Source organism: Zosterops lateralis (genome assembly GCF_965231275.1).
Source record: "Zosterops lateralis genome assembly, chromosome: 26".
In the NCBI taxonomy this organism is placed as follows: Eukaryota; Metazoa; Chordata; class Aves; order Passeriformes; family Zosteropidae; genus Zosterops; species Zosterops lateralis.
In genome coordinates this window covers 474,559-595,426 of record NC_139786.1, presented here as the reverse complement: position 1 = coordinate 595,426, position 120,868 = coordinate 474,559, and the positions used below count along the sequence as shown (strand labels likewise).

At 55.7% G+C, this 120,868-nt stretch overlaps 6 protein-coding genes across 10 annotated transcripts; 5 read left to right on the top strand and 1 right to left on the bottom strand.

Annotated features, from left to right (window-relative positions):
* The first annotated feature begins 1,151 nt into the window (after positions 1-1,151).
* On the top strand, positions 1,152-12,379 carry CSRP1 (cysteine and glycine rich protein 1). Of its 4 annotated transcripts, none has more exons than XM_083878476.1 (6): positions 1,152-1,290; positions 2,742-2,854; positions 6,961-7,129; positions 7,702-7,828; positions 9,620-9,713; positions 10,037-12,374. In XM_083878476.1, the coding sequence occupies exons 2-6, from the start codon at positions 2,743-2,745 to the stop codon at positions 10,111-10,113; spliced, it is 579 nt and encodes a 192-aa protein (XP_083734602.1). In that variant the 5' UTR covers positions 1,152-1,290; position 2,742; the 3' UTR covers positions 10,114-12,374. The 4 variants fall into 4 exon arrangements, with proteins under 4 accessions (XP_083734602.1, XP_083734603.1, XP_083734604.1 ...); XM_083878477.1 differs by lacking the exon at positions 1,152-1,290 and adding an exon at positions 1,944-2,047 and having other exon boundaries at positions 10,037-12,377; XM_083878478.1 differs by lacking the exon at positions 1,152-1,290 and adding an exon at positions 1,998-2,119 and having other exon boundaries at positions 10,037-12,377.
* A 1,203-nt stretch (positions 12,380-13,582) lies between these two features.
* Positions 13,583-15,156, top strand: PHLDA3 (pleckstrin homology like domain family A member 3). The gene is made up of 2 exons (XM_083878660.1): positions 13,583-14,234; positions 14,998-15,156. The coding sequence occupies exons 1-2, from the start codon at positions 13,883-13,885 to the stop codon at positions 15,117-15,119; spliced, it is 474 nt and encodes a 157-aa protein (XP_083734786.1). The 5' UTR covers positions 13,583-13,882; the 3' UTR covers positions 15,120-15,156.
* Positions 15,157-18,321: 3,165 nt separating this feature from the next.
* Positions 18,322-26,857, top strand: TNNI1 (troponin I1, slow skeletal type). Its single transcript, XM_083878627.1, has 8 exons — positions 18,322-18,385; positions 21,413-21,444; positions 22,163-22,204; positions 22,680-22,811; positions 22,889-22,978; positions 23,503-23,679; positions 25,326-25,436; positions 26,571-26,857. The coding sequence occupies exons 4-7, from the start codon at positions 22,686-22,688 to the stop codon at positions 25,431-25,433; spliced, it is 501 nt and encodes a 166-aa protein (XP_083734753.1). The 5' UTR covers positions 18,322-18,385; positions 21,413-21,444; positions 22,163-22,204; positions 22,680-22,685; the 3' UTR covers positions 25,434-25,436; positions 26,571-26,857.
* Positions 26,858-33,045: 6,188 nt separating this feature from the next.
* LAD1 (ladinin 1) lies at positions 33,046-44,861 on the top strand. Of its 2 annotated transcripts, none has more exons than XM_083878691.1 (10): positions 33,046-33,571; positions 38,758-38,898; positions 39,399-39,882; positions 40,300-40,440; positions 41,715-41,764; positions 42,554-42,626; positions 43,036-43,167; positions 43,538-43,627; positions 44,158-44,235; positions 44,543-44,861. In XM_083878691.1, the coding sequence occupies exons 1-10, from the start codon at positions 33,534-33,536 to the stop codon at positions 44,549-44,551; spliced, it is 1,236 nt and encodes a 411-aa protein (XP_083734817.1). In that variant the 5' UTR covers positions 33,046-33,533; the 3' UTR covers positions 44,552-44,861. The 2 variants fall into 2 exon arrangements, with proteins under 2 accessions (XP_083734817.1, XP_083734816.1); XM_083878690.1 differs by having other exon boundaries at positions 40,297-40,440.
* A 7,204-nt stretch (positions 44,862-52,065) lies between these two features.
* On the top strand, positions 52,066-58,668 carry TNNT2 (troponin T2, cardiac type; the record flags this gene model as incomplete). Its single annotated transcript, XM_083878499.1, has 10 exons — positions 52,066-52,101; positions 52,321-52,342; positions 52,980-53,040; positions 53,120-53,236; positions 53,807-53,884; positions 54,995-55,105; positions 55,481-55,590; positions 56,596-56,686; positions 57,105-57,145; positions 58,620-58,668. Exons 3-10 carry the CDS (start codon positions 52,987-52,989, stop codon positions 58,666-58,668), a joined length of 651 nt encoding a protein of 216 aa, XP_083734625.1. The 5' UTR covers positions 52,066-52,101; positions 52,321-52,342; positions 52,980-52,986.
* Positions 58,669-71,455: 12,787 nt separating this feature from the next.
* PKP1 (plakophilin 1) lies at positions 71,456-114,508 on the bottom strand (the record flags this gene model as incomplete). The annotated part of the gene is made up of 13 exons (XM_083878645.1): positions 71,456-71,527; positions 72,816-72,900; positions 77,999-78,185; positions 78,753-78,906; positions 81,042-81,218; positions 81,308-81,463; positions 82,011-82,125; positions 84,658-84,835; positions 85,528-85,735; positions 88,049-88,193; positions 96,872-97,290; positions 107,067-107,167; positions 114,307-114,508. The coding sequence occupies 13 exons, from the start codon at positions 114,506-114,508 to the stop codon at positions 71,456-71,458; spliced, it is 2,199 nt and encodes a 732-aa protein (XP_083734771.1).
* Positions 114,509-120,868: the final 6,360 nt, after the last annotated feature.

The following is a 120,868-nucleotide window of genomic DNA, read 5'->3' as shown; positions in this document are numbered from 1 at the left end:
GGAATCTCCTTGGGATCTTCCAGGGCACTAAAAATGCCTAGGAAAGGGAAGATCCTTTCCCTGTCTGGTTCCTATCCCTATATGTGGTTTTCTGGGATTAGGGAGGGTGTCCCACTCCCCTCCCTGCCCTCCTCCACGGGCAGAGGGGGACAGATCCAGGGCACTGTTTTCCAAAGGGATGGAGAGCAGGGGTTTGTACCACAGCAGGCTGTGAATCAAGCAGGAATGAGCACCCAAACCCCAGCTGGGATGTGGGTCCTGCCAGGGCTCTGAGCACAGAGCAGTGACCAGACAGAGCATTCAGTGTGGGGTCTACACATGGACCACCCTCGGCCTTTTAGGGTGTAAACAGCATCCCCTGGAGCCTTGGGATTGTCGTGAGGTCCTGGACCTTCCTGAGCTCCTGCACTGCCCTGGCACAGAAACACACAGGGAAAAGGGAAAAGCAGCTTGGCAGCCCTGCAGGAACACCTTCTGTAGGCTGCTCTGGGAATATCTGGGCTCGGAGGGACACCTGGAGGGTACACAGGGTGCTGCCCCAGAGCAGCTCTGTGGTCACCTCTGGACTCATTCCAGCAGCTCCACATCCCTCCTGTGCTGGGCCCCCAGGGCTGGGGCAGCTCTGCAGGTGGGTCTCACCTGAGGGGGCACAGGGGTAGAGTCTCCCCCTCCCTGCCCTGCCCTGCCCTGCCCTGCCCTGCCCTGCCCTGCCCTGCTGGGCACTGGGGCTCAGCCCAGCCCAGCACTGGGGGGCTCTGGGCTGCCAGAACACACGGCTGGGGCTCCTCATCCCCCAACATCCATCCCCCTGTCCCTCTCCCCAGGGCTGCTCTCACTCCATTCTCCAATCTCGCAACGTCTCTTTTAAATTAGAGGAAAACGTTCCGCAGAACAAAACACCGACCGAAACATCTGGGAGGCGCCTCCTCCCTCCGGCTTTTAGAGCCCCGGAGGGTCCTTCCCCCGGTACCGGGATGCGGGTCCCGGGCAGGGCAGGAGGTGCCGGGGGCGCTCCGGCCGTGCTGCCTCTCGCCACCCCCCTGGTGACATCAGGACCCCAGCGGTGACGTCAGAACCCCCAGCGGTGACATCAGAACCCCCAGCGGTGACATCAGTACCGGCCCCCCCGGGCCCGCCCTGCCCGCCAGCGACAAAAGCGCCGAGCGGCCGCCGGAGCGGCCCCAGCGCCGTTCCCGACACCGGCCCGCGGCACCGGGCACGGAACCGACACCGAGACCGACCCCGGATTTGATACCGACCCAGCTTTCACACCGCCCCGGCCCGGCTCAGGTGGGTGCGGGCTGGAGGCGGCCCCGGGTCCCGCCGAGCGCAGCGGAGCCGCTTCTCCCCCCCTCCGGTACCCGGGGCTGCCTCAATCCCTCCATCCCTCCATCCATCCTTCCCTCCATCCTTCCCTCCATCCCTCCCTCCATCCCTCCATCCATCCTTCCCTCCATCCTTCCCTCCATCCCTCCCTCCATCCCTCCATCCATCCTTCCCTCCATCCCTCCCTCCCTCCATCCCGGTCCCCGGGGGGGCAGGGGGCACGGCCCCGCCCTGGGTGGGCACCGGATCCGGGGTCCCCCAAAGGCGCTGCCGGTGCCGGGACAGCCCCGCGCCGGGCGGGATGCGGAAGCCGAAAACTGTTGCATCAGAGGGGCTGAACTCGGTAAAGCTCATTTCCCGAGAGGCTCACTGTGGGCTCGGGTCGGTTCCCAGGGCTGGTTTGCCCTCCCGAGCACAGGGCTGGGCACAGGCTCCAGCACCGCTCCCAGCGCCGCTTTCCAGCCCCAGAGCGCTCAGCCCGTGGGAGGCGGCTCGGGAGCTCTGGGCAAAAATCCGAGCGCTGCCGAGTCCCTGATCGGATCTTCTGAACTTCTGTGTGAGAAGGGACCGCTGCTAAAATAGTCTGAGGGTTGAGGCTGGATTTGGACACTGCTGGCTTTGGACACTGCTGGATTTGGACACTGCTGGCTTTGGACACTGCTGGCTTTGGACTCTGCTGGCTTTGGACTCTGCTCCTCCTGGCTCTGGAGCCTGGGGAAGGGTGAGAGGAGAAGCCCTGCAAGGAGCAGCTCTGGTTATTTGGTCTGTTCCTGCTGAAGGAGAGGAGCCCGAGGTCAGAGCTCCTCGGGGTCTGCAGCTTTATCCCAGGGACAGGTTCACTCTCTGCTCGCTGTGAGCAGGGACAGGACCCCAGGGAAGGGCTGGGGCTGTCAGGGAGGGTCAGGCTGGATAACAGGGGAAGATTTTTTTCCCCAGAGGGTGCTGGCACTGCCCAGGCTCCCCAGGGAACGGGCTCCAGGGCTGTGGCAGCTGTCACTGCAGCACCAAGGCTCACCACAGTCACCCTGGCCATGGCATGGGGCAATAACAGGAGGGCTGTGGCCCGAGGAGGTGCCTGGGTCACTCTGAGCATTGTCTCCCAGCTTTGGACTGTTCCCTCCTTTTTCCTGGCGTTGACAGGAGCTGTGAGGCTCCAGGACAGGGATTTGTGCTGCTCCTGGCAGACAGGGCCAGTGCTCCCTGGGAGGCAGCTGAGTGCTGGATCCCTGAGTTCTGCTGCTTCTGCTCCTTGTGCACCCTGCAGTTTGTGCACCCTGCAGTTTGTGCACCCTGTGAACACTGAGGGTGCTCCCTGCAGGTGTGGGGATGTGGGAAAACTGCTGGAGCTCCTCCAGCTGCCCCATCCCAGCCCCACAGAGTCCTGCCCCTGTTCCTGACTGTGCTCTCCCCTGCAGGATGCCCAACTGGGGAGGAGGGAAGAAGTGTGGGGTGTGCCAGAAGGCCGTGTACTTTGCTGAAGAGGTGCAGTGTGAAGGCAACAGCTTCCACAAGTCCTGCTTCCTGTGCAGTGAGTACCACACCTCTCCTGACCCCCTCTCTGCTTCCTGGGCTCCTCGGGGTCTCTCCAAACCCCACAGCATGGCAGGAACTGGGTCACTCCAGGACACTTGGGCTGTCCAGGCTGTCGGGGCTGACCTCAGCCAGCACCCTGCAAAACCAATCCATCCCTGCTCCAGGGAAAGGCCAGGCTGGGTCCTCTGCTGTGTGTCCAGATGTGGAGGGTTGGAGCATCAGACAGGGCTCTGCCAGCTGTGGTGGCAGGAGGTGGCACAGCCCATGCAGTGCTTGGAGATGGAGCTGGATTTAGTCTTCTATGTGGCTTTCCCACGTTAAAAACTGGTTGAGCCTGGGGAGATTGGCGTGGAATCTCCTCGTGTCTGAGTGGATGATGGAAGAAGATGTGGTCCTGTCCTGGCCCCTGTGCCGATGGAAAGCCTTCTGAGAAGGGCTGAAGCATCACCCCCAGGCTGTCTGCAGACCCACTGATGCTGAGGGTGTCTCTGGGGTATGTTTGGAGCCAAGTGTCACCTCCAGGGAGGGGCAGCACAACAGGATCTGGCTGCAAGTGATCCAGGGCCGAGCTCCCTTCCTTGCCTGCTCTGAAGGATCCTACAAATCCTGCTGGGATCCTGATGGAAGTCCCCAGACACCCTTCCCTGCCTTTGGGGGTCCCAGGGCTGTGGTGTTGCAGTGCTGAGAGCACCTGGGGCATTCAGCAGGGCTGCAGGACATTTGAATCAAAAGATAAACAGTATCTTCAGCCTGTGTGGTACCAGATTACTGTCCCTGGAGACTGTCCCATATCAGTGATTCCCCTGTGCCTACAGGAGATGGGGCTTGGAGCAACCTGGTCTAGTTTAAGGTGTCCCTGCCCATGGCAGGGGATAGGACAAGATGAGTTTTAAGGTCCTTTCCCACCCAAACCTGTCTGGAGTTCCATGGACAGGAGCACACACATTGCCTGTGTCTGCTGGTGGCTCCTCCAGACGTGTCATCTGCCACAGAGCAGCAGAAATGCATCCCCAGGGTGCCCTTCAGGGCAGCAGGGCCCCACTGAGGTTTAATGTTCCCTCAGCTGTTCCCAGTGCCCTGGTCCCACCTCCACCATCCCATCACAGCAGGGCCCTTCTCCATAGGGGCAGCAAGCAGAGGTGGGATCTGGAAACTGGGACACTCTGGAACTGATCTCTTCCAGCAGGGAAACCCCAGTGAGCTCATGGGGTGATCCCTGTGCCCACCTAACCTGGCTGCTGGATACTTCTGGTCCAGCCTGCCTGGGAAGGAGCACAAACAGCTGGATCCAGATGGGAGGGAGGCAGAGGGAGGCTGCTGCTGTGCCTGTGCTCCCTGCAGAGCCTGGCCAGCGTGGGAGCTCCCATTAGTGGGAGTTTCCAGGCTTTGGCTGCTGGGGCTCAGCAGGGGAGTTGTAGAGGTTTTTTCCTGGGCAGGACGAGGGTGACGGGCTGGGTTCCTGCAGCAGCTGCTCTGCAGAAGGAAATCCTGTTTGTTCTGTGGCCTCTGATAAAGAGGGTGGGGAATGCTGCCCTCACCCCTTGTGCACACAGCTGGTTTGCCAGGGAAAGCTGCTGCCATGGGATGCTGCACCCAGAGAGCAGGGCAGGCCTCCAGGAGGCAGGGAATCAGGATAAAGGCATTGCTGCCAGGTGGGAATACATGGCCAGAGGGGGGAAGAAGGTCCCCCATGTGTGTTCATGACAGCAAATGCCCAGGGGGTGGTTCTGGGCTCGGGGCTGCTGTCCCTGTGCCTTGCAGGCATTTGTTATCCCACTCTGCATGTACCCAGCAGCTCTGCCTGTCCTGGCTGTGTGTCCCCAGCTCAGGCTGTGGCTCAGCCCACCTGCCCCACTGCTCCAAGGCCATGCCACAGGCTGGGGGTGCTGCTCCTGAGCTCCTGCATTCCCAGCCTGTTTCCCAGTGCTGCGTTTGGGCCCCATCAAGGAACTCTAAACCTTTATCTTGAGGGGAGAACAACAAATACTTCAACCAGATCTGCCAAAAACATCATCTAAAAAGAGCCAAGCCTACCACAGTGCATGAGAGCTCAGGGAGCTACTTGGTGATTGACTCCTGGCCGTGCTCCAGCTGCCTGGGCAGTGCAGCAAAAAACGAGCTGGAATTGGCCTTGGAAAGCACAGGCAGCTCTTGTGTAATTGTTTTGTGGAGCAGCTCAGCTGCTCTTAGAAAAACAAAGGGTCCTTAACTCTGTGAGTGCAGTGCACTGGAATTTCTGCAATGCACAAACCCAGGGGCTGGGTAAAACAATTTTTTCTGTTGCCTCTCAGAGCTCTGTGAGTACATGTGAAGGACTGTGAAAGAGACTGTGTGCTGGAGCTCCAAATCCATCAAGATGCTACTGAGATCGTTCACTGCTACCCAGGACAAAGCTCAGCCCTTTGAAATGCCAGTGAAAGTGTCCAGATTCCTTCCTGATGTTCTGCCTGAGCAGTGTCACCCCAGGGCAGCGAGGAGGTCCCTGCAGCAGCTTTGGAGCCAGTTACCAGCTCTGGTCTCCCCCAGCTGGGATCTGTCCTCTATCCCCAGCTCCTGCTGTGCTGGGAGTGTGCAGTAAGGACAGGACTCTGCCAGAGCCTCCTTAGATGGCAGGACACGTTTCCCTTTCCTCCTCCTGGCTCCAGCAGAGGCACACAGGGTTCTCCTGGCTGTATTTAGTCATGCAAGGGCTGCCTCCTGCCCCTGCTCACTCTGTGCTGCTCCAAGGGGAGCCGGAGCAAGCTCTGCCCTGTTTGCATTCCTGTGATATTGGGGAAGGCCAAGAAGCTGCTGGAAGCCTCGACATTTAAGGCGTGGAAAACAGGAATGGGGGAAGTTGTGTGGCAGCTGCAGCCGGATCTGCGTGGGGCTGGCTGCCAGCACTGCAGACCTGCCCCAGGAGCTGGGATCCTGCACAGGACACTGGACAGCACATGGAATTTGGGTGCTGGTGGCCTCTGCTCCTGCTCCCTGGGCTGAGTGTCCCAGGAAGGGCTGGGAAGGGACGTGGCAGAGCTGGGACAGGAGCTGGTACTTCCAGGACCTTAAGGAGGTTTATAAAAAAGAGGTAGAATGACTTTTTACACAGATAACGAAAGGGAAAGGGGGGATTTTTTAAACTGAAAGAGCAGCAATCTAGATTAGATATAAAGGAGAAAGATTAGATATAAGGAAGTAATTCTTTACTCAGAGGGTGGTGGGGCATTGCTTCCCAGAGAAGCTGTGGGTGCTCCATCCTTGGAAGTGTTCCAGACCAGGTTGGACAGGGCTTGGAGCAACCTGGGATAGTGGAAGGTGTCCATGGCAGAGGGTTGGAATTGGATAATCTGAATTGAAGGTCCCTCCTAACCCAAACCAGTCTGTGATTCTATGGAAACCTAAAGATCAGGAAAAGGTCTGAGCCCTGCACCAAGCTCAAGCTCTGGGTGGGCTCAGCAAGGCCCCTGAGCCTGGCTGTCATTTCCTCCTGTCCCATCTGACATCCCACATTGACCCTCAGGGCTCAAACACCAGCTGAGTTAGTGTTCCTCACCCCTGCACACCCCAGGCTGGGGCAGGAGCAGGGCTGGGGTGTCCTGTGAGCCTTTTGGGAGGTGACTGTGCCTGCTGTGTGAAGCCCTGGCAGTGCCTCGGGTGTGCTGATGGCCACAGGGCTGCTCTTGGATGGCTCAGGAAAACCACATTTGCTCACAGTTCTTTGTCCCAAGTGCTCCCTGCTGTGGATTGGGAGTGGGGCCAGGACATCCATCCCCAGGCTTGAGAATCCTGCAGTGATTCAGAGGGAAAACTCACCCCCATGGTGTCTCTGTAGGAGAGCAGCCCCCAGAGGGTTAACAGCACTTTCCTCCCCTTGGTATCATCAACCCCGTTGGCTTTGGCTTTGTTGGTTGCTTCCTTTTAAAGCCAGACACTGCTCTTGTTGTGATCCTTATCGAGCCTGGTTTGCATGTGCTCCCTGCAGCTGGATCTGGATCCTGGGAGGGTTTCCCTGCTCCTTGAAAGCCGAGCTGTGCTGTCCCTGTGAGGGCTTGTTTTCCCCAGCTCATTACCCAGCTCTGGCAGAGAGGGCTGATGCCACACCCTCCCTCCTCTCTGTTCCAGTGGTCTGTAAGAAGAATTTGGACAGCACCACTGTGGCCGTGCACGGCGAGGAGATCTACTGCAAGTCCTGCTATGGGAAGAAGTACGGCCCCAAGGGCTACGGCTACGGGCAGGGGGCAGGGACCCTGAGCACCGACAAGGGAGAGTCCCTGGGAATCAAATATGAAGAGTGAGTTTGAGCCTTGTTTTCCACCCCTGGGGCTGTGAGCACCTTGTCCCCACAGCTGTCCTGTGGTGCTTGGTGTGCAGCCTCTGTGCTGCAGTGACCATGGTCTGCCTGGCCCTGTGCCCCTCCAGGGAATCCCAGTGAGCCCCAAGCTCCCAGCAGTGTCCCTGGGCTGCCTGGCCCTGTGCCCCTCCAGGGAATCCCAGTGAGCCCTGAGCTCCCAGCAGTGTCCCTGGGCTGCCTGGTCTCTCTGACTCTCCAGGGATTCCCAATGAATCCTGAGCTCCCAGCAGTGTCCCTGGGCTGCCTGGCCCCTGTGCCCCTCCAGGGAATCCCAATTAATCCCGTTTGGTGGGTGGGATGGGACGTGTCCCCATTGCCTGAGCATTCTGCCTGCCCCCTCACAGCACAGAGTCCTTAGGCTGAACCTTCCAAGGTTCAACAACAACACATGTTCAACAAAAACAACACATTGTTCCTGAAGTTCCCTTATAAACTGGGCTGGGATTTGCCATCCCATAGTCCTTCCCTGCTCCCTCCTGCATCCCTGACCGTGAACTCCCTGCCACCCACAGGGGCCAGCCCCATCGAGCCCCCAACCCCAACGCAGCCAGGATGGCCCAGAAGGTGGGAGGAGCTGACGGGTGTCCCCGCTGTGGCCAGGCTGTGTATGCGGCTGAGAAGGTCATCGGAGCTGGGAAGGTAAGAGGGGATGCTGGGCCTGGGGCAGGAACACCTTTGGAGAGGCTCTGGACCTGCCCTTGCCCAGGGCTGGCCTTGGGTCCAGTGGCCATGTTCATTTAGAAGCCTGGCACCAAAAGGGGATCTTGGCCTGTCTGGAAGGCAGGTTGTCCAGGCTGCAGCACTTTCACAGAATTGTAGATGGGGAAGAAATGCATTTTATATTAAATATTTACAGCCCTGCTCAGCAGAGGCCACAGTGGACACCCTGCTGTGGGTGTGCTGGAGGGTGAGCAGTGACCTGAGCCATGGCCAGTGTTAGTGTTCACTGACAAGTGCAGATTTCTCCCCTCTGTGCCACAGGCCAGGATGTTGCAGCTGGGATTTGGGGCAGGCAGTGGATTCCAGTGGTCAGCACTGCCCAGGACAGGAGCTGTGGGTTTGCTGGATGTTCCTGAGGCTGCTCTGGTTGGTGGTTCAGGGTTTGGTGTGCAGGTCACTGTCACAGCCCTGGCACTCCCTGTGCCAAGGTCATCCCTTCACCAGGGGATCCCTTCACCAGGGTCATCCCTTCACCAGGGCCATCCCTTCACCAGGGTCATCCCTTCACCTTTCCCACCCACCTCTGCACCCTGAGCTGTGACCTGGTGCCAGCCCAGCTCCTCTGCAGGGCCTGAGGACCCTTTTCTGCCCTGCAGCCCTTGGACCCCAGATGAGTCCCTGCCTGGAGCTGCCCTCCCCAGGAGCTCAGGCACCTGCAGGGCTTGTCTGGGGCACTAGGCCAGGCTGCCTGGCCTTGTGCCATGGGGACAGGGTGGCCCTGCTGGGACAGTGTCACAGTGATGAGCTGTCACTCCCTGACCTGGCTGGGCTCTGCCCTCCTGGGCTTTGTCCTTGGCCCTCATCCCCAGAACAAGGAGAGGGGGCAGAAAGGGCCCTTCAGCATCATCACCCCCCAGCTGCTTGTGATGGACACATTGAGGGTCAGCCCAGGGTCAGAAGCTGAATTTACCCTTAAAACCATGATCTGGGCTTCCTGGTCAGCTCCTGGCCTCATTGTTTACAGGGAACCAAAGCTGGTGAAATAATTACACTGAAGTAGACCCAGAGAGGATTCCAGAGCATGTATTTCATATGCTAATGTTTGCTGGATGACTCCATCCAATACCTCCTCCTCCTTCTCCAGCCCCCGAATTTCACATTTTCTTCCAAAAAAGGTTTTGTGTTTTCCCAAGTGTTTGTTTAAATTCCGTGGTGAGCAGCTCTGGCTACTTAAGGTCTGCCTGAAGGCTGTGAGTTCATTTATCTCCAGGGGACTGCTGGAACCCTGGGGGGTTATTTTTAAACACTGTCTGGTTTTGGCATTTTTCCTGTTTGTTGCCTTCCTTGGAGTTATGGTTGTGTGGGGCAGTTGTCCCATCCTTGCTGCCATCCCAGCCTGACATCCACCAGCCGTGGGTCTCAGCTGGACAAGGGGGGCTTTTATCTCCTGGTTTAAGAGAGGACAGTCCCCAAAGAGGAGGGGATTCCTCCTTACAAATTATTGTAGAAATTACTGCACTAATTACTTCTCTAAGAGTGTGGGCAAAATGCCTCCAAAAGCAGATCAGCACAGGGGCAGTGACCACACCTGGTGTTTCCTCTCTCTATTTGTCCTGTGGGGCTGGGAGTGGTTTCCAGGGAAAAGCTTTTATCCCCTTCAGAGCTGTTTGCCCCCTATTTTGGATCAGAAGCAGAGCAGGGAGGCTGGCTGGTACCAGGCCTGGCTGTCCTGTCCCTGGGCTCTGACCGGGCTCTGCTCCTGTCCCGCAGTCCTGGCACAAGTCCTGCTTCCGCTGTGCCAAGTGTGGCAAGAGCCTGGAGTCCACCACCCTGGCAGACAAAGATGGGGAGATCTACTGCAAAGGTGAGCCCCCCGTTCCCTGCTGGCTTCTCCTGGGCTCCCAGGGGTGGGGGTGAAGACCCCTCTGCAGGGACCCAGGGGTGGGGGTGAAGACCCCTGTGCAGGGACCCAGGGGTGGGGGTGAAGACCCCTGTGCAGGGACCCAGGGGTGGCCCAGCAGTGATTTTGGGGACTGACTGTGCCAGCCACAGAGCCAGGGCTGAGCCAGGGCCTCCCTGTTTGCCCAGCAAACCTGGCAAACCTCGTCCTGCCCAGGCAGGGTGTGCTCCTGGGGAGGAGCTGCTCCTGTGCCAGCCTCACCTGTGTCTCCCTTCCGTCCTCTGCAGGTTGTTACGCCAAGAACTTCGGTCCCAAAGGCTTTGGCTTTGGGCAGGGCGCAGGGGCTCTGATCCACTCTCAGTGAGCTCCAGGCCCTGTGCTCACCTGGGGCTTGTCCCCTGCTGCCCACCCGCCCCACGCCACAGTGAGTGCCCCACTGTCCCCCCAGCCACTGCTGCTTCACAGCACCAGCCCCTTCTCCTGCCTGCCCCGGCGCTCCCTGGGCCGGGGGGGTCCCAGCATTGACCCCATGGGGGTCACAGCACTGTCCCCATGGGGGTCCCAGCATTGACCCCACGGGGGTCTCAGTAATGTCCACATGGGGGTCCCAGCATTGACCCCATAGGGGTCCCAGCACTGTCCCCATGGGGGTCTCAGTAATGTCCCCATGAGGGTCCCAGCATTGTCCCCACGGGGGTCCCAGCATTGTCCCCACGGGGGTCCCAGCATTGACCCCATAGGGGTCCCAGCACTGTCCCCACGGGGGTCTCAGTAATGTCCCCACGGGGGTCCTGCTGGGGCAGGTGGCCCAGGGAGGCCACCCCCTCCCACTGCAGCGAGGCCCCAGTGCCCAACTCCTGCTCTGCGTTGCAGCCCCGACACCGAGCAAAGCAATAAAACCTCAGAGACATCAAAGCCGAGCAAAGCAATAAAACATCAGAGGCGTCAACGCTGACCCAGGCCTGGCCCCGACACTCATTCACCGTCTGGGGCTGAGGACAGGCCCCGGTGCCCGGAGCTGGGGAGGTGTTTGCAGCCCTGCCTTGTAATTAAAGCCCAACGGCAGGAATGTGTCAGTGCACTTTGACACGGCCCAGCTGTGGCCAGCTGAGCTCTGCAGCTGGGCTGGGATCAGCTGCCCCTCTGCTGCCACCAGGAATCAGCGTGGGATGGTTTGGATTGGAGGAGGAGACCTTAAAGCTCATCTCCTTCCACCTTCCACTGGCCCAGGTTGCTCCAAGCCCTGTCATTGAACACTCCCAGGGATGGGGATAACAATTCCAAAAGCAGAGGTGGCAGGGGCAGCCCTTTTGGGGTGTGTTGGTAGCCCCACAGTGTGTTCACCCTCTCAAAACCCCTCTCAGGGTTTTTAGGTGGCACCTCTCCAAGCAGGCAGGCCCAGTGTGCCAAGCAATTAACAGCTTTTCACCTATTCCCTGCTTTTTTAGCAGCTCGTGGATCATGAAGCCTCCAGTTTGGCAGCTACACAAGTTTAATGGGTTTTCTTCTAAACTCTTCTCTCCCTTTCTGTGATTCTCCTGTCGGACCGGTGGGGCAGACTGGGACCAGCCTCCCTGCAGCTCAGAGCTGGGGACTCCACAGGGAATTCAGTTCTGGGGTTTTTTTATAAGTTACAAACATTGTGGTTGAGCAAATGAGATGGGGAGTGTTCTGAGAAGCACAACAGAGGCAGAAATCCCTTTTTTGGGCAGGACTTGGGCTCCTTTATCAGCTGAAGTGCTTTCTCCTATTCATCACACCCGGGGTGTTTTTGGAGATGGGGAGTTAAGTCTCTACCATCTCCAAAAACCTCCTTCCTCTAGATCCCAGCAGGACCCAGGGCTCTGGGCTGTGTGATGAGGGTCTAGTGGCACTTGGGGTGGGGGGACAGACAGCCCAGGCTCAGGTGGGGTTGGGAGCCACAGCATGGAGGGCTCAGGTACCTCCCTGAGAGACCCAAACCTGCCTCCCTCCCTTGGCACAGGCCCTGCTGCTCCCCCACGGAGGTGGGAGAAGGTTCTGGAAGCTCTTGCAGGGATGGGGGGTCAGGAAGCTGCTGCAGAGGTGTGAGCTGGGGCTGTCCCAGGGATGGAGGGGCTGCTCTGTGAGTGTGTCGTGCTGTGCTGCTGCTGGGACACCTCGGCTGGATGTGCCCAGCTGGGACCATGCCCAGGTTGGTCCATGAAGCTGCAGTGAGTCTCTGTTTGGTCCCTTCCTCGTGCAGATGTGGAGGTTCTGTCAGAGAGAGGGGAGGAGCAGGAGCCCCTCTGCTCTGCAGCCAGGCTGGGGTGTCACCTGGAGAAGACTCCGGGGAGAGCTCAGAGCCCCTTCCAGGGCCCAAAGGGGCTCCAGGAGAGCTGGAGAGGGACTGGGGATAGGGGCCTGGAGGGACAGGACAGGGGGGAATGGCTTCCCTGCCCGAGGGCAGGGTTAGATGGGATGTTGGTAAGGAATTCTCCCCTGTGAGGGTGGGGTGGCCCTGGTTACCCCTGGTTTGGGCAGGGGTTGGCAGCTCTCAGCTCCCCCCGGGCTGTGAGGATGGAGCTGGATGCAGAGCCAGAACTGCCCAGGGACATCCCAGAGCAGTGACAATCCCAAAACTCCTCTCCCCGAGCTCCCAAGGCTCAGCACCCCCGTGTGTGGGAAAACAGCCTTGGAGGGGGAACCCACAGATGTGCTCTGCAGTCCCGGGGTGCTCGGGGTGACCCCCAGGGCGGGCTGACGTCAGGAGGCTCTCCCGGGACACCCGGGATCTCTGCCAGGGCCCAGCCTGGCCCCAGGGAGCACCAACCAGTTCCCGGCCCCGCCAGCCGCCCCGCCCTCCTAATGAGGGATAATGAGGAGCATCTCATCAGGCTGCAGACTTGTCCCCCGGCCACGGCGGCTGCGGCAGAGCCCCCGGCAGGGCCCGGGACTGATGGAGGGGCTGGAGGGGCAGGAGGGGCTCGGCCGGGGGTCTGCAGGGCTGGGTCTGCAGGGTGGGGCTGGGGTCTGCAGGGCTGGGGTCTGCAGGGCGGGGCTGGGGTCTGCAGGGTGGGGCTTTGAGGGGTGGGAGCTCTGTGTGCTGAGGTTGTGGCCCAGCACCCTTGGGTGAGAGCCTGGAGGGTGTGTGTGTGTGTCAGGGGCTGTCCCCATTGCTGCTGCCTGTTCTCTGCTTTAGTCTCCCCTCCTGGGGGTCCCCAGAGCCCCTGCCTGGCTGGTGCTGCAGGCACAGCCCTCTGTCCCAGGACCCCTCGCCCTGGCACTGCAGACCCCAGCCCCCCAAACCTGGAGGCACTGCAGCCCCCAGCCCCCCAAAGCTCATGGCACTGCAGCCCCCAGCCCCTCAAACCTGGAGGCACTGCCCTCTGTACCCCTGGCTGGGATTTGATGCAGAGTCCCCTGCCCAGTCAGCCCAGTGTCCCCTCCAGCCCTGCACCCCATAGCCCTGTGCCTGCAGGGCTGCACCCCAACTGCTGCTGCTGCACCCCCAAGAGCTGCTCCTGCCCCTCCAACATCTGTCCCTGCCCCTCCAACATCTGTCCCTGCAGCCCCAAAGTCCCCCGGCCCTGCCCCATCCCACCCCCGGCCCTGCCCCATCCCACCGCCCGTTCCCACAGACCCCCCAGGCATCCCCTGCCCCGGGGCACCCCAAAGCTCCTCCCGGGCCGGGCCGGGCCGGGCCTGGGCGTGCAGGGAGCGGAGCAGGAGGGGCCGGGCAGGAATGCGAGTGGGAGAGCGGCCGGGCAAGCAGCGACAGCTCCCGGAGCGCGGATCCCACAGGCGGCCGGGGCAGGAGCGGGGCCCGGGCAGGGGATGGGGCACCGCGCGGCTCGGGCCCTCTAGAGCCGGGGAGAAGGGCGGACAGACCCCGGGAACGGTGGGAACACCGGGGGTCCCGGCCCTGGAGAACTCGGCTGTGCTCCCCCGGGTAATGCCGGGCTGAGCACCCCCCGGGCGGGCTGAGCGTCCCCCGGGCGGGCTGAGCGTCCCCCGGGCGGGCTGAGCACCCCCCGGGCGGGCTGAGCGTCCCCCGGGCGGGCTGAGCATCCCCCGGGCGGGCTGAGCGTCCCCCGGGCGGGCTGAGCATCCCCCGGGCGGGCTGAGCATCCCCCGGGTGGGCTGAGCATCCCCCGGGCGGGCTCGGAGCCGCGATGAGCCCCGAGAAGGTGCTCCGGGAGGGGCTGCTGGAGAAGCGGAGCGGGGGGCTCCTGCAGCTCTGGAAGAAGAAGCGCTGCCTGCTCACCGAGAAGGGGCTGCAGCTCTTCGAGCCCAAAGGCTCCCGGCGCAAGGAGCTCAGCTTCGCCCGCATGAAGGCGGTGGAGTGCGTGGAGTGGAAGGAGAGGCACATTTATTTCACGGTGGTGATGGAGGACAGGCTGGAGATCGATTTTCGCTGCGCGCAGGAGGAGCCGGGCTGGAACGCCGCCATCTCCATGGGGCTGGTGCGGTTCCAGAACCAGCGCGCCATGCGGGAGGTGCGGGCCCGGCACAGCTGCAGAGCAGGTACCGCACACACCGGGCTCCGGCCCGCAGGGAGGTTCCTGCCGCGGGATCCCTGCCCTGAGCGGCCTGGGGGGCACAAAGGGGGGTGGGACAAGGCAGGGGGTGACACCCCACCCTCCGTTCAGCCGAGCTTGGTGCATCCCTTTGGTGACCTGGGGACCCCAAGCTGATTTATCTCCTCTCCTGGGGGCTGTAGCCAGCTCAGTTATCAGGAGGATTTGGAGAGAATTATACCAGGGATGAGGTGAGAGATCTCAGAAGAGGCCCTTTCCCCGGGATCTTTGTCCCAGGTGTTTATTCTTCGAGTTTCCAGGGGGAAAAGAGAGAGAGCAAAGGAAGGGGAGACAATTTATAGCCCCCAGCTCAGAGAAGAGACAGCTGGACCACAGGCAGGGGGGTCAGGGAAGGAAGGAAGGGTCACTCTGAGTGCTCAGGGACTCCAGGGGGTCAGGAGGGAGAAACCATTTCCCCAGAGAATTCCAACAGCAGGCCTCTCCTGCAGGACAGGGGATGGATGTGGCCGGGTCCCAGCTTTAAAAAAGCCCCCCCTGCAGTGGCTGGGACACCCTCAGGAGTCTGGCCTCCCTCTGTATCCCTGGACAGGGATTTTCCAACTCCTCCCTCTGTCTGGGGTGGCCTGAGGGATGAGTTACCATCCTGTGTGTGAGGTGGGGTGAGGTGGGGATGGGGTCTGGCCCCACTCCCAGCCCCCCCAGGATGTCCCAGCCCTGCCCGGGTGGGTGACAGATCCCTCTCCCCGCAGTGATCCAGCTGGACACGGCCCCAGTGGGGCAGCCCAGGGAACCGCAGCCCCCCAGGACCCGGCTGGAGACGGCGCTCGGCTCATCGGGGGCCGGGGAGAACGGGATCCCCGCGGGGAAGTGAGGCCACGCTGTGTCCCCAGGACGGGGACGGGGACAGGGACAGGGACAGGGGAGGCCGGGGCTGGTGCTGGACCCCCCAGGCCGGGACAGGACAGAGGTGCCACCAGAGCTGGGCTGGCACTGCCACCACCCTCGGAAAGGACACCGGACACGGGACACGGGACACCGGATATGGGACACAGGACACCACAGGACACAGGACACGGTACACGGACACAGGACACGGACACAGGACACGGGACACGGGACACCACAGGACATGGACACAGGACACCAGAGGACACCACAGGACACAGGACATGGACACGGGACACAGGAGACAGGAGAGAGGACACAGGACACCACAGGACACAGGACACAGGACATGGACACAGGACACCACAGAACACAGGCAGGGCCAGCCCCTGGAGCTCCAGACAAGGCAGGGGTGACATCCCACCCCCCGTTCAGCTGCAGGACCTCGGTGGGGACCTCAGGCCTCTCCTGCAGGACAGGGGATGGACAAGGCTGTGCCTGAAGGATCCGAGCCACGGGAGCTCTGCCCGTGTGGCAGTGACACTGGGACACATGGATGTGGCTGGGGCCCAGGAGCCCCCAGCAGGGCACTGAACCGACGGTGACACAGCCGTGTGCTGGATGTTGTCTCACCCCGGGATGTCCCTGGGCTGTGGGGGAATGCTGGGGACCCCAATTCCCTAAAAAAATGTACCAAAAGTGTCTCTAAACAGGACTTTGAGCTTTTTACCCTGGTGTGGCTTTGATTCGTGGGACCCCACAGGGTGTGGGGAGAGCACAAATCCTGCCAGCCAGGGAACCACCATCCCCCAAAGCCCCCCGAGGTTCCCCGGTCACCAAACGGTGTCCCCGGGGGTTCCCACGGTGCCGGGCTGGGGGAGCAGGGGGGTTTGCAGGTTTGCAGCCTGGCCCTGCCCCGACAGGCCGCGCAGACAGAGGAGCCTCCGGAGCCGGAGCCCAGCCCGGGCCGGGGGCGCTGCAGATCCCGCGGAGATTTATTTATTTCCCGGCCGCGTGGGAACCGGGGAGAGCGGTGTCCGTGTGCCCCGGGCCAGGGGAGCTGCTCCCAGTTTGTTCCCAGTTTGTCCCCAAGCCTGTCTGTCCCCATCCTGTCCCCATCCTGTCCCCATCCTGTCCCCATCCTGTCCCCAGCCTGTCCCCATCCTGTCCCCAAAGCTTTGAACCCCACCCTTTGAGAGCCCAAATTTAGGGGTCCCACCGCCCCCCATCCCTGTCCTGCCCTTTCCTCCTCCTCGCTGCGGGTCCAGCAGAGGATGAAACCTGAGATTGGAGCAAAAGGCATCCCAGGCACCCCCCGCCCCATCCCGCAGCCGCGGGAATGCGGCGCCTTTGTCACCGACTAATTTTGGCTCCTCTGTGCTCGGCAAACAATCCCCGGGCAGGCGGGAGGGAAGATGCTGGAGGCCCCTTTTCCTTTTAAAGCTCTAACGGGGCCGGGTGAAGCCTCCTGCTGCTGCTCTGGGGCGAGAGCAGAGCCCCTGTGGGGCCAGGGAGGGGCTCACAGGGGTCCTGGGCTGAGCTGGATGCACGGGGGGTTCTCCCCTTCCCACTGCAATCCACACCGGGGTGGCACTGCCATTGTCACTGTCACCCATCTCCCCCCAGCCCCTGGTGGTGTCCGGGCAGGGGAAGGAGCTGGGAGGGCTCTGCAGGACGGGGCTGGTTGTGCCCCCCACCCTCTGAACTGCCCCAACCCTGCAGCTGTGAGTCCCTCCCCAGGATTAACATGCCAGGCATTGTCCCTGCTGGGCCCCCATGGTGGGGATTGTTTGCTCTTAAATTCGTCCCTAAAAATATCTCCGGGAACAGGTGCTGCCTGCCCTGCAGGGCTGGTCGTGCCGAGGGGCTTTGTGGGACAGTGGGGACAAACAGCAGCTTTTCCTCTGCTTTTCATGGGGAAAACCTCGGTGCCTTTGAGGGGCTGGGAGCTGAGCATGTCCAGCTCCAGTGACCCACCTGTGCTGCCTGGGGAGGCTGGTGCTGCCCCTTAGAGAGGGGACTGTGCCCTCCTTGGTCCCCACCCCACCTGGCCTGAGGTTTCCTCCATCACCCCACAGCAATGCAGCCAGGCCTGCTGAGGCTCACAGTCCTGCTCTGGTGGCCCCCAGGAGAGCCCTTGGCCTTGGTGTGCCCCGTGGTGCAGGGGTCAGCAGCTCCCAGGCTGTGAAAACCCCCTCCCTGCCTTTTCCAGCAGCTCTGGAGCTCTGAGACACTGGGCAGAGGCAGGGCAGAGGTGCCAGGAGGATCCACCCCAGCACTGGTCACTCTGAGCCTGTCCCTGTGTCCCCATGGTGTCACCAGGCCTGAGCCTGTCCGTGTGTCCCCATGGTGTCACCAGCACTGGTCACTCTGAGCCTGTCCCTGTGTCCCCATGGTGTCACCAGCACTGGTCACTCTGAGCCTGTCTGTGTGTCCACAACACCCCACCAGGTGCTGCCCCAGCTGGGGCCATTCCAGTGCCCAAAGGGGCTCCAGGAGAGCTGGGAAGGGACTTTGGACAAAGGCCTGGATGGACAGGACACAGGGAATGACCTCCCACTGCCCGAGGGGAGGGTTAGATGGGATAGTGGGGGGAAATTCTCCCCTGTGAGGGTGGGGAAGCCCAGGGTGCACAGGACTGACCCATCCCTGGGAGTGTCCAAGGCCAGGCTGGACAGGGCTTGGAGCAGCCTGGGACAGTGGAGGTGTCCCTGCCCATGGCACAGAGGGACTGGATGGATTTTAAAGTCTCTTCCCACCCAAACCAGCCTGGAATGACTCCCAGCCCTGGAATTCTCCCCAGCCAAGGGGTCTGTGGGTGCCCCGGGCAGTGACACAGGGGTGACCTGTGAGTGTCCCTGTGCCCCGGGCAGTGACACAGGGGTGACCTGTGAGTGCCCCGGGCAGTGACACAGGGGTGTCCTGTGAGTGTCCCTGTGCCCCGGGCAGTGACACAGGGGTGACCTGTGAGTGTCCCTGTGCCCCGGGCAGTGACACAGGGGTGACCTGTGAGTGTCCCTGTGCCCCAGGCAGTGACACAGGGGTGACCTGTGAGTGCCCCAGGCAGTGCCCCAGGTGTGGCAGCAGCCCCAGCCCTCCCGGGGCTCAGCAGGCGCCTGCAGAGGAGGGGATTTGTGCTATTTTTACCCACCACTTGCAGGCAGGGCTGGGATTCAATACCCCCAGCTCAGCACAGCCCCGGCAGAGCTCAGCTGTCCCAGGAGCAGGCAGCACCTCCCTCTGCAGAGCCAGGTAAGGCACCACTGCCCCCCCAGTGCCCTCCCCAGGTGTGTTGGGGCTGACATGGCCAGAGACCCCCAGCACTGGCTCAGGGCAGAGAGAAACCCCCAGCACAGGAATTTACCTGAATTTCTCTGGATCAGACATTTCCTCTGCTCTTGGAGAGGGGATTGGTGAGGCTGCAATGGGGACAAAGACTTTGGGGCTGATATTTGCCTGTTTTTTTTCTCAAAACGTGGCAAACAGGACTTGTTTGGGGATCACTGGCCTGAGTGTTCAGCCTGGTTCATTGGAGGGAGGCTCAGGGTGGGAACAGAATGTGGAGTTGTGTTTGCTGGGAGAGGAGTTGTGGTTTGTCTTCATCCTCCTGGGCTGGGGGAGGATGTCAGCACTCCCTGTGCTCGGGTCTATGGGATGATTTCCTTTAAGGATCTCCATGATCCAGTGGTTCAGTGAAGCTTTTTCTCAGCTGGGACAGTGCAAATAATGCAGAATTAGCTGGTCCAGATCCTCCTGTCCCCATCAGGGAGGGAAGTCTCCCATGGATGCTCCAGGTCCAGCTGGAGTCCACAAGTCCTGGCCCTGGGGGGTCTCACTGGCACAGCCCAGCCCCTGCTGTTGTTTGGGAGGCCAATTCAGGATTATTTGGCCCTAAAATGTGGCTGCCCTTGGCAGAGGTCGTGAGCTGGAGGTTGGTGTGGAGCCCACCCCGAGGAATGTCGGGCTCTGCTCCAGCAGGGGACAATGGAAACGCCGAGAGGTTCTGCCCAGGGAGAGGAAAACTCCTCTGACACCCCCAAAATAACCTGGGGGCACAGCTGGGACCCTGTGCAAGGCACCAAGGGCTGCGTGGTGTCCTCTGGGGTGTTCAGCACCAAAAAACCCCACAAAGGCAGGAAACGGGATCTGCCTGATGTGGCTTGAGGACAAAGAAATTCCTGCTTTGGGGATTTTTCCTTGTAAATCTGGATTGGGATTGGGAGGCTCTGGGGGAGAAGATTCCTGCTGGGATTTTATCACATTTTATCACATTCCTCCACCCCTCACTCCTTTTATTCAGGACTGTGGGGGCAGGGGGAGAGAACAGGGACAAGGGGGCAGAGCCAGGAGATGCCCTGAGAGATTTTCCTGCCTGGGAGCAGCTGTTTGAGACCAGCCTTTCATTTCCTCCAGCACCAATCTTTGGGATCTAAAGCAGTTCCCAAATTTTGGAGGATTGCAAAAGGATCAAGGCAAAAAAAAAAAAAAAAAAAAAAAAAAAAAAAAAAAAAAAAAATCCCAGCTTGTCCATTTAACTCCTAAGGAAAAGGAGTAAACCCACCCCTGGAAAACTGTGTTTGTGGGTATTTCCCCCACGTTTTTCTGCTGTTTGGGCTCCCAGGGTAACTCCCTTGGAATTACCAGCCACATGTAAAATAGGAGACCCTGAGTGTCTCCCCTGGGGGGCTGATGAAGGGGCTGTGGGCTCTGACTTGGAGAATCCCAGAATTATTTGGGTTGGGCAGGACCTTAAAGACATCCCAGCCCAGCCCTGCCATGGCAGGGACCCCTTCCCCTGTCCCAGGGGGCTCCAAGCCCTGTCCAGCCTGGCCTGGGACACTTGGGGCAGCCACAGCTGTGCCAGGGGCTCAGAGCCACGAATTCCTCCCCAATATCCCACCTAACCCTGTCCTCCAGCACTGGGAAACCATTCCCTGTGTCCTGTCCCTCCTCCTGTCCCAAAGCTCCTCTCCAGCTCCCCTGGAGCCCCTTTGGGCCCTGCCAGGGGCTCTGAGCTCTCCCTGGATCCTTCTCCTCTCCAGCCCGGACACCCCCAGCCCTCCCAGCCCGATCCCAGAGGTTTTGCCCTTTGCTGGGGCTCTGGGATGGGTTTTGGCTCAGGAGCTGCAGGACAGGACCCCTGAACCAGGACAGGATCCCTGAGCCAGGACAGGATCCCTGAGCCAGGACAGGATCCCTGAGCCGGGACAGGATCCCTGAGCTGGGACAGGATCCCTGAGCCGGGACAGGATCCCTGGGGCAGGACAGGATCCCTGAGCCGGCACGGAGAGGGGGAACCCCGAGGCTCCCCCGTTTCTCCCGGGATTTCCAGCCTCCATCCCCGGGGCAGGGCAGAGCTGGGAGCCTGGGAACAGCCCCGGGGAGCAGCAGGAGGCTCAGCCCTGCAGGCCCGGCTGGGGGCGGGCTGGGGCTGGCCCGGGGTTCACTCGGGTTTGCCCGGAGCCCGGCGTTCACAGGGGATGGATGGACGGGGAGGCTGCGGAGCCGCTTCTGTGCCGGCAGCGCGGGGCGGCAGCGCCCCGGGACAGCACAGCGCTGCTCGGGTCATCGCTGCTCCATCGCTCCTGGGCAGCACCGCTCCTCACCATCATCCCTCCTCACATCCCTCCTCACATCCCTCCTCCATCGCTCCTCCATTCTTCCTCACAGCGCTCCTCCATCGCTCTTCAGCATCATCCCTCCTCACATCCTTCTCACATCCCTCCTCCATCGCTCCTCCATCGCTGCTCAGCATCATCCCTCCTCACATCTCTCCTCTATCGTTCCTCACATCCCTCCTCACCATCATCTCTCCTCACATCTCTCCTCCATCTCTCTTCACATCTCCCCTCACATCCCTCCTCACATCCTCAGCATCATCCTTCCTCACATCGCTCCTCCATTGCTCCTCACCATCATTGCTCCTCCATCGCTCTTCAGCATCATCCCTCCTCACATCCTCCTCACATCCTCCTCACATCCTCCTCACATCCTCCTCACATCCTCCTCACATCGCTCCTCACATTGCTCCTCCATCTCTCGTCACATCTCTCCTCAGCATCATTGCTCCTCACATCCCTCCTCACATCCTCAGCATCATCGCTCCTCCATCACTTCTCCATCGCTCCTTGTCATCATTGCTCCTCCATCGCTCTTCAGCATCATCGCTCCTCACATCTCCCCTCACATCCCTCCTCCATCTCTCCTGGGCATCGCCCTCAGGCTCCATGTGCAGTTGGGATTTGCCCCTTTCTCACCTCTTTTCCCTCTCCTTGGCAGGCCCAGCCCACCCCACCATGCCGGAGCCGTGAGTAGCCGGAGCCCCTCGGGTCCCATTAACCCTCTCCTGGCTGGGCTTGTCCCTTTGGGGAGGATCAGCTGGGAGACCCTGCCCGGCCCAGACCTCTGTGCCATTCCCCAAAAATGTCTTTAAATACAAATTGTTCACCCTTTCAACGTCCCAGCTCAAACCTCGATACCAAAATTTGGCTCTGGGAGGGGGCAGCACTCTGGGTCTGCCCTGGGGGTCCCTGCAGCACCTTGGACAAACACAACACATTCCTGGGGGAGCAGAGGAGGGAGAAACTCCCCGTGAAGCTTTCCCGGAGCTGTGACTGGGGATGGCCCAGCTGCAGGGGGGGAATGTCTGAACCTCCTGCACCGAGCTGGGGTTGGCACAATGAGCACCTCAGTGACATTTTGGCTCTCTCAGCTGTGTCTTTGAGCTCCCCCTGCATTTCCAGAGGGCTCTTCCCCCCAGAGCTGCCTCACCTGCTGCTGGCAGCTGAGATACAGAAATGACAAACCAACTGCAACCCCATGAGACACTTTCCCTGACTGTCCCCTCTTTTCTCCTTTTATTCCTCAATGCCCTTTTCTCTTGTTTTCTCTGCTGCTCCTCCCTGGCTGCTCCCCTGCCTGCAGGGAGGTAAGTGGTGCCTTTCCCCTGGGGAGAGACCTTGGTGCTGCTCTGCCTTTGCTGCGGGTTTGTTTTCAAAGGGTGTTTTCTCTGCCTCCCCTTTCCCCCAGAGAAAATCCAAGATCACAGCCTCACGCAAACTCCTGTTGAAGGTGAGTCCCCAGGGCTGGAAACTCCCTGGGGTTTGTCTTGCTGGGGGAAAGGAGCCCGTGGCTGGTGGGACAGGGCTGAGGAGCAGCTCCAGGATGGGCTGTGGGGAGCAGCTCCCACTCCTTCTCTCTCTCCTCACTCATGTGGGATTTGTGGTGCAAACAAACCGAGGTGGGGAAAGACCCCCACGCCTCCAGAGCCTCACCCCCTTTGTGCTCCAGCACAACCCTGGGAGCTCCCCTGGCTTGGGATAAACATTCCCTGCCCTGGCAGAGCCAGCTCAGCACCCAGAGGGACCCCTGAGCCCCCTTGCCCAGCCCCACCTGCCCCCAGGGCCCCACACCAAAGCTCTGGGGAGCCTTTGATGTGTTTTTGGGGGCAGCAGGGAGGGGCTTGGCTCACTGAACTGTCCCATCCCACAGAAGTGGGGAGAGGCCCAGGGGCTGTTCAGTTCACACTTCTGCCATCCCCTCCCAGAGTTTGATGCTGGCCAAGGCCAAGGAGGAGTGGGACCAGGAGATTGTGGACAAGCAGGCGGAGAAGGAGCGGTACCTGTCCGAGAGGGTCACTCCCCTGCACACCAGTGGGCTCTCCCTGAGCCAGCTCCAGGTACTCCCCAGCTCCAGGGTGGGGAGAGCTCCTTGAGGACACTGAGGGGCCTCTCTCAGTGTTTTCCTGCCCCCCAGGACCTGTGCAGGGAGCTGCACGAGAAGGTGGAAATTGTGGATGAGGAAAGATACGACATCGAAGCGAAATGCAACCACAACACGCGGGAGGTAGGAGGGAGGACAGGCTGATCCTTCTGGAAATTCCCTCCCAGTGGCAGCTCTGGCCTCGCTGGGGATGTGTCCTGGGCCAGGCTGAGCTGGGATGTGGCACCAGGGTTATCCCAGTCCCTCTGTGCAGCCTCCAAGGCTTTGAAACCCCAAATTTAGGGGTCCCACTGCCCCCCATCCCTCTCCTGCCCTCTCCTCCTCCTCACTCCTCACACAGGGCTGGTGTTTGCTCTCTCCACTCAGAGCAAGGTTCATCCCTGCCCAAGGGAACCCAAACTGCCTTCAGGGTCCACAGAGAGGTTCCTGTGGGGTCTGGGGGCTTCTCCTGGCCCAGCTGCCCCCTGAGGAGCTGAGCCCAGCCCCTGGCCCAGCTCTGGGCAGAGCCTTGGTGGGGGGGGTCCTGCAGGAGAGGGGCAGACCCCTCTGGGGCTGGGTGGGGGCAGAGCTTCCCACAGGGGCTCCTTGTGCAAGGCAGCCCCACAAACCAGTGACCTCCCACCCGTCCTCCTCCCCTGCCCCTGCAGATCAAAGACCTGAAAATCAAAGTTCTGGACCTGCGGGGGAAGTTCAAGCGCCCTCCCCTGCGGCGGGTGCGCGTCTCGGCCGACGCCATGCTCAGGGCCCTGCTGGGCTCCAAGCATAAGGTCTCCATGGACCTCAGGGCCAACCTCAAATCTGTCAAGAAGGAGGACACGGAGAAGGTGGGTGACTGGGGATGGGCACGATTCCCAGGGCTGCCCTTGCCCTTCTCCAGGGTACCCCATGTTCACCCTTTGAATGACCCTTGTGAGTCCATTCCCACTGTGGGATGTTTGGGACCACTTAGGACCAGTTTGGCTGGCCCAGGCAACTGGTGGATGGTGACCTGGGAGATTTAGGGCTGTGTCTGTGGTGCTCTTCTCTCCCAGAGTGTGTGGGGCTCTCTTGGCCCCACTGCTGAGCTCCACGTGCAGAATCTGATCTTTGATCCTGTAGGGAGCCAGGGGAGCTCCTGTCGGGCACAATCACACCCAGAAAACTCCCAGGGAACTCCCAGACCCAGATTAGATAAGAGGGAGAAGCCCAGCACTTGGCCTGGGATGGATGGCCCAGTTCCCAGCAGCCTGGCAGAGGGCTGGGAAGGGAAACTCTCAGTGCCCAGACCTGCCTGGGGTGTGCAGGTGCCCCAGCACCAGGAGCTCTGCCTCATCCCCAGCTGCATTTGGGCACCTCTCAGAGGTTTCAGAGAGGTTTCACCAGCTTGTTCCAGCTCAGCAGAACAACTGAATGAGAATTGGACGAGCAGAATTGGATGAGAATCTCAATTTCCAGCTGTTTTTCCTTTGTCCCCCCATTGTGGTGGAGCACTTTTCCAGCCCTTTGGAGAGCAAACTGTGTTTACAGCCCTGGACAGCAGGTGGAGAACGGATCTGGGCTGTTCTAGACGTGCTGAGATGGTGTTTGGGCACAGCCTGTAATCTGTGAATGGTGAGGGTTGGCAGAGCCTGGGCACATTCCCAGAGCTGCTGTCACCCCCCAGAGCTGCTGTCACCCCCCAGGGCTGCTGTCACCTCCCAGGGCTGCTGTCACCTCCCCAGGGCTCCTGTCACCTCCCCAGAGCTGCTGTCACCCCCCAGAGCTCCTGTCACCTCCCAGGGCTGCTGTCACCTCCCCAGGGCTCCTGTCACCTCCCCAGAGCTGCTGTCACCCCCCAGAGCTCCTGTCACCTCCCAGGGCTGCTGTCACCCCCTAGGGCTGCTGTCACCCCCCAGAGCTGCTGTCACCCCCCAGAGCTGCTGTCACCTCCCCAGAGCTGCTGTCACCCCCCAGAGCTGCTGTCACCCCCCTGGCTGCCCTGCCAGGCTCCCACTGTCCCCAACAATCCCAGTCCCCACCAAAAGCTCAGAGAAGGTGGAGGAAGGAGAGCAATGCAGGAAATGCTTTTACTCCAGTAAAAAACACTTGCCACACACTGTTCTGGCATAAACCCAAAGTCCCACGAGGTTTCCTCCTCCTGAAGAAATCTTTCTGGGCTGATTGAGCTTTCTGGTGCAGGAATAAAACTTGGCTGGGCTGTGAGGAGGGGAGTGTTCACAGATCTCCCTGTGGACATCAGGTCGCTGTTTGTCACCTCCCCAGGCAGGGGACACAGGGCAGAGGGACAGGGGCTGTGCAGAGCTGTGTCCCCCAGCTGGGGGCGACACAGGGCAGAGGGACAGGGGCTGTGCAGAGCTGTGTCCCCCAGCTGGGGGCTGTGGGCAGGGGGAGGTGGGGCAGGGCTGCAGCCCCTCACCCCCAGGGCTGTGAGCAGGGGGAGGTGGGGCAGGGCTGCAGCCCCTCACCCCCAGGGCTGTCCCCCCACCCCCAGGAACGCCCCGTGGAAGTGGGAGACTGGCGCAAGAACGTGGAGGCCATGTCGGGCATGGAGGGGAGGAAGAAGATGTTCGATGCTGCCAAGTCCCCCACGGGGCAGTGAGAGGTAGGGCCGGGTCCTGATCCCCCCTGTGCTCCCTCAGCCCCCTGGGCTGTGCTGGGAGAGAGGCAGAAATGCATCTCCCCACTCCCTGCAGAAAACACATCCCCCTGTCCCACCCCACACCTGGGGGTGGGGGGTCTGTCCCACCTCTCCTGCTGTGGGGTCCCAGCCCAGCCCCTCTCCTCCTCCTCCTCCTCCTCCTCCTCCTCCTCCTCCTCCTCCTCCTCCTCCTCCTCCTCCTCCTCCTCCTCCTCCTCCTCCTCCTCCTCCTCCTCCTCCTCCTCCTCCTCCTCCTCCTCCTCCTCCTCCTCCTCCTCCTCCTCCTCCTCCTCCTCCTCCTCCTCCTCCTCCTCCTCCTCCTCCTCCTCCTCCTCCTCCTCCTCCTCCTCCTCCTCCTCCTCCTCCTCCTCCTCCTCCTCCTCCTCCTCCTCCTCCTCCTCCTCCTCCTCCTCCTCCTCCTCCTCCTCCTCCTCCTCCTCCTCCTCCTCCTCCTCCTCCTCCTCCTCCTCTGCTGGGTGCTGCCCCCTGGGTGTGCTGCCTGTGCCCCCTCATCCTGTGGGCATTGGTGGCATCACTGTCAGGCTGCTGGCAGTGCCCAAAGCCCCTCTGTCCCTCTATCCCCCTGTCCCTCTGTCCCCCTGTCCTTCTGTCCCTCTGCCCCTCTTCCCCTCTGTCCCCCTGTCCTTCTGTCCCTCTGCCCCTCTTCCCCTCTGTCCCCCTGTCCCCCTGTCCCTCTGTCCCTCTGCCCCTCTGTCCCTCTGTCCCTCTGTCCCCCTGTCCCCCTGTCCCCCTGTCCTTCTGTCCCTCTGCCCCTCTTCCCCTCTGTCCCCCTGTCCCCCTGTCCTTCTGTCCCTCTGCCCCTCTTCCCCTCTGTCCCCCTGTCCCCCTGTCCCTCTGTCCCTCTGCCCCTCTGTCCTTCTGTCCCCCTGTCCCCCTGTCCCTCTGTCCCTCTGCCCCTCTGTCCCTCTGTCCCCCTGTCCCCCTGTCCCCCTGTCCCTCTGTCCCTCTGCCCCTCTGTCCCCCTGTCCCCCTGTCCCTCTGTCCCTCTGTCCCTCTGTCCCTCTGTCCCCCTGTCCCCCTGTCCCCCTGTCCCTCTGTCCCTCTGTCCATTTTCCCCTCTGCTGTTTTTCCCCACAGGAGCCCTGGGAAGAAGACGTTCCCTGTCCCTGCTGCCGGCCTGCCCTCGCTGCTCCTCTGTCCTTTCGTGCCTTTCCCTGAGTTCCCGCTGAGCTGAAACACGAGGACAACGGTGTGGGGAGGAGACCTGAGCTGCTTCTTCCCTCCAGCAGTGCCCTCAGTGCTCCTGCACAGTGTCCATCAGCCCAAGGGCCACCCGTCCCCTCCCAGCCCTGCAGAGACCCCCCAGAGGCAGCTGCTGTTCCCCCATCCCTGGTGGCTCAGCCCCAGCCGTGTCCCCCCGAGGTGTCCCCCGTGTATTAAAGGATGTCCCCTGGGCCGAGCTGGTGTGGGCTCGTCACTGGGGAGGCTCTGCCCAGGGCTGCTCACTGCAATGTCACCCAGACACACACCTGGGGTCACACAGGCTTTGGGCTCGTCCCTCCAGCCCCAGATGGGTCCTCATGTCCCACCCTGAGCCCCCTGGCTCCATTCAGGCCGCACTGCTGGTCCTTGGGGCTGGAGCTGAGTGACCAGAGCTGTTCTCCAGCCCCAATTCTCTGCCTTTGGAAAAGCCTTCAGAACTCCAGACACCAATTCCTTCACCAGCTGCCCACCACGAGCCCTGGAGCTGTGGCAATGGGGGCAGCCCCATTTCAAGGCTTATTTCTGGAGATAAATCCTCATTTCAGGCCAAACAGCCCATGTTTTCCCCCCCTACCCCAACCATCTCCTGTGCCACAGCCCCCCAAACCACAGCTGGGCAGGGAATGTGTCAGCTCGTTCTGGAGCAGGGCTGGAAGGGTGAATTAATGAGAATTCAGACTCCAGGGGGTCTCCTGGCTGGGGGCACTGCAGGAGATGCTCAGCCCCCACACACAGAGTTGCAGCAGGGCTTTGTCTCTGTTCCCTGAGGAATTGCAGCATCCCCAGATTCAAGTGTGTTGCAGCCCCCCCAGTCCCTTTGGAGTGAGCTGTGAAGTGCAGGAAATGCAATAAACGAGGAGCAAAGGGCAGGGCCCAGACAGGGCTGGAAGGAAACTGCACCAAAAAGTGTGTGTGGGCTCCAAGAGAGACCAACCTTCCCAGGAAAACACTGAATTCCCTAAAGAAAGGCTTGGGAAAGGGTGGGCCCCTGCAGGACTTCCCACAGCAGGCTCGTGGCTGGCAGTGGGAGGGAGGGAGAGGTTTGGGAGGGGGGTTTGGGTTTTTTCTCCAAGAAAACTGAATTCCTCTGGCCTCACATCCCTTCCTTTGGCCAATCCAGGGATGCTGAGCCAAGCTCCTCACTGTCCCGGGCACAGGGTGAGGGAGGGGACAGCTGGGGACATTTCTCTGGCCTGGCCACCAGCACTCCAGGCTGCCACAGCACCCTGCACCTCCCTCATGGAGAGTTCAAAACTCAGATCCAAACCCTTCCCCAAATCAGGAATGGACCAGAGGAGGCTGGAAAATCTGCTCCCTTGGCTCAATCTTTGGGATGCTCAATCCTTGTCCTCCCACTTGACCCTCCATCCTCAGCGCCCTCCTGCAGGACTGGAGCAGTCTCACAGCACACAGAACCTTTCCTGAACATTTTTCACCTTTTCAAGCTCAGTTTGGCCCAGCAGCTTCCTCCTAGCAGGGTGCCAGGTCTCCTCTGTCCTCATTCCAGCCAGGCCCAGCCCTGGGAAGTGTCTCTGTCTTGGCCAAGAGCAGTGACAGCTCCCAGGGGTGACCAGAGATGGTCCATGGTGACACCCCAGGATCCCACACCGGAGGCAGCTCAGCCCTCCCAGCTCAGGGCCCAGGTGGGAGCAGAGCTGAGATCCTGGGAGCTCTCCTGGAATCCCCAGAGGGAACTCACACAGCTCCTGGCAGAGGAAGAAAGATGTGCAGGGAGAGTTTAATGACTGTGACCCGACCGACTGGTAGAGCTGGAAAAATGCAAGAGAGGTTTTGTGGAAACAAAGCCCAAAGCCTTCCCCAGGCTTGGAATAGAAACAGAAAGTGGCACAGCAGGGGCTGAGAACGGTTTTCTCTGAGCTTGGGACAATTATGTTAATTTGGTAATTAAAAAAAAAAGAGGTGGAGTTTGTGGGGTGGGGAGGGAGATGAAAGGCCACAGAGGGGCTGGGTGTTCACCAGGGCAATGCTGGGTGCTCAGGCTGTCCCTGTGTCTGTCCCTGTGCCTGTCCCTGTGCCTGTCCCTGTGTCTGTCCCTGTCCCTGTGTCTGTCCCTGTGTCTGCCTGTCCCTGTCCCTGTCCCTGTCCCTGTGCCCAGCCTGCCCCCAGATCCCAAAACTGCTGCAGGGCCAAATGTAGGGGCTCCCCAGGGTGGTTCTGCAGCCCCAAAGGCACCAAGGGGTGCTCAGCAAGGTCCCAGAGCCCCCACGCCCTTGTCCTGGGCTTCATGGGGCCACCTGGTGTTTTGGATTGAATGGGGAGGGAAAAAGCCACTCCCAAAACTTTTCCCTCTACAAGATTCCCTGTTTTTTCAAGGTATAATGGTCCCCAGTCCCTGGGTCCTGTTTTCATCCCTCTCTGGTGGAAAGCCACACTGACTGCCATGGGAAAACAAAATCTGACAGGTTTCAGTTTTATTGGGAACACAGGAGAGATGTGGGGGAAAAAACGTCTTTTAGTGAGACTGAATCTCCAGGGGGAGATGCTCAGTCTGCTCTGAGCTCTCCTGGTTGGGATCCAGGTCCTCCTCTCCATCTCTGCTCTGGGGCTGCTCCTGTGGCCCTGGGCCAGGTGGGATCCAGCTCTGCCCATTTTATTTTTTTTTTTTAATAATAAAATGCTAAATTCTAAAGGAAAAGAAGCCCTCTGCTCTGGTAGCTGGTGCCAGGCAGTTCAGACAATGGATATTCCTTTCCTAGGAATATTTCCTTTCCTAGAAGGGGCTTTTTCAGTTTCTGAGCAAACACCAATTCCAGACCCTCCTCCAGAGCTCTCTCTGCACCATCACACACACCTCCCTAAAATCCAAACACATTTTAGGGGGAAGGAGAGCTCTGGACCATTCCAGAGCCTGCAGAGCACCATCCCAGGGATGCAGGGAGACATCCAGCTCCTCCCTGAGCTTTTTAACACTGATGGGACCTCTGGGAGCTGCAGCACCACTGCAGAGTTGGGATGGAGACGAGCAGGAGTGAAAACCCCTTTTTCATGAGCATGTCCCATCTCAGGAGGGAATAAAACGCTCCTCCACCATGGCAGAGCAGCAGGGATGAGCCTTGGGAGACAGGGGGGAGCTGTGCTGTGTCTGAGGGCCCAGCACAGCACAGGGGATGGAGGTGGAGGGCTCAGGGCCCTGGGAGAAGCTGGGGAATGCCATAGTCACAGCACAGTGTGGAAACTGGGATCTCTCCCCACCACCCCACAGCCAAAGGAACGGGCTGTGCAGTGCTGGGACACAGGACACCGTTCCCAAGGGAAAATCCAGCCCTGTTAAAACTGGTCCAGCTCCTTAGAGGGTTGTAATGAGTTGTGCTGATGACACCAGGGCAGAGCAGGGGAGAAGGGATTGGCTTTGGAGCTTTTTCCCTGCTCAGGGCACATCCTGCAGCTCTCTGTGAGCACAGAGCCTTCCCCCCAGGGCTGTGGGTCTGGAGCAGCAGATGAGACAGCCTGGAGCATGGAGCAGCTCTGGAAAAACACCAGGCTGGTTCTCTGGGCATCCCTTCCCTCCCAGACTCATCTCTGTGCCTGATTTCATCACCCTCAGCCCTGGGCACCTGCAGCTTGGGCTGTGCTTTGGGGATGAGCTCAGGGTGGCCTAAATAACTCTGCAAAGGGAAATCCGGTGTGACAAAGTGACTGTTGTTTGCTGAAGCCATCAATGAGCCTGTGGATAAGGCTGACCTGGGAGACTCTCCTGGATTTCCAAAGCAAAGACCTTTAGGTCAAGCACAACTCAGAGGGAAAGTCCAAACAGAGCTAAATAATCAACCAGCAGGGAGAAAACAGGAGTGAGAGAACAGACTGCTGATAATCCCTGGGGTTTTGTCCCAGCAGAGGGAAGGACTGGGTGATGCAGATGTTCAGGAAGATCTGGCAGCACTTGGAGTTTGGGGATGAAGGGGAAAAGGAGGTTTAGAGGAGGATGAAGTGACACACAGGGGAAAAAGTCCAGCATGACTTTGTCTGTGAGATGAGGGGCTCTGGGATGGCTTTGCCTCCTTGGGAGGGAAATTTTGGGCTTATGAAAAGACATGAGGAACATCAGGGGAAACAGGAGCTCCCTGGCAGCAAAGATCCAGAGATGACAGGTCAGTGCTTTGTGCTGCTGAACACAGCAGGACTGACCCAAGGTAAAGGAGGATGTTCCCAGCAGTGGGGAAAAGCCTTGGGAACTTATTGCTGAAGGATATTTTCTCTACCGACCATTTCCCTGGGTGTGAGGGAAACAGGGCAAACCCATGGATGGATTTTGAATAAAGAGGAGACTCCGCTCAGCTCCAAAAAGTTTCCTGAGCTGCAAATAAAGCCCCGGGAAGGGGCAAGTGTCATCAAGGCTCATCCTCTGCCTAATCCCCCGGCACTAAATGCCCGTCTAGAATTCCTTCAACTCAATAACCAGAGGAATGGCAGACTGGGGGGTTTTATATTCCTTATATTCCTGTGTAGATCCAAGCTGAGGGTGTTCTTTCACCGCCACGTTCAGCCTAATCCTTTGGAAAACCCTGCTAAGTCCTGTGCTCCAGTGCTATCCCTTGGCAATGAGTTTTGCAAGCGCCGTGCATTAATCACAGAGTTTTTATTGCTCCAGAGGAGCTGCTGATGCTGCCCTGCTATATATAGTCTGTCAGCAATTAGCAGGATGCTTGCAAGGTTATTTAAGTAATTTTTATTTATTTTTTTTCCCTTATGCCACAACTAACTGAATTCTGTGTATATATGAAAACACTTGAAAGAAGAGTGATTACTGCAAGAAGAGATGAAAACAGAGAGGGAGCCCTGCTCGGAGCAGGCAGCTCGTCTGACAGGGCTGTCTCCTCGAAATGGGATTTTAATCAGGAACCTTTGATTAAAATCGTTGCTCAGGTCACGGCACACCCCTGTGGGCTGGAGGCGTGTGGGGCCAGCCCAGCCCAGCCCCACAACCAGTTCCTCGGGCTGGGGCAGGGCTGGAGCTCACTGGGAGCAGGGGCTGGACTCAAAGGGGTCCTGGATGGCATTTCCTGCAGACAGTAGTGCCTGAGCACTGGGAGCACTGGGAGCATTGGGGGCACTGGGAGGGGACTGGGAGCACTGGGAGCACTGGGGGCACTGGGAGGGGACTGGGAGCACTGGGGGCACTGGGAGGAACACTTGGAGCACTGGGGGCACTGGGAGCACTGGGAGCACTGGGGACACTGGGAGCACTGGGGGCACTGGGAGGGGACTGGGAGCACTGGGGGCACTGGGAGGAACACTGGGAGCACTGGGGGCACTGGGAGCACTGGGAGCACTGGGGGCACTGGGAGGAACACTGGGAGCACTGGGAGCACTGGGAGCACTGGGAGCACTGGGAGCACTGGGAACACTGGAAACACTGGGAGCACTGGGGGCACTGGGAGCACTGGGGGCACTGGGGGCACTGGGGGCACTGGGAGGGGACTAGGAGCACTGGGAGCACTGGGAGCACTGGGGGGCACTGGGAGCACTGGGAGCACTGGAAACACTGGGAGCACTGGGAGCACTGGGAGGGGACTGGGAGCACTGGGAACACTGGGGAGCACTGGGAGCACTGGGAGCACTGGGGGCACTGGGAGCACTGGGAGCACTGGGAGCACTGGGAGCACTGGGAGCACTGGGAGGAACACTGGGAGCACTGGGGGCACTGGGAGCACTGGGAGCACTGGGAGGAACACTGGGAGCACTGGGGGCACTGGGAGCACTGGGAGCACTGGAAACACTGGGGGCACTGGGAGCACTGGGAGGGGACTGGGAGCACTGGGAACAGTGAGAACACTGGGAGCACTGGGGCTGGGGGAAAATCCAGGCTGGGAGCAGTCTCTGCTGTGCCTGGGACCCCAATCGAGCCCTAAGAGAACCCCCATTTCCCCACTAAAGGAAGGACCCACATTCTCCCCCTAAAGACAGGACCCCATTCAGCCCTAAGACAAGCTCATTCCCCCACTAAAGGCAAGACCCCATCCAGCCCTAAGAGAACCCCCATTTCCCCACTAAAGGCAGGACCCCATCGACCTCTCCCAGTCCCATCCAGCCCTAACCCTAACCCTGTTCCCCCACTAAAGGCAGGAGGTTTCACACCTGCCCCCGTGGTTTCACACCTGCCCTGTGTCAGGGTCTCGGGGCACATCCAGAGGGGTGATGTGTTTATGGGCCGTGTCCAGCCGTGGGATGAGCCTGGGCACACAGCTCTCTCTGTCACAGGGCCTTCAGCACACAAAAATTGGATCCCTCCCTGCTCCATCTCCCTCTCCCAGGACTCTGTGAGCGCTCAGTGCTGCAGCAAAGGAATGGGAACACCTTGACAGCTCCACCTGAGACACCCAGAAAGGGCTGGAAGGAGCAAAGGGGACCCTCCCAAGCTCTTTGCAAAGCACTGGAGGTGTTTTAATGACTGTTTTGGATCCCCGGGAGCCAAACCTCCTCCCACTCAGCCCGGGGTGAGAATCCACCTCCTCCGCCGGGCCGCGGGATTGTTGCCGGGCGGATCGCGGCCGGTAGAACAGGTTCTGTCTGCAGGGAGGTGTCTCCCCGAGCCCTGCATGGCCCAGGCGCGGGTCCCCGGCTGGCAGCGAGCGGGGCTGGGGCAGTGCGGGGCACGGCGGGGCAGGGCGGCTCTCGAACCACCGCAGGTAGATAAGGAGCCATGTGATGCTGCTGCTGGCGGGCAGGGTAAAGGTGCACAGGGAAATAACCTTGCAGGGGGTTCCTCCCTCCTCCTCCTCCTCCTCCTCCTCCTCCTGGGGGAGCAGAGTCGCTGATCCCTCGCTCTGGATGCCCGCTCGGCTTTTGGGGGCTTTTTGAGACTCCCCAAAAGCAGGAATGTCCTTCAGAGGAAGGAACTGGTCCGATCTCTCCAGGTAAGGGCTGGGGATTGAGGTTTAACCCTTTGCGGGGAGGGCTGGGAGTGGCCCAGGGGGGTTGGGGAGGGAGGGGAGATGCCCTGGGAGGGTTTGCTGTTTGCAGAGGGGAATGTCAGCCCCAGGGAGAGCTCGGGGCTGATGGACTTTGTGGTGGCCGGGCAGGACCAGAGCAGGTTTTGTTTCTGCTGCCTGGGGAGGCTGAGCCCAGGAGAATTACCGGGATGAGCATTCTCGCCCATGCTGGACACACTTTGGGTCCGTTTTGCCTTTTCTGGGGGGAACAGACCGTCTGGGCTGTGCCTCCAGACTTGCCCTGAGTGGGCTGGGGGCGTTTCCAGTCCCCCCTTGGCCCTGCAGCCGCTGGGAGCGTGTCCTGCTCTGCCCTGCGGAGCCCTGTGCTCTGCTGTGCTGTGCTGTGTGTGCTGTGCTGTGTGTGCTGTGCTGTGCTGTGCTGGGCTGTGCTGTGTGTGCTGTGTGTGCTGTGCTGTGCTGTGTGTGCTGAGCTGTGTGTGCTGTGTGTGCTGGGCTGTGTGTGCTGTGTGTGCTGGGCTGTGCTGTGCTGTGCTGTGCTGTGTGTGCTGTGTGTGCTGTGTGTGCTGGGCTGTGCTGTGTGTGCTGTGTGTGCTGTGCTGTGCTGTGTGTGCTGTGTGTGCTGTGTGTGCTGTGCTGTGCTGTGCTGTGCTGTGTGTGCTGTGCTGTGCTGTGTGTGCTGTGTGTGCTGTGCTGTGTGTGCTGGGCTGTGCTGTGTGTGCTGTGTGTGCTGTGCTGTGCTGTGTGTGCTGTGTGTGCTGTGTGTGCTGTGCTGTGCTGTGCTGTGCTGTGTGTGCTGTGCTGTGCTGTGTGTGCTGTGCTGTGCTGTGCTGTGTGTGCTGTGCTGTGCTGTGTGTGCTGTGTGTGCTGTGCTGTGTGTGCTGTGTGTGCTGTGCTGTGTGTGCTGGGCTGTGCTGTGTGTGCTGTGTGTGCTGTGCTGTGCTGTGTGTGCTGTGTGTGCTGTGTGTGCTGTGCTGTGCTGTGCTGTGCTGTGTGTGCTGTGCTGTGCTGTGCTGTGTGTGCTGGGCTGTGCTGTGTGTGCTGTGCTGTGCTGTGTGTGCTGTGCTGAGCTGTGCTGTGCTGTGCTGGGCTGTGCTGTGCTGTGTGTGCTGTGCTGTGCTGTGTGTGCTGTGCTGTGCTGTGTGTGCTGTGCTGAGCTGTGCTGTGCTGTGCTGGGCTGTGCTGTGCTGTGTGTGCTGTGCTGTGCTGTGCTGTGCTGGGCTGTGCTGTGTGTGCTGTGCTGTGCTGTGTGTGCTGTGCTGTGCTGTGTGTGCTGTGCTGAGCTGTGCTGTGCTGTGCTGCACTGTGCTGTGTGTGCTGTGCTGTGCTGTGCTGTGCTGTGCTGTGCTGAGCTGTGCTGTGTGTGCTGTGCTGTGCTGTGCTGTGCTGTGCTGTGCTGTGTGTGCTGTGCTGAGCTGTGCTGTGCTGTGCTGAGCTGTGCTGTGCTGTGCTGTGTGTGCTGTGCTGTGCTGTGCTGTGCTGTGCTGTGCTGTGTGTGCTGTGTGTGCTGTGTGTGCTGTGCTGTGTGTGCTGTGTGTGCTGTGCTGTGTGTGCTGTGTGTGCTGTGTGCGCTGTGTGCGCTGTGTGTGCTGGCCTGTGCTGTGCTGGGCTGTGCTGGGCTGTGCTGTGCTGAGCTGTGCTGAGCGAGCCCTGAATCAGCGGCACTGACTGAGCAATGCTGAGCCATCCCTGAACAATCCCCGAGCCATCCCTGAGCCATCCCTGAGCAATCCTCTTCCCAAAGAGTCATCCAGAGCAGGGCAGCATTTCTGGGCATCCTGGGCTGGGTCAGGGGCTGGCAGGAGCCAAGAGCAAGGTGGGATCAGCCCTGGCCCCCTGCAGACCCCAGGGCAGACCCCAGGGCAGAACCCAGGGCAGACCCCAGGGCAGACCCCCTGCAGACCCCAGGACAGACTCCAGGGCAGAACCCAGGGCAGACCCCAGGACACACCCCAGGACAGACCCCCTGCAGACCCCAGGGCAGACCCCAGGGCAGACCCCAGGACACACCCCAGGACAGACCTCCTGCAGACCCCAGGGCAGACCCCAGGGCAGAACCCAGGGCAGACCCCAGGGCAGACCCCCTGCAGACCCCAGGACAGACTCCAGGGCAGAACCCAGGGCAGACCCCAGGACACACCCCAGGACAGACCCCCTGCAGACCCCAGGGCAGACCCCAGGGCAGACCCCAGGACACACCCCAGGACAGACCTCCTGCAGACCCCAGGGCAGACCCACCAGCCTCAGCTGAGTTTCTATCACTGAGTTTTCTGATAGAAACTCACAGAGCCACGCTGTCCCACAGATCAGAGCAGGAATTCTGGTCCAAGGGGATATTCTGGCTCCGAGGTTTAATTGCAAACCTCAGTGCTGAGTGTAAGAACAAGGAATGCACAGAATCCCAGAATGGTCTGGGTGGGAAGGGACATTAAGGATCATCCCGTTCCATGGGCAGGGACACCTTTTACTGTCCCAGGCTGCTCCAAGCCCTGTCCAGCCTGGCCTTGGACACTGCCAGGGATCCAGGGGCAGCCACAGCCTCTCTGGGCACCCTGTGCCAGGGCCTCCCCACCCTCACTGTGAAAATCTTCCTTATTTTGGTTGAGACCCCACTCCTGGAGCCCCCCAGGTCTCAGCTGGCTCTGCCATGGGTGGGATGGACCCAGAGGCCCCTCCAGCCCTGTCCAGACCCATCTCCCCTGGGCCAGGACCTGCCCCAGCACCAGCCCAGCTGGATCCTGCACAGCCCTGCAAGGGATTTCCTGAGTTCTCCTGAGATGAGGCAGCACAGAAATGTCAGAAAGCTCCTCACTAATCATTGACAGGGCAGGGGAGGACAAGGCAGGGACACTCGCCAAGGTTTTTTTGGTTTTTTTTTTTACTCATCTCTTTGAGATAAAAAAAAAAAAAAAAAAAGGTAAGACAGCGAAAAATAAATCCCTCTTTGAAAAGAGGAGGGAAAGGTTGGCAGAGCAAACCCACAGGCCGATGGGTGGATCACTCCATTACAAATAACTGCCTGTGGAGGAGCTGCCTGTGCACGGTGCCAGGTTTGTGCTGCCTCACAAGGTGATCCAAGGCAGGAAAATCCCATTTTCACTTGGGAGGAGACTGTCGGTGTAAAATCAAAGGTCGCCATGAGGATTGAGCCTGGCATGGGTGACATCAGGGCTGTCACTGCTTGGGGGACGGGAGTGCAGAGGGGGATTTGTGTCCCCCCATCAGGGGACCTGGGGATGAGCCTGCACAGCTGGATCTCTGTCTGTACAAACAAGGAGTGGGGCTGTTCCACCTGGGGATGGGGCAAACCCCAGCCTTCCCCAGCCCCGGAGGTTCCCCTGGAGCTCCCCAGCCCTGGGTCCCCATCACTTTTGGGGCTGTTGGGCCATGGGGTCAGCAGGAGAGGAGGGAAGGGCAGCACTGCCCTGTCCCCACCTGTATAAATTCCCTCTCCTGCCCTTCTCCTCCTGGGGGCTGTAGCCAGCTCAGTTATTAGGAGGATTTGTAGAGAATTATACCAAGGACGAGGTGAGAGATCTCAGAAGAGGCCCCTTTCCCCAGGACATTTGTCTCAGGCGTTTATTCTTTGAGTTTCCAGGGGGGAAAGAGGTAGAGCAAAGGAAGGGGAGACAATTTATAGCCCCCAGCTCAGGGAAGAGACAGCTGGACCACAGCCAGGGGGGTCAGGGAAGGAAGGAAGGGTCACTCTGAGTGCTCAGGGACTCCAGGGGGTCGGGAGAGAGAATTTTTCTAGAGAATTACAACAGCCAGCCTGTCCCTGCTCTGTCCCCAGCCTGTCCCTGTCCCCACTCTGTCCCTGTCCCTGTCCCTGTCCCTGTCCCCAGCTCTCAGCCTGTCCCTGTCCCCACTCTGTCCCTGTCCCTGTCCCCTCTGTCCCGCTCTGCTGGCCCTGCCAAGCCCCACCTGCCCCGAGCAGGAGGAACAGGAGCCACGGGCACTCAGGGGGGTAAAGCAGATTAATTTATCACCGGCTGTGATTACTGAGTAACTCGGAGCCAGCAGCGAGTCCTCACGGCCCTGCCCCGCTGACTTTGGCTAAAAGTCAAATTCGGGACAAAGGCATGGACGGAGCTGGGATGAGGTCCCAGGATGGATCCTGAGCAGGGAGGGTCTGTTGGGGTGCCCAGAGCTCCCTGGGGTTCCCTGCAGTGTTTGTGCCTGATCGAGGGCTCGTGTTAGGGGAGAGGAACCTGCCTCTGAAAAGTTCCATCCAGCCAATAAAAATATTTTCTAACAGTTCATGTGCCAGCACAGAGGGTGGGCAGGTCTGGCACAAAGAAAGGAGAGCAGAGCTGGTGTTTGCCGGACAAGTTTTTTATCCCAAGGGGCGTTTTATTTTAAAAACCAAACCAAACCAAACCAAACCAAAACAAAAAAACAACAAAAAAAAAAAAACCCAAACCAAACAAAAAACAAAAAACAAAAAACAAAAACAACCCCCCCCCCCAAAAAAAAAAAAAAAAACCCAAACAAAACAAAACAAAAAAACACCAACAGGCCTCATCTGGCTTGCGCAAATTAAAATTGCTCAAAGATTATTCCAAACCTTGTCTTTTTGGCTCAGTCTGTGATTATAAACAATTCCCAGTCCAGGCCCATGCAGGGGGGAAGAGGAGCCCCATCCCCAGCAGAACCTCTCAGCAGTTCCCTTCAGCCTCTGATACTTTTGCATCTGAGGCTTTTTGCTCTATAAAAATTAATTTGCCATCACCACAACTCGTTTCTGGCCTGAAATCCTGTGCCACAGTGGTGGTTGCCCTTCCAGTCTGCGTGGTTGAGGTGTGTGTGGTAGCTCAAGGGTCCTGCTCTGGCTCAGCTGGGTTCAATATCCTTCCCCTGGAAGGTTTGTTTAATATGGGGATGCCTTTGAAATTACTGCTCCCTCCAGCAAGAGCAAATGGGAGCTGGGAAGTCAAGTGCTCACTTTGGGAAGGGTTCTGCCTCACCTGGGTGCAGTGAGAGCAGTTTGGGACACTTGGCTTGTGCTGGCAGCACCCTTCTCCAGCAAGGTGACTCCTGCCAGCCCCGTGGCCTTACCCTGGTGCAGCAGTTCCTGTCTTGCCTGGCACCAGCACTTTGGGGTGCCCATGCAGGACACAGCCCCCCATGTGCTCGTGTTTCCCCCCAAACAGCCTGGCCAGGCAGAGGACCCTGGAGGATGAGGAGGAGCAGCAGCGAGAGCGGCGGCGACGGCACCGCAACCTGCTGTCGTCAACGTCCACGGATGAGGAGCCCTCCAGCCCTGCCAAGGACACCAGCCCAGCCTCCAGCAGGTCTGTGGGGTCCTGCTGGCACTGCCCCTGCTCCTGGCACCGAGCCCTGGCAGCTGTGCTGGGTGGGAATGGCTCCTGTGCCCCAACCCAGAGCCCCTGGGAGGAGGGATGGGCTCCCCAGGAGGGCACAGGTGGGATGGCTCAGGTGGGCTCCCCATGGCACAGCAGTGCTCCTGGGGCAGGGCTGGTGCAGGGCTGAGCTCGGGTGGGCTCCCCATGGCACAGGACTTGCTTGGTGCTGGTGTCCTGGCGTGAGGCTGCAGAAATGCTTCATCTCTATGTCAAAAAAGGAAAAAAAAAAGAATTTTTTTCCAAACTTTTCCTCAGACAGCCGAGCTGGGGTGATGGGGATGAGAGTGGCTGCTCTGCAGGGAGGACTCCAGGATGCCAGTGGGATTTTTTATGTCCCTCTCCAGAGCCTTTTGCCTCACTTGTAGCATGAAATGCACCCCTCTGGTCCCAGATACTGAAGTTGTCACCCCATATTGTCCCTACCCCAGACCTCCATCCCTGGTGAAGCCCCCGGAGGACGGCGAGGACCGAAAGCTCCCGGAGGTGCTGAAGACACAAGAAGGGAGAAGGACGAGATGCACCCCAGCAGTGTCTGAAAGGCCGAGGCAGGAGAAGGAGCAGAAGGAGCAGGCAGGGGTGGGGGAAAGCTGCCAGGAGACAGAGCCACAGCCCCAGAGGAGGCAGGAGAGCAGCCAGGCTGCAGAGCGGGCTCAGGAGGCAGCCAGGGGCAGAGGGGACCTGCCAGGAGACAAGAACTCGGAGCCAGGCTCGGAGAGGAAGGTGGTGGTGAGGGCACGGCTCCAGGACAAAGAAAAAGGAGTGTGGACTCCTCGGGGGGAGCAGAGGAAGGAGCTGAAGGAGCCGCCAGAGGTGGGGAGCTGCCGGCTGCGGGAGGTGAAGATCCTCACCAGGGTGGGGAACCACAGCGCGGAGGAGAAAACCTCAGCAGGGACCTCACCCCCAGAGCAGCAGGTGAGCAGGAGAGGATGGGGCTCCAGGCCTTGGGGGGAGAGCTCCTGGGAGCCTGCTGGGAGGACCTGAGAGAGACAGCCAATAGTGCCCAAAGGAGGGAAATGGGACCTGGAGGATTTTGGGGGAGGTTTTTCTGAGAGCTGCAAAGCACGAGGTGATGGACAGGGCCCCACTGATTCCTCCTTCCCCCCACCCCTGGTCTGTGCTGTCCTGATCCCCTTCTCCAGCCAGTCCCTCTGGTTGCCACCATGGTGACACTGAAGGGCCATTTGGGACTCTCTATGTCCAATTGAGACAAATAAAGGTTTGGAGGATTTTGATCTGCAACTCCAACCCAGTTCCCACCCCGACCGCTCAGCTCCTGCCCCTCAGTCTGCTCTGCAGGGATGCATCTGATGTCTCCTTTTCCCTCAGCAGCCATCCAGGAACCCCTCAAAGCAGGTAATCCAGCTGTCCCCTCCCCGGGATGAACCTGCAGAAGAGCCAGAGCCTTCTCCAACTCACGTCACCTTCAGCAGCTCCATCCGACGGGCCAGTCCCAGAACCGTCTCCTTCAGGGTAAGAGCTGCAGCAGGTGGGGAAGGGATTATTCCATTGAGGCAGTGGAGGCTGGGGGGAAGGAGGGGTGGCTTTGGCCTCTGGGGTGTGTGGTGTCGTGGTTTGAAAGAAAAATGAGTGAGAGGCTCCGAGTCAGAAATACAATTTAATAAGAAGAAAGGTAAAAAGGTAAAATAAAATAAAATAAAATAAAATAAAATAAAATAAAAGCGATAATACTAAAGAGCACTGCCAGAGTCAGAACACACCCTGAGCAGGGTGGGGGGAGCAGTCCAGGTGAGGGGCTCTTCCTGAAGCAGTGATCCCACAGAAAGGTCTGGGAGCTCTGCTCCTCTGGGAATCCAGTGGCTCAGGGCTGCTTGTCCTGTCCCAAATCCCAGATTCTCTCCAGGTGGGAATGCTTGGCTCCTCCCCCTGGGCATTGGGAGCATCTCCCAATGGGATGAGGAGTCGTGCAGTGGCTCCTTGATGGCCCATTAAACAGAGAGAGCTCCTGGAGGGAGTTCCCTGTGAGTCCTGGGCAAGGCATTGATGGGCCATGAGCAGAAGAGCCCAAAGGAGGGGCCTGGGAAAACACTGCCCCACCTGGTTCCAACAGCTCATGGGGATGGGATAAATACTGTGAGCACATCCTACAGCACAACCCAGGCCAGGTGGGCAGAGCCTGTTCCCAGAGGTGTGTTCAGAACTTTCCCTTGGTCTGGGCAGGGCAGTTCTGCCCCTCTCTTCCCCCTGTTTTCCCTCTCCGTGTCTGACTGAAGGCGTGTGAGGATGAACATGTCCAGTCCATCTTCCTTATGCTGGCCAGAAAACTCATGGGAAGTGACAAGGAAACAGGGAGCTCCTTGTCCTCAGAATTTACAGAGCCACAGGAATTACCATCCACCTTTCCAGCCTTTCCAGCCTTATGTGAAAGCACAGGATAAAAATAACACCCATCCTCCCCCTCACCCCACGTTACAGCCTGAGAGTATATTTCATTTCAAATGAGATCTCTGCAAAAGTGATTGAAGAGGCTGGGAAAACCAAGAACTGTTGAGATCCTCCCTGCTGTGAGTCAGGGCTGACTGGCTACACTTGACTGACTTCCACGAGGCTTTATTGGGAATAAAACTGTTATCACCATGAAGTGTCTGCAGTCTGGGGAGCTTTGAGATATGAGATAAGCTCTGGTGTGGGTGCAAACGCAGCTTTCCCGGAGGAGATCAGTGAGATAGTGCTAATCGTGGATAAGCAAAATTCACTGCAGGATCTCCTCTCCTTGTGTCTTCCAGATCATCTCCAAGAAGCAGAAAGAGGAGAGCCAAAGCCCTCTCACGAGGAGGTCAGCACCTCTCATCACGTTGTTTTGGTTTGGTTCCTGTGGGGCAGGAATTGCCATCCTTTGTTTTCCAGGGGAGGAGGAGGAGGAGGTGATGGGCCTGGCACAGACCTGCTGGACATTGGTCCCCAGGGGCTGGACATTGGTCCCCAGGGGCTGGACATTGGTCCCCAGGGGCTGGACAGGGCAGGCAGTGATGCTCAGCAGGGGACAGGACAACGTCCAACCTGCAGCTGGCATCTCAATGAGATCCTGGAGTCACAGAATGCTGTGGGTTCCAAGGGACTGTAAATGCCTCATTCCAACCCCTGCCATGGGCAGGAATATCTTCTGCTATCCCAGGCTGGTCCAATGTCCCTTAGGGAGTCCCCACTGTCCCCTGAGTCATGGAGTTCCTGTGTCTGCACAGGTCCCACCCTTGGGGACATTGAAACAGGGCCATGAGAGCCTGGCCTGGCTTTGGTGAGATCAAAGGATCTCCCTGCACTCCATGGGCTGGTGCAGGCTGGAGGCAGAGCCCCACTGACACTGGGGGTGATGGCAGAGCTGAACCCAGGGCAGGCTGAGGAGCCCTGAGCTATTCCAGTGTTCACTGTGGCCCTGGAGAGGTGGTGACACACAGAGATCTTGGTCACCAGCAGGAAATGGACTGTTTGGTTCACCTGGCAGATAAATGCAGGATCCTGGGTGGGATGGGATCTTCTCCTGCCAAGTGCAGCTCCCCAGGACCACGGGCTGAGTCCCAGGAGATCCCGAGGGGGGCTGGTTCCAACTCTTCCTCTTCCTCACCAGTGCCAGTCTGAGGATCCCGGGCAGCAACAGCACCATTGGGGAGAAGCTGGAAAAATATAACTCAGCTGTGCAGGTACCAAAGAGCCCTGGCAGAGCCAGGCAGGGCTGGGAGGGATGTGTGGGGTGACCTGGAGCCCAGTGGGGAGGGCAGGGCCTGAGCTGCCCCAAATACCAAATACCAGAGCTGATGGGGATGAGGGAGATGGTCCCAGGCAGGAAAAGGGATTGGCCTCAGGGTTTTAGGAGCAGGGACCCTTGGAGGGGGTCTGAGGATGCTGCACGGCCTTGCAGGGAGGGGATGTCCTTTGGAGAGGGTCTGGGGATGCTGTGGTCCCTTGGGTTGAGGCATTTGGGGGTGGCTTTAGGGCACACAAGGCTGCGAGCTGGTGATGGGCAGGGGGACAACCAGACCCCAAGGGGCTCAGGGTGTGTGTGCTGTCAGAATCTGGACTTTGCTTTGCTGACTCTGCTCTGTCCCCCAGCGCTCGGAGGGGGTGAAATCCTCCGTGTCTGTCCAGAAGAGCCGCCTGCTCTCCTCGGAGGGGGTGGCCAGCAAACGCAACTTCTTCGAGGGCAGCGCTCCCAGCAAGGCAGAGCCCGCGGCGCTCAGGAAGGTGAGATGGGGCTGCTCTGAGTGGGGTCATCCCAGGCTGGGGGACACCCCCTTTGGGGCAAATGTCCCCTCTTGGGACACCAGGCAGGGGCTGCTCTGAGCAGGGACACCCCAGGCTGGGGGGACACCCCCTTTGGGGCAAATGTCCCCTCTTGGGACACCAGGCTGGGCCCAGCTGGGATCGGTGGGTGCCAGGGCTGAGTTTGGGCACAGGGACTCTGCGGGTTCCTGCCGAGAGCTGGGATTTGAGGAGCTGGGATGGAGCCAAGGCGTGGGCTGGGCTCAGTCTCCGTGTCCCAGGGACTGGGCTGGGTGACGTTCGTGCAGAGGGAGAGCTGCTGTTGTAACCCTGGTGTCCCTCTGTGCCACAGGACAGCCTGAAGATCCCGGGATCGGTGACGTCCCGCATTAACCTGTGGATCAGCCGGGCTCAGGAACCTGCCAAGGAGGAGAACAGCAAGGTACCGGCTTGTGTCAGCCTCGAGGGAGAGCCCTGAGACCGGGCAGACCCACAGGACACGGTCTGCACCTCGGGGAGGGGTTAAAGGGTGAATTAACCCTTGGCTGAACCTATTAAAGGGTCCTGCCCCAGGTCCTGGGCAGGTCTCACTCCTCACAGCACTGCAGGGCTTTGGCCACTGCCTGTGGCACCCAACTGGCCCAGGAGGAGCAGCTCCAGCTCCAGGAGAGGTGAACCCAGGCTGGGCTGGGAGATCCCACTCCCCAGACACGTCTGTGCCAGCACAGGGTTTGCTCCTGGGGTCACTCCTGGAGAAACTCTGCAGCTTCTTGGTCAGTTCTCCTTTAACTGCACCTGCCCTGCTGCTGTGGCTGGAGCTGCACTGGGCTTTGAGGGTGTCCCAGGTGCAGGATCCCAAATCTGGCTGGTTTTACCTGGGCAGTGTGTGCTTCAAGGTCAGACCAAGGAACACTGTTCAGGATGCACAGGGGAAAACTTTTCTCCTGTCCCTTCTCACTGTCATGTTTGCAGGAAATCCGGAGAGTCAACAGCCTGGCCAAGAGAGACGTCTGGATAAAGCAGCCTGGAGACTCCTCTGGGGACACCAAGGTCATTATGGAGCTGCTCTGAAAGCTGGGGCACCTGTGGGGCTGGGGCAGGGCCAGGATTGGGGGGAGAGGGGACATGGGGGGCTCAGCAGCCTGCGATTTTGGGGAGTCAGGGACACCTGGAGGCATCTCTAAGGGAGGGAAGGGCTCTGGTGTGGGAGGAGAAGGGAAGTGGCCTGTGAGGGGATTTAGGGGAGACCTGCCTGTCCCCTCCCTGGCTGGGGACAGCCACTGTCCTGTTAAACAGCTCCCTCAGGGGTGGTGGCAGCCTCGGGCACAGCCTCAGTGGTTCCTGTTTTCCCTTCCAGCTGCAGTAACACCAGCTGTGCCATCAGACCGTCCGGGACAAACCGCTTTGCTCCAAAGATCAAAGCCCAGCCCTCCCCAACCGTCCAGCAGCCACTGCCACGAGCCCCCCGTGCCACCCGTGGGTGCAGCCCAGCTCTTGGGGCCCCTCTGCTTGTGGGATGGGAAGGGAGAGCCTGGAAGAGTCTCCCTGTGCCCCCAATCCCCCTCCCTGCCTGTCTGGGGGTGCCCAGGCCTGCAGCTCCCCGTGGGTGCTGAAGGCAAACTCCTGCCTGGTTTGCCCAGCACGTTTTGCTGTTCTGTCCCTGATCTCTGCCCTGGGCCTGGGGATCCCCCACAGCTCCCCGGCAGCTGGGAGGGGTCAGGGGGTGAGGACCTGCCTGGCCGAAGGAGCTCCAGCTGCACCTCCATGGACCTGTCTGTCCCTGTTACCTGGGGCAGGTGGGGTGGGCTGGTGTCACCCCCTGCCAGGCTGTCACTGCCAGGTGGGCTGGTGTCACCTCTGCCAGGCTGTCACTGCCAGGTGGGCTGAGCTGGTGTCACCCCTGCCAGGCTGTCACTGCCAGAGGCTGATGTTGATGAACTCTCAGGGGCTCAGAGATGTCCCATGGAAGAAGGGAGGACTTGGCCCTGGTGTTTCTCTCCACACACAGCTGAACCAGAGACTTGTCCTTGTCCCTCCTGTCCCCTGACCCTTCCTCCAGTGCCCAGGGAGGGTGAGCCAGCCCTGGCCATGGTCACAGCCCTGTTTGGGGGATTTCATGGGGCTGAGTGAGTGCCCTGTGCTGGGCCCTGTTTCCCTCTTGTGTTTCCTCCTGAGCCCTTTGCTGTGCAGCCCCTGCAGCTCCTGCATCCCCTGAGCCCACCCGGCAGGGATGGGGAATCCACCCACAGGGATGGGGGAGCCCACCCACAGGGATGGGGGCTGCTCTCTTGAGGCATTTAGGGTGGTTTTAGGGTGCCACATGTAAAGGGCTCCAATTCTCCAATATTGGGGCCATTCTTTGGGTTTGGGTTGTGCCTTTAGCTCCCACTCTGGTGCCAAATCCAGTGTGGGAATATCTGAATATCTGCTGCTGCCCCTGGGGCTGATCCTGCTTGTCAGGTTTGGGTTTCTCTGCGCCTTTTTTTTTTTTTTTTTTTTTTTTCTAATAAAAATTGCTCTTTCTAAGACGCTCCTGGTGCTCTGGGACTGGAAACTGTTCCCTCCCTTTCTCCCAACGAGGGGAAAATAAGGAAAATAAGGAAAACCTCAAATCAAAGTGTGATGGGGGGTTAAAAGCAGAGTTTCCCCTTGTCACTGCAGCAGCCCGGGGTGGGAGGTGGCGGGCAGGGTCTGCCCCTGGCGCTGGTGACAGCTCTCCCTTATCAGAGTCCGGCCCGGTGACAGCTGGGCTGGTTTGTGTCAGCCCCCCGGGCACCCGCCTATCTCGCTCCGGAGGGTTTAAAATAGCAAATCTGCGGGGCCACACAATAGCCTGGGCTTATATGGGCTCCTGGGGGGGACAGGGGGAGCGGCCGGGGGGCCGGGGCCGAAATAGCAGCTCACAAGTGCGGCATTCCTGCCTGCGCGCCGGGCGCATTCCTGCGCCTCTGCCCGCCCCGGGGTGGGCGCTGCAGCCCCTTAAATCCCCCCGGCCCCAAAGGGGCGCCCCCAGACCCCGGCGGCTCCAGCGGGCTCAGGTAGGGCTGGACCGGCCCCGAGGGATGTTCTGGGGGCGGACCCGGGGGGGAACAGCCTCAGGGGCCGGGGTGTCCCCTGGGTTCTCTCTCTGGGGCTGTTTTGTGCCATGGGGGCATTGCCCTGCACAAAGGGAATGTTTGCAATTTGCCTTTTGAGGCGCCTCGATGGGGGCGCAGGTGGGTCAGGTGGATTTTGGCTGGTCCTGGTTCAGGAGATGGCTCAGATGGATTTTGGCTGCTCTGATTCCAGAGAAATCTCCCAAATCCCATTCCCTGTGTGTCTGCAGGGCACAGCAGGGATGGGATGACACCCATGACCAGCCTGGCCCTGGTTCTGGCAGACCAGGAGTGGGTCAGGGATGGGGTGATGCCCATGGGCAGCCTGGCCCTGGTTCTGGCAGACCAGGGGTGGGTCAGGGATGGGGTGATGCCCATGGGCAGCCTGGCCCTGGTTCTGGCAGACCAAATCCCCATTCCCTGTGTGTCTGCAGTGTCTCTGCAGGGCACAACAGGGATGGGATAACGCCCATGGGCAGCCTGGCCCCGGTTCTGGCAGACCAGGGGTGGGTCAGGGATGGGATAACACCCATGACCAGCCTGGCCTGGCTCTCTGGCAGAACAAATCCCATCCCCTGGCCCCGGTTCTGGCAGACCAGGGGTGGTCAGGGCTGGGATGCTCCTGTTCCTGCTCTCCCCCTCCCAAGCAGGGCTGGAGCACCTTCAGCAGGAGGCACTGCCCTCCCTCATCCTCCAAGGGACAGGAGAATTCCTGCAGCAAACGGTGGGGAAGGAGAGCTCTGTGTCTGGGCAGCCTGAGGAAAGCAGTGACTCAGAGCTGTGGGGGGTTAATTCAGCCCCAGAGATGTGAGAGCTCAGCCCTGAGCTGGAGGATAGGGGGGATTTCAAGGAGGGTGGAGAAAATCTGGATTGTTTGATACACAGCAAAGTCTGGGAGAGTTTTTGTAGTCAGTGCAGCGTTTCCTCTTTATCTCTGCTGAGTTATCCTAATTCTACCAAATCAAGATTTCCATTTATATATTTTTTAATGTGTTTCTGTGCAGAGGATGCATAAATATTTCCTTGATCCACTTTTTCTCTCGTGCACCCTCTGAACTGGATTTGTTGGGGTCTCACAGTGTGGCAATGAGGGCAATGAGAATGTGGGAAGAGGATTTCACACTGTTGGCACTGGGAACCCTCTTTTCCTGTGTCATGAAATGATTCTGTGGAGCTCAGAGGCCACACAAAGGATTTGGCCAAACTTGGACCATCAGGGGCCACACCAAACCTGAGGGAAAAGTGGGAATTGGCCATGGCCATGCCAAGGTTCCCCTCCTGGAATGCCCCTTTGCCCTGCCTGAGCATTCCAAGCCTGGACCCAGCATCCTGAATAAACCCTCCCAAGGCCTGTCCTGTAATAAATGCTCGACAGATGCAGCCAGGAGCAGTTGTTCCCTGCTCTGGGGAAGCCTTGCTGCCCTGGGAACAGGTGCTCCAGCACATGGGGGTTATTTCCAGAGCTGCCTTGCCCCGTCCTGTGGCATCTCAGCCCTGCTGAGGGTTGGCACCAGCAGGGGACAGGGGACAGGGGACAGGGCTGGGCTGGGCTGGGGCTGGAGGGTGCCCAGGGATGGGCTGGAGGGTGCAGAGCTGGGTGAAGGTCAGTTGAGGTGAGATGATGATGATGAGCAAAGCCCTCCTGAGCACAGCTGGGAGGGGGACAGATGTGCTGGGAAGGTGAAAGGCTGTTCCTGCAGAGGTTTTAGCCCTAAAACCAGGGGCTAAATGACAAAACCAGGGCTAAATGGCAAAACCAGGCTGTAAATTATCCCTCGGGGAGAAATGCTCCTGCTGAGGCCAGGCTGCCCCTTTCCCAGCAGTTCTGCACTGGGAGGGTTTGAGCTGTGCCTGGGGCAGGGCTGTAGCTCTGAGAGAAGGAGAAGGGGTCACCCCTGGGCTAAGAATAGTCAGGAACAAGCTGAGCCCTGCAATGGGGTGATTCTCCTGCCCCCTGAGCAAACACAGCCCCGGTAAGGGCTGGCCCAGGGGGGCTGAGTGCCCTGGACGTGGCTCCTGACAGAGTTATCAGTGTGACAGGAGGCTGTGGCCAATCTCCTGCCTCCTGTCCGGGGCAGGCTGTGCTCCTGGGACAGGAGGGGGGCAGGAGTGTTATCTCTGCTGAGATAAAGCTGTCACAGCCTGCCTGGGGACAGCTGGGAGCTCCAAGTGCTTTGGAGAGAGGCAGCATCTCTGTGGCCTGTCCTGGTGCTGAGGACAGGCTGTGCTGGCCCTTATCTCACTCCTAACCCTCACTTTTTCCAATCTGCCTCGGCCTCTGCCAGGGATCCAGGGATGTCAGACACGGAGGAGGTCACCGAGGAGTATGAGCAGTAAGTGGGGTGGCTTTAACCCCCTTTTTTCCTCCCTGTTCCCATTTCCCACTGCAGCATTGCTGGGAAGGGCTGTCACTGTCACCCCAGCACCCACCAGGGACCCCCGGCACCCACCAGGGACCCCCAGCACCCACCAGGGACCCCCAGCCTGTGCCCTGTCCCTGAGCCCAGCAGAGGGAATTTGTGCTGGGAGCTGCACTCACACCCATGGGCAGGACAGGGATGGCTCCTGGGTTAAAAATGCTGCAAAATCTGTGAGACAGAGATAGAAAAACCCCAGGCCACCAATCTGTCGCTGATGGGGTCCAGAGCATCACTCCCCAAGGGGCAGATCTGAGAGCAGCTTGTGCTGGTGGAGCTGCTGGGCCAGGAGGCACATCCTGGGCTTGGGGTTACAGGAGTGAGTTCAAACACAGCTCAAACACTTCTCCTCCACCAGCAGAGAACAGGGAGCTGGATCCTCTGGTGTCTCAGTGCCACACCAGACTCACTGTGTCACCAGTCTGTCCCCCTGGGGAAGGGAAGGGAAGGACCTGGGGTGGGATGTGAGATTCCATTTCTGGGGTTACAGGCAGAGCTCACTGGGGTGCCCTGACCAGTCCAAACCCTCAGCCCCTGCTCTCCACAGGGTGACCTGGGCCTTGTCCCTGTCCCCACTGTCACCTGTCACCCACCCAGCACCCTGTGCTGTGGGAGAGGGGATCCAGCCTTGGAGAAAATCCCAAATTCCCCTCGGCCTCACTGATGGGCCCCGTTCCAGCACCTCAGTGTGACTCTGTAAATTCCCGTTGTGCTCTGCAGGGAGCAGGAAGGTAAGAGGACACGGAGCACCTGCAGCTGCCCTGAAGCCAAAGCTGATCACAGAAACTCAAATAACCCGAGGCTTCTCTCCCTTCTCTCTGTCTGTGCCCCGTGTGCTCTGTGAAGAGGAGTGCGTGGAGGAAGGTAGGACTTGTACCTGCAAGGACCAAATGTTGGGGGTTTGGTGCTTTGCTGGAGGTTTGGGGGTGGCTCCTGGGCTGAAATGGGGAAATCACATCCAGGAAAGGCAGGTGGGACCATGTGTGAGATGCTCACACCTGAAACATCAGCAGGATCAAAACCAGCCTGAATTTTCTCAGAGTCTTTTTTCTCAGTGATCCTTGGACTCAAACCAGGCTTGGACTTGGCTGCTGGCAGAGGTCCCAACATCCCAACAGGAGCCTCTGCTGGACGTGTGATGGTCCCTCCCAAACCCAAACCCCCACCTGCCTCAGCCCAGTGCAGACACAGCCCTGGCCGGGCTGAGCTTTGCCAGGCAAAACACCCCCAGTGAAACAGCAAAAGGGGCGCAGGGGGAACCTCTGCAGTGCCCAGTTCACACCTCACCCACGCCAAACCCCTGCGGCACCCAACTAATCCCTGTGCTTATTCCTTCCCTCCTCCCCGGCCCAGAAGAGGAAGAATGGATGGAGGAAGACGACGGTAGTTATTGCTCCTTTCATTGTTTCCTCTCTCTTCTCTCGGGAAAAGTCATGGGTTGATGTTTTCTGCCTCTCCCTGGCTGGGGAATGGTTTTTCTTTCATTCTTCCACTTCTCTCTCTTCTCCCTGCACTCCACCCATTCCCTGTGTGTCCATCCTCAGTCTGTGCCTTGTCCCTTAGATCTGCCAGCCGTGGTTTGCTGTCTTTGCTCTCTTCTTTTTCTCCCCTTCTTCTTTTTCTTCCCTTCTTCTTGTTCTCCCCTCCTGCCTGGCTGTGGCACCAGAGTGTCCCCACAGCATCACTCTGGCTCCAGTGCAGGAATCCCGTGGGGACGCTGCTCCCTCCAGTGGAAAAAGGCTCCAGCAGTGTCACAAATGTCCTCAGCCACTGCTGGAGTTCACTGCTGGAGCAGCAATAGAAATCCCGCCTGGGCTGTGAGGGAATGGGAGCATGAGAGGGAAGGAGGGACGAGCCAGGAGGTGGCGATAAAATCCTTCTATTTTAGTAATTTTGGGTTTTTTTGCCCTGATGAGCCTTTGGGTGAGGGTGGGGAGGAGGAGCCCTTGGCTTGCCCAGCTCCCCCGGGTCTCTCTGTGGCCACAATAATCCCAACCAGGAGCTGCAGGGAGCCAGGGCTGGCACTGCTGGGCTCACCCTTCCCCACCCCACAGGGCAGGAGGAGCAGGTAGAGGAGGCAGAGGAGGAGGAGGAGAGCAAGGAAACCCCGGCAGAAGGTGAGTGGGGCTGGGCCAGGGGGGACTGGGGTGTCCCAGGGTGGCTGTGACAGGGGGACATCACACACAGGGGCAGCTGCCCCCCAGATCTGCTGGGGGATTCCTGACTGAGCTGCCCTTCCCTGCTCTGCCTGGGCCCTGCAAGGACAATGGTGTTTGTGCTGGTGGCCGTGTCCAGCCCTCTGAAATAAAGCCAAAAACGGGCCAGGCCTGTTTCATCCAGGGCTCCAGTGCCTCAGAGGAATTAGAGGGGTTAGAGGGGGTTAGAGGGGTTCCTGGAGCTGGGATTGAGCTCTGATGTGTCTGATCATCAAAAGAGCTTGGGTTTCATGGGGTGGCTTTGGGGCATGGTGTGTGACCCTGTGCTGTCACTGCTGCTGGGGCAGGCTCAGCTCCCAGCTGGGAGCCCAAGGCAGGGTGCTGGGAGCTCAAATCAGGGTGCTGGGACCCCAAATCAGGGTGCTGGGAGCCCAGGTCAGGGTGCTGGGAGCCCAAGGCAGGGTGCTGGGAGCCCAAATCAGGGTGCTGGGACCCCAAATCAGGGTGGTGGGACCCCAAATCAGAGTGCTGGGAGCCCAAATCAGGGTGCTGGGACCCCAAATCAGGGTGCTGGGAGCCCAAATCAGGGTGCTGGGAGCCCAAATCAGGGTGCTGGGACCCCAAATCAGGGTGGTGGGACCCCAAATCAGGGTGCTGGGAGCCCAAGCATGTGCCAGGGGTTGTCACTGCCCCCACCCAGGGGTGCTCATGTTCTCCCCTTGCTTTTAAACAGAACAAGAAGATGAAACGAAAGCAGCAGGAGAAGGTAAAGTGGGAGCAGAGCAAAGAGGGGTTTGGCCAGCCCAGTCCCCACTGGGCCCTTGTGACAGAGTTTTGGTGCTGAATTTATTTGCTGCCAGAGGGAGGATCTGTGGGAAATGGGGCAGAGCTGCCCCGGCCACATCTCCCAGCAGGACAGGGGCAGCCCGAGGCAGCAGAAATTCACCCAAAATACATCAATAGAGGGAGGCACTGGTGCTTTTCCAGCCTGAGCTCCTGCAAAACTTGTCTGGATTCCTCCTGGAGAGGAGCTGGGGCTCTCCTGGCCACCCTGTCACTGAGGGATGGAGGGATGTCCCTCCTCTCCCCCCAGGGGTGGAGCTGGGGTGTGCAGTGGGGACAAATATGGGAAAAAGAGGGGCACAGCCACCCCACAGTGTCCCTGGGCAGGACTGGCCACAAAGGGGACACAAAACATCCTGTTTCCCACAGGAGGAGAGGGAGACCGGGAGCAGGAGCCTGGGGAAGGTGAAGTATCATCCTCGTTCCTTCTGCCCCACTGGGGGTACCAGGAGCTGCCCTGCCCAGCCAGATGTGCCCCCACTGCTGGGGGGGTCTCTGGGGAGCCCCTGACGCTGGGGCAGGGGAGGGGGGGCTCAGCTCAGGGTGGGAGTGGGCTCAAGGTGTGGCAGGAATCTCCTCGCTGACACTGACCTTGTCTTTCTGTCCTGCTCCTGAGACCTGCAGGGGAATCGAAGCCAAAACCCAAGTAAGTGTGGCTGGGTTTTCCCTGGGGCAGGGGCTGGGCTGTGCCAGAGCAGAGGCTCCCTGGGACAGAGCCTGGTCCATGAGGGGCAGGGTCTTTATGGACCAGGGAGCCCCCAGAGCCTGGAGCAGGGTGGGACTGGGACAGGGAGAGAAAGAGGGATAGAAACACACAGTGAAACACAGACCAAGAAGGGGACCCTGAGAATGAGGTCTTGAGGCAGTTCTGAAGCGTTTTGTAGGTTCCTTGGGGGAAACTCAGCTGCCCTGTGATCCTGCAGGTGGCAAAAATGTGTGTCAGTGTGTGTGTGTGTGTGTTTTTGTGTGTGTGTGTGTGTGTGTGTGAGTATCCCAGCTGGGAATACCGAGCCCAGGGCACATCCTGGGCATCAGGAACACATTCCCAGGAGTTCCCTGCATCCCTGGGGCTGTGGGGCTCAGGGGGGCACTCCCCTATCCTCCAGCTGTGCCCACTCTGCATCCCTGGGGCTGTGGGGCTCAGGGGGGCACTCCTCTATCCTCCAGCTGTGCCCACTCTGCATCCCTGGGGCTGTGGGGCTCACAGGGGAGGGTGGGATGGGGGAAAGGCGTGTGCTGCCCCAGACCTGCTGCAGTCCCATCGTGCTCCCCTTCCTTTTTAGGGTCTTCATGCCCAACCTGGTGCCCCCCAAGATCCCAGATGGCGAGAGGTTGGATTTTGATGTGAGTTGTGGCCCCAGTTCCCACCCCCGGGGTGCTGCTCCCCCCCAGTGTCTGCAGCTGCTGTTTGTGTCCCCCGCAGGACATTCACCGCAAGCGCATGGAGAAGGACCTCAACGAGCTGCAGGCCCTCATCGAAGCCCACTTTGAGAGCAGGAAGAAAGAGGAAGAGGAGCTCCTGTCCCTGAAGGACAGGATTGTACGTGTTCAGCCCTCCCCTCTGTGGCTGTGCCCTGTCCCCCTGGGCACTCAGACACTGTCCCCTCCCCACAGTCCTGGCAGACCTGGGACATCCCTGACCCTGCAGGACAGAGCTGGGGGGCTGAGCCACATTTGTGCCTGTGAACCATAAAATCCCCTGAGCTGGAGGGGACCCACAAGGACCATCCTGTCCAACCCCTGGCCCTGCACAGACACCCCAACAATCCCACCTTGGGCATGTTGTCCAAACACTCCTGGAGCTCTGGGGCTGTGCCCATTCCCTGGGGAGCCTGGGCAGTGCCTGAACCCTCTGGGGGGAAGAACCTTTCCCTGATATCCAGCCTAAATCTCCCCTGGCACAGCTCCAGCCCTTCTCTTCCTGTCCTTGTTCCCAGGGATGCCCCTGGTGTGGTTATTGTGCTGTTGTGTGGATGCATCTCCCCCTGGGGTCACTGTCCTCAGCTTCCCTCGGGGCTCTCAAGGTCCTTGGGGTCAGGGATCTGTCCCTTAGAGGAGAGAGGACACAGGTCCCCCGTGGTGTCCCAGCCAAGGTCCCTTCCCCGAGCAGGAGCAGCGCCGGGCGGAGCGCGCGGAGCAGCAGCGGATCCGCAGCGAGCGGGAGAAGGAGCGCCAGGCCCGCATGGCCGTGAGTGTCCCTCACTGTCCCCCCTGTGTCAGGGTCCCCAAACATCTGCAGGGAACCTGATGGTTCGTTTTGGAGATCTCAAAGCGCAAAAGACACAGCAGGGGACAACTCAGTTTGCTTAAACAAAAAATGCACTTTTATTTAGTGCCCACAATGCGATAGTAGGGAAAGAAAATAGAGAATAGTGAGAAAGATGGAGAAAGAGGGGAAGGGGATTATAGCTACCAACGTGGAGAGTTGGAATCCTCAAGGCGCAGAGATGCCCATGGATGGGATCTTCTCCAGTGGGGTGATCACGAAGGTGTTAAGAATTTTCAAAGTTCTTATAGGTTGGTTCCCAGAGCGAGTGGCACGAAGCCAGGGAGAACCAGGCAAGTGGCACATGGCCCAGGCAGGCGCCTGTGTTAAGGTTGGGTGCTCAGGAACAAGCTCAAGCTGTGCCCTTCTAGCACGGTCAGTACAGTCAGCTCAGTCCACTGTAACCAGCTCTATTGTTCTTGCATTCCGTTCTCGTGGAGATGCACATCAGTCCTCGGCAAGGCCCCACCTCAGCCAGGCCAGGGGCTCTCCCCAGTCTCTTTGGGGGTCTTGGTCTTCAACCATCAGAGACAGTTGTGGGGCATAACACATCCACGGACAGACCCTGACACCCTGCCCTTAGAGGGGCATAACACATCCACGGACAGACCCTGACACCCTGCCCTTGGAGGAGAAACACATTGTGATGTGGGTGTGGACCCTCCCAGAGGACAGCAGGCAGCAGCAGGGTCAGACATGGAAGGCTCTTTATTATCTGACTTTAATTTTACTTATATACATTTTGTACAGTGGGCCCAGATTGGGAGGTCACAACCTCCTGACTCCATTGGTCACTGTGACCATCAGTCAAATTTTCTCTCAGAGAACAACTATGCAAAACACACAGATAAATTCTAAGAATACAATATTGTTTACGTGAGAAAGCTGCTGCAAAGGTTCAAACACTCAAAAGCAAGAAATTCAGGGGCGACAGTGTCCCCTGGAAATGCAGCCTGGGGAGGGCTTGGGGACTCTGGGGACACAACCTGGGTGTCCACCCACCCACTGCTGACTGGCTCATGACCCTGGCAGGAAGAAAGAGCCCGCAAGGAGGAGGAGGAGGCACGCAAGAGGGCAGAGGAGGAGGCAAGGAAGAAGAAGGCCTTCTCCAACATGCTGCACTTCGGGGGGTACATGCAGAAGGTGGGACCTGTCCCAAGGGGGCTGGGATTGAGCCACTGCTGCTCCTGAGGAGGGCTGGGCCGTGGGGTGATCTCATCCGTGTGGCACTGGGGGGTTTGTGGGCAGGAGAGGGCAGGGAACTGCTCCTGGGTCAGGGGTTCAGGGCCACAGTGAGCTCAGAGCTGCCCCCAGCCCAGCTCTGCCCTGCAGCTCCAACCTTGCCTCAGGGACAGGGATGGTGACAAGGACAAGGTGCCAAAATGTCCCCGAGGACCTTATATGTGCTCTCTGGAGTCCCAAAAGCTGAGGGTGTTGGGGGCAGACCTGGGGATGGGGACAGTTAATGCTGGGCAGACTCCCTTCTCTCCAGTGGGCTGAGATGGAGGTTTTCCTCAGTCAGAGAAAAAGGGTGGGAAGAAACAAACGGAGAGGGAAAAGAAGAAGAAGATCCTCAGTGAGCGACGGAAGCCCCTGAACATCGACCACCTCAGCGAGGACAAGCTGAGGTGAGCACGGGCTGCAGGGGGATGGCCAGGGCAGGGCAGGAGCCTGTGCTGGGTCCTGTCACCCCTGCACTTAGAGGGGCAACACCTTGTGATGTGGTGTGGACCCTCCCAGAGGACAGCAGGCAGCAGCAGGTCAGACATGGAAGGCTCTTTATTATCTGACTCCAATAACTTATAGACACTTTTTACAAAGGGCCAGGATTGGCCCAAGGAGGTCACAACCTCCTGACCCCATTGGTCACTCTTATTTTCAATCAAATTCTCTCTCAGAGAATAATTATGCCAAACACACAGATAAATTCTAATATACATTGTTTACATGAAGCAGCGTGAGAACGGTGCTGCAAAGGTTCAAACATTTGAAAGCAAGAAAATCAGGGGTGACAGTGTCCCAGCTCCTGGGCAGGATCCCGGGCTGGACACGGCCCCTGGGGAGGGGGTGGCACAGCTGGAGATGGGCTGTGACACCCCCAGGGAGGACACAGACTCCAAGGCAGGGCAGGGCCACCAGGGCCAGGCTGTGGCTGATGGCACCAGCCATGAGAGGGAGCCAGGGTCACACGGGTGGGACAGGTGTGTCCTGGGGAGCCAGAGTCACACAGGTGTGTCCCGAGGAGTCAGGGTCACACAGGTGGGACAGGTGTGTCCCGAGGAGCCAGGGCCACACAGGTGTGTTCTGGGGAGCCAGGGTCACACAGGTGTGTCCCGGGGAGCCAGGGTCACACAGATGTGGGGAACCAGGGTCACACAGGTGTGTCCCGAGGAGCCAGGGTCACACAGGTGTGTCCTGGGGAGCCAGGGTCACACAGGTGGGACAGGTGTCCCCATATGTACTGACCTCCCCGTGGCTCTTATCCCTGGACTCAGTGCCCAGATAACACACCCCTGTCTGGAGCCTCCAGAGAGGGAAGGGGTGAGGGGTTGGGATCAGTGCCCCGTCCCTGCCCTGAGCTCCCTGGGAGCCACAGCCCTCCCTGCACTGTCCCCAGCTGCCTCTTCCTGCAGGGACAAGGCCAAGGAGCTGTGGCAGAACATCCACGACCTGGAGGCTGAGAAATTTGACCTGCAGGAGAAGTTCAAGCGGCAGAAATACGAGGTGAGCCCCAGGGCCTGTGTGGATTGCCCACCCTCTGTGTTCCTGGCTGCTCCTGCTGCTCCCCAGGCAGGAGATGAGCTGGAGTGTGCAAGTGACCTCCCAGCTCCTGCACCACCACAGGGCAGGCAGGATGGGGCTCTGACAGCCTGGCACAGTGCAAGGTGTCCCTGCACATGGCAGGGGGTGCAATGAGATGGGCTTGAAGGTCCCAATCACGCTGGGATTCTGGGATTCTAAAAGCCACAGAAAAACCTCTGTGGAAAAGGGGGCAGTGATGCATCTTCACCCAGCCCTTGTCCCCAGCCTGGGGCCTCTTGTCAGACCTCACCATCCACCTGCAGCTTTTACTGCCAGACCTCACCTTCTGCCTGCGTTTTCCTCTCACCAGCCCTCACTGCTCACTGGTTTTTTCTTGCAGATCAACGTCCTTCGAAACCGCATCAGTGACCACCAGAAAGTGTAAGTGTCTGCACACCCTCCTCCATCTCCTGTTCCTCCAGCTCCAGTTCCCTGCTCCCCCCCAATCCCCCCCCTTGCTAAACCACCTCCTCCCCTTCCCCCTCCTGCCTCTGCTCTTGTTGGTGCCCGACATTCCTGGACCTGCAGGTCTGTCCCAGGGGCCTCAGTCCCTGCCCTTCTGCTCCTGGCAGAGTCCATGGCCTTCCCTGTCACCAGCTTCCCCTCCCCAGAGACCTCAGCAGGGGACTGACCCCACCTCTGCATGGGGAGCTTTGTGTCCTGTGGGGTCCTTCCAGTCTCCCCACCCCTGCAGGGGCTCAGAAAGCTGCTGGAGATCCCAGCTTGTCTAGCAGGGGAGGTGTGGGATTTGTGCAAGGCCACAAGGCCAGGGGAGCCTGTGCCCATGCTCATGTTCCCTGCACATGGATGGGAAACCCTTTATAGGGTGGAGAGGGTGTTTAACCTCTACTCCCAGGATCACCCCGGTGCTCTCACATCCCCATCCCACCTCCTCCTCCTGTGGGAGGTGCTCAGCCCCCCCAGTGTGTCAGGGGCAGCATCTCCCACTCACACCAAGTCTCTCTTCTCTCCCTCCTTACCACGGCATGATCCTGCAGCAAAGGGTGAGTACAGGCATCTCTGTGGGCTGTGTTTGCCTGTGCATGGGTCTTGTGTGTGTCCGTGCACAGGTGCTCTGGGTGTGTGTGTCCCTGCACAATTCCTCTGTGTGTGTGCGTCCCTGCACAGTTGTTCTCTGTGTCTGTGTGTCCCTGCACAGTCCCTGTGTGTGTGTCCCTGTACATGTCCTGTGTGTGTGTCCCTGTGTCCCTGCACAGTTCCTGTGTGTCCCTGTGTCCCTGCACAGTTGTTCTCTCTGTCTGTGTGTCCCTCCACAGGTGCTCTGTCTGTGTGTCCCTGCACAGTTGCTCGCTGTGTCTGTGTCCCTGCAGGGGGCCATGTGTGTCCTGTTCATGTCCTGTGTGTGTCCCCACTCCACATGTGTCACAGGAACCCCAGGACCCCAAGGCAGCAGCAGCAGGGCTCAGGGATGGGGCAATCCCAAGGACTGGCAGCCAGAAATGCCCTTCCCTGCCCACCCCAACCTCCTCCTCCGTGTTTCCCCGTGCCCAGGCAGTGTCTGCTCCCCCTGTGCTCGTTTAGGGGCCCTGGAGGATCCTGCAGCTGCTTTTATACCTCTGCAGCCACAGATGCAACTTGTCAGTTCCTCTTGGGATGATTCCTGGGTAGGGGAGAAGCGTGGGAAGGAAATGGGGCATCCTTAGAACCACCTGGAGCTTGTTCCCAGAGAGCCCCAAGACACTGATTCAGGTCCCAAGATTTACCTGGGGCCAAGATTTGCCCCCAGGGCAGTTTCCAACGGGAAGAGGCTGCAGGACCACTGACAGCACCCACCTCACTCTCCTTGTTTGGTCACTGTTGCCTTTCTGCACATGTTTTTCCTCTCCCCTTGCAGGTCCAAGGGCGCCCGTGGGAAGACGATGGTGGGCAGCCGATGGAAGTAGAGGCGCAGGGGGAGAGGAGGCCGAGCCCCAGGGGCTGCACAGAGCCCTGGCTGCAGGACTGGGGGCTCCGAGGGGCCTCAGCAGGTTCCCATCTCCACCCCCCAGAGGTGTTGTTTCTGTAAATAAAGAGGTGGCGAGGGGGTGCAGTGTGCTCTCCATCCTGGGGCTCTGATCCCAAAGGACACGGCACAGGCTCAGCACAGCCTGAGGAACTCCTCACCTGCTCCCTGGGGCTGGCAGCGCCCAGGGCGGGGGGACCGGGCACTCCCTGCTTCCCACAGCGCTGCCTGTCCCGGCAGCTCCCGGCCCCGCTCCAGCCCCGAGCCCTGCGCCGAGCCCAGAACCCGCCCGGCACCTCCTTCTGTGCGCCCGCTGAGCCCAAAACCCGCCCGGCACCTCCCTCTGTGCGCCCGCTGAGCCCAAAACCCGCCCGGCACCTCCCTCTGTGCGCCCTCTGAGCCTCGGCACCGCCTGAGTCAGCCCCGGCCATCCCCTGGTCTTTGTCCATCCCCTGCCCCTGTCCATCCCCTGCCCTTGTCCTGCCCTTGTCCATCCCCTCCCTTGTCCATCCCCTGGTCCTGTCCATCCCCTCCCTTGTCCATCCCCTCCCTTGTCCATCCCCTGGCCATTGTCCATCCCCAGCCCCTGTCCATCCCCTGCCCCTGTCCATCCCCTGCCCTCCTCCATCCCGGCCTGGCCATTCCCCCTCCCAGGCGCTGCTGCCATCCCCGGGAAGGGCATAGTGTGAGCGGGATGCTTCAATTCTCTGAGACACCACTGGTGCTCGCTGGGGTCTCCCAGGGAGCTGGAAACATCCCAGGTGTGGCACTGGCTGTGGGATCAGCGGTCCTGGAGGTTGTGCCGGGTTTTGTGCTGGTGCTGGGGGGCAGCGCTGCCCTGAGCCCCTCCAGAGGCTGCAGCTCCTCCTGAGGGGCATCTCTGATCCCTGATCCCTGAGCTCTGATCCCTGATCCCTGATCCCTGCTCACTGTGAGCAGCGACAGGAACCCAGGGGAGGGTCAGGCTGGATTGTTGTGGAAAAGGTTCTTCCCCCAGAGGGTTCAGGCACTGCCCAGGCTCCCCAGGGAATGGGCACAGCCCCAGAGCTCCAGGAGGGTTTGGACAAAGCTCCCAGTGATGCCCAGGGTGGGATTGTTGGGGTGTCTGTGCAGGGCCAGGGGTGGGACTGGATGATCCCTGTGCATCCCTTCCATGATTCTGTGATCCAGCCCCACCTCCTGCTCCAGCAGAGATGTTGAGGAATTATTTCCCCCTCAGGCACACCCTGGGGTGGGTGGGCTGCTCTGCCCCCTCTGCCTTTCTCTCCCTGGGGAGCCCCTCAGCCATTCCTGGTGCAGGAGGGGGATCCTGGGGCCTGTGGGGCTGGAGAGGGGAGGAGCACTGGGGGATAACACTCCCTGACCCCTGTGCCCATGGGGGATTGGGGCTGGCACAGTCCCCAGTGCCCAGGTTGGGGTTTGGTGCCATCCAGGGCTGGGTGGCACTGGACACAATCATTGTGGGCAGCCAGCAGTGCCCACACTGGAGTGTCCTGTGGAACTCACAGCCTCCAGCACCTGTGAATTCATTACAGGGTTGCCTGTGCTGCCCTGACCCACAGTGCCCCTGTCCCCACACAGGCAGTGGGTGCCCAGCCCCAGCTCCAGCCAAATGACAACCAAAAACTACAGAAAATTGAGAAATACAACCTTGGATTTCTTATAGCTCAGGTCCAACAACACCCTGTAGAGTAAAAGAGAGAAAAAAGAACTAAATGCTGAATTTTGCAACACCTTCCAGACATGGAGCCCTCACCCTCAGAGTCCCAAATCCTGGTGTTGCTGTGCCATGGGCTCCTCACACAGCCCCTGCAGGGCAGCTCTGTTTGTTCCTGCAAACATCTTACGCTTGCAAGTTTCTCATGATTGTTTTTAAATGCCTTATAAAATTCCCAGTTTCATTGAGCGTTAGCCCTGTAAATCACTTGCCCGTAGCAGCTCATTCACAGGTCCCAGTTAATGGCCTTTAATTGGATAAAGTCACCCCTGGTTTCTGCTGATTCCACAGGTGTGTTAAGTCACCGGTGAAGTGTTTAATGCAGCCCAGGCAGGGTTTGGGTTTGGCAGTGACACAATGCCCCGTGCCTGTAGGACCAGCCCCGCTGACACAGCAGGCAGTGATGCTCTGGGATGGCAGGAAGAGGCTTTGGCTGCTGTCTGCATTTCATTGGCGCTCGGTGGAAGGGAAAATTATCTTCCTGGTGATTTGTGAATCACTCCCTGCCTCTGCGTGTGCTCTCATGCCCTCGTTTCAGCATGAGGCCTGGGTGGAAACTCTGCTCCTCAGTGGGGCAGCAGCCCCTGGCAGAGCACGGAGGGGTTCAGTCCTGCCTGGAGCTGGGACCTGCCCTGTGCACCCCCAAGGGCCCTGACAGGTGAAGGTGGGGCCTGAGCTGGTGCTGAGCCCCAGGGGATCCCTGCAGGGCTGGCTGTGGCTGACACAGGCAGGGGATGGCACTGGGACATTTGAGGAGCTGCAGGGAGCTGGTCCTGCCCAGCCCCAGCTCTGAACCCAGAGCCCTCCCAAAGGCACATGGAGATGGGACTGACCCCATGGATGTGGGACTCACCCCGTGGGTCTGGGGCTCACCCCATGGATCTAGGACTCACCCCATGGATATGGGGCTCACCCCATGGAAAGGGACTCAGCCCATGGGTCTGGGACTCACCCCATGGATCTGAGGCTCACCCCATGGACAGGGACTCAGCCTGGCTGAGCAGCTCCTGAGGCTGTGCAGGAGCAGTGAGTGTGAGACAGGAGCCTTTAGCAGTGTCCCCCAGGTGTCCCCCAGGTGTCCCCCAGGTGTCACCTCTGGCAAACCCCTCAGTGACAGGTCTCATGGCTCCTCACAGCTGCTCTGGGCACCCTGTGCCAGGGCCTCCCCAGCCTCACAGGGAAGAATTTCTTCCTAATACCCAATACAGATCTCTCCTCTTTTAGTTTGAAAGTGTTTTCCTCGTCTGTCTGGGTAAGAATCTGCTCTTCCTCTTTTCCATCAGCCCCCTGTGGGTGTCAAAAGGCACAAGGAGGTTTCCCCAGTGTGTAAATGCAGAGCTCCAGGCTCAGGACCACGCTGGGATTGGAAGGACTCCATCCCCTGCTCCCCTGCCTGCCCCAGGTTTGGGAAGGGCTTTGGGAAGAGCCACTCACACCTTTTATCTGCCAAAAAAAACAAGGCTGTGCCTCGGCAGAGCAATAGATCTGACTCTGATATTGTGACAAAGAGGGAACACTTTGATCCGGGGAGATGCTTTGATCTCTGCTGTGAATCAGATGCTGCTGATTGGCTGTAAAAATAGAGCAATTCTGGGCCCTTTTCACGTGTGTGGCAGAGGTTGTGCCACACGGGCTGTCCTGGGCCAGCCACACCTCAGAGAGAACTGACAGGACGTGGAATTCAACAGGACATCAAGTTCAATATGAATGTGAAATGTAACTGAATATTGAAATCAGCTAAGTCCTGTCATTCTCAAATTCTCAGATTTTTTGGGGTCAGTATATCCTGGAAAAAGGAACGTTTGGCTTTGAGAGGTTTTTCTAACCCTTTGATATAATTACATCCTAGCCTCATTTCTGGGTGCTGGAGGAGGACAGGTCTGGTCCCTCAGGCTGATGAGGATCTCAGGTTGTCCCTCCTCAGTGCCCAGAGCACATCCCCAGGGTCCCCAGGGTGGTTTGGAGGCCCCAGGGTGGGGCAGGGTCAGTGTGGGGAGCTCTGAGCATCCCTGAGCTCTCCCCACTGGAGCTGAGCCCTGGGTACCACCAGCTCCCTGCAGGGCCCAGCCTGACCCTTCTCCAGCCCCCCAGAGTGGATCAGGCACGGGGGGCTCAGGCTCAGCCCAGCTCTCCCAGCAGATCCACTCAGGGCCTGGATTCACTCCCAGGTCTCTGCTGTCAGTGGGGAAAGATAAAACACAGGGGGATTCGGGGCTGTGGGACAGCGCAGGGTCCTGGCTGGGGTAGGATGGGAACCAAACTCCTGAGTGTTTGCTGGATGGACAATCAGCCCTGGGTGTCCCTGAGCCCTGGGATTAACTGCAGCCTCCCAACAGCATCACTGAGAGGAGCAAATAAAGGATTCTGGAAAGTGTTGGCATTTCTTGGATCCCAATTGCAGCCTGGAGGCCCCTGGGACACAAACGGAAAGGGAAAGGGGAAAGGGGAAAGGGGAAAGGGGAAAGGGGAAAGGGGAAAGGGGAAAGGGGAAAGGGGAAAGGGGAAAGGGGAAAGGGGAAAGGGGAAAGGGGAAAGGGGAAAGGAAAGGAAAGGAAAGGAAAGGAAAGGAAAGGAAAGGAAAGGAAAGGAAAGGAAAGGAAAGGAAAGGAAAGGAAAGGAAAGGAAAGGAAAGGAAAGGAAAGGAAAGGAAAGGAAAGGAAAGGAAAGGAAAGGAAAGGAAAGGAAAGGAAAGGAAAGGAAAGGAAAGGAAAGGAAAGGAAAGGAAAGGAAAGAAGGGTTTCTCTTTTGGAAAGAAGGAAAACTGATATATATGTCCCCAAGGCTTCTGCCCATGCGCCAGGTGGCTCCAAGCAGCATAAAACCCATCCTTGTTTGGTTCCTGAAGAACCAGGTTCCCTCAGGCACAAAACTCCTGCACAGGTTCCAGACCACAATGCCTGGGACAGGTATTGTGGAAATCTCCATGGAAAAGCACTGGGTTTGCTGTGGATCCAGGGAAACTGGGTTTAATTTGGGCTGAGGTTTCAAGGTCCTGCCTCAGAGACAGAGCAGGGATGATTCCTGGTGGGAATACAGACAGCCAGGCAAGGATCTCCAAGGCAAAATTCTTGGTCTGAAATCTCTGCATTCCTCCATAGGGCTGAGGCTCTGACTTCATTTATCCCTGTAAAAATACCAATGTTCTCATCCCTGTTTTGCCCAGGTGAATGTGACCCTCCAAAAGCAGGAGAAGTCACAGAGAATTCTTGTGGCATTTCAGAATTTGCCCAAAGCAAGGAACAACAGCTGGGACTTAACAGAGTCTTGAGGGAGGCAAATTCTGGACTAACAGAGGATGGAATGGAGTTAATTTGGGATGAGCAGCCCTGGGAAGAGGCTGTTTGCAGGCAGCCCTGGCTGTGTGCACAGGGGTGAGCCCAGCTCCCTCCCAGGGCTGTGTGAGCTCAGCAGTTTCACCCCCCCACACCTGCAAATTAAAAAGGAGGAAGGCACGGTTGGGTCTGGGGCATTCCTGCAGAGGAGTTGCCCTTTTGAAGTCGCCAGGGTTTCTCCTGGGCTGGGTCTGGCCTGGAATGTGGGTTGGGGTGACCAGTCGGGCCAGTAAAGCCCTTCCTCCAGAATGAGTTTTTACTGAAAACTGCGAGGAGCTGTTGCAAGTGCATTGACTCACTTGGGCTCTCAGCTCTGAGTTATGAGCTTGTGCCCTGGACAGTTAATTATTTGTTCTTGTGGAGCCTTTGAAGATGCAAAGCAGGCCAGGAGAGGGAAGTGTTATTAGCTCATTATCTGCAATCCTTTTTTTTTTTTTTTTTTTTTTTTTTTTTTTTGTGACAGAGCAATGAGGTGCAGGCCCAGCCTGTGATGCTGAGCAGCACCAGAATCTGAATTTCCTCATGCCCAGATCTCTGATTTCCCTCTGTCTTACTCAAGGCTCAGTGATTCTGCTGTCTAAAGCTCCTCAGCCAGGCAGGACTGGAGGGCTGAGCATCTCAGCAACAGCTCCAGGATTAAATTTAGCCTGGCAGAACACCTGGAAATTTGGAATTCATTTAAATCTTCTTTCTATTTGTTCCCACTCAGACACAAAGGATTGAAGATAATTTGGGGGTTTTTTTACAATTTCCACCGTAATGTGGGTGTGTTCAGGGTCAAGCTCAGCATCTGAGAACCTGAGATTTTTACAGAGGGGAGTAAAATGAAACAGCCCAGAAAGCTGGGAATGGCTGAGAATGTCACTGAGGAGTTCAGATTAGCTCTGTCCACAGGAAGCAGCTCTGGCCCCATTGCCACAGCCTCACATGAAAAATGAGCCTCTTGTTGAGGTCTAGGCCATCCCTGAGGAGAAATATCCACCTGTTCCCTGGGGAGAGGCGGCACAGGGACTGTCCTGGTGACCCTGCAGAGCTCCAGGGGCTCCACAACAATCCCTGTTTGTGGGAACAGCCCTGCTGAGTGTGAGCCTCAGCCCTGGGCAGTGCAGGGGCCTGGACACCAATGGGAATTAAACACTGAACACCAATGTGAATTAAAGAATTAAACACCTGAACATCAATGTGAATTAAACACCAATGTGAATTAAACACTGAACACCAATGTGAATTCAACACCTGAATATCAATGTGAATTAATGTGAATTAAACACCTGAACACCAGTGTGAATTAAACCCCAGCTGCCCCCAGGGCTGGCTCCTCACTGCAGCTTTCACTGATCCCATCTCCCCACCACCTCCCCAGAGCCTTTTACGAGTTTTGTTTCCTGGACAGAAATTATTAAATCCCTCTCATCCCTTGACACCAGGATGAATTCATGGGGTATTCCTTGTTTGGGGAACAAGTTGTCTCCTTTTCGCTGCCTTTTTTGGCAGTTCCCAATTTCCAGCTCTCATTCATTGCTGGCTCAGAGTCCCAGGAGGGGCAGGGCTGGACAATCAGGGGAAGCTCCTTTTCTCCCCAGCCTCTCCTGGCACTGCTGTGTCTGACCAGAGATAGGGAAAACACCACAAACTGCCGAGCAAATGCACTTAGGAAGGGTTTCCACAGAGTCTGAGCACAACGAGCGTGAATCAGAGCGCTCAGGATTTACAGAGAAGTCTCCTAATCCTGCCCATAAAGATGCATCACCCTGCAGCACCAGGGCGGTGCTGAGTGTGCCCAGCTTTTCTCTGAACAGTCAAACACTCCCTGAGATATTTTCTCCCGGCTCCTCTTCTCCTGCTCTGGCGCATCCCGCGGGAAATCCTTTCTCTGTGACTCCTGGCTTACCCTTGGGAAAGAAAAAGGAAAATATCTGGGATGGGCACAGCCAGTTTCTCATTGCACAGCCAAGAATGACAGGAGATGTTTAAGGGATGTGCTGCTGCCTGGGAAATCCAAGGTTTTTGCTCCAATGGTTCTTTCCAGGGTGTTTCTCCCTCTTGGAAAGAAACAGAAATCAATTCTCACCGTGGGTAAAATGTGGTAAAGAAAAAAAAAATGAGGGTGGAACTCGAAGGTTCCCAGGTGATCTCTGATTTTCTTTTTTTTTTTTTTTTTTTTTTTTTTCTCTTTTTTTTTTTTAGCATTTCTTTCAGCCCTGGGAAAATCAACGGGACGGATTTTCCTGTTCTGCCAGCAGAGATCCCTGTTGATTGAGGCAGGAGTTGTCTGCGCTGGGAGAGAAAGAGGCTCCCTGGGGAAGGAGTAAAAAACACTGGGGAGAAAGCCCTGAGAGGCACAAAGCAAATCTCTGCTGCCCTTCCCTGGACACCAAAGGCTGGGGCACCAACCACACTGAAACTTGGCCTGGGCACCCAAAAGTGTGACAGGGACTGCCTGGGCTCAGTGGGATACTCACCTCGAGAGGCTCCTTGTGGGGAGAAGTGCCAGGGAAAGGCAGCAGCAACTCTCCTTCTCTGGGAAAGTATTTGGCTTTTGCAGTGCCAGGAACATCTAACATATTTATGACCTTTGAAAATTTCCACCTGCCTTTTTTTTTTTTTCCCATGGCATTTCCTTGGGGAGCCAGAGCCCCCCTGGGCATGGGGGGATTCCTCCTGCTGCCCAGCCCGGGGGGTTTGGGCTGCTTTGCTCCTCTGCAGAAATTCAGCCAAGGCAGGGCCCCTGCAGGCTCTGCACCCACACAGGGCCGAGCTCTGGGGCTGCTGCAGGAGTGGAATTCACCTCCCACCTTTGGGATACTCGAGATCTCCTGAAATATTGGCCAAAGTGTTGGCCAGGACCAGATCTGCTTCCTAAAAACGCCAATCAGCAGTGCTGCCTTCCCAGTGACCTTCCCTGCTGTCCTGCAGGGATTCCTGCAGTGCTCTCTTTTTGTGCTGAAACGTTTTCTTGGTCTCCATGAGATGGGATGGGGAGGATGGGAGCACCAGGGCTCTCATTTTTTCACCAGGGCTCTCATTTCTGCACCAGAGATCTCAGTTCTGCACCTCATTTCTGCACCTCATTTCTGCACCTCATTTCTGCACCAGGGATTTAATTTCTGCACTAGGAATTTAATTTCTGCACCAGGGAACTCATTTCTGCACCAGAGATTTAATTTCTGCAGCAAGGAGCTCATTCCTGCACCAGGGACTTAATTTCTGTACTAGGGATCTCATTCTGCACCAGAGATCTCAGTTCTGCACCTCATTTCTGCACCAGGGATTTAATTTCTGCACCAGGACTCTCATTTCTGCACCAGGGCTCTCATTTCTGCACCAGGGATCTCACCTCGTGTCATTTCTGCCCCACATCCAGGAGAGGCTCAGAGGGAGGGAATTGCATCCAAACCTCTCATCAAAGCCCCCCCAACCCCTGGCCCTGCACAGACACCCCAAAATCCCACTCTGGGCACCCCTGAGAGTTTTGTCCAAACCGTCCTGGAGCTCTGTGCCCATTCCCTGGGGGGCCTGGGCAGGGCCAGGCTGGAGAAAATGGGATTTACACTTTCCTTACTCATGTTGGATAAAGCACAGCAGTCCAGGCTGGCTCCTGCTGCAGGTAACAGAGTTTTTTTCAGACTTTTCTTCTTTCCCAACACTGGCAAAACAACCAAAAAAACCCACAAAACCATCCAAACCAGAAAGCTTGAAGAAATTCCAGCAATTTTTATTGATTTCAGCTTTTTTTTTCCAATGAAGCAAATACATACAGTACAGCCAAAACAAAACTCCAAGAACATTTTTATATTTTTTTTTTTATTCTCACATACCTATATCTTACAGAATACACTGTAGAGCTATGGACTGCTCAGGCCGAGTTGGTGTGTTCAGAGAGGAATAAAAACTGCCTTTGGCTCGTCCATGAGGCTTCTGAAATGCTGGGGGTGGGATTGTACACACACAAAATAAACAAAGTATTTATAAGGAAATAGATCCAAAAATAAGCTCTGCTGTGCCCAGGGCAGTGAGGGTGGTGTTTGTTTGTTTGTTTATTTATTTACACATCTGGGTGTCCAACTGCTGCTGGTGGCCACACTCCTTCCTCCTCAGGAATCCTTAAAATCATAAAGGATTTTAGGATTTATGATTCTGCCTCCCCAGAATGAAATATATATATATATATATATATACTGGAGGTGAAAACAATATTTATTTCTGTTGGAGGGAAGCTCAGTGATGACACCAGTTATTTCACTGCCTGATTTTCCCTTCACTTCTCACAGTTGGGCACCAAAGTCACTCCACTGACTCGGGAGGAGTTTGGTGTCCAGATTTTTAAAGAGAAATTGAGGGGAAAACACAGGGAATCAGAGAATTTCCTGGGGAAGGTGCAGCTGCAGAGGAGCCCTGGAATGGCAGAATATTTTTTTTTAATAATTTTGTTAGCTTTGAAAAAAAAACCCCTGTAATAAAACCAACTGTAACAATGTTTTTTTTTGTAATAAAATCTACATGAATGATGACTCTGCCTCCTGGAGCCCAACAGTCACTAATGGAATCTCCAGTAAATTTAATTTTAATGAAATACCTGTAGATTTGTGAGCTGATGATCACAAAGCTACAGCCCTTTATGCTCTGTGCAGTGACTCAGTGACTGCATTGGGGGCAAAAGCAGCTGCACTCTTTTAAACCAAAGCCAAAATCCCAGCCAATTAAAGCGAATTTCCTCAAAATTCCATATTTTACAGTTCTGTTCCCCCAATTAATTTTCCAGAGTAAAAACACTCTCCCAGGACTTGTGTTGGACACAAAATTCCAGAATAAACCTGGATGCAGAATTGCAGAGGACACTTCACACCCAGCCTGGACCAGCCCTGGGGGCACCCACAGGTGGCTCCTGCCCAAATTTGGAACGTTTTTCACCTGGGAATCCACAGGCAGCAAAAGAACTGCTGGGGGGAGTTTTCTCTGCTCTGTTTAAACCCTCCTGGAACATTTCTGTCCTACTGGATCCTCCTGCTTCTGCCTCTCCACTTCAAAAGGGATTTTTTTTTTTTTTTTTTTTTTTTTTTTTTTTTTTTTTTTTTTTTTTTTTCCCTTCTCATTTGGCTGCACAGAAAACTCCAGCTGGATGTGGGCAGAGAGTGGCTGCTCATTAAAGTGCAGAAGATGAAGCCACCCCTTGTAGCCCAAGAGGAAAAACAGCTGGAAATGACCTCCCTCAGTGGGCAGGAGCTGCAAATGGGGACCAACAGCAACAAGGGAACTGCAGCAGAGCAAACCCCAACCCTCACTGGGGGTTTTTTAATGGGCACAAATCACCCCACGGGTGTGAACTGGATATCCTGGATCCCACCAACTAAACATGAGACTGCTTTTCCATTCCCAGGCTCATCATACACCCTTCCCAAGCACCTCCTGAGCCCCTGATATTTTCCAAACAGGGCCCTGAGCCCTTTGCAGAATAAACCAGCCCAGGCAGCAAACAGCCCCCCCTGCGACTCTGAGCTGTGGCCCCTCCACAGGAAGGGGATTTTTTCTCCTGGAGAGAAGGAGGTTGTGGGAATTGAGTCGCTCTGAAATGAGCTCAGCATCCCCTCCTCGCAGCCTCAGCGCCACAGGCAGATTTAATGCAATTCAAGCTCCCGAGGAATAAAAGCATTTCCAGACCTGACACGGCACAAAGTGCTCCCGTTCCTTTGCACAGTAACACCAGTTCTGTACACTGATCAATAAAAACAAAATAGGGTTAAAGAGGCCACATCTCCTCTCTTCTTTCACTCCTGTGGCAGTCAATGATTCCAGGAGGAAAACTTTTCATTTTTGTCCTGCTCGGCCTCTCAAATGCCACCTTTGTCCAGGTTGGAATTTTTCTGGTGCTCAGGATGGATCAGGAGCTTGGAATGTTCAATCTGTGTCCCAACTGTCCTCTCACCAACAGCTGCAGGGAAGGAGAATTGAGGCCTGGGAGAGAATCTGCAGGTGACAATTTGCTTCTTGAGATAAAGAGTTCATGTGACAGGAAAGAAAATGCTAAAAATTATCAGAGAAAAAACAAAAAAATCCTAAGCAGAGAAGAAGCCCTTGTTCATAACGGTTAGGAATAACCAGCCCTGGAGAGAAGAGCATCCTTGTGTGTATCTGTTAATAATGGGCAGATGTAAAGGGGGAATTCGAGCTGAAAGTGAATTTTTTTTTTTTTTTTTTTTTTTTTTTTTTTGTGTTTGTGGATAAAAACACTCTGTGACAAATTTTTAGCAAGGCAGCATTTGGTGCATGGATGGGGTGGAGTTGGAATAAAAACCCTGCAAGGGGTTAAATTGCACAGTCACCCTGATTTGGGGTGGAAAAAACAGGGGACTGGAGAAAGATCCTGCTCCCCATTCTGTGTGGGCTGCCTGCACACACCTCAACCTCACGCCCACAGTTACACAGACACACTCTCGGCAAAAAAAAAAAAAAAAAAAAAAATTAAAATAAAATTATTGACATCAAGTATATAAAAGTCCCTTCTCCCCCCTAAAAAGAAGAAAATGCTTAAAAATATCCATGTCATCCACACGAAATCCACGTGTTTGGGTCGCTTTACACTTGAGTTGAGCTCAGAAACTCTCTACATCTTTAACATCCTAAGGAGTCGTGGAAGGATTATTGTTCTTCCTGGACATGAACCAACTCCAGAGTCTGAAATGGAAAATAAAAATAAAAATAAAACAAAAGAAAAAGCAAAACCCCAGATAATTAAAGCATTCAAGAGATTTTTTCATTACAGCAAATACCAATTTTTAATATTTTCTCTGAGCCCAAAGCTTTTCACCCTGGACTTCCACTGTCCTCAGAGTCCCAGTGAAAATATCCAAATAAATCAGGAGTGAAATCCATTCCTGGGCAGGGGGAAGGAAGGGGATTTGGCACTTTTTTCTCTTGGTTTGATCACCAGGACTACGCTGGGAAAGGGAGCAAATAATTCCCTCTGCATAATCTTGGACACTGTTATTTTTAAATATTTTAAAATATATTTAAATACATAAAATATATAAATAAATAATAAATAAAATATATTAAAAATTTAAAATATATTTTAATTTTAAAACCACCCTCTGGTATTTTTAAAATGCTTTAAGCTTTTCCCTTCAGTGGGAATCACGGAGAGTGTCTGATGGGTTAAATTCATTATCATTCACTCATTTCACACTGAAGATAAACCCATAAGGATTCCCTGGAAATTGGTTTCTCCTCCCTGGATTCTCTATTGGGATTTTTCAGTTGTGGTCCTCAGCTCTGCCCTGAGGCTGGCAGGTGGATCAAGGGCTCAAACCATCCCCAAGGCCAAGGGCTGGAGCTCTGCATGTGCTGGAATTCCCTGCCCAGAGCTCAGGAATGAACTGCCAGACACAACCCCAGGGAGAACCTCACCTGGGAGCGTGTGGGGAAATGGCAAAGGAAGGGAGAGTCACAGCCAAGCCCAACAGCTTTGCTTTTCCTGTGAACATCTCCAAAATTGATGGCTGGGCACTGGGGGCAACACCTGCCCTGGGCCCAGGGGCAGCACAGCCTCTGACCTCTCATGGAAACAGACTGAGCTGGGGAGATTTGGGATGAAAATCTCACAATCCCAAAGGATTCCTGTGCCCCAAGTCCACCACACGGGCTGTGTTCTCACCTGCAGCCTGAACGTGCACGGAGAGGCTCTAAAATCTGGAGGAGAGGGTCCTGAAGGTCGTTCCAGCTAAAGATCCCATCATGTTCTTGTCAAACCCTTGCTGGAAAAGCAGAAACAGGGAGTGCAGTGAGTGAATATCAGTCTCTACACTGAGAGCTGGGTGTGCTTCATCCCCTGCCAGCCCTCTGGGTGCCTTTGTCACCCTTATTGATGAACTCCTGAGAATCACAGAACCCCAGAATGGTTTGGGTTAAAGGGACCTTAGAGCTCATCTCATTTCACTCCCACCTTCCTCTAGACCAGGTTGTTTTTCCTTGCATTGCCCCCTCCATCATCCCAGAGCTGGACCCCTCCAGGTTTTTGGAGGCAACTTTTATTTAACCATCCACTGAGTATTTGCTTCATTTATTTCCTCACCCTGAAAAAGTCTTTGCACGGTGCCTGTGCCCCTGCAGACTCCCATCCTTCTCCCTGATGTTTCCCTGTGCAATAAACCTCTATGTGAGCACCAGAGTGACTCAGTCACCCCAAAATGGGCTGTCAGCAGGGCCTGGCACAAAACTACCCCAGCCCCTGTGCAGAGCCCCTCCCTGTCAATGTGGGAACAGAGTTTGGAGTCTCTGCTCCTGCTCCCAGGTGCTGCCCTTGGTGGGGATTCCTCCTTCCCTTTCATTTGGCCCTGTGCTCTCTGCAGGGGCTCAGGTGCTGCTGCTTGTGAGCTGGAAAAACACAGTTTGTGCAAAGAAAGCCACTGGGAATAGGGAGCTGGGAATAGGGAGCTGGGAGTTGAGAGCTGGGAGCTGGAGCTGGGAGCAGCTGGAACTGGGATTTGGGGCTGGAGGTGGGACCTGGATTTGGGGCTGGAGCAGAGCTCAGGGCCTGTTTGGCTCTGCACTTCCCCAGCTCCTGTTGCAGAGAGGAAAACAAATCCCAAATACTCTTCCTCCTCCTCTCGGTTTGAAAGCTTCCCCTGCCTGCAGGGGGATGTAACCACAGGACACAGAAGAAAATGGGGGGAAAGGGAGGAGGGACCTTGGCAGGGACCTGCTGGGACCCCATGGACTGTGATGAAGGGAATCCCCTGAATGAGGGTGAAACACCCAGCCTGTCCCAGCCCAGGGTGAGGGGCTGTGCTGGGGACCATCCCAGCCCCATCCCCAGGGGGAAGGAGACTGACACAGGCACGTCACCATCTGCTTTTGTCCCCAGAGTGAGTCCCAGCAGTGTCCCCCTGCCCAGTGAGGGTGCCCAGGTACCCCAGGCTCTGGGGCTCCCCTTGGGCTCTGCTATACTCAGGGCTGGATCAGGACCTTTCCCAGCTCCCCACTCTGGCCAGTGAACAGCCCAGGGCTGCTCCTGACCCCCAGGAACAGGAGTGCTGTCCTCACCTGCTTGAGCACACTCTGGAGCTCCCTGTTGGACCAAAGGTCTGTCAGGAGGAGTCGAGCAGCTTCGGCCGCCTTTGGACAGGAGCTGGGGAGATGAAAACAACAGGAGGGTTAATGCAGGCACAGAGCAGCACCCCAGAGACCCTGGTGAGCCCCTGGGACAGAGCCAGCTCCAGCTGGGAGCCACAGACAGGGCTGTCAGTGACACCCTCCTGCTCTCTCTGCAATATCGTGCGGAAAGGCAAAGGGCAAAGGAGAGACAGGGGAGGATCTGGAGATGGGGATGAGCATAAAACTGAGCTGAGTCTGAAATCTGGGAGAGGGAAGGAGAAGGGAAACAGTGCCAACCACTTGCTGGAGTCTGCAGGGCCAGTGTGGGTGGATCTCCTGGGAGGGGGCAGAGGAGCTGCTGCAGAGGACGAGGGATGGGAGACTTGCAATAACAACAGCTGTGAGCAGAGCCCTTAGTCAGCACAGCAGAACAGATACCTGCTCACGTAACAGCTCGAAACCATGACTCACCGCAGGACCTTTTATAATTTTGGAACATTTCATAGGCAGATATCCCCTCCCTCCTGGCTCCCATCACTGCTCCCATCTCCTGGAGATGGGAAACTCCTGCTCTGGGCTCAGGGCACAGCCCCAGCCTGTCCCAGCCAGGCTGATGGAAGGGAACAGCACCAAGCTCAGAACCCTCCCTGTCTGATACAGCCCCACAAAACCTTCAAAAAACACTCCTCACAACATTTTGTGTCCTCAAATACAAGCCCTCACAACGTTCCTCACAATAGTCTACAAAAGCTCACAAGAAATGGGACCAGCAGGAACCTGGGACATCAACTCTGCACTTGGAGTGTGGGAGGGCAGGGATGGAACCACATCCAGAAGATTTGAGGGCATTTCCCTGACATTCACAGCAGCTGTCACCAAAGAAATGATCGAGTTTTACTTGGTCATAAACTTCAAAGGGTTTGTGCAGCTCCTGGTGGTGTGTGGAGGGCTGGGGGACAGCCAGAAATCCCTGAGCAATGCTTTGGGACAGAAAAAATAGATTTTGTTGCCAAATCTCTTCTCTAGTTATAACCATCCTATGCTCTGTTACAGAATGACAAGGTTTGAAAACATTTTTTGGCTGAAAAGTTGTCTATGGCTGAAAGGCCATTAAATCCCTACAGACCCAAGGGCAGCTGTGATCAGATGGGCAGAGCACAAACTGGAGTCCCCTGTTTCTCTCTTCCTAAGCCAGAGTAATTTTCTCTTATTTTTGAAATAATTTAATGCTAAATATGTACCTTTTACCACTGTGTCTCCAGATAACACCTCAGAGTTTTTCCATCTTCAAGACAAAATGACCAGTGTCAGCACCTGAGTCACTTATGAACTCAGACAAAAGGATTTCTAAACTCTTCATTGGCACTGAGTGTTTCTCACAGCATTGTCTGCTGTAATTGAGGTATAAAAAGCTCAATATGAGCTGGTGGAGCTGTGATGCCAACTTGAGTAGGTAAAGCAGCATTTCCCAGACAAAGAAGTGTGAAATAGTGGTGGATAACATGGAGCAGAATATCAAGAGCAGCCAATTTGGGGGGAAAAAATCCTTAATAATAAATTGTCTGAAAATCAAAGTGGATTTCAAGGTACAGTCTGTCTTTTATAAATAGAATTATTAATGGAAAGTTGTGGAAAGGCAATGGGGGAGATGTCCCTTGGTGGGAAGAGGAGGAATCATCCAAAAAGGTACAACAAAACATAAATAAGACACAGAAGCAGATGGTGTGGAATGGGAAAAAACAGGATGGAAAAAAAAAAAAAAAAAAAAAAAAAAAAAAAAAAAAAAAAAAAAAAGACAAGAATTCTGTCCATAGATATCAAATAATGGGAGAAATAACCCTTCCTCAAAGGACAAAAGCCCAAAGAACTTTCTGTGTGTCACTGAGAACGCCAAGGATTTCCCACAACAAGGATTTCTGCAGGATGTGAAAACATTATAAAATCGATTTCAAGAATGTTTTGGAAGAAATGGGAACTTGGAAATGTGTGGATGAGAACAACTCTGGCACAGGGAATAAATAACCAAGGGAAGAGCTGAGTTTCTCGAAAGATTAATTTTGGTGGATTGAGCTGCAAAATAAAACTGCAATAGCAACGGTGTGAGGAGTGAAGGAGCAAAGAGAAACAGAAATAAATCCATGAAAAGGGATGAACTGCAAATGTGATGCTCCAAAAAACAGGGAGAGACTTTGGGAAATGCTTTGAGAGCATCCAACAGAATTAATGAGGAGAATTTTCATTTAATTAGCGAAATAATGTTGCTTGAAAATGAGCAGAGAAATGGTTTTTTTCAGACAGCTGGAGAAGAAAATTGAAGAGGAAGGAAATCAAACACCCCAATAAATCAGGTCCAACAGCTCGATTTTCAGAAATAGCACAAAAATTTGAAGGAAATATTCAATATTGGATTAAAAAATGAAGAGTGAAGGCACCTCACTTGTCCATGAACCCCATGTCACATCTGCAGGAGACACAATTAATTAATTGTGATGCTCCAGGAAGGAGAAGAAACCACATCCATCAGATAAACTGCTGAACCCTCTCTGCCTTTCAGCCAGAACCCAGAATGAGGAGCAGGAGAAAGGAACACGGGGAGGGAGAAGAACATGGGAAAAATAAATAACCCACTGCTCTGGATCCTGGAGTCTTTTCTAATCCATGACTCTGAAATTGTTTGAGCAGCTGGTGATGCAGCTCAGAAACTCAGGATTTGTAGTTTGAACTTGTTTCTCTCTTCCTAAGCCGGAGTAATTATCTCTTATTTTTGAAATAATTTATTTCTAATGATGTATATGTACTTTTTACCACTGTGTCTCCAGATAACACCTCAGAGCTTTTCTATCTTCAAGAGAAAATGAGCAGTGTCAGTACCCGGGGCAGGATCAGGGAGACACAGGGAGGGAGACACCAGACCCTGGGACTGTCCACAGGGAACTGGGGCAGATTCACAGAGAAAACTGCAAAATCCTGGCAGGGCACAGAATAATACAACTTGGACAAATCAGGTTATTCCTGGGTGTGGAAATTGTTCTCTTTTTCTTTTTTTTCCCCTAAGGATTGAACAGCATAAAAACCTCCGGGGACAAAAAACGAGTGATGGAGGAAAAGGAACAACTCAATTTTTGGACACGGGATGAGCCCCAAGCCCCCCTGTCCCCTCTCTCTGCTAGGAAGGAGGAGGTTGGGACTTACTCTATCTGAGGTAGGACTGGACAAATCCCACCCCTTTTTTTTTTTTTTTTTTTTTTTTTTTTTTTTTTTTTTGTGGGTTTTTTTTGGGTGGTTTTTTTGGGGGGTTGTATTTTATTTTTTTTTTGGTTTTGGTTTTGGTTTTTTTGGGTTTTTTGGGGGTATTTTTGTTTATTTTCACAGGCGACACTGGGAAAATCTCACCCTGTGACCAAGTGAAAGCCCAAAGTCTCTCCAGCTTCTGCTCTGCTGGAACAACCTAAAGTAATGCAATTTGGACAAATAAGGTTATTCCTGGGTGTGGAAAATGTTCTCTTTTTTTTCCCCCTAATAATTGAACAGCATAAAAACCTCTGGGAACAAAAAACGAGTGATGGAGGAAAAGGAACAACTCAATTTTTGGGCACTGTAAGAACTGGGGAGTTCCTTGAGAGGACTTTGTGATCCGGGGCAGGACTGGAGACCTCTCCAGGGTTTGGTAACTCCTGACAGCTCAGTGAGTCACCTCCAAAAAAGCTCATTCCCAGCAGCCAAGGCAATTAAAGCCTTCCCAGCCCTGGTTGTGCAAGGCTGTGCTGGAGCAGCAAATGACTGAGCCCTGCTCTGAGGGAGCCACAGCGGGACCTGGGCACAGGCAAATCCCAAATGAGGGCTTACAGCAGGGTTGGGTTTCATGGGAATTAGGCTCATTGGAGAGTGGAAGCAAATAAAAATCAGCAAATAAAAATCAGCAAAGACAGTGATGCTCCTTGGCCCCAGCCCAAACCAAACACGAGGCCCCGTGTGATGATTGAGGGTGTCTCTCTCATGGAACAAGAGCTGCACTGGGAGAACTTTATCAAAGGATGATGAAGGCATGCAAATGGCTTTTCACAACAGAAAACAATGGGTTACCTGTCCAGGGCATTTTCAAACAAAGACAGATGGCAGGAGAGATGGAAGCCAAGGAAGGAGAGAATGTGGCCGAAGATAATGGAAGTTTAACACCAGTTTGGCCAGAAATGAGCACAGGGTTTGGCAAGGCTTGACAGGCTTGTGCTGCAGGGAATATGGACAACAAACCCTACAGAACTCCTGCCTCCAAACCCCAAATCAAGCCCTAAAATAGACAGAGGTAAAATATGATAGTGTAAAATACAGGAACAGACCAGGGAGGTGCTAAAACAGCTCCTGTCTATTTTATTCTGTCTGTGCTCCCCCAGAGCTGCATCCTGAGGAGGAGGATTCAACAGAAAGATGAACAGATTTGCACATGAGAGTCAAGCACCAGCCTGGTGTAGCTGCAGTGCTGAACCTCAGACCTGACCATGACCAGATTTGAGGGAAACCCAGGAGGTCACTGACATCCCCAGTTCTCAGGGCTGGGATTTTTCACAGCTCAGAGAAGCCCAGAGTGGTTTGGGTTGAAAGGGACTTTAAATCCATCCAGTCCCAGCCTCTGCCATGGCAGGGACACCTTCCACTGTCCCAGGCTGCTCCAAGCCCCGTCCAACCTGGCTTTGGAGATTTCCAGAGATGGAACAGCCACAGCTTCCCTGGACAACCTGTGCCAGGGCCTCCCCACTGACATAGGGAAGAATTTATTCCTAATATTCAATATAAATGTCTCCTCTTTCAGTTTAAAACCATTCCTCCTTCTCCTGTCACTACCTGCTCATGTAAAAAGTAATTTCTCTTTATTTATAATCTCTGTAAGTGCTATTTTTAGAAGAATTCAAGGTATTGGTGTTTCAAATTCGAATTTCCTAAAATTCGACCAGAAAATTTCCAGAGGCCTCTTGGCACATTCCCCCCTGGATGGCTCCTGCCTATTTCCAATAAACCAGTGCTGAGGATTCCTGCCCAGTTCCTGTACTGGGAAGGAATAACGCCCTGCTCTGGCTCCAGAGGGTGCTGGGAGGGCTCTGGGGTCAGTCTGGCCCTGCCTCGTGCCCCACACTCACCCATTCCGGCACAGGCTCACTACATTATTTATCAAGTTGCTGGACAGGTAAGACTTTCCCAGGTGGGGGTTGGACATGATGAGGTTCCTCAGAGTGTAACAAGCCGATGTCATGATCTCCCCGTAGCTGCTGGTGTTTCCAGACTGGAACGACAGGAGACGGGACACGTCTGGGAGCACCTGGTGGGCTGGAGAGGTGGAGGAATGTTCCAATCAACAATTAAACACAGAATCTGGCACAAGTGAACGATGCTATTTGATATTAACACCAAGCAGAGTTATCTCAGCAGGGAGTGTTGGACAGCAATGGCATCATCACCATCATCATCATCACCATCATCATCATCATCTGGGGGTTTTTCCACCACAAAATGAGGGCTGCAGGCCTTTGGAGGGGCAGTGTTGTTGGCCATGGGCACCCAAGTCCAACTCAGTCCCCCATCATCATCATCATCTGGGGATTTTTCCAACACTAAACTGGGCTGCAGGCCTTTGGAAGGGCAGTGTTGTTGGCCATGGGCACCCAAGTCTAACTCAGTCCCCAAAACACTGTCACCCCTGTGGTCCTGCTGGTTTGTCACTGTCAAGCACAGCCCAGTCACACAGTGCTGGTGACTCCCTTTGGGGCCAGAGGAAATCCCACTGCTCTGCCCAGCCCTGGAGCCTGGCTAGAGCTCCTTATTGGGCTCACAGAGCGAGCTGGGCACATCTCACAGAGCTGAAATCTGGTCTCCAGCGTGGGGGGAAGGACTTACCCATGGTTTTGTGGAGCACAGGGTGCCTGGACATGTTGCTGAGCAGGGAGGCCCCGGAGCGCACGACCTCGGAGCTGTTGGACTGGAGCAGGCGAGCGATGCGGGGCAGCCCCTTCTCCTTCAGCCCGATCAGCTGGCTCATGGCATTGGACATCTGGGGACAGCAGGGATTTCTGTGACTCACAGTGCCAGGGGAGGCAGCTGGGAGGGTGGGCAGGGCTGGGGGAATGTGACTGTACCATGAAATGAGCTCTGCACAGTCCTTTCTCTCACTGCCAGAATCCCACTTACTCTGTCAGTTTTACCTCTCTTCCCCCCTCTCTGGAGAAAAGGAGGCTCTGGGGGCACCTTTTGGCTCTCCTCAGCTCCCTGACAGCTCTGGTCCCAGAGAACAAGGGGCAGGACAAGGGGAAATGACCTCAAGCTGCCCCAGTGGAGGTTTACATTGGATATTGGGGGAAATTCTCCACCAAAGCAGTTGCCAAGCAGTGGCACAGCTGTGCAGGTTCTGCTGCTCTCTGGAACCCCAGTGGAGCACTTGATCACTCAACTGACATTCCAAAAGCTGGATAAGTTTTGCTCTCATGTCCATATTGCCCTTCACAGTCCCCTGGCAGTTCCCTGGCTTGGCCCTTCACAGCTCCCTGCAGGCCACGAGGGGCTGGTGGGCAGCAGGAACAGATGGCTTTAAAAACCAGTCTGAGGACCACAAATACTCAGATTTGATCTTGTGCTTGCAAATGTAGAAGGGCTCAGGATGCAGCCAGGGCAGGTGAGTTTGAGCACATCCCCTCAGTAAAATGCCATTATTGACAGAGCTTAAACTAAACCTCTCAGCTGCTGCCCCACCAGAAAGGCTGCTGGAGACACACGTCCATCAACAGTGACATGGGAGTGGAGAGAAGGGGCTGGAAAATGTTACACAGTCACACCAGCAGGACTGAAGTGCAGCTGAATGACACTCAGAGCCATCTCTGTGAGTTAAAGGATCACAGCAGCCTCCATGAGCTCATCCCCACATTCCATCAAATGACAGCAGCTCAGCAACTCCAGCTCCAGCTCTGAGCTGAAATGACACCCTTGAGGGGAGGAGCCACTTCTGCACATCCAGACAAATTTTGGCCATTCCATTCCAGGAGGCTGAATTAAGTTGCTCCATTACTGTCAGAGCTGGGTTTGGTTGTTCATCCCTTGTGCAATCTTGTTGATTGCTGAGATTTTCTCTTCCCTTCCAGCCCCTTTTCTCTGACCAGCCTGACCCATCCATGGCAGCCTCTCTCCACCTTCTGCTTCATTGCACTGCTTGTTAAATTGCCAAAAAAGTCAAGGTTCCAAATTATTTAGCAGGGAAATCATTGTGACAAAAGGAACCCAGAGCTGGCAGGTTAATGCCATCCCAGCAGAGGAGCTCAGAGCTGGCAGGTCAATGCCATCCCAGCAGGGAAGACTCTGGGTGAGTCACCCGTGTCCCTCGGTGGGACACTCCCCACTCGTGACATGCCTCTCCTCCCTATGGAACCATTATCTCTTTATCTCCCCATCCATCTTATTTAAATTGGGATTGATGGAGCCGGGCACGAACAGACAAGTCAGGGGCTGTCCCAGGGGAGGCAGCCTGCGAGGACAAGCCCAGGGCAGTGATGTGAGCCCAGGGCTGTGACGTGTCCCTCACGGTGCCACAGCATCACCCAGCCCCTGGCAGGTCCCCACTGCTGTGCCCACGGGCCAGGACATCTGTCACAGCTCTTTTACAGGCAGCTCAGAGGTGTGGACAAGCCACAATCCTCACCACAACCCGCCCTGTCATTACAGCCACCTCCCCTTGGAGCTCAGGCATGGGCGGTGGCCCAGCCCTGCTCCCACCTCTCGTCACATCTGGATACTGCTGCACATCTGGGCTCAGCCTCACTGCTGCCCTGGGGGAGGCTGCCAAGGCCAGCAGCTGCTGGCAGAGAGACCAGCAGAGTGAGGAAACTTGGAAACCCAGCAGAGGTTTCAGATATTCAGTTTCTATACCGAGACCCAGTACAGGTCTCAGACAGATCCTTGGGATGCTGATTGCAGCCCCCCATGAGACCCTGAGTTTGGAGTTAATAAACATCCCACTGGATCAAACACTGTGGAAAGACTGGCTGTGGTGGCCCCTGAGGTTTAAGGAGGACATTTTGCTTTTTCATGGCTGAGGAATGACGATGATCAGTGACCTTAGAAGTCTTCCCAGCCTTACTGATTCCATAGAAGGGGTGACACGTTTGGGTGCACACACGTGGAGGGGAGGGAAGCTCTTACCAGCCCTCTGCTCGCAGTGAGGTTCTGCAGAGCTCCAGCACAGGCCTCCAGGGTGGCATCCTTCTTGCTCTGATCCATCAGGGACAGGTAGGTGCGGATGGCATCGGAGTGGTAGAGCCAGCTGGGGCCCTTGGGCTTGAAATCCTCCTCAGGAAGGGGGACCCCATACTCATCATTCTACAAAAGACACAAAAAACAGGGAGCTCAGACCCTGCTCTGCCCTTGCAGCCCTCTGCCATTCCCAGCCCCTCTGCAGCACATCCTACCTCCATCTTCCCACTCCTGCTGTTGAAGCAGCCTGTGAGGGTTTTGTCCATGTAAACGCTCCGGGCCATGTGGTTGAGCTGGGTGTATTTGTTGGGAACTTCGGCGTCCAGGCGGTAGGAGAGGTTGTGCAGGATGCAGATGCAGTTCTCCACAGACTGAACCGCCCCCAGAAGGAAAAAATGCAAACATGACATTAGGCAGAAAAACCTATGGAGCAGCACCAGAGAAGAGGATGTGGCCTGGGCCATATTCAGGGTTTTAGAAGCACAGATGGTCCTTAGGCTGGTTCAGAGAGAGGGGTGGGAGGGGAGGAGATGGAATGGACATGAAGGAGGGATCTCAGTGAGCTGCTGAGCCAGAGGAACTTGGGAGGTTTTGGCAGGCTGGGGATTATATCTCTGAGTACTGTTGGGTGAGGGGATGTGGGGGGTAAAAAGCAAGAGATGGAGATTGGGATGCTGGAAGGGTCCAGGGAAGGGAAGGGAAGGGAAGGGAAGGGAAGGGAAGGGAAGGGAAGGGAAGGGAAGGGAAGGGAAGGGAAGGGAAGGGAAGGGAAGGGAAGGGAAGGGAAGGGAAGGGAAGGGAAGGGAAGGGAAGGGAAGGGAAGGGAAGGGAAGGGAAGGGAAGGGAAGGGGATTTTGGGGCACTCCCAAGGCTGCAGTTGCTAACTCTGGGGTCTCAGCCCGGGGCAGCAGGGGGTACCTTGTCATCGGGGCGGTTGGAGGCCACGCAGTTCTGGGCATAGGTCATGACAGAGTCGATGAGTCCGGGGTAATTCCTCATGGTCTGGCGGCCCATGTCTGCAGAGCTCAGGTTCCTGAGGAAGACACCGAGGAGCACGGCAGGGGACAAGGAGGAGAGAGGGTGAGCTGGGCTCTGCTCTGGTTGTCACTGAATTCAGGCATTTTTTTGGCAGGTTTAGCCAGGCTTCTGTTCTACAGGCCTTTTGGTGGGACTGCACCAGCCCACAGCTCTCTTGTTGGTCTTTAGGGTTGATTTCACCTGGGACATGTCAGAAGGCACTGTCCTGGGGACAGCCACCAGCAGGGGGTTGTGTCACAGGCTCTGAATGTCCCACCACACTGACACTGCCCTCCCAAGAGGAGTTTCCAAAGGGAGGACTGGCTAAAGACCTTCTGGAGCTGTTGGGATCATCAGGAAGGTGCAGAGGGTTGTAAACACAGACCTGCCCAGGGTCAGCAACAGGGTCTGCCTGGGAAATGGGGTAGAGGTGCTAGAGAGCAGAAATTATAGAAATTACTCTGGCCAGGGGGACTGACCCATCTGTGAGGCTGAAATGAGTTCCTGGACACTGGCAGCTGTCAGGGGAGTTTTTCCAGTAACAGGATATGTGTTGGGGTTTTTTTTTGTTTTGTTTTTTTTTTTTTTTTTTTTTTGAATTGTTTGTTTTGTTTTGTTTTGGGGTTTTTTGGGTTTTTTTTTTTCGGTTTTGTTTTTGGGTTTTTTGGGGGGGGTTTTGTTTTGTTTTGTTGTTTTTTGTTGTTGTTGTGGTTTTTTTTTTTTTTATCCTTTTTTTTCCTTTTTTTTTTCTTCCCTATTTTATTGCCTTACATCTTGCAAATGAAAAACAAAGAGAGGCTGGCACTGGTTGTGAGATATTCACTGCAGGCGCTCCAGACCTGGACCTGACGTTGACTGTGATTTGCAGCCTCCTCATTAACGTGGATTCATCTGCAATCCAGAAATGCTTGAGCAGCAATGGCTGGGGCCCAGGGCAAACCCAGGGCTGTGCTCATCCCCGTGTTCTGATGTGGCAGGGCAGTGACTCAAAGCAGCCCTGGCTCAGCCCTCGGAACGGGGGCTCTGGATCCAGCTCTCCTCCCTCTCCCTGCTCCTCTGGAGCTCCCGTGCTGACCCCAAGCTGCCAGTCCTCTCTGGGATGTTGGGCACTGTCACCCCTGCATTTCTTGCTTTCAAGTGTTGGAGTCTTTGCAGGAGCTTCTCACGCTGCTTCACGTAAACAATATTGTATTCTTAGAATTTATCTGTGTGTTTTGCATAATTGTTCTCTGAGAGGGAACTTGACTGATGGTCACAGTGACCAATGGAGTCAGGAGGTTGTGACCTCCCAATCTGGGCCCTCTGTACAAAGTGTATATAAGTTATTGGAGTCAGATAATAAAGGGCCTTCCATGCCTGACCCTGCTGTGCCTGCTGTCCTCTGGGAGGGTCCACACCATGTCACAACGTGTTGCCCCTCTAAGGGCAGGGGTGACAGGGCACTGCTGCCACAGGGCTGAAATCAGCTCAGGAAACAGAGCCTCCCTTCAGTTAAACTCCACAGGGTTTTTACAAAGTGTCGTCATCGCCTTTTGCTCATTTTAATGTGATTTTTTTGGGGTGTTGATGGGCTGGGATGGCCTTAAAGCAGAGCACGGAGATTGAGATGCTGGAAGGTTCATACCCACTGCACCCCAAACATCTGGGGGGCTGCAGGAGCTTGGGGGAGCTGCTTCCAGCACGGGGAAGGAGGGACCAGCACTCCCCATCTCCTAGACACAGTTCCCAGCCACAGGAGCTGATGCTATCAGCTCTCCAAAGGCCCTGCCATGAGCAGCCTCTGGTTTCATAAGCAGCTCCTGCGAGCTGCATGTCTGGGAAGGGCGCGGCCGGCGCTGCCTCCCTCGGGGAGACCTTCCCTTGATGAAAGCACCTCATTATCCAGGGCAGGTTTGGTGCCCCACTCGTTCCCATTGAGACAAGGAGCTCCCATCCAAGTGGAGGAGGGAGGCGGGAGAAACAGCAAGTCGGGGCGAAGATCCTCTGCAAAAGGGCTCTGGATTTCTCTGAACAAAATAAACCACTCTGGGTTCAGTCTGATCATGGAATGAGCCAGGAAAAGTCCAGGGCAATGGGATTGCTCTGTGCTCAAACTGTTATCAGGAAAAGTGGGAAAAGGCTTGTTTTTCCCACATAGATAATTCTGTCTTTTTGTCACCTAAAACCAGTTTGTTTTCTCTGGAAGCCTCGAACCTCTAAAGGCAAAAATCTGTTCAGTTTCCTGGTCTGATAAACACTGATGAGTTTCAATACTCCACAAAACAACTTACATATTTTTTGAGAAGAGATTTAGCAAGAACAAAATTATTAAAATAATTATTAATAATTATTAAAAATAAAACAAATTTTTAGAAAAGCATTTTACATATAAGTTTTGGGGTTTTTTTTCTGCACCTTCTCTTAGCCAGGAAAACTTTCTCAAGGAGAATTTTCCATGAGCACAATTGCGATGCAACGAGCGTGAATCCAGCGGATTGTGAGAGGATTTAGGTGGCTTCAGCTCTTGCCTACAGACACTACTGCAGCCAGTCCCTGCCTGGTGACTCACCTCAAGCAGCCTGTGGCATTGAAGAACACTTCTGGGTCGATGATTTCCCGTGTCCTGTTGCAGCTGCCGTCAGACCAGCCCGAGAAAGGGATGATAACACAGTCTGTCAGCACAGGCAGAGCCTCCTGTATCAACTCCTCTTTGAGCTCATCGGTGGAGGAGAGGTTCCAGAGCAGCCCTGGGGAGGAGGTCAGACACAAGCTCAGGCACAGGGGAATGTGCATTAGGGGCTTTGTTTGGGTCAGGGTGATTCCAGCACCAAAATCCTTGTTCCCTTCACGCCTGGGAGCTGAGGGTGCAGAGGCTGCCCCAAAACCTGGTCCCTGTCCAGTCCTATGGGAGACAGGCAGGGTGGCTCCGTGTGGAAATGGGCATTTCAGCATCCTCCCTTCTCCCAGAATTGCTGTTTATTACATTACAGGGGACAGCATCTCTGCAGGGATCTTGGAAAGGCTTGTGCATAAAACCCGGGACACAGCTGAGCACCGAAAAACTGCATCAATTCCTCAGGCAAAGGTGAGAGAATGAGAGATCCCATCAATGAGAGAACCCAGCCAACCTTAGTGGGGCTGGCAGCTCCCTGGGCCATCCCTGGGACCAGCACTGGGGTTGGGTTCAGGGAGGCCTGGGGATGGCAGGGTGACCATGATGGGGATCCAGGGAGGACCTGGGGCAGGTGTGACCCCAGTGGGCACTGAGGAAGTGAGAAACCCTTCCATGGAAGGGCCAGGACCTCCTCTGCCTTCTGATTTCAGCCACCCTTTAGTGCAAGAGGAGCAGCAAACCCCCTCTCTGTGCCAGGGTGGCACCAGGGGTACAGAACCAGGGCAAGGGGAGCCGGGCCCGGCAGGGCTGGGCAGACTCTGGTACCTGTGAGCTGTTTCTGGATCTCAGTGTTGCCCGTCCTGCGGAGGAGGCTCACACACTCCCTGATCCCGTTCTGCCGGCGGGTCTCCATCTTGTTGGTGGGATTCTTGAACACCAGGTTACGGAGGGCTCCGGCCGCCGCCCGCTGCACGTTCTGGTTCTGGCTGCGGAGCAGCTCCACCAGCTTGGCAATGCCCCCCAGCCGATAGACCTGGCCAGGGGAGACACGGGACAGGCACGGGACGTGAGCGTGGAGTGCCAGGGGAGACAGGGACAGACATGGGACATGAGTGTGGAGCACAGGAGAGACACGGGACAGACATGGGACATGAGCATGGAACACCAGGAGAGATGTGGGACAGGCACAGGACATGAGCATGGAGCACAGGAGAGATGTGGGACAGACACGGGACAGACACAGGACAGACACCTGCCATGAGCACGGCACCAGGACAGACAGAAGACAGACACAGGATAGACACAGGGCAGACATCTGCCATGCCATGAGCACAGCACCAGGACAGACATGGGACAGACATGGGACATGAGCATGGAGCACCAGGACAGACACTGGACAGACACTGGACAGACACTGGACAGACACCTGCCATGAGCACAGCACCAGGACAGACAAGGGCCATCAGCACAGAGCACAGGGCACTGCTGGGACAGGGACACCCAGAGCTGCCCCAGCAGTGCCCAGTCCATCCTGGAGGATCTGGACAAGCAGAGCTCCAGGGAACAGGGGTCAGAGATGACAAGTCTGGTTGAGGCCACAGGTCACGAGCACAAAGCTCCTGGCCTGGAGGTCGGAGCAAACTGCAGGAGTGTCTGTCTGTGAGCAATGGCCACAGACAGAGTCCTCTGCCAATGGAAATGTGCTCCTGCAAACTTTCACCCACCTCCACAGCCTGCCCAGTGGAAATGCCACCCTGCCTGTGTTCAGAGGCCTTTTATAGCCGCCTAATGACACGCTGTGGCCATTTATCTGCGTCCTGAGATCACAGGCTGAGCTCAAAGGGATGGTCACGGCCAGTGTCACCGCCCTCGAGGTCAGCCAGGGGCCGTGCAGGGAGCCCAGAGCTGCAGGACACCACACGGAGCTCTGAAGGCACATCCCTGGAGCTGAGCTCTCCAAACACTGAGTGTTCCTGCCCCGAGCCCATCCCGGCACAAACACCCCTTGGGCTGAGCTTTGCTGACAACGGACAATGAAGGAGCACCTTGGGGAGGGAAGGAAAACAAGCGTGTGCTGGGATGAGTCACCGACCTGCTCTGGCACATCTTGCTGGGAAGGTGGGAGAGCCCAGCTCCTCTCAGAGAGGGTTTGCAACGGTAACAAAGGGTGTGGCCACCCCACAGTTGGCCACCTCAGTGTGGGCTGGGCACCTGCGCCCATCCAGGTGCAGCCCCACCAGGCCAGCACTGCCAGCTCCACTCTTGTGCCAGGACAGGGGAAGCCACCTCTGAAGGGTTGGCATCTCCATAAATTGGGGATAAACTTTGGTGACATCCTTCAGTCGCCTCCTTTGCCTCGTGTTGGCAAAGGAATTGAGGGGTAAGAGTGTCGCCCTGAATTTTCTTGCCTGTGAAATTCTGTACCTTTGCAGCTGCTTCCCATAAACAATATTGTATTTCTTAGAACTTGTCTATGTGTTGACGTATTTCTTCTCTAGGAGGAGGAATGTGATTGATGGTCAAGTCCACCAATGATGTTCATAAGGTGGTGACCCTTTTGGCCAATCTTTGGCCTTCTGTACAAAGTGTATATAAGGATGGAGTCAGACATTAAATTAGAATCTTTGCTGCTGCCTGTTTGTCTTTTGTGTGTCCGACACAGCGACATCAGAAAAATAACCTGTACTATAAAAAGGGCTTCTCTGTGGTCCAGTATCTCAGAATCACAGAGGGGTTTGGGTGGGAAAGCTTTAAAACTCATCTTGTCCCACCCCCTGCCATGCCAGGGACACCTCCCACTGTTCCAGGGTGCTCCAAACACCCCCAGCCTGGCCTTGGACACTTCCAGGATGGGGCAGCCACCATTATGTGCAAAATTATCTTTGTACACGACCACTAATTAACCCATTGGCTCAGGTGGCTGAAAATAGTCTGGGAAAAGGCAGTGGAAAAGGCTGGCTGTGACTCTGCAGCACTGAGACAGTGAAAGATTTCTGTGGAACCAGGTGCAGCTTCCCCCAGGAGAGGACACTGCATGGCAGCTCCCACCCTGTCAAACCCCATCACCCTGTGCCACAACAGCTCACGGTGACAACAGGAATTGTTCTCTCCTCTGCCACCCAGAAATTTTTTCTAGGCATTAAATCCTGACCAACTGCTGTTGTGAGAAAGTGGCCATTAATAGCTGAAAAATCTATTTAATTAATACCTGAGCCTGACTAATGAGGCATAAAGCACCCTCATGAAAACCAAGGGAACCTATGGATCCTAAGCACTAAAAAAAATCAGTTCTATCCCCCTTTTGTGCCATCAGTGTGGCAGCAGAGCACTGGAGGAGCCTGCTCACCTCTTGCTTGGCAGACTCATCCTGGAAGCAGGTGTGCTGCAGGTAATAAGCCCCCATGGCCTGGTACTTGTCATCAGAGGAGCAGAGGAGCTGGATGGCCTTCTGGATGGTCATGGTGCCAGCGTCAATCTCATCACCACAGATCCTGTGCCAAAGATGATACGGGGCTGGGTGAGTGCAATGTCAGCACTGAGAGTTATTGGGAAGGAATCAATGGTAAATATTATCACATTGTCACATACAGCACACATACATTCACCTCTAGTGGATTTCTCTGTCCCAAAGGAAGAGATGGGAAAAGATGGGAAAGAGCACTAACAGTAATAAATTCCAGATCCAGTCTATCCACAAGCAAAGGAGGCAGAAAATGAAAGCTGGGTTGGGGTGGTGAATGTCTGATCATGTCTGAAGTGTGAGTTTAATGAACACAGACCCAGTTCACTGCTCACAATAAAGGGGGGAGTGGACAGGAGTGAAACCATCCACCAGGCTGTGAGGACAGGTGGTTTTCCCACAGTGTGGGATCCTTTGATGTCAGAGGTGGTGGAGGCAGAAATGTGAGAGCAGCTGATGGTCTGGGGAAGCTCCAGCAGATCCCTCAGGAAAAGGCCTGTCTGGAGTGATGGGGTGGACAAATAGGCAGTTTGTGAAACGCTAATAACGGCTGTGAGACATCCTGCTCCCAAGGGATGCTCACACTGGCTGTCTCCAAGCTCTTGTGAAGGCTGACGACTGTCCTCAGTCCTGTTAGAGGTAAGGAATGTGCCTGCACCTCCAGAGGGAGGATGTGAATTCCTCTGGCTCGGGGCAGGACTGGAACCTCGGGAGAAATACAAACATCTGAAGGTTCTTCCTCTCGTTTAGAAACATGAATCTTCTGCTCTTTTTGGCTTGTTCTTATTTGTTCTTATTCAATACTACCTGTGATGTTTTAACTGCATAGAATTAGAAAAGGGTCCAAATTTTCAGGGGGCCTGAACTGCAGAGCTTGTCTGTGCTAATAAGCTATAAGTTAATTTCTGTAAGTTATAGAAATGAATGTAATTGGAAGTTCCTGTCCCCTCTCAGCACCATTGCAGCCCAGTCCTGCAGAGGCTGCAGGGAATCTCAGCTCACAGCAGTGGTGGCTGCATTCATTTGCAAAGTCCAGGACTGAGGAGAGTCAAACCCAAAGTCCTGTTTGGTTTTACTGTCAGCAGTGATGGGACACAAATGGGTGAGGCTTCATTGGCAGTGGATGGAATCCAAAAGTGGCTTTCCCAGGCCAGTGGAGTCGTGGCTGTGCCTGGCTGGGGATGGGGACTTTTACCTGGAGATCAGGAAATCAGTCCCTGATTGAACCACATTTATTTATACACATTTTTGCTGCATGCCATACCAGAGGGTGACTCTGTGGAGGGGCTGTTTATCTTCAGACAATGGCACAGACCAACAGAACAGGGATTTTTAGTAAGCTCTTTAAATGAATCCATTACATTGGAAGTGTTTAATTTCACCACAAGACAGCAGCACTTCCAGGCACGAGATTGATAAGACTGTGCCAAAGAAATGTAAAGAATAAAGGTCTGGAAAGGACATTTGGTCACCACCAGCAGCACTTACAGTGAGATAAAACATTTATCCCTATGAATCCCAGGGTTCCCCTGCACAGGGCACAGAGCAGGGAACAATGTTCACAATCCCACAGGGGATTTCACACAAAAGCAGCATGAAGGTCTCTGGTCCCCCCTGTTCTCACTGCACAAAGTTACACATCACCCATTCAAACACCTGTGGAGTCAATGGAAAGCAATTGGTGCTCCCAAAAACCACTTTGCCTCCTTTATGTCTTGGAGATTTTTCCTCGGAAAGGAAGCCCTGCCCTCTGGAGACACCTCAGCCTCTCCTGGTATGCAGGAATGAGAGACAACAGTCTGGGCTTGGACCTTCAGCATTCCATGTCTCGGGCTTGGTGAACCTCATTCCAATTCCATTTCCACACTGCAGTAAAACATCCCCTCCTCGTCAGACTTTCCATCAGTTTGAACCTCTGTCAAAACCTGGCAACAAGGAACTCCCACTAAACCTGCAACTGGGAGACACAAAACTGGGGAGACAAAGTGAACTGGAAATTATGGAGCCCCGAAAACCCTTGGGTTGGATCCAGGATGTGATTTCCTCTCAGTTTTTTTTTTTTTTTTTTTTTTTTTTTTTTTTTTTTTTTTTTTTTTTTTTTTTGCATGAGATGGTTGAGCTGAGAACTGATGGATCCTGCACCAGGGAGGGGTTTTCTCTCCTTTGAGATTTGGGACCTTGACTGGCTGTGTGGGAAGAGAGGCAGATTGGTAAAAACACAAGGTTAGTGGCCATGTAATCACAGTGATCTATTTTTCTTTATAATTATTGAATCAGATGCACTTTTTTTTTCTGAGACAGAAGGATGTGCCTTTGGTCCAGCTGCTCAACAAAGGCAATTTTCTTCACATCCACTCCACAGAGGGACAAACCCTTCTTCATTTGGGAAAAAAACTGTGGATGGAGGTGCAGTTCTGTGGGGAAGGATGGGGAAGGTTCTCCTTTCCCTGCTGTCTCCTCAGCAGGAGCTCACAGCAGGCTCAGTCACAGTGCCCAGGAAGCAGCAGCAGGGATTTCTCCTTCCTGAGAATAAAATCACCCTGGCAAAGGGCAGATTGTTCCTCAGCCAGTCTGGGATATTCCCAACCAGATCCACACAACAATCTGCCCCAAGACAAACTCTTGGGCTGAGCCACCTCCAGCCTGGGCCATGGGACTGACAGGAAGAGCTCCCAAGGTTGTGTTTCCATAAGAAAGAAGCAGAGTGGGAAGAGACCTCAGCTGGAAATGATTTAATGGGGACAAACAAGATGAGATTCTGGAATGGAAGACAACAAAATACTGAAGAGGATCAGTATCAGAAAAGGGCCATTTCCCTCAATAAGCAGATTGTTTTGGGTTAATTCCCATCTGAGTTTCTGTCCTGCTTGTTACGGCTATGAGTCCCCAAGAGGCATAAAACTCTCAACAAATTCCATTGTTCATCAATAAAACCAGAGTAGAGACTCTCAAGACAGTGCCCAGCACATCCCAACATTCCATCCCAAATAAAAACAAACCAAAATAAAGGTGCTTTTCATTGTATTTCGTTCTGCTTTCACTGCCTGGCTTAGCCCTGAGGAATTAATGTTTTGATATTGATCATCTTTAATTATCCCAGAAGGCAAGAGATGGATCAGAAAACACCTTTCCTGCCTATTTCAATGACACAATCCCTGAGTCTCAGCACAGCACAGAGACTGCAGCAGCTCAGCCAGGGCCAGGTCAGGGTCACCAGAGCCAAATGTGGCACTGAGAAATCCCAAAGGGATCCCAGTCTTTGCTGGGATGCCAACTGGGGCATCCCAGACCTCTGACAGAGCAACTTCCAGACGTTATGGATCCCCAGGTGCCTGCAGAGACTCTTCCTTCCCCACCATCCCTAATGAGGTGTTTCTTTCCCCATCACAGAGAACCCCAAAGGGAAGAGCACCCACATCTCCCAACGGGGCCAAAGGTAAGTGTGGGTTTGCAGGTGGCCATTAAAGGCTCCTGATAGAGATCACCAAACCCTCACCAGGGACTGTCTGCAGGCTCCCAGCTCCTCATCCCACACTCCCAAAGAGAACACCCCAAATCCCTCTCCAGGGGTGGGATCAGTCTGGGTCCTCAGCCACATTCCAGCTCAGACATCTGGGGTTCCCTGAGGTCAGCCAGAGGTGTTGGCTTTGTAGGGGGTAACTCAGAGACCTGAATTCAGCCCCACTGGGCACCTCAGCTCAGACAGAGGCACCTCCTGAGGTGATGTGACCAGCTCAGGCACTGCAGGGCCACAGACACCACGGCCACAGCCCTGTCTGTTCCATCTGGCCCCTCAACAGCTCTGAGCAGAATAAATACAATATCAGTCACTGGTGGACACAGGTTTTTTGTACCTTCCCCAGCTGGAGGGCCACAAAAAACTCCAAATTTCCTACAAGAATTAAAGATCCTATTGTTTGTCACTGCTTTGCTCCCTAATGACCGAGCAGGATATAGAACCTTTTATCCTGAGTGGGCATAAATAATAATCAATAACATCAATAACACTGCAACGTGTAATTTAGCCAAGAGCTGCCTGCTCAGGGTGCTGCCCTCTCACCTGGAGCAGGCTGCAAGTGCCACCCAGCAGAGGAAAGGGTTAAAAGTGGCAGATATGGGTGGGTTCTGTAGAGATGAGAGAGTCCTGAGCACCAAGAAAATTCCTCCAGCTTTCCCAGGCTCCAGAGAGCTGCACTTTGGCAAAATGTGAGTGCTGAGTGCTGCTCATCATGAGCAGCAGGAGCCACTGGAGTGACCCTGAATGTCTGAGCCTGGCCAGAGGTGCTGAGCTTGGAAATGTTGATCCAGATATGACACAGTGATTACCAGGGCTCAAGTGGTTATAGAGAGGTATGTCTGGAATTCCAGAATCCCAGAATCACTGACATGGGAAAAGACCTCTGAGACCATCGGGTCACCCAGCCCAGAGCCCTCAGTGCCACATCCTTGAGCACCTCCAGGGATGAGGCCACCACGAGCTCCCTGGGCAGCCTCTCCCAGTGTTTAACAACTCCTTCTGGGAAGGAATTCTTCATGGAAAAAAATGTAATAGACGTGAGGAGGTCCCTCTCTGCTCCCTGAGGTGGGATCATGACACCAGGGCTCGTGGAGGAGAGTAAACTGTGTGAGTTTTCAATAGTGCTCAACCTCCTGATGGGGCAAACTGCAGAACTCAGATTTCATCACCAGCACCAACACCACGGGGTGAGTAAACCCCTGTGTCATGGTTTAGTTCATCAAGGAATCACAGAATGGCTTTTCCTGAAAAACAGTTCAGTGTTACTCTGCTCATCACCTGGAGGAAAGGGGCCTGGGTCAGGGGTGCTGCTGTAAGAGGGAGGACTCTGAGGAATTTCAGTTTTCAGAGGCAGCTCTTCCCTGTCTCACACAGCCAAAGCCAGTTCAATAAATGGCAGCAATCCCACGCTCAAGAAGAGCTGCAGAAATTCAATAACTTTGTCACCGAATGCAGAGGGACTGCTCAGCACAGACAGTTTGACAGTCACAATTTTGATATCTGCACACCACTCTCACCACCTGAGAACACCCAGTGACTCCTTTTCCTCTCACACCATCCAGGGAGAGCAGAGGATGCCTGAGAACCATCACTCTGGAGCCAGCACTGACACCATCCATGGGCATTACAGAGTTTTGTATCACAGACAGACCCTGTGGGTCACAGGTCCCACTGCACAATCCCTCTCACAGCACTGGAAATCACCCCAGGATCACCTCAGAAAGGTAGAAACCATCCAGCCCTCCCCTGGCTCTTGCAGGGTATTGTCAAACCTGCAGACAAGACATCCAACACGTCCCAAAACAGGAGATCTGCAGCACAAAAAAAACTGAGCACAGAATGCTCCGTGTCACAAAGGCACAAACTCCACCTGGAGAATGACCAGAAGGGAAGGACAGAGCCCCAAACTGGGAACTGGCAGCAGCTGTGACCCGGCTGAGCCCTGTCCCTGCATGGGGAGGGTAATAATGGGGTACCTAAGGCACAGCTCTCCTTACTCATCACCAGGGGAGCCAAGGGAAGATGGAAATCTCCAGGTGGAGAATCCTCCAGACACAACAGCCAGGAAAGCACAGAGAGGTACCTGATCCACCTCAAGGCCAACAGTGCCCTGCAAGACACTTCTGAGGGCTAAAAATCATCCCAAAGAGTAATTTCTCCAAAGGAGACAACTCTCTCTGTATGTCCCCAAAGCTTTGGGCTGCTCTCAGCTCCTCCTCTCTGAGCACAGCTCCTCACCAGGTGCCCCCTGCACCAGCCCAGCTCTCAGAGCTCCAGGCAGGGCAGGGGCTGTGCCACAGCCACAGCAGATCCACCCCAGGGGACACAGCCCCAGAGGAGCCCAAAGCCCAGCTCGGAGCCCAACGTGGAGCCCGAGGTTTCCACAGCAGAACCAGTTCTGCCAGATGAGCCGTGCCCGGAGCCAGGAGGGTGTAAATGCAGCCACTCCCTAACCAAGGGCAGCCAGGGCTGAAGAGGATCCCTCTCAAACAGAAATTCTCCTCTCAGAAAATGCCACCATTCCCCAAGTGACCTCTCCAAAGCCATGAGCAAACCCCTGGCCGTGGCTTTGGCCAGGACTGACTGCCCCGAGCTGTGTCCTGCCAGGAGAAAAGGCACCTGCAGCTCTGAGTTCAGGAATTCTCTGTCTCCCATCCCTCCCACTACACTTTCTGCTCTTCAGTGAGAATTTCCCTAGGACAAATCTCCTCCAGTTTGTGTAACATCCCTGGTTCCTGTCCCAGGGGATTCACAGAGCTGCTGACAGCAGCAAGGCAAGGCCACCAGGGCCCTGGGCTGGCCAGGGGTAATTTGGCAGGTGTCAAACATGGGGAAACTGGGCACAGGAGCAGCCAAGGGTTCCTGATAACATTCTAATGCGGCAGTGACGTTCCTTGGCATCCCCGCTCTGGGACACACCCTCCTCCTCAATCCCAGAGGAGGGAGGCTCAGCCAGAGTGACCTGGGACATTCAGATGTGGCAAAGGGCTGGTTTGGCTCAGGCTGCTCACAGGGAAGGGGGTTTTCTCGGGATCTCCATCATTCCTCAGGGCAACAGATCAACAGTTTCAGGCCTTTGGTGGGAGTTGTGACAAACCCTGATAAAGCCTCACACACATCCTGCAGTGGGAAATTCCTCCTTGGGACCACCAGGAATGAGTTTGGGAGCTTTTAGGATTTGTGTGATGACAAAATTCCCCCTCCCCTCAGGAAGCTGTGAGAGTTTCTGGGCTGGTGCAGCAGCCCTGGGGACTCCTGTGGGAGCTGCAGACCCTCCTGCTCCAGCTTTCACTGCAACGTTTTGCAGCTCAAAACATGCAAACCCTGCTCTTCCTAGACTTCCAAGATTATAGTTTGTGCAGAGCAAGTCTCTCCCCAGGACTGCAGCAGAACATGATTCACCCAGGCAGAGCTGGGGGTAGCACAGGGCAGGGCTCAGTCACCACCAAACCCTGGGATTGTCACTGGGGGCTCTGCTGCATCCACAGGAAAATCCTCAGGAGGGTCTGGGCTCACTGATGTGCTTTACCTGCCCTGTGTTTGTAGGTGAAGGATCTGATGCTCAAACATGATGGACCATCCTCTGGTCCCATTTCAGCTTATCAGGGACCAAACCCTTATCTGTTTCCCACCCCAAATGGGGCTGGATGCTCTGGAGAGGAAGGAATTGAGCAGCTTCCTCTGTCTCCTCTTTCCTGATTAGCCACATTACTCCAATTAGGATATTTATTCCATTTATGACTCAGTTGTTTTTTTTCTGGAACCCAAATCAGACCTTTTGGGCAAACAGAGCAGGGGCTGGATGGAGAGAAGAGAGGGAAACACCATTCCTTAGCAGGCTCTCGGCTCTGCTCTGAGTCAGATCCACAGGAAATTACTCCTTCCAAGGAGGGGTTTGGGTAAGGGTTTTTGGAGGGTTTTTGGCCCTTCCAAGACAGTTTTTTTGTGGGGTTTTTTGTTGGTTTTTTTTGTTTGTTTGTTTGGGTTTTTTTTTTTTTTTTTTTTGTTTTTTGTTTTTTGTTTTTTGTTTTTTTTTTTGTTTTTTTGGGTTTTTTTTTGGGGTTTTGGGGGTTTTTTTTTGGGTAAGTTTTCTGCTAGACTTCTGCAGCAGGAGAGCCAGGAGAGACACCCTGACTGCACACCAGTCCTCCCGCTTTCCACCTCCCCACCCTCATATCCTTGTGGGTTAATGCCACCACACAGACACTGAGGAATTGTGTTGCCCAATATCACAGAGTGATCTCTGCACTGGGCCAGTGGGTGAACCTTCATCACAGAAAAGACAGAGAGGGAACCTTCATCACCTCCCCTCCACAGCCCAGGGAACAAAATAAAGCTTTTAACAGTGACTGACACTTAAATCAGTCCCATAAGGGTCTGACACTTTGCTGGATGCACCACAAGGGCTCTCCAGCAGCTGTAGGGCAGCCCAGGTCCTGACTCTGGTGGACAGAGCTCTCCATCCCTGTTGCCTGTGAATTTCTTGCTTTCGAGTGTTTGAACCTTTGCAGCACAGTTGTCACGTAAACAATGTGTATTCTTAGAATTTATCTGTGTGTTTTGCATAATTGTTCTCTGAGAGAGAATTTGACTGATGGTCAGAGTGACCAATGGGGTCAGGAGGTTGTGACCTCCTTGGGCCAATCTGGGCCCTTTGTAAAAAGTGTATATAAGTAGATTGGAGTCAGATAATAAAGAGCCTTCCATGTCTGACCCTGCTGTCCTCTGGGAGCGTCCACACCACATCACAACATGTTGCCCCTCTAAGGGCAGGGGTGACAGGGAAGGGTCTGGAGCCCCAGGAGAGGCTGAGAGAGCTGGTGTCACCCCCCATTTTCTTGCTTTCAAAGTGTTTGAACCTTTGCAGCACCGTTCTCACGCTGCTTCACGTAAACAAAAAAAAAGTATTCTTAAAAATTATCTGTATGTTTTACATATAGTTGTTCTCTGAAGAGAACTTGATTAAAAATAAAAGTGACCAATGGGGTCAGGAGGTTGTGACCTCCTTGGGCCAGTCTTGGCCCTCTGTACAAAATGTATATAAGTAGAATTGGAGTCAGATAATAAAATAGACTTCCATGTCTGACCCTGCTGTCCCCTGGGAGGGTCCACACCACATCACAACTTGTTTCCCCTCTAAGTCCAGGGGGTGACCCATCCCTGCCCACACCCCCCCAGCTCACAGCACTTACTTGGAGCCCGTCTGCGCCTGCCCATAAACCCCGTCCTGCTTGCAGCTCATCACGGGCTGGGCATAGACCACGTCGGGCTTGTTGCTGGACGGGCAGGACAAAGCCCTGGCCGGCATTTTTTTACTGGTCCTGCTGGTTCCCTGCTGGGTGCTGCAGCTGCTGTAGATGCTGTGGCGGTTGAGCGTGGCCTTGTGCTCTGCACGGGCGCTGCCCTGGGCCCTGCGCAGGGTCCCCCGGGGGGGCTCACAGTACAGGTCGGGCTCGCTGCGGCTGCTCTTGATGTTGTGCACGAAGCAGTAGTCGCTGCCAGCCCTGGGGCTGACGGCCTTGCTGTGTGCCCTGCTGGCCCAGCCTTCCATCTGGCTGTAGGAGCTGTAGCGCCGGCTCTCCGCGTCCCGCTTCAGAGTCCCGTTGTAGAGCTGCCAAAGAGCAAACACAGAGGGGTTAGGGATGGGATGGGCACTGCCAGGACCAGCCTGGGTGTTATTGCTTTTCCTGGGTATCTCGAGCATTTTTTTTTTTATTTTTTTTTTTTTTTTTTTTTTTTTTTTTTTTTTTTTTTTTTTTTTTTTTTTTTTGTGCCCTTTCACTTGTGCATTTCTTGCTTTCGAGTGTTTGAGTGTTTGCGGCAGCTCCTCACGCTGCTTCGTGTGAACAATATTTTATTCTTAGAATTTATCCGTGTGTTTTGCATTCTTGTTCTCTGAGAGGGAATTTGACTGATGGTCACAGTGACCACTGGGGTCAGGAGGTTGTGACCTCCTTGGGCCAATCCTGGCCTTCTGTATAAAATGTATATAAGTAGATTGGAGTCAGATAATAAAATAGACTTCCATGTTTGACCTGCTGCTGCCTGCTGTGCTCTGGGAGGGTCCACACCTACATCACAATGTGTTGCCCCTCTAAGGGCAGGGGTAACATCTGGTGACGTGTGAGAACAGGGGTCTCCTGTCCCAGTGCCCAAAATTTATGGGTTGTCCAAGCCGCGGGTTGTACAAAGGAGCCAAACACTGCCTGGGTGTTGTGGATGCTGAGGGATCAGGATGTGGGATCCAGGAGCTTTAGAGTGGGACTGAAAGGTCAAATGTGACCCTGGCAATAGAAAAAGTGTTTTATTCCCACCCTGTGACTACAGGACCTCACTGCACATCTCTCAACCATCATAGAGCTTGATGCCCCAGCCTGACCTTCCTTATTTTTAATTTCTTTATGCTCTTTTCTTCTCCTCCCATCTATTAGTTCCTTAGAAAGAGAATGAAGGGAGGGAAAAGTGAGTAAGAAGGGATTCTGGAATCAAAGTGTGCCAAGAAACAAGTGGAGACAATGATTATCTGCTTATGAGTTACAAGGCGTGTAGTATCTGCTCAGATAATGGGATGCTCTGGGAACAATGGGGAAGGTACAATAAAAACTGAGATGACTAAGGCAGGAAGTAAAAAAAAGATGATAAAATAAACCATCTGCAATTAACAAAACAAAACAAAAAAATGGCTAAATGTGCCCTGCTGTCAGTACAAAGTGCCTTCACCACTTCACCAGGATTTGCATCAGGTTTGCCACACCAGAATTCAATCTGCTGCAATGTCAAAGCTTTGGGGTGTCAGGGCTGGCTTGGGAGAGCCTGCAGGGGTATGTCCAAATGAGAGACAGCTCATTCAGGTGTGTGCTCCAGAAAGGAAATAAATCAAACAGTTTTAGTGCTGTTCTCCCCATTATTCTGGGTTTGTGCTTTGCATCCTCTCAGCAGCCTGGTGAGGATCTCCAGGACACACAGCAAACAGGGACAAAAGTAACTAAGGAATAAAACTGCCTGCCCCATTCCCCTTTGGTTTTCCTGGGAAAGCACATCCATGGTCTCCTGTTGGGTCAAAATGTGTTTTTTCTCATCCAGCTCTAAGATGTGGCACTTCAGGTTCTGCTTTCTGCAAAGGCCACCCAAGGATCCCTTGGGCTGGGAGAGAAAAGTCAACACTGGCTCCTAATAGTCTCCTTGTGATTGTGAAAAGCCTGTGCCTGGTGTAATAGTCCACATCACTGAAAAAATAAAAATAAAAAATCCGTATTTCCTAACCTAGAAACACTCCATGACAGAGAGATGGGAACCCTCTGCCAGCTCACCCCGGGACCCTCAGCTGTGCCCTCACTGCATCAACAGCCCCCAGCACACCATTCCTGCCTCCAACACTCTGCACAATTGTCATTATGGTAATTAATTCAGCCAAATATTTCCATTAACAAACTGATCTCCAGGAATGCAGGGAATCCTCTTGGCTGTGCCCCAGAGAGCTGCAGAGGGAACGGCTGGAACCCTTCCCAAGGGGCTCCCAGGTGGGACTAAACCCTTCAGTCCAGCTCTGCTGATGCCCAGATCTCTCTGATTTGGCTTCCAGGTGTGGATATGGACGGGTAAATTACTGCAAGGGGACAGAAGGCGAGAGGATTCTCACTTGGTCTTCTCCAGAGGACACAGAATAAACCCAGGGCTGAGTTTGGAGCCTCCTGAAAAGCTCCCAGGGCTGGGAAGGACAGAAATTCCCAGGGTTGGGAAGGACAGAAATTCCCAGGGTTGGGAAGGACAGAAGCTCAAAGGGTTTGGAAGGACAGAAGCTCCCAGGGTTGGGAAGGACAGATTGCAGGTGGAAAAAAGAGCCGGGGTGAGGCACATCAGAGTAGAATGTGCTGGGTCTCGGGGGCTCTCTGGCAGTGGGACAAGCCCAGGATAAAATCCAGGATGGCCACATCCATGGATTCTCCCCATCCCAGATTTGCTTGGGATGCAGCACAGACAGGAGGAAACCATCACCTCCACAAAGCCATGATCTACCATACATGTCCCTCTGAGGTGACATTATCCTCATTTCCATTTATTTTCCCGGGTTCAGGAAGCTGGGGGCAGCGAGGGATGGCCAGGGAAGGTGCAGGGGGCACTTTGTGCTCAGCAGAGCCCCTGGCAGCAGCTGCAGGACAGAGGGAGCAGCTTGTCAGTTATGAGCCCTGCTGGTTTTCTCTATGAGTCAGTTTAAGCTGGGATTATTCTGCAGGGCTGTCAGAAGCTTGGCAGAGCCGTGGAGCCCCTGGGCATCTGCTGAAACCAACTCAGGGAAAGCCTGCAAGAGGAGCTTGTTGTTTATCTAAAGCTGGATTTGCTCTGCAGCACAGTCACTGAGGGGAGAGGGGAGTGAATCTCTGTTTGCCGAGACACAATCACAGGTTCCAGATTTCCTGCTGGGCTTTAGAGTGGTCCTGGCACTGTCCTCCTCCTTGCCAGCCCCGAGATGGGTGAAGCTGTTTGCAAAGACACCTTTCTGCAACACAGAGCCCTGGGCTGCAAGTCCCAGCAGGTCCCGGCAGGGCGGGGAAGCCTTTTGCAAACTCATGGGAAAATCGTTCCCGTGTGATGTGAAGCTCATTACCAAAGGCAGTCCACGACTTTTATTGCTGATTCCACCAGATGCTTGGCTGAGCCCATTTTAATCTCTTTCAAGTGGCATGGGCCTAATTGGTATCTCAGAATTCCTTTTTGCAAACAGGAGCCTGATCCAACGGCTCCAGATCAATGAGGATCCTCCTGGCAGCTCCAGCAGAGCTCAGGCCTTGCCAAAGAGTCCCTGAACCCCTGCACGGCCAGGGCTGACCCCATCCCTTCCTGCCAAAGCTCCCTGTCTGTGCCTCAGAGCAGCTTCCCCACACCAAAACCTAAATCTCTGTGTTGGGTGCTGAGCCAGCTGAGCCAGGGACTGTCCCTTCCAGCACTGGAGCAAATGTGACCAAGAGAATGGAATTCCCTGCAGCCAGCAGTGGGACAGGACACCCAGCAGGGAAAGGGGAATCACCCTGAGTGTGGAGAGGTGACAGCTCTGAGGGGGAAGGCGATGCTGTCACACTGTCTGTGGTTTGAAGTGACAACATCTCCCAGCTCCTGCTAAAGCCACTCCGTGTGCAGGGAGCTCTCCCTGTGCAGAGCAGCAGCAGTGAAAGGACAGAATTAATCTCTGGCCTCCAGACCTCAGTCAGTGCCCAGATTTCCCAATGCCACCAATTGCACCTGCCCATGGGTGTGTGCCTGGTGTGCCATCCATCCACACCTCTGCCCTTCAGGAGTGTGGGGAAATGCTGGGAAACACCAGGAAGTCCCTCAAAGTGGGGTGGAGACAGAGGGCAGTGATTCCTGCTGCTCTGCAGGATCTGGGAAGGATTTTTGAAGGGCTCAGGCTGTCACTGAGGCTTCTCCCCACTGGAGCAGAGAAGTTGTAGCAGCTTGGAAAGGCATCTCTTTCCAGCCCAGAAAATCCTCCCTGTCCTTGGCTCAGCCCCCAGCAGGGGCTGCAGGGGGGGAGAGGATTGTCCCATTGCTCTGCTCTTGTGACACCCCACCTGGAGGGCTCTGCACACTTCTGGTGCTCCAGACATGAGGAGAACATGGAACTGCCACCAAGCTGATAAGGGGACTGGGGCACCTCTCCAGGAGATGGGCTGGGACAGCTGGGGATGCTCAGCCTGGAGAGAAGAAGGTTTTGTGGAGATCTCACAGCCCCTTCTGGGACCTGAAGGTGCTACAGGGGAGATGGAGGGGGAACCTTCATCAGGAGCCGGAGTGACAAGATAAGGGAATGGCTGCAAAGTGCCAGAGGGGAGCATGAAATGGGATTTGGGGGAGAAATTCTCCCCTGTGAAGGTGGGGAGGGCCTGGCACAGGGTGCCCAGAGAAACTGTGGCTGTCCCATGTCTGGAAGTGCCCAAGGCCAGGTTTGGATGGGGCTTGGAGCAGCCTGGGATAGTGGAAAGTGTCCCTGCCCATGGCAGGGGGTGAATGGGATGATCTTTAGAGTCTCTTCCAACCCAAACCCTTCTGCAATCCTACAGTTCTGATTCCAGACATCCCACCAGGCCCTGGCAGTCCCCTATGGCTTCAGGACCCAGGAGGATGCTCAGGTGCAACCAGGCCACTTGACATCCTGAATTTCAGCCTGAATTTCTCCCCAGCGTGGAATGAGCCCGTCTGTGTGAGGAGAGCTGCTCATTCATGGCCAGACAGGGGAGGCAGGGAGGGGGGAAAGGCACTGGAGATGAGCACTGGGGGCACTGGGGCTCCTGTCAAGCTCAGGGAGGAAGTGGTTCCCTCCCTGGCAGCAGCACAGACTTGCCTTTAAATTAATGAGCATTTGTGCATCTCCAGTTCTCAGCCTGCAGTCTGTTCTAGGAACAACAAGGGGAATATCCAATCCATGAGACAGGTAAACAAACATCTTTAACCTCTTATTTCAGATGGAATAAAACTGGTGATGGAGAGAAAGTCAAAGTGGCATTTTCCCAGCCACCAGGAAAAGAAAATTCTGATTTTCTTTTCCACAAACCCTTTTGCTTGGCAGGAAAAGCCTCTGCCTTCCCCCAAGAGGAGCAGAGGCACAGAGCAAGGTGCACCAGCCCAGGAATGGCATCTGGATCCAGCTCTGCCTCCCCACGTCAGAGCCCTCCCCGAGAACTGGGTGGTTCTGATTCTGCATCTGAGGACGCCATCAGTTCATTACCCGCCTGGATGTTTTTTTCCCCTTTGCAATTTGTTTGTTTCTAGAGCAGCAGACAGAGAAGTGAGGGCTCCGTATAAACATGTCAGGAGCAGGTTTCTCCCAGGCTGGAGGGCAAAGCAGAGGAGATGCAACCTGAGCAGGTCCCACCCTGAGTTCTGGGTGGGGAGAGCTCCTCACGCTCCTTGCGAAACCCTCCGAGTGCTGCTCCCTCCGTGGCAGGGAGAAAAATTGCAAAACCAGCAAATACGTTGTTTATCTATTTCTGAAATGCTCCTTTCCACCTCTCCCAGGAGCTGCCTTTCCCCTGTGGTTTTTCGTCTCTCTTTTCTCATCCAGATGAGATTTGGGTCTTTGGTTCCGTTTGTTTTGGCCAAAGAAAGGAAAAGTTCAATTTGTTGTTCCAATGCCCAAAGCCTCATGGAAATCTCCCAAGGACACCAGGCTCTGACCAATGACCCTAAACCTGTGTTTTCTCTGACAATATTTTCCAAACCACTCTCTTCTGGGGTTCTTTTAAGCTTGGCTGTATCATCACAACAAATTTTGAACTGAAATCCTTGCGGAACAAAGCTCCCACTGACAGTGAAAGGTTTTGTCCAAAGAGGCAAAGGCACAACAGGGATCACTTTTTGTTCAGGTAATGCTCAGAGACAAAGCTCTTTTTTTCTACAGAGGATTTTTGGTTAAAAATTTTTTCCTGCAGTCTGTGGTGCAGAGGGATCACTGATGTGTGTTCCTCATTAGTGCCATAACGGGTATAATCACCACAGGTAACTGCTTTAATCCTGCACCACCAGGCCAGACAAATATTCCTTGGGCTGGGAGCTTGGCTGCTCCCAGAGATGTTGTTAAAGTCACACCTGGGACCCCCCTGGGAGAGAGATGAGGGGCTGGAGCTTGTCCAGGGAAGGGAACGGAGCTGGGGAAGGGTCTGGAGCCCCAGGAGGGGCTGAGGGAGCTGGGGAAGGGTCTGGAGCCCCAGGAGGGGCTGAGGGAACTGGGAAGGGGCTGAGCCTGGAGAAAAGGAGGCTCAGGGGGGACCCTGTGGCTCTGCACAAGTCCCTGACAGGAGGGGACAGCCGGGGGGGTCGGGCTCTGCTCCCAGGGAACAGGGACAGGACAAGAGGAAACGGCCTCAGGTTGTGCCAGGGGAGGTTCAGGTTGGACATCAGGAGGAATTTCTTCATCGAAATGGTTGTTAAACATTGGAATGGTCTGCCCATGGCAGTGGTGGAGTGTCCCTGGAGGGGTTCAAGAAATGACTGGACCTGGCTCTCAGCTGTGATGGGTCAAAGGTTGGACTTGGTGATCTCAGAGGCCTTTTCTCAAGGATTCTGTGACTGTGTGGAAGCCCCAGCTGAGCTCAGTGTGGGGATAAGGGACACAGCTGAGGTTCCCTCCCCAGCACATCCAGGGGTGGTTTGTCCTCGCTGGGGGCAGTGCTGGGGGACACACTGTGACACTGTGAGGGATTTCCTTCTGGTGGAAGCAGCAGCCTGGAGAGCCAGGTGGGCTCTGCACCTTGTCATCTTGGTCATCAATGGGCCCCGGGAATGCCCTGACCCCCCACCAGCAGTGGAGCTGCCAGCAGACCCAGGGTGGGAGCTGAACCTCAGAGGTTTTTGCTGGTGTGTTGCCCTCCGTGTGTTTGGGGTTTGGTTCTGCCTCTCCAAAGCTGTGCCTGTAACTGGGGTGGGCACCAGGTCCCTGCAGCCCATGGACCAGCCAGCTGTGGCTGTGCCACACTGCAGGAGAAACTCCATTTCTGGGCTGAGCTGAGCTGTCAGACACAAGGGTGTGGCTCATCCTGCCATGACTGCACTGCTCTGGGTGCCCAGCCCAGCCTCCTGAACCTCCCCCAGGTCTGTCTGTGTAAATGGTGGTCACTGTGACCCTCCTGCAGCGCCCCAGGTGCTGCTCACACCAGGACAAGCTCCCGAGGCTGGAGGGCTTGGGGAACAGTCACAGATCACAGTGGCAGGAGGGTGACAAATATATTTAAAGCCCCACAGCACCTGCGTTGGGATATCTGGCACAGAGGGGTCTGCAGTCCCGGATCCTCCCGTTACTCAGTGTGGGATCTGAGCAAAGGGATCCCCAAAGGCTGGGAATTCCCATCCCTGAGGGCTGCTCCAGCCCCTGACACAGGAACCAGGGAAATGCTGCAGCCAGGAGCAAACCCACTGCCCCCCAAGGGGAGTGGTCCCACTGGACCCTCAGGGCTCCTTGCCCTGGCAGGGGGAAGGGACTCACTGGGGACAGCAAACCAGGCACCCCAAAAGGGGAATTGACAGAAAATAATCTGTAATAATGCGTGAATCAAAGAGTTTAACCCAAAGTGTTAAAAACAAATTATGGAATCATTAAATTAGGAAAGCCCTCTAAGGTCAAAGAGCCCAATCATTTTTTTTTTTAAATTAACCCAATTAACTGCCACATTCACCCTCAAGAGCCACATCCACAAGTTTTCCAACACTTCCAGGGCTGGGGACTCCACCACTGATCTGTTCCAAACTGACAGATCCACAAAGAGCTCTTCCTCCACATCCATCATTTCTCTTATTTGAACATCAGCCTCACACGATTGGGAAGAAAACACAGAAGTGAAAAAGTTTGACATTTCCAGGAAGACACAAAACGAGAGGAAAGGAGGAGGTCAGGGGAAGCAGCTTTTAAGAGCTGTGGGTAGGACAGGACACTTTTATTGTCACCATCTGGGGCAGTGCCTTAGATTGGGGCATTCCAAGAGCAATTCTCAGGGGCAGGTGCTGTGGAGGAACACCCTGGACACGGATTCCTCACCTTTTTAACTCCAGGGGGATGGGAATCAGCCATTACCTCAATATGACACAGGATAATGACTAAAGTCTTGAGTTTTCCTGTGCACCTCAAAGGACTTGGCCACTTTCACAGCACCAGCTCCTGCTAGAAATAAATCCAGCAAATTTACCTTCAAAAATAGATTTGCTTTATCTTTGGTTTGATGTCTCACAATCAAGGAATTACAAACAGGAAACTTTTTTTTTTTTTTTTTTTTTTTTTTTTTTTTTTTTTTTTTTTTTTTTTTTAAGGAAGCCCAGAACCTGCACAGACCTCAAACAGGTCAGCAGACAAAAGCTGAAGCTCTCCCAAGGTGGAGGCTGGTGGTGGGTGTGTGGGGGGCTGCCCAGGGTGGTTGGGGGGTTTGGTGTCTGTGAGCTGGTCAAGCACATTCAGGCTGGAGGTTCTGAGTTCCAAAGGGCCACTGGCACCTGGGGCTGCTGCCCCTGAGTGCAGCCAGCCACCTCCCCGAGCTCCTCCAGCCCCGGTGGCAGCAGATTGGGATCCAGGGGGGCTGATTCATCCTGACCTGACAGATCTCCAGATAGAGGAGATGAATCACTGCCCCTGCTGCTGTCTTTGCTGGCCCGGGAGGAGCCAGACAACTTGTCAGGACTGAATGGCTGATCCTCAGATAGACTCAGTGAGGTAAGACAATCCTCCACAGGTCCCAGTCCATTTTGCTAAAGGAACCCAGAATCCTGAAGACCTTTATCAAAAATATTTAGAATTAAAGACCTGCATGACACTTAAATTTGGAGAAAGACCAACGTCCTCAGTAAGTGCAGAGGAGTCTCTGAGAGAACAGACAGAGCTGCCTAAACCCAGTGAGCCTGAAGGGACTGAACTGTTGTGTCCATGGGACTCTCCTGCCTCATGGAGCTCCTGACCTCCATCACCACCTTCCAGCTGTTCCCAGAGCACCAACACTCTGACTGAACCCCCAGAGGGACTCCCACCTGCCCAGCATTTGTGCAGCTGCCACAGGGATTGGGAACAAGATCAGGAATAAAACCAGGCAACAATAACCCCCACAGCAGCAATAGGAACTGCAGCAGCACCTTCCCATGGGCAGAGCTGGGCCTTGCCTTCCTCTTTAACAAAAAAACCCCACCTACAAACACTTGGAAAGGCTGAAACGAGGCAATTTTGCTTGGACAAAGCACAATAAACTCCATTCAGGAATCACAACGGACAAACAGCAACAACAAAACACAACATCCCAATCATTGGACTTGTGGAGCTCCTCCAGCTGTGCCTGGGCAGCTGCCTCAGTTGCATTCTCCTGGTGGGCACAAACCCCTGCCTGGACCCTCTGCAGGGCTCCCCCTCTGCCTCAGGGATGGAGACACGACCCCTGCAGGGATGGGGCTGTGCTCTGACCCATCCCACAACCCCAGGATGGTTTGGGTTGGAAAGGTCCTCCAATCTCGTCCAGTTCCAACACCTTCTCCTATCCCAGGCTGCTCCAAGCCCCATCCAGCCTGGCCTTGGACAATTCCAGGGATGGAGCAGCCACAGCTCTCTGGGCACTCTGTGCCAGGGCCACTCCACCCTCACAGCCCAAAAATCCCTTCCCAATATCCTCAATATCCCATCTAACCCTGCCCTCTGTGGGATATCAACCCACAAATCCAAACTAAATCTTTTCCACTCTAAAATCCCCACATAAACCAGCTGTGGGGGCCTTGATCCTCCTCCTGCTCCACTGCACTGAATAAGAGAGCCAGGACCCCTCTTGGGTGAGTTTCTGGAGCACTGAGACCTCCCTAAGTGACTGTGAGAGGTTCCTCCTGCCCAGGTCACCCCAGACCCCCCCACAATTCCCAGATCCAGGAGTGTCTTACCGGGTATCCCCAGTTGCTGCTCCCTGTCTGGGTTTTGGTGTAGTAACTGCCCCGGGACGTGCCGTAGCCATAACCATCAGATAAACCATCATACATGGAACCTGCAAAGGGAAAAGGCATGGTCAGCAGGAGAAAGGGTTTCCTAGGAGAAAATATTCCCAGGAGAAAGGATTCCCAGGAGAAGGGATTCCCAGGAGAAGGGATTCCCAGGGGAAAGAATTCCCAGGAAAAACGATTCCCAGGAGAAAGAATTCCCAGGAAAAAGGATTCCCAGGAGAAAGGACTCCTAGGAGAAAGGATTCCCAGGAGAAAGGATTCCCAGGAGAAAGCATTCCCAGGAGAAAGCATTCCCATTCCCAGGAGAAAGGATTCCTAGGAGGAAGGATTCCTAGAAGAAAAGATTCCTAGGAGGAAGAATTCCCAGGAGAAAGGATTCCCAGGAGAAAAGATTCCCAGCAGGACCCTTTCAGGGCACACAGCTCTTTTTTAACGGCAAGTTCAGTTATGTAAAAGTGACAATTATAAATCTCAACAGGAACACAGGGAGCACAGGCAGCAAGGGGAGCCTTTGTCATTGCTGGGATTTACCCACCCCAGCCCTTCCAGGGGCTCTCCCAGCAGACTCTGCCACTGCAACCTTTGATCTCTCCTAAAAGCATTTTACTCAATGCCACATCCATCAGTACAAGACAAACAAAGTGAACCATTCCCTTTCCATAATGGAATTCCCTTAACCCCCTTTTGGATGGTCCAGAAGAGCTCAGGGTGATTTCAGTTTCATTTTTAGAAATGCTCAATAGTTGTGGCATCCCAGGTCCCGTTATGAGGAAGTGCAAACCCCACACTCCAATTACCTTCCAGGGGAAGCTCTGAATGTCTAACAAAGCACAAAATCAGGACCTACCTGTCCTAAGTTATGCACCTAAACTGGTGAGTAATGTCAGAAATATCCTAATCTCTGTGATTGTTTGATAAGACCCATCTCTGAGATAAACTGGATAAGCTCGACCACAAAGGCCCCAGAGCCACTCAGGTCTCTTCCAGCCACTGATCCCTGGAATAAACCTAATTTATTGCCCTGCCTGAGGCACCCAGAACCTGTTATGGTGATTTGCTTTGTGGCTAAAAAAAATTCTTGCATTTTCTCAGGAAGACGGTTCCTTGTGGATGTGGCGTAAATAATGAGATTTGTTTTCTATTGTGAGCAGGGCTGAGCCTGGAGAACACCCCTGGATGGAGAACAGGACACAGCCAGGTCTTCTCCCAGCCCTGCACTTGTGCAGGAAACTACAGGAGCTCTTTTTCTGCAGTCTGGAGACTCTGCAGGCACATAAAATTGCACAGAACTCACTGATAAGGCAAGAAAGTGGCCCTGGAAATGCAAAGGGAGGTTCAGTCCTGTCCTTGCCTTGTGTTTCCTCTCCCCCCTGTGATTTCCCTTCACATCAGGACATCAGAGCTGGGCTCAGCAGTGCCAGCAGTGGTGGGTTTGGGCCAGGTGATCCCCCAGCACACAGAGTTATCTGACAACCATCACTCTGAGCACAGAGATAAAGCCATTCCATGGTAATTTCCTGGGAATTCCGTTTCCAAATCAGGCCTCTCACTCTCTGTAAACATCCCGTAACTGCAGGTGTGAGCACCTGGAGCCTTTTCCTGAGTGAGCAGCTGCAAAAAGGGGTTTTGTGCCTGACTAACAGGTCCCTCTGACCAGTCCTGCCTGGGGACCACACTTTTCCTTTCAGGACCTGCCATGCACTCCAGCCTTTGGGGTTAGAGCAAGGGGACACCCCAAAATAAGCCAGTTTAGGCACATCTGTAAATTTCTTCCATTAATTCACTGCCACTACACGGCCAAATTCAGGAGATCAGGTTGAAGTTTATGTTCCCCAGTGGTGGAAGGGTTGCCTTCACCTCCCAGAACTTGCACATAAGAGCTCATAAACACATAATTAAACAGAACCTCAAATGTTCCAGGCATTTTGAAGTCACTCTGCTGGTTGGAGAAGATGCTTCTCCTGCCACCATAAATCCAGCTGGGATTTATTGCTTGGAGAGCTCAGTCTTGAGGCCAGGAAGACCCTGGGGATTTTCTGGTGGAGGTGGCTGAAGAAAACCTGATGTTTGTGCAGGTTTGGACATTTCTCTGCTTGGTCCATCCTGACATCCAGCTGGGAGCTGCATCTCCAGCCCTCAGGGGCAGGAAGGAGATCCCTCTTCCAAACACTCCAAGAGCAAAGACCACACAGCCTGGTCACAGGCCCTTGGAGTTTGGAATAAACCCAGGAAATCACAAAAAAACCCATTCGGGCTGGGTGGAAATGCTCTTTTAGTGAGAGATTCCCCTCTTGGGCTTTTTCCTGGCTGTGTCCACAGATCTGTGTCCCAGTTGTTGTCACCCAAGGAGCTCTTTAGGTCCCTGAAGGGCCCATGTGAACCTGGGCAAGCACAGAGCCAGTGAAAACCCCTGTATTCAGAGCAGATTACACAGGACCATGACAGCACAGAGCCATGACATCACAGAACCATGGAATCCCAGAATTATGGAATCCCAGAACCATGACATCACAGAGCCATGACATCCCAGAACTATGGCATCACAGAGCCATGACATCACAGAACCAGGACATCACAGAACCATGGCATCCCAGAGCCACTGAGGCTGGAAAAGTCCTCTGAGATCAGAGAGTCCAACCATTCCCCCAGCAGTGCCATGTTCACCACTAACCCGTGTCCCAAGTGCCACGTCCATCACTCACTCCCAGAGATGGTGACACCCCCACTGCCCTGGGCAGCCCTGAGCACCCTTTCCATGAAGAACTTTTCCCCAAATCCAACCTGAACCTCCCCTGGCACAGCTTGGGGCCGTTTCCTCTTGTCCTGTCCCTGTTCTCTGGGAGCAGAGCCCACCTTCCCCCTGGCTGTCCCCTCCTGTCAGGGAGTTGTGCAGGGCCACAAGGTCCCCCCTGAGCCTCCTTTTCTCCAGGCTGAGCCCCCTCAGCTCCCTCAGCTTTTCCTCAGGACAGGGGACCCTCAACAGCTGGGACAGAGCTGGGAAGATGTGACAGGACCACACAGATGAGGTGCAGCCCCTCACTGACCATCTGGGCAGAAAACAGCCCTGAAGGCTGCTCAGAGTCCCCCCTCCCCAAATTATCACCCGCCCATGAACATCTCCTTTAAAACTCAGACATTTTCAAACCTATTTTATCTTCAGCGGGAAAATTCACGAAGGTAAAATCCCATTACAGCAGATAAAAAGTGCAAAACCCTGCAGTGCATCTCTGAGTGCCCCCACACTGCTCCCAGTGCCCTCACCCCCTTCCCCATCCCTGTTATCCCTCATTGCAGAGCAAACTGAGGCTGCCTCAGTGAGTTATTTCCTTTCCTCAAAGGCAATTCTCCTCTCTGGAGGGGAGTGCCATTTCCCCAAAGCCAGCTGGACACACAGAGCCAACGTGGAAAAGGATGTCTGTTAATAAATATTAATCTGTGGCAGGGAAAGGCAAGGCAAGAACCCGTCACTGGCAGTGCAGGCTTGGCAAGTTAAATCATAAACTATGCAGGGCTTTAAACAATAAGGATGATTAAACATAGGAAAAACACAGGGAGAGCAGAGGCCTGTGGGAGGCACAAAGCAAAGCCTGGGTGCCTTCAAGGAGAGAAGTGCCAGTGAAATCCCAGACACTGAGATTCCTCCAGGAATGACAAAACTCCAGTTCTGCCTCCTGGCCCCTGAGCTAATGGGCTTGGGGAATGTTTTGTATCCCAATAATCCGAGGCTGGTGGAAGAGTGGGACCTTTCACTGAATCATCTCACACTGGGGGAAGTTACAGAAATCTTCAAAAGACTTTTTATCTCCCAAATCTCCCCTTCACATCAGTCCTGATCCCTCCAAAGCCAGCTGGGGTCCCGTCAGACCTTGGTGGAATTACTCAAGGTTTATCCACAGCCAGCACAGAAACTCCTTAATCCCAGCTGAGCCACAGGACAGTTGGATCTGACCCTCCTTGGTTGTGTCTCCTCAGTGACAAATCACTGCCAGAACTTCCCTGTACCCAAAAGACTTTGCAGAGCAGAGCTGGTGGCTACAGGGAGCTGGTTCAGCTTGGCCTGGCCTTTTCCTCTGCTGTGCCACCGGAATTAATATTCCCTGGAAATGTGCATTACACACAAATTCATGGGGAGCCATCTGGATTGGTACTGACATGGGGAGAAGGGCAGATAAGCCCTAGAGCAGATCCCACAGACCCAAAGCCAAGGAGGACAGACCCCACAGACTCCACAGACCCCATAGACACCACAGACCCCATAGACCCCATAGACCACACAGAACCCACAGACCCCATAGACCCCATAAACCCATTGACCCCATAGACCCCATAGATCCCATAGACCCCATACACCTCACAGACTCCACAGACCCCACAGACCCCATGGACCCCATAGAACCCATTGACCCCACAGACCCCATAGAACCCATTGACCCTATAGACCCCACAGACACCACAGACACCACAGACCCCATAGACCCCATTGATCCCACAGACCCCACAGACCCCATAGACCCCACAGACCCCATAGACCCCACAGACCCTATAGACACCATAGACCCCATTGATCCCACAGACCCCACAGACCCCACAGACCCCACAGTCACCCTTGGGAACAGCTGTAGCTGCTGTGCTGAGCCAAGGCCCCACTGGGCTCAGGGGTGTCCTGCTCTGCTGGCAGCAGTTTCTGTTCCCTGTCCCACCCCAGAGCTCCAGTCTGGGCCCAGTTTGGCCCCCTTGCCCTGGGGGACACCAGATCCACAAACACTTTGCCCTCCTGGACTCCATCAGCCCATTTATGGCTCCATCAGTCACTGGGATGGTGAAGGAGTGTGTGCCAACCCCTAAAGGAATCCCAGTGCTGGGACACACCACCCCACCCTGCTGTGGGCACGAGGGCTCCGTGTACACGTTCCCCATCCCACACACACCAGGACATGGTTCCTGCACTGGGGGAAGCTCTGGGCCCTGCTCCAGCTCAAACCACAGCTCCAAACGCAGCAACACACCTGGAGCTGGCCCAGAGCTGCCCAGCCCCACTCTGGGGCTGTCTGGGAGCACCCAGGCTCTTGTCAGGGGGATTTGGGAATTCCCCAGCTTTGCTGCCCCTGAGGAGCATCTCTGTGAAATCCCAAGGGATGCAGGAGCTGAAGCTGGAGGAGGGTTTGGACAGGCAGAATCCACCCTTAACACACCCACACAGCCTCTTTGTAGGAAGAATTAATTCTTCTCATGGGGCTGCTCAGCTGAGCTTTGGGCAAGACCATAAAACCCAAGAGCTGAGTCTGCTCCAACACCGACCAGGAGACAACCCTGGGAACAAACAACGACTTCTCACCCTGCTGGGATTCCATCCAGGAATGCACCGGGATGAATCAGCCCCCAGGACCTTTGCTGGCCAAACACCCCTGGTGGGAACGAGGGGAGAGGGGGCTGAGCTTGGGGGCAGCTCCTGGGAGTGGGATGTGACTCAGCTTCCCTGGGATACAGAAACCAGAGCTGCGCATCTCCACGCAATTCCCATTCCCAGACACTGCCCAGAGTGTCTGGAGGAGGGGTTTAGCCCGTTGAGCAGAAACAGGCACTTTGGGAATGTGCTATTGGTTTTTTTTTTTTCCTTTCTGAGAGGTTTCCCCTGGGCTCCTCTCCAGGCAGGAAAATCCCCCCCTGCCTCTTTTCCTTCCTCCCTTCCCTCTGCCCACTTCTCCCTCCATCCAGAGCCCCTCAGCTCATCCTGCTGTGTATTTTATTTTTTCCAGATCTGTCACTGCAACACCTTAAGCAACAAACCCTCCGTGGGAGGAGGGAGGAGATTCCCATCTCCCACCTCAGTGGCAGAGAAAAGCTCTCCTTGCCCCAGTCCCCTCTCATCTGCTGGAGTCTGTGCCCACAAACACAGAGGGAGCAGGGATTTGATCCTGGCAGAGCCCACCTTGCTCTGGAGCTGCTCCACTCCAGCAACTGCAATCCCAGAGCAGGTTCCCGTGGAAGCAGCACCTCCACCCCTCCCCAGGCAGCTTCAGACAACTTCTCCTGCCAATCCAGCCCCAAACACGTCTCTGGACCACGGCACCTCACCAGCACAGGGTTCAGGCTCACAGTGCAGCCTGGACACGGCACAGCTCCCACAGGAGGTGGCACAGCCTGGCCCAGCTCACCCCCATCCTGCTGCTCACCCCACACTCAGCTGAGGCTCAGCCCCAGCCCCAGCACCCCAATGGCCCCCAAAGCCTTGGGATTTCCTCTCCTTGGTGGACTCAGCCAGGCCAGAGCTCTCTGTGGCTGCTGGAAAAAGCACCTCCCAGAGCCAGGAGGTTTTGTCACAACTCTGTGCGTTTGCAGCCTCTAACTGGGGACAGCTGGGCTTCCCCTCCAGAGTAACTTTCTCCAGACACCAGGAGGGCAGAGACAACAATTTTCCCAGCCCTGATCCAAAGAGGAGGGGGTTCCAGCAGGACCCCTGGCTGCAGGGCTCAGCTGGTGGGTTGTTTTTGTGGCACACACTCAGTGCACAGAGCTGGAACAGCCCCCTGGACCCCAACAGGGCACAGTGGAGGGGGCTGTGAACACCCCCACAACCAACACCAGGGACATTTCACCAGCTCATCTCCTTCCTCCCATCCCACTGGGGGTCCCAGAGATCCCAAACTGCTCAGCCTGCAGAAAGGAAACGTGTTGGGACTTCCAGAGGCAAATCCCAGGCCGAGGTTTGTGTCCTGTGTGTGGGCACAGCCTCCTGCTCTCCCCAGCACTCAGGAGGCAGCAAAGCCCCAGCCCAGGGCAGGGCAGGCTGGAGGAGGAGCACTGTCAGCTCTGCCCATCCACAGGACGGGGGTGGAATTCCAGCCATCAGGGCACTTGCAGAGGAAGGATTTGCAAAACCAGACAGCCACTCCAGCTTTGGAGCCAAGGGAAAAATTGGTTTTAGCACCACACTGAGATGTCCAAGTGCCTCAGGGATGAGGAGCACAGCAGCATTCCTGGGATCAGCTCTAGCCAGGAAGGAGTCGACACATCCAGCTCTGTGTCCTGTCCTAAATCCAGCACAGCAGATCTTGGCTCTGCCTCCCTGAGGTGACGCAGGAGAGGAGCCAAGTGCTCTGTCCCCCCTCCCCAAACCAAACCCCATAAAGCAGCCCAGAGCACCAGCCCTGCCCCACCAGGCTCCCCTCTCTGGGGGCTTTACCTCGATTGGAGTGGCCAACGCTGGACGACACCGACGACTTCTGCTTCTGCCTCTTGACCGTCATCATCACCTGCTCCTGGACCCGCTGCTTGCCTGTGCCTTTGGTCTTCAGCTTGTGGTCCGAGGGCAGGGCCAGCGTGGAGCTGGCCTGGTCCTGGAAGCACTCATAGGCCAGGGCTGTTTTCAGCGGGGAGTGCAGCATGGCTGGGGCACAGGGGCTGCACTTGGCTCACACACGGAAAACACGAGGCCACCGGACACGACCGCGCTGGGCTCAGTCCCCCAAACCCCTCCTTGCCATACGGGCCCTGGCCCGGGGTGTCTGAGGGCTGCTGCTCTGAGCTCAGCTCCCCGCCGTGTGAGCCGTCACACCCTCTGCCAGACTGGATATACAGCCCTGCCCGCACACACCCACGCGCTCCCAGCACCCAGCCCGGCACCCTGAGCTGCTGTGGGGCAGATCCGGGCCCTGGGCCTGCCCCTGGATCTGAGCCTGCCCCCAGACCAGCCCCAAACCTGCCCCTGGTCCAGAACCTGCCCCCAGACCAGCCCCAAACCTGCACCTGGACCTGAACCTGCCCCCAGACCAGCCCAGAACCTGCCCCTGGTCCAGAACCTGCCCCTGGATCTGGATCTGAATCTGCCCCAGCCCCAAACCTGCCCCCAGCCCCAAACTTCCCCCAACCCCATGGGGCCAGGGGCACTGGGGGATGCCAGTGGTCAGTGGGCGAGGCAGGGGGCCCCAGGGCTGGGCAAGGACACCATCCCTGAGCAGGGTCCTGGGTGAGGGTCTGTGGTCTGGGTTTCTGCAGCACCTCCCACACGGCTCCTCTTGGGCTCCAGGGTTTCCCTCAGTCCAAAGTGCACCAAGCCCAGGTCCCAGTGCCAAGGGATGGCCCTGCCTGGAGGACAAACACTGCCCACAGCCCCCGTTCAAACCCCAGCTCTGACAGCCCTGGGTGCAAATCCACCCCCAGGAGCCCAGGAATGCAGGACTCCTGCAAACACCAGCTCCAGGGGGCAGGGAGGGTCCTGATAAGATCCCCTGGAGGGTCAGGGACCTCTTCCCAGAGAATGTCCTGCTTGTCTGGGGGACAGGCCTGTGGAGAAATCAGGGCACAAAGATTGGGGTAATCTTTACACCCAGCTTGGGGCAGCAGGGAGGAAAGGAGGACATTTAGCAAGAGCAGAAGATAAAATGTCTGTGCAAGAAATGACACGCCGGGCTGTGAGCAGGGAGCTCTCCCCATGCCAAGCCACACTGCAGCAACTCGTCTGCAGAGAGCCCAGCACCTCGCTGCTGCTGGTGGGACCAGTTTCAGGTCACAGCAAGTGCTGACAAAGCTCCTGCCAAGCCACAGGAGGCTGATTCAGGAGAAGAGGAGCAGAGCCCATCAGGAGGGAGGCTGAGGAGAGGATGCCCAGAGCAGAGCAGAGGCTTCCTGGGTGCTCCAGGACCAGACCTGGGTGTTTGTGCCAGCACTGAGGGGAGCAGAGCCCAGAGGGATCAGCTGTGGGGGAAAGGATGTGAGGAGTTTCTCTCCAGTGAGAATGAGCAGTGCCCAAGGTCTGGCCTGATGCTTTCACTCCCCTCCATCAGGTTTTGTGTTTCCCTGGTGGTTTGTGTGCACAGTTCGTGTTTTGTAGGAACAAGAGCAGCATCAGAAAGCACAGAGGAGGCTCCTGGGGAAGATGAGCAGAGCTCTCATCCTTTTCCATGCTCCAGGATGCTCCTCCCATGAAACCCAGGAGTAAAAAGCCAGGTTTTGTCAGTAACACACAGGAGCGGAGCAAGTGGAGGGTATTTATTTGTTTTGGGACCAAAGGGGACCTCTCCCCACCTTTCCTGACCCCTCACCAAGAGAGGCAGAGCCTTTATTCTGCTCCATCACACAACCAGCTGGGACTTTTAGCCCATGCCCAGCCTGGAGGAGGGAGGGTGGGCACTGCCCGGGACCGGGTGGGGAACACCCAGAGGGATGGGGTGAGTGGGTTCCCTCCTCTCCTGCTGCTCCTGAGCGTTCCATGGGCAGGGATCACTCCATGTTCTCCCGGTGCTGGAGCTGTTGTTTTCCCCTGCCCCACTTGTTTCTCCTGAAAACTCCCCATCGATGCCAAGCTGTGTTTTCTCCAATCGATGACGGGCTGTCGGCGTCGGGTGCCTCCTGCACAGCAAAGTGCCAGCTCTGGCAACCCTGGAATGTCACTTGGCCTGGGGCGAGGAACAGCCCTGTCCCTGTCCCTGTCCCTGTCCCTGTCCCTGTCCCCGCATGTTTATCACACCCGTCACCGCTCGGGCATCTCCCGCTTTCACAACCCGCCCTGGGCTGGGCTGGGCTGGGCTGGGATGGGCTGGGATGGGATATGGGATGGGGATGGGATATGGGATGGGATGGGCTGGGATGGGATGGGATGGATGGGATGGGATGGGATGGGATATGGGATGGGATGGGATGGGATGGGATGGATGGGATGGGATGGGATGGGATATGGGATGGGATGGGATGGATGGGATGGGATGGGATGGATGAGATGGGATGGGATGGGATGGGATATGGGATGGGATGGGATGGATGAGATGGGATGGGATATGAGATGGGCTGGGCTGGGATACGGGATGGGATGGGATGGGATGGGATGGGATGGGATGGGATGGGATGGGATGGATGGGATGGATGGGATGGGAATGGGATGGATGGGATGGGATGGGATATGGGATGGATGGGATGGGATGGGATATGGGATGGATGGGATGGGAATGGGATGGATGGGATGGGCCGGGATGGGCTGAGCTGGGTTGGGTTGGGTTGGGTTGGGCTGGGCTGGGCTGGGCTGGGCTGGGCCGGGCTGGATTGAGGAGCTGCAGGCAGGGAGCTCAGGGAGGCTGCAGGAAATGATGGTTTTTAGGGGAGAGTCAGCACGGCTTAGCCCAAGGGAGGAGAATCTCCCGGGATTCTGCAACAGAGTCCAAACCCGTATCTGGAAGAGAAAAAGATGCTTGAAAAAAGGCTTTTAGTGCAGTTCTGTGCAAAGTGCAGTTCTGGTGTCAGGCTGGGGTGTCTCTGAGAGGGGCAGGGGGAGCATTTTTCCAGCCCCAGCCCAGGGCAGCCCCAGAGCAGCCCCAGCCCAGCAGCAGCAGCAGAACTTTGATCCAGCAGCGCCCCGAGCGAATTCCCCGTCTCCCTTTATGTCTGGAGCTCACAGCCAGAACGGGCAGCGCTGAAAAGGGACACAAAGGGACTCGGGGGGCGCTGGGCAGGTACCGGACGGGGCGGATAAAATCGGGGTCCCCGATGATGCGGGCAGGGGGCTCAGGGGGTCCCAGCCCCGCCAGGCTCCGTCTCTGGCTCTGACTCAACCCCACACCCTCCCCGGGACACGCCCGACACATCTGGGCTCTTCAAAGCATTTTTTTTGCGCGAGTTCCTGGGATTCCTGCCAGCTGCCCCATGGCAATCAGAGCTCTCTCTGGCCCAGGAGAGGCGCAGGTTCCCTGTTCCGACTTGTCGGGCGCTCCTGGGCTGGAAGTGTCTGCAGCTCCCTCCAGTTCTGCTGTGGAGGGGAATAATCGCCCCCAGCCCTGGTGTTGGGATGTCCAGTCCAGCCCTTGGGGGTTATTCCAGCACTGGGATGTGATTTTCCCTCCGGCCAGGAGGGGCAAGGGGTGGGATATTGGGAATTTCTTGTAATTCTCAGGATAATGCCATTTTCTGAGCGGTGACTCATCCTGAGCCCATCCCAGCACAGCTGAGACTTCCCAGAGCCCGGCGAGTCTCCTGCAGGAGGGAACCTGCTCCTCACACTTGCACACCTCAAAGTTTCACTCACTCAAAGTCTCTTTTGTGGCACCAGAAAAGCACCACAGGAAGGGGCAGATGGGGAGCTCAGAGGAACAGGATACAGGGGGAGGGAAAATGGGGCTGTGACAGTGAGGAAAGGCAGGCTGGAGCCTGCTGAGGCTTGTGGAGAGGCTGTTCTTGGGCAAAACCTCCACTCCTTGTGGCACACGGAGGTTTTTGGAGTGGTGCCGCAGGAGGACAAGGAGGCAACAGGGTCATGGGGTGGCTTTTGGCAAATCAGGGACAGTTCTCCAGCCCCAGAGATCTGGAGAGTGAGGAAAGCCCTGATTTCTCCCCAAAAGAAAAGGATGCACCAGGCAGAGCAGTGAAAGCCTGAGCTGTGTGAGGAACATTAAAGCCCTGGGAGCATCACTGAGTGTTCCCTGACACAAACATGGGGTCCACAGGAAGGGGCTGCCCCTCTGCCCAAGGCAGGGCTGAGCCAAGGCAGGACCCAGGTGCTCCAGGCCTTGTCCAGTGCAGGTTGGATGGAGATTTAACAACCTCTCAGGCCTCTCTCCCAGTATTTGAGTGTCCTCGTGGTGAGTTGTTTCTCAGGTATCCAAAAGGAATTTCCCGTGTCCCAGCTTGTTCCAGGTGCCTTTCCTCTCCCCATGCACCCAGAAAGGTGACTCCATCCTCACAGAATCCCAGAATGACTGAATTGGAACTGAGCTCATCCTGTTCCAGCCCTGCCATGGGAAGGGACATTTCCCCTATCCCAGGCTGCTCCAGGCCCCATCCAGCCTGGCCTTGGGCATTGCCAGGGCTGGGGCAGCCACAGCTGCTCTGGGCACCCTGTGCCAGGGCCTGCCCACCCTCACAGCCACGAATTCCTTCTCAATATCCCATCCATCCCTGCCCTCTGGGTTAGCCATTCCCCTTGTCCTGTTCCTCAGGTCCTTGTCCCACATCCCTCTCCAGCTCCCCTGGAGACCCTTTAGGCACTGGGGAAAGAGTTTAAGGCAGAGTTTTGTCTTCTCCAGGTCTCCATCCCCAGTTCTCCCAGAGCAGAGGGTCTCCAGCCCTTGTGAGTCCCAGGGCTTGCTCCATCCTCTCTGTTAACGCCTGTTAATTGGCTGCAGAGAGCTGAAACATCTCTCCAAATTTCCCCTTCTTCAATCTGAGCAAAGCCAGCTTTGCCAGCCTTTCCTTTGCCTCCTGTTCTCCAGCCCTGACCACCCTGGGGCTGAGGGTCAGGCCAAGCCCTTGTCCTTGTCAGCTGGACCCCCAGGGGCTCCCATTCTGAATTCCCTTGTTTGGCCTTGGTGGTGACAAATGGCACATGTAGGGGACAGGGGCACATGTAGGGGACACTGGCACATGTAGGGCACACTGGCACATGTAGGGCACACTGGCACATGCAGGGGACAGGGGCACCAGGCAGGACAGGCTGGCTCTGGAGTGGAGACACCCTCAGGACTCAGCCCAGGGGCCTGACAGCACCTCCAGACTCAGCAGCATCCCTGCTGAGGACACAGATTGTCCCCTCTGCCCCTCCCCGTGCCTGGACATCCCCTGACACAGAGGTCCCACCTCTGATGAGCAACAGCATCACAACCCTGCATTGCTCAGAGCTCCGAGGGCTGTGCAGCCCTGACAGCAGGGAAAAGGGACGTGGTCAGCAGGGAAAAGGGACGTGGTCAGCAGGGAAAAGGGACGTGGTCAGCAGGGAAAAGAGATGTGGTCAGCAGGGAAAAGGGCCATGGTCAGCAGGTCACTCTGGAAACAGGCACCAGGACTGGTCCTGCAGCTGCCAGGGAAGGGCAGGCCCCAGGGAGGTGCCCTGGGAGGGAGGGATGGTGATGGAGCAGGAAGGATCTCTGCTTCTTCCCCTTCAGGACAAGGCCAACCCACCCAGTTTTCATCTCCCTGTGTCCCCGTCTCACTTGAGGAGCGTCTCCAGAACAAGCCAAGGAGCTGCTGCTGCTCCCTCCAGTCTCTTCCCAGTCCTCCCTGCCCGGGCTGTGCCCTGGGCTGTGCCCTGCTCAGGGGGGCTCCCCCTCTCTGGGAAGGAGCTGCACTGGGGGAGGTGCTGGACACTCAGTCCCACCTGGGACCCTGCTGGCCCCTGTCCCACCTGGGGACCCTGCTGGCCCCTGTCCCACCTGGGGACCCTGCTGGCCCCTGTCTCACCTGGGGACCCTGCTGGCCCCTGTCTCACCTGGGGACCCTGCTGACCCCTGTCCCACCTGGGGACTCTGCTGACCCCAGTCCCACCTGGGGGCCCTGCTGACCCCTGTGCCACCTGGGGACTCTGCTGGCAAAGCCCCTCCTTGCCACAGACCTGCCCCAGCAGCCCCAGGACAAAGCCTGAGGTGGGGTTTGAGTCTGGGGACAAGGACCCAGCTGGAGCCCCAGGACCCTGCACATGAGCCCAGCCCAGGGTCCCCAGAGCTGGCCCTGTCCCAGAGACTCCCTTGGTGCTGGTGACACCTCCAGCAGGGTGTGACATCCTCAGAGAGGACACGTGGGAGGACGTGGTGCAAGGAGGAACTCCGTGTGCTCCTGGCACAGTCAGGGGGTGCAGCCTGTTCTTTGGGGCCCCATTATCTGGGATTGCTCCAAGAGCCTTCCCTTGAAAGTGGGAGGTCAGTGTGGGAGGCTGCTCTGGGTCAGTGGTCACAGTGCCCTGTGCTGGTCCCTCCTCAGGCCTGGAGTCTCGTCCCAGCCCCTCAGCAGGGTCGTGTCCCCATGACAAACAGTGTGTCCTGTCACAGGGA

What these genes read in the sequence shown, in the direction of transcription:
- TNNI1 (XM_083878627.1), top strand. Translation starts at nt 22,686, where the DNA reads ATGCTGGCCAAGGCCAAGGAGGAGTGGGACCAGGAGATTGTGGACAAG. An exon ending in TCTCCCTGAGCCAGCTCCAG is followed by an intron (nt 22,812 to 22,888) that starts GTACTCCCCAGC and finishes CCTGCCCCCCAG; the next exon opens with GACCTGTGCAGGGAGCTGCA. An exon ending in AGAAGGAGGACACGGAGAAG is followed by an intron (nt 23,680 to 25,325) that starts GTGGGTGACTGG and finishes CCCCACCCCCAG; the next exon opens with GAACGCCCCGTGGAAGTGGG.
- CSRP1 (XM_083878475.1), top strand. Translation starts at nt 5,686, where the DNA reads ATGGGGGAAGTTGTGTGGCAGCTGCAGCCGGATCTGCGTGGGGCTGGC. An exon ending in AGGTCATCGGAGCTGGGAAG is followed by an intron (nt 7,829 to 9,619) that starts GTAAGAGGGGAT and finishes CCTGTCCCGCAG; the next exon opens with TCCTGGCACAAGTCCTGCTT. An exon ending in TGGGGAGATCTACTGCAAAG is followed by an intron (nt 9,714 to 10,036) that starts GTGAGCCCCCCG and finishes CGTCCTCTGCAG; the next exon opens with GTTGTTACGCCAAGAACTTC.
- PHLDA3 (XM_083878660.1), top strand. Translation starts at nt 13,883, where the DNA reads ATGAGCCCCGAGAAGGTGCTCCGGGAGGGGCTGCTGGAGAAGCGGAGC. An exon ending in CCGGCACAGCTGCAGAGCAG is followed by an intron (nt 14,235 to 14,997) that starts GTACCGCACACA and finishes CTCTCCCCGCAG; the next exon opens with TGATCCAGCTGGACACGGCC.
- LAD1 (XM_083878690.1), top strand. Translation starts at nt 33,534, where the DNA reads ATGTCCTTCAGAGGAAGGAACTGGTCCGATCTCTCCAG. An exon ending in CCAGAACCGTCTCCTTCAGG is followed by an intron (nt 40,441 to 41,714) that starts GTAAGAGCTGCA and finishes TGTGTCTTCCAG; the next exon opens with ATCATCTCCAAGAAGCAGAA. An exon ending in AGCCCGCGGCGCTCAGGAAG is followed by an intron (nt 43,168 to 43,537) that starts GTGAGATGGGGC and finishes TCTGTGCCACAG; the next exon opens with GACAGCCTGAAGATCCCGGG.